At 46.0% G+C, this 144,179-nt stretch overlaps 1 protein-coding gene and 1 long non-coding RNA gene across 2 annotated transcripts; one reads left to right on the forward strand and one right to left on the reverse strand.

Annotated features, from left to right (window-relative positions):
- Positions 1–49,372: 49,372 nt before the first annotated feature.
- On the reverse strand, positions 49,373–82,380 carry MEX3C (mex-3 RNA binding family member C). The gene is made up of 2 exons (XM_039544329.1): positions 81,428–82,380; positions 49,373–50,616 (listed from the first exon to the last, which is right to left on the reverse strand). Exons 1-2 carry the CDS (start codon positions 82,116–82,118, stop codon positions 49,391–49,393), a joined length of 1,917 nt encoding a protein of 638 aa, XP_039400263.1. The 5' UTR covers positions 82,119–82,380; the 3' UTR covers positions 49,373–49,390.
- A 110-nt stretch (positions 82,381–82,490) lies between these two features.
- LOC120407944 lies at positions 82,491–87,652 on the forward strand. The gene is made up of 2 exons (XR_005600346.1): positions 82,491–82,644; positions 87,296–87,652. It is a non-coding gene; the product is annotated as an uncharacterized LOC120407944 (long non-coding RNA).
- Positions 87,653–144,179: the final 56,527 nt, after the last annotated feature.

Here is a 144,179-nt window from a genome sequence, read left to right on the forward strand (position 1 = left end):
TGGCCCAGAACTACCGAGTGCAAATCCAGTGCTGCATTCAAACACTGTTAATTCAGTCTGCCTGCATTGTTATGTTGAGCCAATCAGTTTCAGCAGGTAACACAATAAGAAACAGTCTTGAAACAGATTATTCAAGGGGTTTTTTTGGTTTGTTTTTTGCCACATTCCTTGCATCACATCAAGAATCTGCAGAGGACTATGATAGCATTTAGATAGAGCCCTTTTCATCCATAGAGCTCAAAGTACTTTAGAAAAGTAGTCAGTGGTTGTCATTCCCATATTACAGATGAGCACACAAGTCAAATGACTTGCCCAAATTAGTGACAGCTGGGGTGTTTTTCTTAGGTGGTTGGATGCTTCTAACCATTTGGTCAAAGATCCTGACTCATCCAAAAAACAAACAAAAACAAATGGTCTCTGGGAGAAGGTTTTTTCTGTTGATGGAACTAGTGAAGCCTGACCACAGGCTCTTCTTACCCATCTGGCTGTTGAATTATCTGCTGTGCTCTTAATCCCGGATTCTTGGTTCCTAACCACTTGGAAAATGTACAAACTTTTGACAAGTTAATTGTCGTGGGGCACTTTGCATGAACTGGATTCTGTGTGGCTTCCCTATGAAGAATTTTATACATCTCCTAAAGGCACTCATCATTTCAGTTTGTAATTGTTGATCTTTGCACAGCTACATCGAAGAAATCCTCCAGAATTTTGCATATACTTGAGTCCCCAAGCTTTCTGCCAGCTTGTTGGTGTACTGTAAGATTCCCTCTACCTGATTTTTAAAATAAACCAAATCAAATACTTTATTGTGGCCTGAAAGGAATCAACAGATAAGGCTGTATATTCAGAGGCATCACAAACAGGAGCAATGATCTCTCCCTTCAGTTCTTGTAAACAGCATCTGGAATACTGTGTTCAGATTCAGGCAAACGAGAGTATTCAGATTAGAGCAACAAATTCAGATGACTAAGGGATTAGGCAAAAGTAAAAATTCCAGGTTTATAATCAGGAAGAATTTCCTGCCAGGTGTGTGAGAGTGAAATTGGGGGTGGATGCCCCATCCTGGAGACACTTAAAACAAATAAAAACAATCTTGAGCTGGCATGGGGATGGACTAGAGCAGCAGTTCCCAAGCTCTTTTGGCTGCAACTCCCTTTCAGAGATTCATGTCCCATGTGTACTCTCCTCTTTCTAAGAGACAGTATTTCTGTTGATGCCTGGAGTCTGGAAGCCCATCCAGGCTGGGGCACCCTGCAGCTCCTAGGCCAGTGGGCATCGTCTTCCCAGGATATGTGCCGGGGGTGCAGTCTCAGCAGGACACACAGCTGGGCTTCACCCCTCTCCTCATACCTCCATCCCTGCAATCCCCTAGAATCACTCTCAGGCTGCAGGCTCCTCTGGTCATGGCATGATTCCAAGCATGCATGTGGAAGAGCCTGAGTGGCCAGGAGGAACTACCTACCAAGGGGGTTCATGGACATCAGCCTCTGGAGAGGTGAGCAGGCTGAAATATGCCTCCACCTCCTGTGCAGGGAGAGGCCATGCCCCATTACTTCTCATCCCTTCCTCGTTCTTCCGGCCTCAGAGTAGGAGCTGCAGATAGTGAGAGGATAGTCAGGGCCTCGCATCCCCTGATAACTAGGGCCCTACCAAATTCACAGCCATGAAAAACACATCACAGAGCATGAAAACTGGTCTGTTGTGTGCTTTTACCCTATACTGTACAGATTTCACGGGGGGAGACCAGCATTTCTCAATTTGGGGGTCCTGACCCTAAAGGCATTTGCAAGGGGGGGGTTGCAGTATTGCCACCCTTCTGCGCTGCCTTCAGACCTGGACAACTGGAGAGCGGTGGCAGTTGGCTCTTATCCTGGATTCTTTTCAGAAAAGCACTGATACTAGAAGGCTTGGCACTCAGTTGCATTTAAAGTAGAATGGGATTATTTCCACCGTATTTAAGCTTCTCCACAGAGCTTAAAATTGAAGTTTAGTTTTACTTCGGCCTTGTCCCGACTAGCATTAAAATGGTGGCATTTAGATGCCAAAGTTAGAGGATTTGGAGATAAACTGCCAATGGAATGATTTTTAAATGGTTCAAAAAACTGTTTAACAATTTTCTTTGCCAGTGTAAATTGGGGGCACAATCCCCTTTGAACTCCTATTTAGGCTTTGTCTGCGCTGTGAACAAGGATGAGATTCCTCTGCTTGTGTACACACACGTTCGCTCCTGTTGAGGGAGCGTGAGTATAAATAGCAGTGTAGCCATTCGATAGCATAAGGAGTGGCAGTGCAGGCACAGCTGAGCCATGTCGAGTACGTACCCACCGGTTTCAGGCATGTTTATTCAGCATGACCAAGCCATGCCTCTGCTGTCATGCTACACAGCTATTTAGAGTCACACTAGCTTGATGAGAGCTAGCACAAATGTGTGAGCATGAACAGGAGAGTCACACCTCTTGCTCATAGTTACACATACCCTTAGAAACCATTTACTAGTCTTAGGCTTAGTCTTCAAATGATTCTTCTAGACTTGATTGGAAAAAGTTTCTGAGAATGATCTATCCATTTAGCTCCTTGCATGGCCCTCATCATGGCACTACCTAGTGGCTTTATCATCTGAACACCCCTCTAAGGTTGGGGAAGTACTATTTCCCTTTTTACAGATAGGGATTTGAGTACTGAGAGATGAAATGTCTGAGGTCACAAGGAAGTCTGTAGCAGATGCAGATATTGAACCTATGTCTGAGTTGTGCTCTTACCTTAACTGCAAGACTGTACTTCCTTAACAATTTATAAGATGCCTATGCTCTGTCCACACTGGCTAGGCAAATATTATTTAAATTATATTACCAGGACATTCAACATTTTGAATTCATCTAGTACTTTCTGGCTCCAGTACGTTTATCCCTCGTATTTGAGTTTGGTAGCTCTACTAAGCCAAGACACAACTGGATTGGTTACTATAAAGCATACAGAGCCCAAAATGCACCATGGAAGTTTCCTTTTGAGCACGAAAGCCTAGTGAACAGTAATACATGTAGCCATTGCCTTTTTAATAAATGGTCAACAAAATTCCCAGTAGTTCCTTTGTAGCTTATTGTATGTTTTTCGCTAGACAGTTTGTGGATAATATACTGTAGTTAATTTTCCTGAAAATTCTGTAACAGTGTTTTTGATTTAAAAAAAAAAAGTAAAGATTCAAATCTTTGGCTTCATTATTTTGTTCAGTGGACAGCTTCTATGCATTTTTATTTAATTGGCTGTCAATACTGCAAATTGAAGCAGTGAGGGAACACCATTTTAGCTAAGGTAGCCATTTTAGGCTGCATCACATTACAGAATCCTGGCTTGGAGTGCATGTAGTTTAATAATATATTTCTGCAAACTATTATTTCATACTATTTGCATTCTAGTATGGTTCAGTGTGGTAGGCACTGTCTGTACATGAAGACAACTTGGGCCTGTATAAGCACAGAAGTTGAACCAGTTTAACCTATATTAGTTTAAACTGCTAGGTCTCGCGCGCGCGTGTGTGTGTGTAGACACATTTATATTGGTTTAAAACTTGTTTTATTAGTTTAGATTATGCCTATAAAGTGTCTGACACAAACTGAATATACATAAATTGACTGTAAACCAGCATGTTTACCAGTGTAAACCAGAGTGTGTACACAAGTTGCACCAGTTTAAATTGGGATAAAATCACACCTTTAATTATATCAGTATAATTCTGCTGATATAGTTTTTTGTTAACATTGTACCTTGAGTCTGCATGCAAGGTCAAGGATAATTCCATAATCTTAATCTAAAACCATGGCAGTTTCTGAATTATTTTGTGTGTGAGGAGAACTTTAAACTGTGTGCTCTTTTTATTCTCTTTGCAAAATGCTTTCCTGGCTTGCCATTCCTCCCTCATCTTTGGCTAGGTGTCCTCCATGAGGACTTCCACCCCTAGAAAATTACGGGGCATAATGTATATGTAGCATTTAATAGGAGTATTTACTGGGATAGAAAAGTTGTGCTGGGGACATCTCAGTTGTGGCATAATTTTTAAATGCCTAATTCTGGGGTAGATGTCCTTCCTTTTGCTTGCAAAAAACAGTCACGGAAAAGGGTAATTGTTATGGGGAAGAGATTAGATGCATTTTCAAAACCTGACTAAAAGTTTGGAAAGCTTAGAATTTTAAATGTTTGGAATTGAACTGAACAGATGGTTGAAGACTTAAAGCTATGGAACAGTTTAATGGGAAGGGCAAAGAACTTTCCCTGTAAAGTTATATTATAATAGTCAATGCTTTTAGCTTTAGTTCTCTCACTGTTGTTCTTTATATAACTCAAGAAAACACAACTACTTGCTTCCGCATGCAGATTATAAATGGAAGGAATGTTTTTTTGTCAAGACCTATAGATGTGTACAAGTTCCAGAATAGCAGCAGTGGGACTACCATACAACAGAATGGCAGACAGCAGTGTTATGTTTTAGATGTTGGAAACTTTTAAAAACACATAAGTGTAAGTGTGTACAGCTTAGTGTTCGAAATAAATATTGTCCTACTAAGTTACCAGTAATAAATCAACAGCATTTATATGGAATAAAGAATAGTAGCATAGACTTGTCGCTCTTGAAGAAAGACCTGCATTAACTGAGGAAGCCAAATAAACTTTTAAAACTAAAAGGTCATATTAATGCAAATACATTGTTCTCTAAAGAGATGGAAGGAGGCTTCATGCGTAACGCAGTATGTTAGCAGATGACAGGCCAGAACACTAATGCAAGTTTGTAATCCATTTTACAACAATTAAGATGTCCTTTGGCTGTTTTGCATGGAACTTACTTCCCCTAGTTCCAGCCAGTAAACTGTTTATCATTCCGATCTGAGGTACTTTTTCTATGGCTGATTGTCAGTATTGAAACACATCCAGGTTAAAATCCATTGTCATGAGTGATGTTTTCTTGAGTGACATAACTGATCATCATCTGTGTATTCCCCAGACCACAGTGACTGCTGCTTAAATGAGTGAAGTTATCATTCTTATTAAGCAGATGAAATCCAGAAACCTATAATTCCATTCTCAGTTTTTATTGGGCTGGTAACACTTGAACTGTGATGCTTAATAAATGAACTAATATGCTAATGATGTTAGCGCTCAACTGTTTTGACAATAAGAGGATAACAGATGGACAGAGTGTATTCAAGGCTGTAATTGATTTGAGGGTGCCACTGACATTTAAACAGTTCATGAACGGCAGCAGTGTCCCATGAGTATGTTCAACTTTGCCTTTACTCATCTGCCCCAAGTCCTTTGCAACAGTTCATCCTTTTCTTTCACATAACTAAAAGTCTATTGGACTCCGCTATAAATATCCTTTATCTTTCCCCTTTGTGTACATACCATTAATATATAATCTGACTATCTGAACTGTGGTTTGTATGTGTATTTTTACTTAGTGTGTGTATATATGTGTATATACACATACACACATAATAAAGAAGCTTATATACAACGTATAAATAATATAAAACCTAATAAAAAACATCTGTCCTTTTTCTGTCTGCAATGCATCTAGTTATCATTCCAGAACAAGTCATCCCTAACGTCTGCAATTGCCACAAGGTATTTTTCCTCCAGCATTTTTAATTCTAATTCATCCTGTTTATTACACCCGGAAAGAGATCCTTTCTCCATACATCCCATCTGTTGCCCCTTTTATCATTTCTCTTGTACTGTGAACTACCTAAAGGGTCACCAATAGCTATTCTCTTTCTATCCCCATGGGTCAGTGTTTAGTCCTTACTATAGGGCTTTGCAAGAAGTCACCCGTCCCCTTATTTCCTAGTCTGAAGAAGGCAAATTGAATAATCATCCAGGTTGATAAGACTTCTCATAACTGGTAATGGATTATTCTTTTGCCACTGAAGGGGGACGCTGAGCTCTTCCTATATCATTGCTTCAATCGCTGATTTACATACCCAAGCTGTATCAGTTACTTTTAATTCTGACTGGGTAGTAGGAAATTGGATTCTCTTAAAGCAGTTTGCATCACTTAATTTTAAAGGGATGGTGCATAATTCCAACTATCCATTTTGGAACTGGCTTTAACCAGCTGTTCACGTAGCCCTAGATCCAAAGCCGATTGAAATGAATGGGAGTGTTTCCATGGACTTCAGTGGGTTTTGTATTAGGTTTTTAAATTTCTAGCTATCTCAACTTAGCATACTCATGGCTCCTTCTGAGAAACGAAATTGCCAGCTGCCTTTTATTTTCAATAAAATCACTTTATATGATAGTTACATACTGAGGTTAATAGAAACCCAGTCTTTTTAGCCACGGTAAGAAATTAAATCCTATTTCTATAATAGCAGCAGGAAAAAAATGATTAAAAATGGTGAAGTGGAAAATTGATATTTGGATTGACATTTGAAACTGGTGCTTTGTCCTTCTGTTGCACATTTGTTACTATTTTAACCATGTGTTGCTGAATGCAACAGCAGTTGGAGGATCTTAATCGAGTACGTTATATACATTTTCCCTCAATCCCTCTGTTTCCTCGTAAATACATGTGTATTTGGAAAGAATTTCCTACTAATTAGTGTACCAAAACATCAAGCAGAGAGCCCTAAAGCATTATGATTTGGAAGAATGGGACCTGGGCTAGGATCTGAGTTCTAATTCTGGCTTTATCACCAGATCATGCTGTGGTTTTGTGCAAGTCTCCCCCTTCTCCCCCTGCCTCAGTTTTTTCATCTCCAAATTGGGAAATGTCCCTATCTAGCTGTCTCCCAAGGGTCTTGTAGGGATTAATTACTTGTGTAGTGGCTTTGTATATGTAAATCATGAAACGAATGTGAAGTGTTGTTATTCTCCTACTAATATTACTATACTGTTACTGCTATTGGTGTCTTTCTTGTGCCAGATGGCTGCATTATTACATCTGATTGAATGGGCAAGGCATGCAGAATTAGGTTTATTACCGATGTCACACTTCCACTTAGTGATCTTGACTCCAGGGTGTCCTAATCGTTGCTTCACAGTATCATTAACTAAAGACTAGGAGCTGTGCTCTTTCCTTTGCACTAGAATGATGTGCTATTACATGAATCCACTCTCTGTAAGCACTAGTCGTTTAGGAAGAATTTGAGGGTTCCCATTCAGAAATGTTCTACTTAAAGACTTTTAAAAAAAGTATTGTCCTGATATGCATTTCCAATAACTTCACAAGCCTATGGTCCACTTGAAAAGCGACGATTGGCTACTACGCGTAATAATCTGAAGTTTCACAAGTATCTAGAATGGACTGATAGAGAGGAGGAAAAATATTGATCAAAGTAACTTTCCCACCTATCAGAACAAACCCCTCATGCTTGACAGTGCTTTCCCAGACTGAAAAAAAAAAAATTCCACTCATCAGTCTGACCTCCAGCCTTATCAACACAGAATAGTCTTGATTAACGAAGCATGTGGCAGCATTCTGGGGTAAAGGGCAACATGCTCCATTGAGAACCGATATTGATGAAGGTCCCAAGAATGATTGTCAAACCTCTCAAATATCTGTTTCTGAATCTGTATGTGTGACGAAGTGGGGCTGTTCTTAATGTTTCCTCTGAATACTGTGTGGGTGCCTCAGTTTCTGGCCGACCCTCTGTCGGCTGGCAACTAATGGCCCAGGCCCTTCCCCGCTGCAAGGGGATGCTAAAGGTGTGGAAGAACAAAGAGGTCAGGTGACCTCCTGGCCCGGGAAAGAGACAAAGGCCAGAAAGAGGGGCTGGAGGGGGTCAGTTGGGAGCTGGCTGGGGACGGGAAGTGAGGGCAGATGGGGTTGTCTGGCTCGCTAGGCACCAGGATGGACCCGGCTGAGGGGTCCCATTCTTTGTACCTACAAGCTCTGTTTTAGACCGTGTTCATGTCATCTAATAAACCTCTGTTTTACTGGCTGGCGAAGAGTCACGTCTGACTGCGAAGCGAAGTGGGGGTGCGTGCAGGACCCTCTGGCTTCCCCAGGACCCCGCCTGGGTGGACTCGCTGTGGGAAGCGCACGGAGGGGCATATGCTGAATGCTCCAAGGTCAGACCCAGGAAGGTGAAGCCGTGTGAGCTTCTTGCCCTGAAGACAGTCTGCTCCAAGGGAGAGGAGGCTCCCCAAAGTCCTGACTGGCTTTGTGGGGAGCAGTTCCAGAGCATCGCCCGGGGACTCTGTGACAGTATGTGACTGACTATCTTCTCTCCAGTTCAGGACTGGTTTCTAAATAGCTCTAGCTCTATTTGATTGCAAACGCAGGGGTCTCAAGTAAATAGTATGTGCTGTACTTTCCTTCAATAAGATGGCTAAGCACCATCTAGTCAAGATGGAATATTAAGTGTTTAGGAGCAAGTCTTGCTATATTCTACAGCAAACTATTGTAGATCCAATTTAGCTAATACCTCTTCTATCTTTCACAATTTAAAGGGTTGGGGTTTGATACTGCAAATAGATTTGAGATGAAATCATTTGATTTGTCTGTTGCCATTTTTTAAATTACAGGAATTCTGAAATGTCTGAGCAGTGATTTAAAACCAAAATATTAGGAAATAATGCAACTAAATGTTGAACATTTGTTGCCAGTCTCAGATCAATGAGCTGAAAGATGGCCCACTGATTAGAGCATTAAGCTGGGGTATGGGAGACCCAGTTCAATTCCTGCTGTATCATGGACGTCCTTTGTGATCTTGGGCAAGTCAGGTAAGCTTTCTCTACCTCCATTCCCTGTGAATAAAATGAGGATAAAGACACTGGTTAACCTTGCAGGGGTGTACGTCAAAGACAGGTGTTCAGATACTGTAATGATCTGTAACAAGCCTTGTCTACATTGAAAAATTAGATTCACCTAGCTACATCGCTCAGGACTGTGAAAAGTGTTGTGCCCTGAGCAGACCACCACGGTTAGGTCTACCTAACCCCCAGTGTAGATGCGGCTAGATCAACAGAATAATTCTTCCATCACCCTAGCCTACTGCCTCTTGCAGAGGTAGATTAACTACAGCAATCGGGGGAAAAAACCCCTCTATCCGTGTAGGAAATGTACACGCTACAGCACCCAGTGCCTTAGCTTTGCTGCTGTAGCGGCTGTAAAGCAGACATGGCTGAAGTCAGTGGTTCTCAAACTGTGCTCTGTGGACCACCAGTGGTCTGCAAGCTCCGTTCAGTCTACAAACTCCTGGGCGGCCACACATGAGAATGAAGGGGCCACCCACCTAATTAGTGGAGCCGTGCAGGACCTTGGAGAAGACGCACATGTAAGGTGAGCTGGTGGCCTTTGGGGAGAATAGGGGGTAGGTGGGAGGGAGCAGTGGGGTTAGAAGAGGGAGTGAGGGGAATTTGGGACATGCAGGGCTGTGGCAGCCAGAGAAAGAGGCGACTTTCCCCTGCTGCTGCAGGGGAGAGGGAGTGACCCTCCTCCTTCCCGGCCCCAGCTTGGGGGTTGCCGTGGTAGGGGAGAAGAGGGCACGTCCATCGCATTAGAAAGGTAAGACTACTGACATTAAAATGTGAGTTGTGTGCTTTTATTCGTAGAACAAAATATATTTTATATAGCGCTTTTATCCAATAGTTAGCGAATGGTATAAATAACATTTGAAAAGATCATTAAGTGGTCCGCAGAGACCCTCAGCAATTTAAAATAAAAAGTTTGAAAACCACTGGCCTAATTATCTTACACAGTAGAAAATACTTTTTTAAAATAAGCATATGTTCAAATAGTGTGTGTTTTAATTACTATTTTTTAAAATAACATAATTTGCCAGGATTGAGTCTGTGGTGAGAGTATTCACCAATTAATTGATTTCATGAAAAATTACTGAGTTTCTCCTCCCCTTTGATTTTCTTTGTTTTTTCATTCATAGAGTTTAAGGCTGGAAGGGACCATTCAATCATCTAGTCTGACATCTGTATCATAAGCCATTAAATTTCACCCACTGACTACAGCTTGTCTTTGGCTATAGCCAGAAAGGCATCCAGTCTTGATCCTTTGATAGTTTGTTCTTTCACGGTTAACATTTTTTTGCCTGATTTCCAAATTAATTTGCCCAGCTTTAGCTTCCAGTCATTGGCGGTGATTATGCCTTTCTCCACTCGATTAAAGAATTCTTTAGTACCAGGTATTTTCTTCCTGTACACTGTAATCAAGTCACCTCTAACTCTTCTTTTCGCTGTGCTAAACAGATTGAGCTTTTTAAGTCTCTCACTGTTAAGGAATTTTTTTCCAGCCATCAAATCATTTTTGTGGCTCTTTTCTTCTGCATCATCTCCAATTTCTCAACATCTTTTAAAAATATGGACCTCAGGACTAGAGGAGGAGGTGGTGGTGGTGGTATTATTATTTTATTTTTATTTTATTATTTATCACTTGTTTTACTGTAGTCCCTAGTTATGGACCAGAACCCCATTGTGTTAGTATTCTAGCATTGGTCTCACCAGTGCCATCTAGAGGTAAAATCGCTTCCCTGCTCCTAATCACTTCTTCCCTTGTTTATACATCTCAGATTAGCTCTCTTTGCCACAACATCGTACTAGATCAGTGGTTCTTAAACTGTTGTAGTGGTGACCCCTTTCACACAGCAAGCCTCTGAGTGTGACCCCCCCCTTATAAATTAAAAACAGTTTTATATTTAACACTATTATAAATGCTGGAGGCAAAGCGGGATTTGGGGGTGGAGGAAGACAGCTCGTGATCCCCACATAATAACCTCACAACCCCCTGAGGGGTTAAGACCCCCAGTTTGAGACCCCTGTACTATATCTCGTGTAGAGTTGCTTGTTCACAATGACTGCTTTTGTGTTTGGTGTAGGTGAGGTGGATGTGGGATTGGTGAAGAAGCAGGACTCACCCCTTTGAAAAGGTCTATTAAGGAAACCCCTGTTGGGGAGATAATCAATTAAAGACATCCAGGTTGGTGATTTCTGGTCTGTCTGAATAAAGCTGATATAGTTGATTATTCTGTTGTGATCTAACTCCAAGACTGGCATGGATGATGCTGTAGGCTCAGTTTTGGCATGGCTGGTTCTGAGTGATCCACCAAACCCATGCAGATTAATAGGAGTGCAGTGGCTGTGTGGGTTTTTGTGGAACATAAGAATGGCCATACTGGGTCAGACCAAAGGTCCATCCAGCCCAATATCCTGTCTACCAACAGTGATTAATTCCAGGTGCCCCAGAGAGAGTGAACCTAAGAGGTAATGATCAAGTTGAACCAAAGAGGTAATGATCCATCTCCACCCTCTGACAAACAGAGGCTAGGGATACCATTCCTTACCCATCCTAGCTAATAGCCATTAATGAACTTAATCTCCATGAATTTATCTAATTCTCTTTTAAACCCTGTTATAGTCCTAGTCTTCACAACCTCCTCAGGCAAGGAGTTCCACAAGTTGACTGTGTGCTGTGTGAAGAAGAACTTCCTTTTATTTGTTTTAAACCTGCTGCCCATTAATTTCATTTGGTGGCCCTTAGTTCTATACTATGAGAACAAGTAAATAACTTTTCCTTATTCACTTTCTCCACACTACTCATTTTATATACCTCTAACATACCCCTCCTTAGTCTCCTCTTTTCCAAGCTGAAAAGTCCTAGCCTCTTTAATCTCTCCTCATATGGGACTCGTTCCAAACCCCTAGTCATTTTAGTTGCCCTTCTCTGAACCTTTTCTAATGCCAGTATATCTTTTTTGAGATGAGGAGACCACATCTGTACACAGTATTCAAGATGTGGGCGTACCATGGATTTATATAAGGGCAATAAGATATTCTCCATCTTATTCTCTATCCCTTTTTGAATGATTCCTAACATCGTGTTTTCTTTTTTGACTGCCACTGCACACTGCGTGGACGTCTTCAGAGAACTATCCACAATGACGCCAAGATCTCTTTCCTGATTAGTTCTAGGTAAATTAGCCCCCATCATATTGTATATATAGTTGGGGGTTATTTTTTTCCAATGTGCATTACTTTACATTTATCCACATTAAATTTCATTTGCCATTTTGTTGCCCAATCACTTAGTTTTGTGAGATGTTTTTGAAGTTCTTCAGAGTTTGCTTTGGTCTTAACTATCTTGAGCAGTTTAGTATCACCTGCAAACTTTGCCACCTCACTGTTTACCCCTTTCTCCAGATCATTTATGAATAAGTTGATTAGGATTGGTCCTAGGACTGACCCTTGGGCAACACCACTAGTTACCCCTCTCCATTCTGAGAATTTACCATTTATGCCTAACCTTTGTTCCCGGTCTTTTAACCAGTTCTCAATCCATGAAAGGATCTTCCTTCTTATCCCATGACAACTTAATTTACGTAAGAACCTTTGGTGAGGGACCTTGGCAAAAGCTTTCTGGAAATCTAAGTACACTATGTCCACTGGATCCCCCTTGTCCACATTTGACCCCTTCAAAGAACTCTAATAGATTAGTAAGACATGATTTCCCTTTACAGAAACAATGTTGACTTTTGCCCAACAATTTATATTCTTCTATGTGTCTGACAATTTTATTCTTTACTATTGTTTCAACTAATTTGCCTGGTACCGACGTTAGACTTACTGGTCTGTAATTGCCGGGGTCACCTCTAGAGTCCTTTTTAAATATTGGCATTACATTAGCTATCTTCCAGTCATTGGGTACAGAAGCTGATTTAAAGGACAGGTTACCATAGTTAATAGTTCCACAATTTCACATTTGAGTTCTTTCAGAACTCTTGGGTGAATGCCATCTGGTCCCGGTGACTTGTTATTGTTAAGTTTATCAATTAATTCCAAAACCTCCTCTAGTGACACTTCAATCTGTTACAATTCCTCAGATTTGTCACCTACAAAAGACAGCTCAGGTTTGGGAATCTCCCTAACAGCCTCAGCTGTGAAGACTGAAGCAAAGAATTCATTTAGTTTCTCCTCAATGACTTTATTGTCTTTAAGCGCTCCTTTTGTATCTTGATCGTCCAGGGGCCCCACTGGTTGTTTAGTAGGCTTCCTGCTTCTGAGGTACTTAAACATTTTGTTATTACCTTTGGAGTTTTTGGCTAGCTGTTCTTCAAACTCCTTTTTGGCTTTTCTTATTACATTTTTACACTTAATTTGGCAGTCTTTACCTCACTAGGGTTTGACTTCCATTTTTTAAAAGATGCCTTTTTATCTCTCACTGCTTCTTTTACGTGGTTGTTAAGTTAAGCCACGGTGGCTCTTTTTTAGTTCTTTTACCATGTTTTTTAATTTGGGGTATACATTTAAGTTGGGCCTCTATTATGTTGTCTTTGAAAAGCGTCCATGCAGCTTGCAGGGATTTCTCTCTAGTCACTGTACCTTTTAATTTCTATTTAACTTACCTCATTTTTGCATAGTTCCCCTTTCTGAAATTAAATGCCACAGTGTTTGGCTGTTGAGATGTTCTTCCCACCACAGGAATGTTAAATGTTGTTATATTATGGTAACTTTTAATTTCTATTTAACTTACCTCATTTTTGCATAGTTCCCCTTTCTGAAATTAAATACCACAGTGTTTGGCTGTTGAGATGTTCTTCCCACCACAGGAATGTTAAATGTTGTTATATTATGGTAACTATTTCCAAGTGATCCTGTTATAGTTACCTCTTGGGCCAGATCCTGTGCTCCATTCAGGACTAAATCGAAAGTTGCCTCTTCCCTTGTGGGTTCCTGTAGAAGCTGCTGCAAGAAGCAGTCATTTAAAGTATCGAATTGCCCTCAGTTGCTTTGATTCTTTTCTGTTCATAAGATGAAGATGCATTTATTTTCAGAATCATCCCATCACTTGTCTCTGGATTCTGCTGGTGTGTAAAAAGTATATGACTACATACACCACAAGAAATGATTCATTTGAACTCTTCAGGATAATGTGCAGTATGGAGTCTCTTCAGTGCTTGTCCTGTTGGTGGTTCCTTCATTTGGAACATCAACTCTGTGATGAGTTCATATGACATGGTGGATTTTGAGAGCTTACAGGCTGGCATCCCCAGCTCTTATTACAAGAGCTGTCTGCTGCCAGCAGTCTGTGATCCATTCTTTGAATCTGTCTGGTGCCTGAGGAGGACATCTATGGTTTTGGGTTTTCCAAGGCCCATCAGTAGTAGCTCTTAACACCGTGGTTGCATTTAAGGCAAATTGGGTAGCTGTGGTGCTGTTGCTGGCAGGTATTATCAACACCTTGCTTATTGGCAGGAGGGTACAACTATCCTTTAACATACAATTGTTCATTCCCTTTCTCAAGAAACCATCTTTGGAATGGGCATGCTTGCTAATTACTGCCCGGTCTCAAGTCACCCCTCCTTTAGGGAAGATGAGCGTGTGCTGGCTATTCAGATCCAGGAACATCTGGAAACTCCTGAGTATTGATATATGGGCCAAATAGCAACCCTTTGCTTCAACCTCTCTTTAAATCACATTTGAGAAGGAGTTGATGCCATTGGCATCAAGGAGAGAATGATAGAAAAAAATCCCCCCCCCCCTTATATAGAATTTTTTTTTAGCCCTTAACCCCCCCCCCTTTGTGCTTTTTGTAGTTTGTAGGCCCCTTGCCCCTACTATATATATATATAATAAATAAGTTAAACTGCACTGCTGTGTGTGTCTGTGTAAGAAGGGCCAGAAGTAAAAGAAAAAAGAAAACTAAGCGCCCCCCTATATCTGCTGAGTCTAGCAAGCAGCTTTGCAAGATGACAAGTAAGCAGCAAGCAGGGAGGGCAGGGCAGCAGGCAGGCAGACATTTGGAACAAACAATACAATAGCAAGAAAAAAATGGTAACATAAGGCTAAAAAAAAAAAAAAAAAAAAAAAAATAAGTTAGTAGCGTGTAATGTGTAATTGTGCTTTGTTGTTTTTTTTTTTAGCTTGGTGAAAAAAAAAAAAAAAAAGCAGCAGCAGCCCCCCCCCTTGTGTGGGTGTGTGTGACCTTCCTTTATGTTTGCATATTTTTTATGTTTTAATAATTTGTGTCATGTCCAAAATCAATTGTGGTCAATTTTCCATGTTTTTCAGTATGTTCCAAGGGTTTCTTTCCTTTGGACTTGAGGAAGGGAATGAAGGACCTTCAGGAGATAATTCAGGGTCAACTATCCATTCTGGACATGCTGGGCTATCTCAGCAGCTTTCAGGATTAGTTACACCAGGAATTGCCTGCAATTGTTGATGCATTTGGAATCACCCACCAACATATTTCAGCCATACTTAGAAATTAGACGTCCAACGGTGAGCGTGAATAATTGTGCTGGTGCTGGTGGATGTGAAATACAGTGTCCCTCAATGTTCTGTCCTGTTTCCTGTGCTGCTCAAAATAGAGAGGAAGACTCTTTGTGAGGAAGAATAATTTCTAAGCATGAGGGTATTATCTATGTTGAAGGGATACAGAGTACAGCTATGTATCTCGTGCTCTGTGGATGCCAGCTCTGCCCCGGTGGGATGCTTGAATAACAGGGGTATATCTACACTTTAGTCAGAGGTGTGATTGCAGCTCAGGTAGCTGTATCCCATGTTCTTCATTGTCAGGTGTGCAGTCTGAAAACTCTACCTTTTCTCAGTCATAGGTAAGGCAACGTTTTAGTCACGGGTATTTTTAGTAAAAGTCATGGACAGATCACAGGGAGTAAACAAATTCAGTTCTACTTATATACTCCTGACTAAATCTTGGGGATGCTGCAGGTACTCGGGGGTAGCGGTGGCCCCAGGGGTGCTGGGATGGGGGGAAGGCAGTGGCCCCGTGGGTGCTGGGGTGGGGGTTGGTGGGGCTGGCAGGCTCCCTACCTGCCTCTGTGCCTCCCTGGAAGCAGTGACATCCCCCTCGCTCAGCTCCTAAGCGCAGGCTGCTGCTCAGGGCCGGGGTGGGGGTAGGGGGAAGGTGTGGGGCCTGATTCTGGACTCATTTACATTGGTTCAAATTCGCTAACTCCAGTAGCATTCCTCCTGATTTACAATGGTGTAAAATACATCAGATTTTGGCCCTTTGACTCTAGCCCATGTGTAGATCTCTGCCATATGGATTTGCTTGAATATTTTGTCTGCTTTTATTTTACATTGTGTTTTTAAATATTAAAACTATACATATTCAGGTATACATCTTCACCACTAGCTGTTGCATTATCAATAAAATTATTATACAGAATTGTGGTTGATCAGTTGTTTGAGGGGGGAAAAAACACAGATTACAGATTGCAGGGAAGGATGTGACCTGCAATTCAATGAGAAAAATCTCTTTACGTGCACAGAAATGCCTTCAGTGGAAGAAGGAAGAACAGAAGAGTAACTTGGTTTTGAAGCGATGTTAGTGCTACACTAATTTGAGGTTGTGCTGAGATTGGTTTGCGTAACCTGTGCTGATTAAACCAGCCATTTATTTTGATCTTTTCCTGAGATGCCTGCATTTTTTCCCTGTTCACATCTCTGTACATAAAGGAGAAATTAAAGAGCCATCTGTACCACAGCATATGTAAAAAAAGAAACAAAATACCTTTGATTATTTTAATTTTATCAAGAACAAGCATAACATTCCTCAAGTTTGGATTACACCTCGTGCATTGATTATGCCACCTACTGAATCAGCGGCACCTAGGTGTTTCCTGGAGCTCGCTAGATCTGTGGGGAGCGCAGCATCAGGTAAGATGGCTGTAAAATGGCACCACAAAAACTTGACCCATCTTCTGAAGGCCGTCCCAGCCCATCTTGTGTTAATTAAAGGCAGTCTGAATTCTTTGCAAGGGTAGAGAGCCCTTCCCCTGAGGCCCCCAAAGGACTTAACAAATGTTAATTAGGATCCGCAACACGCCTTCATAGCAGCTAAGTCTCCCAGGCACAAAGAGGTTAAATGATGTGAGCGAGGTCACGGAGGGAGCCAGTTGCCGAGCTGGGAGCAGAACTCAGGACTCTAGGCTCCTGCCCTAGCTTCTAAAAACGATCTTCTAGAAAAGTATCTGTAAGAAAACAGGATGCTGGTTGTTTGCCTTTCTGGCACACGGGCTGTAGGTAGTGGTGTGTGCATTCTGGCACCCAGCAGGGCCGCATCACCACCTGCTTCCCCAGCCAGAGGCTCTGGCTACTAGGTGGTTCAAGTGAGGCGAGAGGGTTTTTGTCCCCTGCTTTGTCCAAGTCCTGCTTCTGCCTCTTTTAGACCAGCCCCTCACCAGCTCTGTCAACAGCACTTGCTCTTCCCATCCCTGCTGCAGTCAAGGGCCTGACAAAGCCTAATGTTGCCTGTGCCCATCCTTTAAGGGCTGTTCTGTCCCAGTACAGTCTGGCCTCCTTCCCTCAGGGCTTGGCTACACTTGCAAGTTGCAGCGCTGGTAGAGGCTTTCCAGCGCTGCAATTACACCCTGTCCACACTTGCAGGGCACAACCAGCGCTGCAACTCCCTGGCTGCAGCGCTGGCCGTACACCCAGGTCTGCTTGGGGTATAAGGGTTGCAGCGCTGGTTCTGCAGCGCTGGTCATCAAGTGTGGACACTCACCAGCGCTGTTATTGGCCTCCAGGGTATAAGGAGTATCCCAGAATGCTTTTAACTAAATTATTCCCTTTGTTTTGTTATGCAGCCTCTCTTTGTTTTGTTGTCAATTCGGAGCTCCGGGCTCCGTGCAGGGCACCGGGAGCTGCTTCAAACATAGCTCCTGTTTGCTGTCATTAATCTGTAACTACTGTCAACAATGAAATGAGATAACCCCTGCAGGGGTTGAGTGTTTGCTTTGCTTGAGAGAAACGGGGGGAGGGGGCAGAGGGGGGAAAGAGTATGTTGGATGCAGGTTGTTTGCAGTTAACAGTAAGGGGGTGGGAAAATTTTCTGATTTTGCCCAGTGTCGGTTCCAAAAATCCACTCTCTCTCTCTCCCCCCCCGTCCCTGTCACACTGCCCCACACCCCCCTCTTTTGAAAAGCACGTTGCTGCCACTTGAATGCTGGGATAGCTGCCCATAATTCATCACTCCCAACAGCGCTGCAAATGCTGCAAATGTGGCCACACTGCAGCGCTGGTAGCTGTGAGTGTGGCCACACACCGGCGCTGGCCCTGCACAGCTGGACGACCAGCGCTGCAGATTTGTAAGTGTAGCCATACCCTCAGACTCTCAAAAGGCCGGAATATCACCCCCTCCCCGCTTGCTCTCCATCAGCACCTGTTGACCAAGGGTTCAAGCCCTCTAGGCAGGAGCACAGCATGAGTCAGTGGATGTGATCTGTGGATGCTGGTATATTCTGAATGTTTAGGAACTTATTCCCCTGAAGCCTTTTACTTAAACTCTCTGCAATTCTTTACTGAGCTGAGCCTGAAATGTTCATGTCCATTAGATTTTTAAAGCTCTCGCAGGCATGCTGGTAAGTCTTAGCATTTGGCAGCTGCTTTTACATCAAGACAGTGATAGTGCAGCTGCTGCGAAAACGCAAGTTAAACACTCTGAGTTAAATTCCTCCCTGGTGAGACTCCATTGGCTGCAGGGGATGAATATGGTCTTTTAGTCCCTAACAGTCTGACTCTAGCTTTCCCAGCAGTGCATTAAAATCACCAAACGGGCATAAAATGTCAAACAGAGGGATTTGTTTAAATTTTATTAAACTTTTGAGACTTAAGTTTGGCAAATTAATAATTTATATACTAAGCCAAACCATGTTAACGAATGTTGTTTAGCTTGCAAAGTCAAGCCCTCAAATGTTAGGAAACATTTGAATTAAGGCCCTTGTCATATGCAGTATTAGACAGTCCTTAATTACATGACCATACACCTCTCTCCCTCCCAACCCCCCATCCCAAGCCCTGGCCTGCCTCAGGGCACAGGACAGAAAGTGCTCAGGGAATAAGGCCGTTGTTTAATATTTCTTTTTATCTTCCTCTTTTGATGTGTGGCCCCAGGCTTTTCTTGCTTGCCCACCACTCAAATTCTGAATATGGAATTGTTCATTTTGTGGTGGGCTTTCTCATCACCAATATTGAATGCCCCCAGAATACTGTTGAGCATGACTTCCCTGTGAGTAACAAAGTATGTCTGTCTAGCTCCACTTTATAAATAGGGAAACAGTTTGTGGCCAAAATTTGCAAGTGTCCATTAATTTTGGGAGTTTCAATGCTGAAGTGACCAAGCCGAGGGCCTGATTTTTTTACAGCGTATGAAGGCACGTACAATGCTACACTAGATACGAGTCACCAGACCCCAAGGCAGCAGTAGTAGTTTCTCCATTTTACACATAGGGAAACTGAGACTTGCCCAAGGAGTCTGACGGGACTGGGATTAGAAGTCAGGACATCCCAATTCCTCACCCTGTTCTTATTCTTCCTAACCATCCTTCCTGATTGCCATTGACTTTGGTTCTAGACAGGAGTGCGCTGCATTTCTGCAACTCAGCCCCCAGGGTCTCAAAATGAGGCTCACAGTGGCCACCTATGAAAAGTCTGGTTGAAGTGACTGGCCCAGCATCCCACAGGAACTTTGAGGAGGAAGCAGGGATAGAACTGAGTTCTGCTGAGTAGCAGTCACATGCCTTAGCCATGAGACCACCCTTTCTCTTCCTTCCATCCCCAACATGGCTTCCAGCTTCTTCAACAAATGAGCCAGGGCTCCTATAGACAACAGCCTCCTTCACCACACCACCCTAATTCATCTCCAAAGCAGATCTAGCCTGGGCATTGAATGAGGCAGGGGTCCTGCGGATATACATTGTATGGGATGATGTCATACGATTGTATCATAATGCATATGCACAAGCAAGCCCACCTGAAGTTGCCCGGAGAATCTTAATGCTGGCATTTCCTAACTTCTAAGGACTTGACTTTGCAACTTTAGTAACCACCTTTTAACACAGTTGCTTTATATGTAATTATATTTCTGTAGTACCCAAATGGCCCAAGCAGGCCAGGCCCAGGGCCCATGGAGTTAGGTGCCACCTATGGGGCTAACTGTGGTACAAACCACACAGTAAGGGACAGTCTCTGCCCCAAGGATAGCCCAGTCTTGTTACATTAACATTCATTCCCTTGGTCTGCCTGGTTATTTTTGTTTGCTTGCTTGTTTTTAAATGAGGGGGGAAAGGTACCCAACGCCCTCCCGGCCAAATCTTTCTGCTGCTTTCATTGAGAGCTTCTCCAGTGTGGATCTCTGGCATGCCCGAGTTACAGACTGTGGTGGCGGGAGCTTTCACTTTATGACCTGTGCTGTTTGTTTAGTTTTGCATTAAGAGTCTTTGCAATGTCATTATACATGTAGAGTCATTACATTGGGTGAGGCTTCAGCATGTTCTGGTAAGACTAGTGCTGGCTGCCTAGAGTGCCGCTGGAAAGATTTAGGGCCAAATTATGGCTGCCTTCCCCATGCTGGTGTGCCGTTAGTCAGTGGGATGACTCTTGTCTGTAACTTAGCAGAGTGGAGGGGAGAGGGTGTCTCTTGTGATTTCTCCCACACACACCCCGAAGACACAAGAGGATGGAGCCAGAGAAGCCTCCTTGCTTGCTGATTTTAGAAACAAGTTGCATACGCGTGACAATAAAATGTCAAACCAGCTCACTGTGGTTTTGTGTGGGGTTTTTGACACTCAGCGATGCCACAAACCAGCACTTGCAGCCTTGGAGTTCTTTTTCAAAAGAGCCTTTTGTGCCATTTGATCCATTTTGCTGTAGCTCTACCAAGGCTGAGCACAAGTCCTCCCTATGTAGCTCCCCTTGGTCTGCAGCAGCTTCTGTGTTTGATGGCACCATAATAAAAAAGGCAGGCACTCTAATCACCTACTGGTTGAATACTGTGCTATCAAGCAGTACAACCCTCGGGAGAATGCAGTCATTGCTTCAAATGAAATGGCTCATTTCACTGCAGAGTTCTAGTCAGGATGGATGCAGCTCTGGGACAATATTACTGCTCAGCTTCTGCAAATATGGTAATGAAACAAAAATATCGGCCTTAAACAATGATCTCCAATCCAGGATGGCTGTTACGTTTTAGATTAAAAGAGAGTTTTATTTCACAGCTTCAATGTGCTTTACAGACATTAACAATTGAATCCCCCCATGAGTGCTACATAGATGAAGAGCATTATCCTTCACTGATCACAGTCTAGAAGTACCTGCACGGGGAACAAAACTTTGATAATGGGCTCATCAATCTAACACACACAGGTAGAACGTGATCCAATGGCTGGAAGCCAGACAAATTCAGACAAAAATAAGGTGCACGTTTTCAACAGCAAGTAATGAAGCTTTGGAACAATTTACCAAGGGTTGTGGTGAAATCTCCATCACTGGGAATTTATAAAAGATATGGGCCAGTTCCAACAGGAATTAATTCAAGGAGGGCATGTGGCCTGTGTTATGCAAAAGGTTAGACTAGATGAACACAAGGGTCCCTTCCAGCCGATTTCTGAATCTAGTTTACAGCTGGAGGAAACTGACAAACCTTGTTTTCAATAGGGTTTTGTTCTGACACAACTTTCTCACAGGTAGTGGCAACAGTGAGCTCACCATCTGAACAGAATGCTGTGCCAGCTAGTGTTAATACCACTGTGTTGTGTAGATCTCCTCTGAGCAGGTGGGTGGAGATGATCGTGTGGTTAAAGTGTTGGTGAGTGCTTGTACTGCTGTCTCAGCTAACCTCACCTCACCTCACCTCACCTCATCATTGCTACCCCTAGAGCTACAATAGTATGAAAGGTCTTCACAAAAAGCCTAGCAGAGAGACAGCCAGGAAGGTTTAAGTGACGTTGTCAAGCCATGGATAAGTACCAGTTGAAGGAGTGGAAGCCAGATATCCTGGCTGTCAGCCACAGAGCTATGATCTCCGAAACCAGGTAGGCTGACATTTCTCCTGTGTCTGAGCCGGAGCTAATGCCACCTTCCCTGCCCATCCTATCCCCTCTGTCTAATAAGACTTTTTTAAAAAAGTGTCTCAGCTTGTTGCAACCGCATGGAAACCAGAGCTGGAACAGACTGAGCACCCCATTAGTCCTACTGCAGATTGTTTCTTACAGTGTACGTTCTGCTGAGTTGCACATTCCAAGTATTACGTGGGCCTACCAAAGGGGCTTTCACCATTTTGATAGGCAGGTCTCACTGGGAGGAAATCTTTCCTGATGCTCAGATTATTCTGACAATGGAACCCAATCCAAGGTTTTTTTACCATATCCATGAAGTCGCTAACAGTAGAGCCCAGAGAACTAGGAATGGCCTTGAATTAGTTAAATAGGATGTTAATGTTGACGCAAAAACCTTTTAAAACACAATATAATTCTATTCTGAAAAGTTTCTATATAAAAATGGCACCGTCCAACTCAACAAGCTGCCGCTTGTTTGCTATAGGCTGATACACCTGTGGCCAAGGCAACAAGCCACTAGATGTCCCCATTGCGCCACTTTCTGCTGTGATGAAAACAGCTGCTTCATGTTTAGCAAATGGGAAAAACCCATCTATCTGGCAATTATCTAGCCTGACCTTTCAGCCAGCCCCTGCTGCTGCAGGCACAAGGGGCATTTTTCACTTCCAGTTCAAGCTGACAGGTGCCCGTATCTGCCACAAAGTGAGAGGAGCCGCTGGGACAAAAGTGGTGCAAACGGGATACACTAGGCAGTGTAGAAACATTCAAGCTAAGGCAGTGTCTTTGCAGTAGCAGACCGAGGTGCCAGGATTCCGTGTGGGTCAGACATTAGCATGGGACGGAGGGTGTTGGTTTATGAGAACTTCCTCATAGGAAAAAAAATAGAAAGTCCATTTCTGAAGCAGCAGTTGAAGAGCAGTAGGATAGGCCCCTACAAAGTTACACCTAGGAGAGTGGCAGGTTACAGGACATCAGCATGCTGCCCTTGTGTATACATAGAATCATAGAATATCAGGATTGGAAGGGACCTCAGGAGGTCATCTAGTCCAACCCCCTGCTCAAAGCAGAACCAACCCCAACGAAATCATCCCAGCCAGGGCTTTGGCAAGCCTGACCTTAAAAACCTCTAAGGAAGGAGATTCCACCACCTTCCTTGGTAACCCATTCCAGTGCTTCACCACCCTCCTAGTGAAAAAGTTTTTCCTAATATCCAACTTAAACCTCCCCCACTGAAACTTCAGACCATTACTCCTTGTTCTGTCATCTGGTACCACTGAGAACAGTCTAGATCCATCCTCTTTGGAATCCCCCCTTCAGGTAGTTGAAAGAAGCTATCAAATCCCCCCTCATTCTTCTCTTCTGCAGACTCAACAATCCCAGTTCCCTCAGCCTCTACTCATAAGTCATGTGCTCCAGCCCCCTAATCATTTTTGGTGTTCTCTGCTGGACTCTTTCCAATTTTTCCACAGTCTTCTTGTAGTGTGGGGCCCAAAACTGGACACAGTACTCCAGATGAGGCCTCATCAATGTCAAATAGAGGGGAATGATCACATCCCTCAATCTGCTGGCAATGCCCCTACTTGTACAGTCCAAAATGCTGTTAGCCTTCTTGGCAACAAGGGCACACTGTCAACTTATATCCAGCTTCTCGTCCACTGTAACCCTTAGGTCCTTTTCTGCAGAACTGCTGCCTAGCCATTCGGACCCTAGTCTGTAGCAGTGCATGGGATTCTTCCGTCCTAAGCACAGGACTCTGCACTTGTCCTTGTTGAACCTCATCAGATTTCGTTTGGCCCAGTCCTCTAATTTGTCTAGATCCCTCTGTATCCTATCCCTACCTTCCAGCATATCTACCATTCCTCCCAGAGGGCTGGGCACCTCCTCCCCATGATTTGGCCTTCCTGATTTCACTTCTGCATGCCTGAACAATATTTTTAGTGTCATCTGCAAACTTGCTGAGGCTGCAGTCCATGCCATCCTCCAGATCATAAATGAAGATATTGAACAAAACCGGCCCCAGGACCGACCCTTGGGGCACCCCACTTGATACTGGCTGCCAACTAGACATCGAGCCATTGATCACTACCCGTTGAGCCCGATCTAGCCAGCTTTCTGTCCACCTTATAGTCCATTCATCCAGCCCATACTTCTTTAACTTGCTGGCAAGAATACTGTGGGAGACTGTATCAAAAGCTTTGCTAAAAAGAAGGAATAACACGTCCACTGCTTTCCCCTCATCCACAGAGCTAGTTACCTCATCAGAGAAGGCAATTAGGTTAGTTAGGCATGACTTTCCCTTTGTGAATCCATGCTGACTGTTCCTGATCACTTTCCTTTCCTCTAAGTGCTTCAGAATTGATTTCTTGAGGACCTGCTCCATGATTTATTCAGGGACTGAGGTGAGGCTGACTGGCCTGTAGTTCACCAGATCCTCCTTCCCTTTTTTAAAGATGGGCAGTACATTAGCCTTTTTCCAGTCATCCAGGACCTCCCTGGATCACCATGAGTTTTCAAAGATAATGGCCAATGGCTCTGCAATCACATCCGCCAACTCCTTTAGCACCCTCGGATGCAGCGCATCCAGCCCCATGGACTTGTGCTCGTCCAGCTTTTCTAAATAGTCCCAAACCACTTCTTTCTCCACAGAGGGCTGGGCACCTCCTCTCCATGCTCAGCTGCCCGGTGCAGCAATCTGGGACCTGACCTTGTTTGTGAAGACAGAGACAAAAAAAGCATTGAGTACATTAGCTTTTTCCACATCCTCTGTCACTAGGTTGCCTCCTTCATTCAGTAAGGGGCCCACACTTTCTTTGACTTTCTTCTTCTTGCTGACATACCTGAAGAAACCCTTCTTGTTACTCTTAATATCCCTTGCTAGCTGCAACTCCAGGTGTGATTTGGCCTTCCTGATTTCACTTCTGCATGCCTGAGCAATATTTTTATACTGTTCCTTGGTCATTTGTCCAAGCTTCCACTTCTTGTAAGCTTCTTTTTTTGTGTTTAAAATCAGCAAGGATTTCACTGTTAAGACAAGTCAGTTGCCTGCCATATTTACTATTCCTTCTACACCTCAGGATGGTTTGTTCCTGCAACCTCAGTAAGGCTTCTTTAAAATACAGCCAGCTCTCCTGGACTCCTTTCCCTCTCATGTTATTCTCTCAGGGGATCCTGCCCATCAGTTCCCCGAGGGAGTCAAAGTCTGCTTTTCTGAAGTCCAGGGTCTGTATTCTGCTGCTCTCCTTTCTTCCTTGTGTCAGGATCCTGAATTCGACCATCTCATGGTCACTGCCTCCCAGGTTCCCATCCACTTTTACTTCCCCTACTAATTCTTCCCAGTTTGTGAGCAGCAGGTCAAGAAGAGCTCTGCCCCTAGTTGGTTCCTCCAGCACTTGCACCAAGAAATTGTCCCCTACACTTTCCAAAAACTTCCTGGATTGTCTGTGCACTGCTGTATTGCTCTCCTAGCAGATATCAGGGTGATTAAAGTCTCCCATGAGAACCAGAGCCTGTGATCTAGTAACTTCTGTTAGTTGCTGGAAGAAAGCCTCGTCCGCCTCATCCCCCTGGTCTGGTGGTCTATAGCAGACTCCCACCATGACATCATTCTTGTTGCTCACACTTCTAAACTTAATCCAGAGACACTCAGATTTTTCTGCAGTTTCATACCAGAGCTCTGAGCAGTCATACTGCTCTCTTACATACAATGCAACTCTCCTACCTTTTCTGCCCTGCCTGTCCTTCTTGAACAGTTTATATCCATCCATGACAGTACTCCAATCATGTAAGTTATCCCACCAAGTCTCTGTTATTCCAACCACATCATAGTTCCTTGACTGTGCCAGGACTTCCAGTTCTCCCTGCTTGTTTCCCAGGCTTCTTGCATTTGTGTATAGGCACTTAAGATAATCCGCTGATCGTCCCACTTTCTCAGTATGAGGCAGGAATCCTCCCCTCTTGGGTTCTCCTGCTCGTGCTTCCTCCCAGTATCCCACGTCCCCACTTACCTCAGGGCTTTGGTCTCCTTTCCCTGGTGAACCTAGTTTAAAGCACTAGCAAGGGATCACCACAGGGGTATGGCCTGTGTGGAAAGCATGATGCGATGGGTAAGGCAATAGCTTTTATTGGCCTGTTTGTTGGTGAATGCGACAAGCTTGCCGAGCTCCCACAAAGCTTGTCTTCAGGCAGCAGTTGTTCTAGTGCTGTTTTGTTGGATGCTGGACATACGTGTGGCCGGAGATGGGCCCTGTCATGAGGAACTTACACGCAAAAAGCAAAACCAGACAAAGGTGGGACGCTGAGGCACTGGAGGGTGTCAGTGACTCGGCTGAGTTCAGACAGGGCATCTGTGGGAGGGTCACAGCAATGGGGTGAGCGGGCGTCTCATTAGATTCCTATTTGTAACCTTGGGGCTGGCTTGCTAAAGCTTTGCCTGGCAGCTATTCTAGTGCCTGTTGTGTCACACTTTAGCATTAGGCAATGCCATGTTCCCGTGGTGCCAGCAGTGTTTACTATAATGCCACTGCTGAGCCTGTCACAGCCCTGTCAGAATGGGATGGGGAGTGGGTGGAATCCAGTTGTTCTGGCATGAATCTCTAACCATCCCTCATGTCCCCCACTTCCCAGTCCTCCTGCTGCCTTTATGTTCACATTGGGTCCAGAGGGGCTCCCCTCCCCACTCATCTTGCACTTCAGAAAGAGCTGGGGAAAGTTGGCAGGAGGGAGCAAAGCCAAAGGGCTGACCACCAAGAAATGAAAATGGGTTTTTTACAAAAAAAACCCTCCGCTTGCGCGTGCAGAAATACAGTAACTCCTCAAAGTCGTCCCGGTTAACATTGTTTTGTTATTAGGCTGCTGATCGATTAGGGAACATACTTGTTTAAAGTCACCCAATGTTCCGTTATACGGTTATTTGGCTCACGCTGCTCCGCCGGCCCGGGGCTCCTGCCGGGGAGTGGGGGCTTGCCTCACTCTGTCCACTCGGCATTGCAGCCAGGGAGCAGGGCTGGGGCACCGGGCACTTGCCCCTTGCCAGCTGGGGAGCGGGCAAGCCCCTGACCCCACTCCCTGGCAGGAGTGCCGGGTGGGCGGAGTCAGGCAAGCCCCCATGCCCCAACCCCGCTATGCCCCTGCCTCAACCACGCTTCACAATCATCATCGGTGGGTACAATATTCAATTGTTTAAAATTAGTTAACACTTATACTGTATATGTGTATAACGTCTTTTGTCTGGTGAAAAAAATTGCCCTGGGACCTAACCCCCCCCACCCCACATATTTACATGAATTCCTATGGGCAAATTGGATTCGCTTAACATCATTTCGCTTAAAGTAACATTTTTCAGGAACATAACTACAACATTGAGTGAGGAGTTACTGTATTGAGCTAAGGTACCACCACCTGCCAGCCGCTGCCCGTCACCCCACGTCTCCGCTGCACACTGGTTTCGTTTGAAGTAGTACGAGCTTAGCTTGCTCCTTCAGCGCACTTTAGCGCTGACAGTCGGCTGCTGACAGCAGGGCTGGCTTTTAACCCAGAGCAGGTTAGTTACTGCAGAAGCAAAAGCCGTTCATTCTACCACACTCATGTCACGTGCCAGACCAGGGTCTTGGCGCTAGGTCCCTTTCTTTGACTTCAGCAGAAAAGGCCTTTGGACTTTATTTACCCAGCATGCCTGCGCCTGTATTACCACAGTCTGTGTCATCGCTACAGTCAGTGAAACTGCTCAGCTTTGGGCTAAAATGTAGTCTAAAGTTTTCCACCATACTCACCTAATGTTAGGTGCCTAAATCCATTGCTAGGCACCTAATTGTCAGAGTTTGGAGAAGGGAGGGTGGGGACTAGACCCAGGCCATGTATTTAGGCACGTAACTGCAGAATTAGTTGCCTAACTTTAAATCCATGTTTGAAAATTTTTGGCCCAGGGATGCGACCGCAGAGGCAATTTTGTTTTTGAAAAATTAAAAAATGAATGTCATGTGCACATGCACTGGATGGTCTCAGAACAGCTTAGGGGTGTGTCAAAAGCAGCGCGGCTCAGCTTCTCAAAGGGATTTAGGTGCCTAACACCCATTGAAATCAACAGGCTGTATACCCGCATTTGGCCCTGATTTGTAAACTTGTCCCCTGCTCCAATGGAACGTCCCATGGAACGTCCCATAGGCACCAACTTTCCCCAGCGCTGGTGGGTGCTTGTGCCCCCTTCCCCCGCCCCTGCCCCACCCAAATCCAACCCCCTCCCCAAAGTCCCCGCCCCCAACTCTGCCCCCATTGGACCCCTTCCCCAAATCCCCACCCCACCTCTTCCCTGAGCACACCACATTCCCCCTTATTCCCCCCTCCCTCCCAGCTGCATGAAACAGCTGTTTCGCAGCACAAGTGCTGCGCGCTAGGGGGAAAAAGCGGGCGAGCGACATGCTCAGGGGAGGAGGTGGAGGTGAGCTGGGGGGGGCAGCGGGGAGCTGCCGGTGGGTGCAGTGCACTCACCAATTTTTTCCCACGGGTGCAGAGCACCCACGGAGTTGGCACCTATGGCTCCAGCACCCAGACATGACATCCGACGGCACCAGCAGCTCCCTGCTCCTCCCTCTGCATGCGGCACCACCGCTGTGCTGCTCCCTTCTGGGGCAGTGTGCAGCTTAGATAGTGCTCTGATGGCTGCAGATGAGTTTCAGCAGTGGCTGGATGGGGGAAAGGGCGGTTGGGGAGTCCCTGACATGGTGGGGGGGAGGGAAGTGGGGGGGCATCTTTGACACAGAGAAGGGGAGGCTGGGGTAGCAACTGAAATGGAGTATAGGCAGGAGAGCTATGACACAAAACACAGTCACTATGCGCATTAGCTCAAATTCATTTTAAAAATTTTATTGGAGCTATTGGCTTCCTCTATAAAGTCTGCTTTCAGTGCATGGCCCCACATATTATACTGGGTGCCAGGGTAGCGCCATGCGTGTACAGATATGTATTTAATAAAACAGTCTGTTCCATAGGCGCTGACTCTGCGGGAGCTCTGGGGCTCAAGCCCCCAAGGAAAAAGAACGGGGGTGCTCAGCACCCTCCATCCACACTGATTCCTGCCTCAAGGCTGGCTGCTGCTCAGCTGTTCAGCAGGTGGGAGGTGCTCAGGGGAGAGTGGGCAGAGAGGGGGAAGGGGCTGGAGCAGGGGGCTGGAAGAGATGGAGGGGAAGGGGCAGAATGGGGGTGGTGCACCCGTCAGGAAAATACAAGTCAGCACCTGTGGTCTGTTCAATAAAAAAGTTGAGGTTCCTCATTTGACGGCCTGTTGTCCCTCACTGACCCTCATTTCAGCATCCAGAGGTTGAGGTCTGATGGGCCGTAAGCCCCTCTGTACCTTTGCAAAATGGGGTTGTCTTGGTAACAGCTAATCTACTCTAGCACAAGTAGTTGGAGTTTCTGCTGCTCCAGGAGGAGGCTGTGCCCTCTATGCTTGTTGCTGCTGTGAAGACTGAGTGGGCCATGAAGTTACAGGCGACTATGAATGTGTGTATAGTTCCTTCAAACCGTTTGCTGTCAGAGAGTAGGGGGAAAAGACGACAAACTCCTTGGGCCTGATTTCCAATGGGGGCGTGTGTGTGTGTCCAGCTGCATCTAATCCCTTTACTCTGGGAAAACACTACAGACATTTGCAGTAGTTATGCTCAGGAATGTTTTTCCATTGCCCTATCAGTCCCTCAGTGTAATGTAACACACTGCATAAGTACAAGAGCGTATCCATGAGTGCTTCATTCAGTCACTGGTTAACCCAAGCCATCAGTCAATGCCAGCGCAGTGTCAGCAACCAAATCATCGGGATTAAAAAGAAAGTGGCTTTGCCCGAGATGGTGACAGGGTTTAGGCCGATATGAGCTAGAGATTCATGGCCTAGAGGAAGTTACCAGTTCATTAATAAAAAAGGTAACGATTTTGAATGAAATCAAAGAACAACGGCCGGGCTCCTCAAAGGTGTTTAAACACCTAACTTCCATTGGGATCGATGAAAACAAGTGGAGTCCGGCACCTAAACATCTTTGAGGAGCAGGGCCGCCCAGAGGGGGGGGCAAGAGGGGCAATTTGCCCCAGGCCCCGAGCCCCACAGGGGCCCCCAGGAGAGTTTTTCGGGGCCCCTGGAGCGGGGTCCCTCACTCGCTCCGGGGGGCCCGAAAACTCTTGTGGGGCCAGGCGCAGGAGCTTCTTCGCTCCCGGTCTTCGCCGGCGGGGGGGTCCTTCTGCTCCGGGGCGGAAGGACCCCCTGCTGGCGAATTACCGCCGAAGACGGAGAGGGACCCGCAGCCGAAGTTCAGCTCGGTCTTCGGCGGTAATTCGGCGGCGGGGGGCCCTTTCCTTCCGGGACCCGCCGCCGAAGTGCCCGAGACCGCGCGGGCCCCCGCCGCAGAATTACCACCGAAGACCGGGCTGCGCTTCGGCGGCGGGTCCCGCTTCGGTGGTAATTCGGTGGCGGGGGGGGGCCCTGCCGTGGGTCTTCGGGGCACTTCGGCGGCGTGTCCCGGAACGGAAGGGCCCCCTGCCGCTGAAGACCCCGGGCCCCCAGAATCCTCTGGGCGGCCCTGTTGAGGAGCTGGGCAAAAGATGTTTGCAGCAACATGCATTTTTCTGACCTGGGCCATATCCAGTTAACACTTATGTGTGTGGCTCCATAGTGCTCATGTGAATAACAAGAGCAGCTGCGTACGTTGCAATAAGAAGGCAGCACTCTTGTGTTTGTGTGTAGATGTAGTTTGGAAGGGAACAGTCTGAGCTGACAGGAGGGAAGGCTCTTCATATACTAAGTAGCGACGGACTCAAACTAATGCTCCAGCTCAGAACACACTGAACTTTGGACCAGTTCCATGCCAGACCCAACCTTCAGGCTATTGCTAAGATTTCTATGAGCGTCTTACTTAATCCTTCGGCCACCAGATGTGTGGGTCTAGATCTGGGGCTGGGACAGGGACGCTTGTTTGATTATTATAGACCCATAGCGTCTCATGAATGCTGGGATGGAAGGGCCCTCAAGGAGGTTAGCTAAGCCATCCTCTGATGCTGAGGCCAGATACTGGGACCATCCTTAATAGGTGGCTGTTTAACCTGGTCTTAAAAACCTCCAGTGACAGGGATTTCCCAGCATCCCTGTCCTGTTTTAGTTCTTAACGTTCCTGATAGTTATAAAGATTTTCTTAAAAATCCAACCTAAAACTCCCTTGCTGCAAACTAAGTCAATTACGTCTTGTCCTGCCCTCAGTGGACATGGAGAACAATTGAGCACCATCCTCTTTGCAAGAGCCTTTTACATATTTGAAGAGTGCGCTCCGGTTCCCCCTTCAGCATGAGAAGCACATGACTCCTCCATTTGGGGCGGCCCCCCTGTGCCTGGACTGTGGCCCCGCTTCGAGGCCTGTCCCCTGCTCAGCCTTCTCCCCCTGAAAGCCCCAACCATGACCCACTCCTGGCCCCACTCAACCCCCCCCCCCTTCCCCTGGACACCCGCCCACCTGCCACTCGTGCCTCTTCGCCTCCTCTCCGGGCTGCCCTGCACCAGCTGCATACGCCTCCCTCCCCCAGACCTCCACCCCCATAACCTGCCTGTTGGCCAGCCAAGCCAGCCGGCTGTTCACATGCCTCTTCACCCCTCCCCCCGGCCGCCCGCCAGCCGCTCACTGCTCGATGTGCCTCCTCACACCGCCCCCCACCCCGCAAGGCTCCCATGTGGGCAGGGTGGGGCCAGGCAGAGGCAGACCCTCAGGCTGTCAAGGACACACGGGACTGGGGCCTCGGGGTGAAGCGTGGGCAGGGCCACAGCCAGAGGACCCAGCCTTTCGGCAGCAGCATGCGCCAAAGGCAGCGGGTAGGCTGTTTGGGGAGGCTTAGCCTCCCCAGGCCTCTTATACCTGCTGCCTAGGCCCTCCCGTCTTCTTGTCTCAAGACTAAACATGCCCAAGGCTTTCAACTTTTCCTCGTGGGGCCTGTTTTCTAAAGCTCTTCGCTTTGCTGCTCTCCTTTGGACTCTCCAGTTTGGTCACATCTGTCTCTGGCTGCCCAGCCACTGCTTAATGGGCACTGGGGCTGAGCCCCGGCCTCTCTTGCCATACAAACTAAGCACTGCAGGGACCGGGGAGGCAGCAGGGCCCTGAGGGGTGCGTGGGAGCCATGGGGGAGGGAGGGTGGTGAGCCCACAGGGGCTAGGGGTGATGGGGGCCACTGTGCCCATGAGGGCTGGAGTACCAAAATACAAGTTTTCCCACGGTATCATTTTCCCTAGGGCCGGCCCTGGGTAGCTTTTAACATGGTCTGGCTCCAGCTTCTGGCCTGGCTGAGGGTGTGGGCTCAGGAGGTGCAGGGATAGAGAAGGAGTAGGGAGCAGGGCCCCGTGGCAAGGGGTGTGGAACTGGGTGGGGGGTCTGTGTGTGCAAAAGTTCTTGGTGCCCAGGGCCCCAAGGAATCTTAATCTGCCTCTGACTGTGGGTGCAGTTATACCCTGGCTGTGACTTCTGAACAGCCAAAATGTGTTTATACCAATGTATTTTCCTAGCTCTGCTACCGATCTGCTGAGTGACCTTGGGCAAGTCATTTCCCCTCCTTGTGCCTCGGTTTCCCCCTCTGTAAAATGGGGATGATGACACTCCCCTCCTTGGTAAAGTGCTTGGAGATCTACTGATGAAAAGTGCTATAGAAGCACTAGGTATCATCATTATACCAGTGTAAGGTACCTTTATTCTGATACAATTGCAGCCATGCTATAGGTGGTACATACATAATTATATTGGTTAAAAATAATAATAAAATTAAAAAAAAAACAGCTCCTCCTACCCAACAGTGCTATTAGTACGAAAACTGTGTAGATCAGGCCTTCGGAGCACACAGCCCACTGATTTTCCATGAGACTGGTGCTCCTAAGTCATTTTTAGACCCTTTGAAAAACATCTCTCCCACTGTCTCTAGTTTTACCTGCACATAGTACACAGTCCCAGCTTCATCAGGCCTACAGACAAATGCTACTTTCTCATGAGCTAATTCCAATTAGCAAACCAGAACTGGAGACCAGACAGTGAAAAACCAACATTGGCACTCATACCCATGCTTTTGTTAGTGACCATATTCCCACCGCACTGCACAAACATCCACACCCGCACGAGGAGTAAATAGTAACGCTATTGCCGTTCACAAGTTAGAAAATGACAGCAGCCCTTTCAGCATGAACGCGCACACTTATAAATCTGGATTTGGGAAATGTAGCGGTTGCTATGCTATGCTATTACTTAGCCCTAATTAAACTCAAATGCTCAAGCTTGTGGCTAGGTCCAGCATGAGAATATAGACTTCACGGGGACTTGCTTACTTCAAAAGCTAGCACAAAGTGGTGAATGCAAAGTGTAATAAGTAGTACTTAAATTACAGAGATAGATTATGAAGCTGCTGCTTCTTCAGGTACACAATAATTTATAGGCATCTGAGGGCTAATCTGATTATCTTTATGGCTGCTGGAAATTCTAATTAAATCTTTTTTTTTTTTTTTTGGCAGCAGGCCCCATGCATCCATGTATGTGCTTATTTTATCTACCTAAGATCCTGCTGTCCCATCGTACCCCGCCCCGCTAGCAGTGGCTCCCACCACAGCACCTCATCTTGGACAACGGCTGCAGTTTGTCTGCCGTGATCTGGCACCGCTTTCCATTCGAGGCTTGCAGCATAGAGCTGGCTGACTGCAGCAAGAAGTGTCCACAAAAAAAATCATGCAGTGATTGTTGCCTGTTTTGTATGATTTTGCCCTCTCCCAAAGGTTTGGATTTCCACCTCAGCGCAGGACATGGGGACATTTTTGCCCCCACATTCATACTTGTGATAGTTGAAGAATCAGGAGAAAGTGCTATTCAAAAGTTATGGCTCAGAAGATTAACTGGGAGAGGTCTAATTCGCACCTGTCCCTGGCTGGCTTTACAATGCACCTATGAACTAAGTGAAATATCACTGTTTTCATTTATAGACAGGGAAACCCAGGCTAAAGTTAAGGGACGTGTTTATGATCAGACTGAAAAACCAATGTCACTACGAGGTTAGAACCCGTCTCGCCTCCCTGTCCCATACCTAGTCCTCTAGATGTTAGCTAGGGAACCCAGGCTGAGTGATGTACCTGTGATTATGATGCAAGTCAATGTTGCAATCAGAGCTTGGTGGAGAATGGAAATCCAGTTCATGGAGGACTTTGAGATTTGGTTTCATTCCAATTGCGAATGAAAATGGAGACTGTTGAAATCTTTGGTTAAATGGAAATACTGTCCTCCATCCAGCTGTAGGGTGAGTCCCTGCTCTGGGGCAGTCTGCCTAGGGAGGTGCTACCCCAGACCCTGGGAGCCCAGGCTGCTAAGGAGCAATGATCACGAAAGCCAGGACTCCTGGCTCTCAGCTCCGTCAACCCATGATGCAGGCTGCGGAGAAGCTGGGCGGGCAAGCTGGCAGCAAACCAGGCAGGGTTCCCTTGGCAGCATCCCTTGTTTGCATCGGAATTTTGTTGAAATCGACAGTCCCAGGCATGTTTCAATTTTGACTAATCGGCAAATTCAGATGAAAAAAATGTTTAGTCCAAATTTTTCTGACTAGCTCCAGTCACAGCCAGGATTAGAACCTCTCTTGGTGCCCTGTCCTGTAACTAATCTGCTAGACTACAGCCCCTGACTCCCTGGGGCCTGACGTTCCCTGTCTGGGAAATGAGGGCAATGGTAGCGAAGGGTAATTAACTCAAGCTCATGAAGTGCTGTATAAATCTGCAAAACAGCATCAAGGAGCATTTTTCAGAGGTGGGAATGGAACATGGGCTCTTCTGCATCGTATCCCTGGGCTGTATTTCCAAGTGAAGGTGGCTTTGAGCTTTTGCCAACCTCTAAGTAATAAAAAAACAGCATGTGTAAAGTTTCACAGAAATTTTCCCAATGTCTTTTAATATTGCTCCAGTTTCACAGAAGTTTTGTGAACTCAAGCAGGCACATTTAAAACAAAACAAACAAACAAACCAACCAACCACATCTCTCTCCCTTCCACCAAACCTAACAAAATAAAAACTTTCCATGCTGGATAGACCACCCAGCTCAGTTTATAAACATTAATTACGTATGGCCCAGCGGTGAGATTTAACTCTTATTCCCATTAAACTGAGACAGAGGGATTCAGTAACTTGCCCCAGCTCTCGCAGGAAGACAGAGCCAGGATCAAAATTCAGCAGTGGCATTTAATTTCAAAAGGGGGAACTATACAAAAATGAGGGGGTTAGTTAGACAAAAGTTAAAAGGTACAGTGACTAAAGTGAAATCCCTGCAAGTTGCGTGGGCCCTTTTTAAAGACACCATAATAGAGGCCCAACTTCAATGTATACCCCAAATTAAGAAAAACAGTAAAAGAACTAAAAAAGAGCCACCGTGGCTTAACAACCATGTAAAAGAAGCAGTGAGAGATAAAGAGACTTCCTTTAAAAGGTGGAAGTCAAATCCTAGTGAGGCAAATAGAAAGGAACACAAACACTGCCAACTTAAGTGCAAGAGTGTAATAAGAAAAGCCAAAGAGAAATTTGAAGAACGACTAGCCAAAAACTCTAAAGGTAATAACAAAATGTTTTTTAAGTACATCAGAAGCAGGAAGCCTGCTAAACAACCAGTGGGGCCCCTTGATGATCAAAATACAAAAGGAGCGCTTAAAGACGATAAAGTCATTGCGGAGAAACTAAATGGATTCTTTGCTTCAGTCTTCACGGCTGAGGATGTTAGGGAGATTCCCAAACCTGAGCTGGCTTTTGTAGGTGACAAATCTGAGGAACTGTCACAGATTGAAGTGTCACTAGAGGAGGTTTTGGAATTAATTGATAAACTCAACATTAACAAGTCACCGGGACAAGATGGCATTCACCCAAGAGTTCTGAAAGAACTCAAATGTGAAGTTGCGGAACTATTAACTAAGGTTTGTAACCTGTCCTTTAAATCGGCTTCGGTACCCAATGACTGGAAGTTAGCTAATGTAACGCCAATATTTAAAAAGGGCTCTAGGGGTGTTCCCGGCAATTACAGACCGGTAAGTCTAACGTCGGTACTGGGCAAATTAGTTGAAACAATAGTTAAGAATAAAATTGTCAGACACATAGAAAAACATAAACTCTTGAGCAATAGTCAACATGGTTTCTGTAAAGGGAAATCGTGTCTTACTAATCTATTAGAGTTCTTTGAAGGGGTCAACAAACATGTGGACAAGGGGGATCCTGTGGACATAGTGTACTTAGATTTCCAGAAAGCCTTTGACAAGGTCCCTCACCAAAGGCTCTTATGTAAATTAAGCTGTCATGGGATAAAAGGGAAGGTCCTTTCATGGATTGAGAACTGGTTAAAGGACAGGGAACAAAGGGTAGGAATTAATGGTAAATTCTCAGAATGGAGAGGGGTAACTAGTGGTGTTCCCCAAGGGTCAGTCCTAGGACCAATCCTATTCAATTTATTCATAAATGATCTGGAGAAAGGGGTAAACAGTGAGGTGGCAAAGTTTGCAGATGATACTAAACTGCTCAAGATAGTTAAGACCAAAGCAGATTGTGAAGAACTTCAAAAAGATCTCACAAAACTAAGTGATTGGCAACCAAATGGCAAATGAAATTTAATGTGGATAAATGTAAAGTAATGCACATTGGAAAAAATAACCCCAACTATACATACAACATGATGGGGGCTAATTTAGCTACAACGAGTCAGGAAAAAGATCTTGGAGTCATCGTGGATAGTTCTCTGAAGATGTCCACGCAGTGTGCAGAGGCGGTCAAAAAAGCAAACAGGATGTTAGGAATAATTAAAAAGGGGATAGAAAATAAGACTGAGAATATATTATTGCCCTTATATAAATCCATGGTACGCCCACATCTCGAATACTGTGTACAGATGTGGTCTCCTCACCTCAAAAAAGATATTCTAGCACTAGAAAAGGTTCAGAAAAGGGCAACTAAAATGATTAGGGGTTTGGAGAGGGTCCCATACGAGGAAAGATTAAAGAGGCTAGGACTCTTCAGCTTGGAAAAGAGAAGACTAAGGGGGGATATGATAGAGGTATATAAAATCATGAGTGATGTTGAGAAAGTGGATAAGGAGAAGTTATTTACTTATTCCCATAATACAAGAACTAGGGGTCACCAAATGAAATTAATAGGCAGCAGGTTTAAAACAAATAAAAGGAAGTTCTTCTTCACGCAGCGCATAGTCAACTTGTGGAACTCCTTACCTGAGGAGGTTGTGAAGGCTAGGACTATAACAATGTTTAAAAGGGGACTGGATAAATTCATGGTGGCTAAATCCATAAATGGCTATTAGCTAGGATGGGTAAGAATGGTGTCCCTAGCCTCTGTTCATCAGAGGATGGAGATGGGTGGCAGGAGAGAGATCACTTGATCATTGCCTGTTAGGTTCACTCCCTCTGGGGCACCTGGCATTGACCACTGTTGGTAGACAGATACTGGGCTAGATGGACCTTTGGTCTGACCTGGTACGGCCATTCTTAATTTCTTATGTTCAGTCTTTCTACTCCTATGATCTAATCACTAGACCAAGTCTCCTCTAGAAACCTATTCCTTGTAAACCCATTGGCTGAAGAGCAGTGAACCCAAAACACCACTACTACAACCTGGGTACAAATTAACCACCTTGAATCTGCATAAAACTTCAGCTGCGTGGGGTAACAGAATTTATCATCTGTTCCTAGGCTCATTTTAAATATAGGCAGGTCATACAGGTCTGAAACCAAATGGAACAATGTAACAGGGACACAGAACTGCTAAAGATGCAGATGAAATTGCAGCAAGCACTACAACTGCCTTACTGGGTCCCCTGTAAACATTCAAAAGATGAGAGATTTCATGAATGTAGGTCAATGTTGCAGATGCTTAAAACAAACAGGAGACCCACACATGTGAAGTGTCATTTGTGATCCTTCACCTTAAGTTTGAGTCCATTTTGCAGGAGACCCCAGCCCTGCATATTTAGATAATTATCTTATCTAAATTTTGTTCTCAAGTCCAGTGGTCTGCTAAGATTCTGGAAAGAAACAGTCCCTTACTGTAGAGAACAGCTGTCTTCATTAACCACTTGGGAGCTGCAGCCAGACATTACACTGGAGCTGGGTGAAACGTGAATTGATGTTTCTCAGCTGTGAGATTTGCATAATATCCATGGCCTTGCAGCACCGTGTGAGCGTGCTCGCGTTTGTGAAAGATGGCTCCATTTTGCTGGTTGTGAGGACAAGGAGTTAGCTCAGAACAGATTGCCTGAGTAGAGTGATTGCCAGAAGACAAAAATATGTTGACTTGAAAGCTCTGCAGATTCTCTGGCACTGAGCAGAGCAGACACCTGTAGTCTATGGTGACAGCACGGGTGGAATAAAGGTTTCTTTGTTACATAAAAAGCTGTGTGAACTGTCTGCCTGCTGCTTTTCATGTAGGTTAACCCCCTACATGGAGAGAGTTTTGCAGTGGCACGTGCTGCACTGGGGTAAACTGCACCAGTGGAAGTCAGTTTGCATTGCAGTGCAGCTGTACTGGGATTTTGTACCAGTGTAGCCAGACTGATGCAAGACTCCCCCAGTGTAGACAAGGCCTACATCACAACTTTACAGGTGCAGTCCTCTTGCCCATAGGGAGCAAAGAATCTTCCCATGTTTAAGGAAATAGGTGATGTGTGCCTAGGTTCAGAACTTCCAGACCAAGAGGTAGATTGTGCGTGTGATTACACTAATATTACTGTCCATTAGTGTATACTGGAGGTTACCATCGTAGCCATCCCTCCTTGCATGAAATAACTGTTGCATCCCATCCCACACATAGCAGTATCTTAAAGACGGACATAGCCATGCACAACTCCTTCTCCCCAAGGATACCACGTTCTGCAGATACAACAGTTTGGGGATGTTCATGAAAACCTGGACCTTTAAGAGTCCACTGGGGCCAGTCAACCAGCCATCCTGAACTGGAAGCTGTCCCCCTCCCCAGTCCAATAGTATTCACAACACGCAGCTCTGGTGGTTTTTCAGCTGTAGATCTCAATGTATTTTGCAGAGGAAGCATTGTCCCTGTTTTACAGCTGAGCAAAGGGGCACAGGGAGGAGAAGTGAAGTGACTTGTCCAGCAGGTGATCCCCCCGCCCCAGGTCAGTGGCAGGGCCAAGGAATAGAAACCACGTCTCCTCAATCCAAGTCAAGAGTCCTGACCATTGAATCAAGCTGCTTCTAATAAGAAGTGTTCATCAGATAAAATACATTGAGGCAACAATCAGGCCTGCATATGGTTTGGTCATGAATGAAACACTGTAACTGTTCCCTAAAAATGCCTTTGGCCCCATGTCCCCCGCCCCGGCCCAGTTATCCTTTATGTTCCCCATAAAGTTGTTCTTTGTCTGCCTGATGCAGAGATGGGTCACCTGACCATCCTGTTACTTCCTTTATAGTTGACATTAGGTGGTTGCTGCCCATTTTAAAGAAACTCCTCCAGGTACTGCAATACAGCATCAACTACTTAGCAAAAAGCCTCTTTGGGCAATTGCTTATGCAGCATAGGTGAGTCACTAGTGAAACTGCTGACTCCAAAATGCTTCCCCCGCAGACACCCAGGTTTCAGTCTTCTGCCCAGCACATTGTCCTTTCTGAGGCTGCACCACGCCCTGGAATGTGTTAACGCCCGTGCAACAACAACTAAGGGAAGCTCCATGCTGGCTCATAACCGCTTATTTAAAAAAACCCAATACTGACCCAGACGGGAGTTTGACTAGCACGATCTTTGCTTGAAGTTATTTTTGATACAAGAAATGATACAAACCAAATCTGAGATGGATGTTGATGAATATGCAAGGAATAAGAAACTGCAATGTCTAAGAAGAGTTACCAACAGGTTAGTAGCACCTGATAGGATTCTGTTGGAAATACATATTACACTTTCAGGAATTATTGGCAGTGTTGTCTAATGATTAGAACACAGGACTCCTATTGTGTGATCTGCCACAGACTTACTGTATAATCCTGCATAAGTCACGTAACTGCTCTAAAAGCAGCAAAGAATCCTGTGGCACCTTATAGACTAACAGACGTTTTGCAGCATGAGCTTTCGTGGGTGAATACCCACTTCTTCGGATGCAAGAGACTTCTCTGTGCTTCATTCATTGATCTAGGTACTTATACACACTCAGCACCAAGGTATCAGAACACCTCACAAGTAGCATCTTCACAACATTCCTGTAAAGACCAGGAAGCACTCTCTCTCCTTTACATATGAGGAACCACACCACAGAGACTGAGCAGCCTGCCCAATGTTGTGTTGAATGTTAGGTTGAGTTATTTAGGCCTGCTGCCAAAGTTTTGCTGGGCAACGCAAATGAGAGAGGGGGGCAAATGGTGATTTTTAACAGTTGGCTAAACTTTAATGAAATTTCATTGGATTTCTTATCCCTGAGGGTTTTCTCCCGGCCAGATTTCAAAAGCCTGCAGCAAACCATGGAGGTGTTACAGTGTCTCTCTCTCTCTCTCTCTCTCTCTCTCTCACACACACACACGTTGAAAGAAACATAATGGAAGCATTAGGCAACCTTAATATAAGGGTGTCGCAGATCCATAGGATCTGTGCTGCATCCCAGCTTTTAAACAGTCCCTTGGAGAAACACCTTCAGTGTCCCAGACCCCTAAGGAAAAGTGGTGCCCCACTTTTCCTTAAGGATAGGCCCCATGGCCACACTGCCTCCATGACTGAGCCTCTGGGCTGCAGCACTCGTTTCACACTGTGAACGCTGCCCAGCAAGTCCCGCTGGGATTGTCTCCTGTTCAGAGACTTTTACACACTCCAGGGACCAATGCACCGCAGTAAGTATTTGCAATAACCCCAGGCAGCCTTTTCAAAACAGAGGAGGATTTATTAGTCAGCTGGAACACAGCACCAGGCAGTTCTTAGCTTAGCACAGAGAAGCAAAAGCTAAGACATAGTCCATGTTGGCCAAACCAGGTCTCTCGAGCTGTGCTACTGAAGGAAAAATCTTGGTTTCTTCTCTCTGTTCCTTTGTCTCCCAGTCCCAGGTGAGGTCCCGTGTCTCTACACAAGCCAGCTCTTATTCTAGCCTCCTGTCACCTCTTGGTCTCTTATCTTCCTCTTGTAGAGTTGACCTGTTCTACCTGCTGGAGTTTCCTGTTTGCAGGGGTCAGTTGTTCAGTCACTGGGGTTCTCATTGTCTTTCTGGATCCCCTATTGATGCGGGTGGGCTTCAGCCAGTCGATTAACAACCCATTCAAACTGCCCCAGACACAAACCCCTCATGCCTCCGGCTCTACCCTGGGAGCAGCTTTTTAACCATTTTGCACCCAGTGGGCAGCAATCCTTCAGCAAATAACTCATGGACGTGCACAAGGCGTCACTAGCTACCAGCTCCCTTTCTAATTTACTCTGCTGGACGTCTCTCACACACGAGCGTTGGTTTAGTGCACATTGGCTGCTTGAGGTTTAATGGTCGATGAAGCTATTTGTACCGCCCCATTAGAGAAAATTTTTCCCCTCACCTTACTGCCTGTCTGTACTCAGTTTATTGCTTCGTTTGTCTTGAAAGCAAAGAAAATTAGTTCATAGTCTCTTTATTATCTTCACATTAGAAGTACCACCCCACCGGGTACCATAAGGTAAGCTAATTTACTCCAGTTTATTCAAGCACTAATGAGGAACTAGAAATATCCTACAATGAAACCTTGAAGATGAAATCTACATTAACCACATGCTTACCCCTGCTCGGCAGGCTCAAAGGAGTCTCCTCATTGTGGCGAGACGGCGAGCGTCATCAGAAACGTGGACGCTTTCCCTTGAGATTACTGAGCCAACAGGTCTCACATCTAACCCAGGGCAACACAGGAGTCATAGATCATGCTGTTATTTCCCTGCTGTTCTCTCTGAGCTACAGGCAAAGCTTCATTCCTCTCTGGCTGAAGGCCAAGGCTCAACTCACTCATTTTTTCCACTCACAAACCACCAGTCGCTCTTGAATGCCTTGAAGTATGTCTGCAATATGCACCCTGCAGCTACCCCGTGGCCTATGTCAGCTCTAACCTGCTTGGTGCTCACACTCACCAACCAGTAAGATTCTTTACAGAGGTTGTTGGGTAAAAACCTCTGATGTGTATTGACCCACGCCTCCAAATTATTATGCATCTTTAGCCCCGCTAATTTTATTCATCTCTGCCCTAGCCCCTCCTCTCGGAGTACAAAGGCCGTTTATGGAGTCTTTTTTCACCTGCTGCTGTTAGAGCAAGTGGTTTCTGTTGGCTAGCTGGTAAAGTGAGCTCCACTCAGAGACTGACTGCTTCCCCTTGTGCATGAATCATCCACAAAATACAAACAGTGTGAAATACACTACACAACTGATCAGCTCCTCAGCTAGTGTCAGTTCTTCAGAGCTCCTTTGCCCTTCAATTGAGCTGGGACAGTTGGAAGAAGTCGAAGGTCTGACCTATTATTTAAGGCTGTTTATTTAGCCTCTGCAAGCAATGGACAGCATCTACTGAATGGAAGCTCAGTCCAAGAAATCCTCCCTCCACCTACCTGACTAGAGTGACCGTTAGATGGCTGATGCTGTGTAGAGTTCTTCTGAAGCCATTCCCTGGGAGATACAACTAGGTGGTTGTAATTCAGCCACATTCAATCCCAGCATAATACTGCTTCGGGCTCCTACATGTTCAAAACAGGGACGCTTCGGGGTCGTGTGTTCTTCCCTTCACAGGGGATGTGGAATGGTACCCAGGACAGGCAGTTAGTACATTAAACGAGAGCTGGTAGCGTACACAAAAACTGAACATTTTAAATGCATCATTGGAACAAACCCATTTTTTGTTTTTCAGAATGTGAGCAGCTTTATTTTTTTTTTTTTTTTTAAATAACGGGATATAAAAGGCATCAGGCTGAACCTACCTAAAGATTCTGGAACCACAGATTCATTTCCACGCAGGGTTAACACAACAGTGTGCTGTGGACTGGTTGGTTGCCAGATGCATTTCAGCAGCACTTGCACTTTCCTGGTTGTGTAGCACTTTGGAATGAAAAAGGCAAATGTAACACGTTTACACCCTGCCCTGACACTTCAGAGCCCAATAAGCTGCTTTATTTTCCTTCCTCACACCATGCCCGCCCCCTTGTTCATGCAGAGATTTTAATTCTTAACCTACTGAGGCAAGGAGCTGGTTGAAAAGTTCTGAAATTCTTTGCAATTTTTTGTGTGAAAAATATGCCTGTTTTGCTTACCGACACTATAGCTGAATGCTTTGAACAGTGGAGAATTTTGCTGCTTACCTGATTTTAAAAAAAGGAATTACCGCCCTTGTGGAAGTAGATACATCAGAAAATTAAGCTAGTAGGATATTAGCTCAGAGTTGGCTGCTGAAACTTTACAAAACTTTTTGTTTGGTGTTGCTCCTTTTCTTTGTTAAAGATCAGCCAGTGGTTTATTTGCTCCCAAACACTGTCTGAGATAGGCGATCCAGCAGCCTAGCTCAGGGTAATGAACTGGCATTTCGCCTCCCACGCCCCTCCCCAAATCTGTTCCCTGGGTGTTGAGAGAGAATATTTGGAATTGTGACTAAGCAACGATTGGCAGCACGTGAAATGTACTAACCACTCAAACATCCTGGAGTCTAGCTAGTATTAACAATCTCTCTCAATACTAGCAACCTCAAGCTACCACCCAAGGTCTACCGTGCATAAATACCACAGTAATGGGCAAACTGCAGCCTCCTATCCCGCCACCTCCTCTGAACTAAATGAAGCTTAGCAAAAACATCTCCAATGCTACCTGTCAATACCCAGGACCTGGTAAATAGCACTAGTGGATGACCCCCTCCTGTCCATAGACAACGGCCATATTTCCATATTCATCTTTGGACTCAGTCCTAATAAGCCACCAAGCTTCATCTCCTCTGTATTAGTCAGGATCCGTATGAAGGGGATCAGGTGAGAGAACCCCAATGGCAGAGCCATCAGTATTCACATGACACTTAGCTCTATATTACACCCACAGAGCTTCCTTGGGGCCCAGTCAAGGTCAACACCTGGACAAAGCAGAATACAAGGAAGGTGGAAACATTTTAAAGAAATTGTCTCCTTCCCTCACATCCCCCTGTGCTGACAGTAGCTGCTTGCTGTTTCGGGGCTCAGTTGGACTTATTATTGGATGACAGGATGGCCACGACAAATGCTCATTTCCACCAGCATCTGGCAAGAATACCATGCCTCAGCCTATCGGATTCAAACCTGGCCGTCGTGAGTCAAATCTTCATGAGACCTTGGGCTGAACATTGCAACCGATCTCAGAGTGACTGTCTTCAATCGTAGGTAATGCAGCAGCTTATCTACAAGCCACAACAGGGTACCACAAGCACAAGTTCCTAAAGGATAGACTCCTGTCTAAGCAGCCTGATTTTCAGAAGTTCAGTGCACAAGCAGCTCCCTCTTGACTTCATTAAGAGCTGCTGAGTGCTTAGCAGTTTTGGGGAAATCAGCCCACTTATTTAGAAGCCTAATTTTAGACTTTTTAAAAAAATCTTGATCCAAGTTACATAGGTGCAAGGTGCTCAGATAGGGGCTAGACATGCTTTAAGAATCTAGATGTATTGAGAGAAGCCCCGCTGCTGCCGCCCCCAACCCCGCAATGGAATGCTTTGTTCATCGAGTGCTCGTATTTGCTAAGCCTCCACCAGACCATGTTCTAACTGAAATCGTATTTAAGATCATCCCACTACCAGGCAGACTAAGTGTTCTTGCATATCAAGTCTTGGCTCTTTGTGTAAGTGAATTATAATCTTTACTATCACTTTTGCTTACCTCTGCCATAAGCACTGAGTAGCCCGACATAATTCTTCACGTTTAGGGAGCAGCTTACATTGTGGTTTTATGAAAGCTAAATGAAGACATAGAGGCACTATCCCTTGCCCCTCCTCCCCAAGTTTCCCTTTGCTATTTTCAGAAGGGAAAATAAAAGTGTCAATCAAAAGTTCTGACTACAAATCACTTATGTAAGTATAGAAGCTCATTCAGGTCTTTCACTGGCGATTCATAAAAGATGGTTGCTGACAGCGCTGAAATATATGTATCAGAGGGGTAGCTGTGTTAGTCCTTAGATCACTTTAAAAAACACTAAATTAATCCTCAGCACCCCTGTGAAGCAAGTATTAGATCCATTATGCCGATGGGAAAACAAGACCAGAGGTAAAAGGAAGAGGCATCTGTGCCAGGGTTTGAACTCTGGAACTAATGGCTCTGAGTTCCGTGGTACGGGATTCATTTTTTGTTCCTCAAATGGTTTCCAGGCCAGCAGATTTTTGAAAGGTTAATTCTCATTGGTAGCTGCAGTGTTCAAAATTTTAATCAAAACTTAGGACAAAACTATCCTTTTTTGCCCCCTCTATCTCCCCCACACAGAGGAACGGAAGTAACACACTCGCATGTTTACTCAAGTTACAACACACATGTTGCAGCTGGGCACATTTGTGGCACCCAAATGACATGACCAACTCAAATGATGGCTTAAAATTTGCATGACCTTAAAACAAACTTCTACAAAACTTAAGACACATTTAAAATCTACTTTTTTTTTTAACTGACACTCCCTTAGTGTTCACAATTTTAATATTTAACACCAAAATCTGAAAGTAAAATGGATTTGACTGTCAATTGCCCAAGCTGAACTGAAACAAGTAGATTAAAAAAAGTGTTCAGTTTTAATAACCATTTTATTATGTCGGTAAACAAAAACTATGGGATTTAAAAAAAAACTGTCAAACACTGACTTGCCAATGAATTATAGATTCATGGAAATTGTTTCACCTCTATCTAAACAGAAGCTAAAATTCTGAACTTTAGTCACTGATCAGAAGTGTTTCTGATGCAGGAAAAATAACGTGTAATACAATAAGAAAATCAAAATTAGTCTTTTAAGCTAACTCCAGCCTTGCGCAATCTAACAGTGTTCCAGCTAACTGGTTAAGAAACAGATTTTATTGGAAAATCAGCTGTGCATTTGGATATTATAAAACATGCCTAATTGTGGCATCTTCTCAAAGCCTGGAAGATAAATTATTCCCTTGCCATATGACACACCAAAAGAGAGCATGGGGTGAATTCATGTTTTATTTGTCCTCTTCAGGGTTCTATCAAGGAAAAAAGTTACCGAGAAAAGAGGAATCTTTCATTCCAATCTGAAGGTGTACAGCAACATCTTCTGGGTGTTTCACAGCAGGGGGCCTACTGCACAGGACGCTTGAGCATCTCTAGACACGCCGAGGAATACGGAAGTCAGGGTAGACGATGATTAGAGAGTGGCAGGCTGTCTCTAAAATAATCAGGGCCCAGCATGTTTAGAGGCTTGAAGGTAAATAGCATTACTTTTATTCAATGCACTTGTTATTGCTGCTGGCAGAGAGCAATCACTTCAACAAAGCCTACTGGATATTGATTACTATAAGAGCTACATCATCATTTCATAAGAGCTTGGACTGAAGTACATCATGGTGCTCAAACAACCAAGTGCTGCAGATTCCAGTCCCTTCAAATGGAGAGGTCAACAGAGAACTTCTTTTCTTTACAGGGACATTTGTCTTCACTCTTCCCTTTTAATCCTAATGCAGCGGATTGATACCCTGAGCAGCAGCAGCCTGCACCAGAGGCATCAGAATCTGGCCGAGTGGTAGAAATCTCTTTACCGGCCACAGTTAGAGTATACATATTTTAAACACACATACACATGCCTTCTAGTTCTGGACAGTTTCTGAAGGCAATTTAGGAACAAGTTCTGCACTCTTACTCATGCTGAGTTATAGCTCACTGAAATCAGAGGACAGGTAGCCCAGTGGTTAGAGCAGCAGCCTGTGTTTCAGGAGGCCTGGATCCAATAACTCACACTGCCTCAGGATTCGTGTGTGACCCTGGACAAATAGTTGAACTGCTCTGTGCCTCAGTTCCCCATGTGTCAAGCCAGGATCATAGCACTTCCCTACCTCTCAGGGGCGTTGAGAGGATTAATGCATTAAAGTTTGAGATGCTCAAACACTACAGTAATGGGAGCTATAAACTCCTAAAATGGATCAGAACTGGGCGGCTTGCAGAGTGAGTTATGGATCAAAACGGGGGTGAGCAAAAGAATCTGACCCTTAGTAAGAAGAACATGCTTGAGACCTCAACGCATCTGTGTTCACATTCAGTTTAAACACCAAATGCAATGCACCTGATATTGGTTAAAAATTTCAATTAAATGGGAAAGGCAAAAAAAATTATACCTGCAACTTGAAATCAGCAAGAAACTGACACTGCTGAAATAATGAAAGTAAAACACTACTTCAAACAAATGTGATAATTCTCTTCTGCTGCATTTGTGTGTATCTAAGAAGGGAAATATATTTATCTTAGATGGGCTTGGAACAGAAAATTTCTAAATTATTTTGATATTACCAGTCCTACGACTAACTTTTCTGAAAGTTGGTCAGTCATTGCTATTTTGTAAAGATTACGTGTAAAATTAAAAACTACTCATTTGCAAAGCACTTAAGCAATACAACCCCCAAGTTTTAAGGGAGTGAAAAGGATCTAAATCAGATTATAGTTTCCCAAAAGTGGCTTGAAATGAGAACCATGAAAACAGCAAAATCAGAAAACATTCAAGTTAATGGAAACAAGTCTTTATTAAGTAACTTTTAATATCAGAAAAATAAAACTCTTATAATTCTCTTTACAGCAAATATATAATATCAGTGCTTTGGCCATCATAAGTTAAAGGCCCTTTATCATAAAATATATGGTTTTTAAACTTTACTCAAATTGAATTTATAATCCCTATGACCTCCCTACATATACATAACAAAAAGAGTGTAGTAAAATTAGCAAATACTAAACTATATTGATAGTTTGTCATTGTTAGTTTGTGGTTTATAGAAACGGTACACGCACCTAATATCTGTCGATTCCTTGGCTTATTAGTTGCAGTGTACAATGCAATAAAATACAAAATACATGCTTGGTGAACATTTGTTCATATCTACAAGACTGCAGCTAAAGATTAGGTTTCAATACTGACATTTAACTATTCTACAAGCAATTAGCATTAAAGTTATGCATTACATAATATGCCATCAAGGCAACTCTTATACTGAAAAAATCGTAAAATAAAAACCATTATTTGTAAACTTTTATACGAAATGTAACTCTTCAAGTGGAAATAAAAAATAAAATTTCTGTATATTTACTAGTTCAATACATAGAATTTGTTTTGCTATACTGAGGAAAAAAAAGCTTTTTTGTGTCTTGGGAAAATAACGCTTAAAAAAATAATAGAAAATTCCACTTTGTGTGGGGTGGTGGTGTCATTTTTTCATATGCCAGCACAGATTTTGGAACATACTGAGGATGAAGAAGCTAGAGACATCCACAGGTTGAAATGTAAGCAGCACATTCGAAACAATCTTTTGTTGTGATTGGAAACAGTTTTGAAATGACGTAAAATGATTGAAGGGCCATGGTTGCAGCTGCTTTCAGGAATTATACACGAGCACATACACACCTCCCCCTTTTTCCTTTACATTACTAAAATAAAAAAAATATATATATTTATATAATGTGCAAGACAAGTATGGATTGAACATAAAAATGCTTCACATTTTGAACTATATAATCTCTAAAATGTAATTTAAGAACACCTTGATCAGACTAGTGAATGGAATGTTAGCATCCTCACTATTAGCCAAAGTATGTGCACCCCAAAGCCCTTACTGAAATGGGATCAAGCCATCATCAGGCTACTCCACATTCCATTAAGAAAAGCAGTGGGTAGGAATTCACAATAAAGGAGACCAAATCGTTCCTGATCCTCTGAACATACCATTGTTCACAAACTGGGTGAGATGAAGGTCAATTTGGCAGTCCGTCCTGTTTCTTCCTCCCTCCCCACCCTCCACCCCAATTAACAGTGATCTATTTAAAACTGCCAACAACCTTATCCATTCAAAAGAAAAAAAATAATAAAAAAAACCCTGTGCATTAAAAAGTTATTTGCAATACTGAAGAATTAGGCATAAGTTGTTGTAAAAATAAAACTAAACAAAACCCAAAACCTATTTCAAAACTGGCAGTGTAAAGAAGGCAGCATTGGAAGTGTTTTTTGATACATCAATCATACCATGAACCCTCCAGTACAGACTAATTCTCTGTTTAGGCTATGGGGTTCATTGCCTCCAGAACATAGACATTACCAACACGAATACAGATCACTAAGAAAACCTGTAAAATTCATTTGTTTTCTTGGTTGTGAAATCGATCTAAAGTTTCCCGCCTACTGTGCCTTAGCCTTATACCAGATGTATCTCTGATAAACATGCCATCTCTTTAAACCAAACCGGACAGAGACCATCTAGGTTTAGTGTTACCGTAGCAGCCTTTTAGAAAGTATAAAAGTTTACTAACAACTTTAGCCTAATCCCAAGAAAGCCCAATAACAGTCAGAATTAATTAGGAAGTTTACTGGGGCGGGGAGGGACCATTACACCCATGCCTTTAAGAGTTTAAAAAGTCCATATATAATATCTATATATATTTAAGAGTGAATTTGGATTGCCTGAGTAACAGCTGTCTGGCAAACTGGACATGATGGAGTTTCTTTTTCACAGATCTTGTTGGCACATTCCATACAGAAGAGATTGTGGCCACAAGGAACTAGGGCAGCAATAACTTCATTCTCAAAGCATATCACACAGTCATGCTTTCGTCTAGACTCGGGTGGCGAACTGGATGTGGAACCGCCATTGGAAGAAGAGTAGCTGTTGGTACCATTAGAAAAAGCAGGGATGTATATTGGAAGGCCAACCTGGTTGCATGTACTGGGTGGGTCACTTCTCACTCTCCTAGCAAGCGGATGTTCCAAAGTTTCAGGAAATGTAGGTGACAGACGAGGAGTGGATGGCTGACTCCCTCGACGCTGAGTCTTCATGTTACCAGTAGGGTCGCTACCAAAGCCAGATAGCGGGTTTACTGGTTCAAAAGGGGTCCAGATAGTTTGGGAAGGCGTTGGTAAGGAGTCATACGCAGGAGAGTCGACTGCAAGATCTTCTGTGCCCACTGAGGGCAACGTTTCTCCAAACCAAAAGTTTCCTGTGCTGAATGGACTTGTTGGGCTGAAGTCAGCCAATCTATTGCTTCCAAAATAGGAATCAGTGGAGCCACTTCCTAAGGAGCTGGAGCTGTCATTTCTATAATTAGAAATCATTCTGGTGCGGCTAGGAGGGACAGGATTGGAAGTAAGCCAAGCAGATCCTAGGGTGCCACCTTCAAAGCTCACATCTGTACCATTGTAATGGAAATCATTTTCTTCATTCAGCTCAATGTAGTTTCCAGTGCGCATGGCAATATGCATTTCTATTTCTTCACGCGCACGGTCTACATTTTCAGGCATCCCTGTAACCTCAAAGACTGGCTCCTTGTCTCTGCTGGGAGTAACGATGTACGTGTGTGTCTGCTGCTGAATTCTTTTGATTGTAGCTCCTTTGGGTCCAACCACTAGCCCAACTACACGGTAAGGCACCCGGACTTGGACTGTAGTCTGACCTGGCAGGTTGGGAGTACATGGCAACCCGCCCAGAGCAGGACCATTTTTGTTGCGTGATGCTCTGATCATGGAGAAGTGTTCAGCTGCTGAGAGAATTTCCCTTTTGGCCATGGCTACATCCTCTTTTCGTCCAGTGACGACAAAAATGGGTTCTTCTCCACGAACAGGGGTCTTAATGTAAGTATTCGTCTTGGCCCTTAATGCTTTTATTTTGCAACCTGTTTAGAGGAAAGAAACACATATTTAGTACAGAATGATTTTAAAAAAACAAAAGAAAAACAAAGAAACAATCTCCTGTTTTAAACTGCTTGCAAGCTTCAAGGAACTGCAAGGGTGAAACCTGAAGCCATCTGGTCTTCTCACAAGTCATGTCAGTGAAAGCAGCAAAAACTTCTCTCTCAATTATTTCCACGCTGATCTATGGTGACCACAAGAGTGAGACTAACACACTGTGCAGTAACATTATTCAATTGATTTTTCTTAATCATTTAAAAAAGTGTTTTTACATTATTCCTTAATACTACAATCTATTCTGAAGGCAACTCCCCTAGTGCTTGGCCTATTCGATGGGGGGGGGGTGTGTGTGTGTGTTATTTCTATAGGTTTATTTTTTTTAAAACACATTATTAAAGATAGCACCTTTCCAATGTTTCCCAGACAAGAAAGTGAAATTAAACTCACTGAGATATCAGAGTTGTAAGTGACGCAATGGAAGTTTTCATCTCCTCGAGCACGGTGTTGACTGCACCATGGTGAATTTTATGGAATGTCAGTTCTAATAGGTGTCAATGTTTAAGATGAAAAGACATTCAGTTGCTTAGATATATGCTAAGGGTTTACCTGTGACAACTTTGTGTGTGTGTGTGTGTATGTGGTAGAAATTTTGCTACTTAGCTGTTCAATTCAAATCTGTTCAGCCCCGTCTACATCAGTTACTTTGTGATGAATCTTCAACTTTAGCACTGGTAGACCTCCAGGAGTTGTAGTAACAGTGGGAACACCAGGCAAGGTGCTGGCAGCAGCCTTTCAACGCCGTGTAAATCAGGCCTATGTACCTGTAGCCTTGTCTACACTCGTGCTCCATGACTTGTTGAAAATAAATAAATAATATATATATATATACACACACTTTGGATAAATGCCCCCATATTACAGAGCAAAAGTCAGGTATACATGGCTCCCCCACCACCACATGGCACTTACTACATTTACCTGCACTGTGGAAATTAACTAGAATTCTGTGCGTTTCTGGCTTTGTGGGGTGTATTTCCTCAATCATTTCAAGATGCATGCAGAACACCTGCAGGATCAAGCTAAACCCTCGACAAACACACAAACAAACAAGGCACATCAGCATGCACTAACACACAGTCCACTGACTTCTCCTGCCTCCTTCCCCCCCATCAGAAGTGTTCAGTACAGAGAAGTCAAACACTGACAGGAGTTAGGGAGCAGACAATGCATACACATACTAGGTACTTTAATCAACATCCTCAAAACATGACATTTACCAAGAAGGGTTGTTACCAGTGAGTACTGGTATAATTTATGCTTTACTCTTGCCTTATTTGATAAGTGGAGACTTCCCTCCCAGCCTGTTGAGTAACAGTCTGCCAGTTTTCTCCTGATAGATAATTTGGTATAATCTTTGTACATTAGGTGCTTGCTGGGATTTTCAGGCTGTACTTACATAATGAATGCTGAAGGAGTAGAAATGAATAGTTAAAGAAGATTTACACTTGTATAATTCAAAGTTTGAGGACAAAATGGCAGGCAGGTCTCTTCCTAAAATATGTGAGGATTTTTAGCATGTTGCACACACAAGCAACTTGAACTCCTGCTGCACATCATCAGGACCCAGAAGTAGCCAACAGACTTGGTCAGTGATCTGCAACAGTTCTTTAGGACACAAGGTATGTCTACACTGCAGCTGGGAGCAAGTCTCCTAGCCCAGGTAGACAGACTTGAGCTAGCAGATAAAAAAAACTAGCAGCATGGATACTGCTACTCAGGCTGCAGCTCCGACTCCCTACCCTAGGTTTGAAAGCCCAAGCCGCAATGGTCACACTGCATTAGTTTCAGCCCCACTAGTGTAAGTCTGTCTCCCTCAGCTGGGAAGCTTGCTTCCAGCTGCAGTGTAAACATACCCAAAGGGGGCCAATTTTCACATTAGCCGCTTAACAGCCATAGAGGGGAAAAAACAATTCCAAGGGCACTTCGGCAAGGGAAACTATCAATTTAAGCTCCCCAAACATTTCCGTCTCAAAACATTACCTACTACTGTTTCAAGTAACACTTCTGATGATTAGAATCAGGTGGGGGGGGGGAGGAGGGGATCATTACCTCTTGGGGCTCCTCTGCAGATCCTTTTGAGGAGTTTAGAAGCCCAGGGGATGTCAGGTCGGCTGACTTGGGCTTGTGGGCCTTGGGCCAAAAAATTGGTGAGCAGATGTTTGGGCTCAGGCTGCCTTCAAGGGTGGAGTGTCCCAGCCCAAGCCAGAATATCTACCCAGCAATTTTTAGCCCCGAATCCTGAGCCAGCAGCTCACCCTCTGGGGCTTTTATCCTCACGCAGATGTGCCCTAAGAAGCCCTACACTGCAATGCTGCTGTCAAGGCCAGAAAGAAGGCAGGTGAGAAGAAGAAACAGGTACAGATGGTGTGAGTGGCACTGTGCCTGTGCCCAACTGCTCTCCTTTGCTGAGCAGGCCCCTAAGGGTACGTCCAGACTACCCGCCGATTCGGCGGGTAGTGATCAATTTTGCGGGGATCGATATATCGCGTCTCATCTAGACACGATATATCGATCCCGGAATGTGCTCCCGTCGACTCCGGAACTCCACCGGAGCAAGTGGCGGTAGCAGAGTCGACGGGGGAGCCGCGAACGGCAATCCCGAGCGGTGAGGACGGGAGGTAAGTCTGGATAAGATACCGTAGCTGAAGTCGAAGTATTCCCGTAGCTGAAGTTGCGTATCTTACCTCGACACTGCCCCCCAGTGTGGACCAGGCCTTAGTGTCAACCAGAAGCCAGAAAACCTTAGAAAAGGCTCTTTAAAAAAATTAAGGATTTTCTATCAAATATTCCAGGCTATACTACGTACAAGGATACTTGCAGAAAGGGGAATTTTTAATGAATTTAGTAAAAAAAAAAACAAAAAAAACAACCCCCCCCAAAAGTGACAATGTGTCCCTTTCATTTACTTTGTAAAGAAAGATTTTATGCAAGTGATTTGGGAGTGGAGTCTGCTAATATTCAAGTCCATCTAGCAGGACAACTGCCACACCAGCAATTGAATGGGAGGACTAAGAAAAAGTCAGATTTCACAAGCATTATGGGAGGTTGTAGGGATCAGCTTTTGGAGAAAGGTTCAATTTCTCTGCTAACAACATTAATGCACAGTACAGCTCCTAATTTAGGTAATTTCCTCTTCTCCCTGTACACCCTAGATTGTGTTGTGGGCTTCCCACTCTGAGTAAGTGCCCAGCCTGCCCTTGGTTTTGGATGCCATCACAAACACTAAGTTGACAAAGCAACATGAAATTTGCCTCTGGGGATAAATTCACCCACTATGAGCTCAATATGCTGCTGCTGCTAAGCTTTTCAATGCAGTAAAGTCTTGTTTATCCGAATGCCCCCAAATTGAAGTCATATCCTCCTCATGTGCACCAACTATTCCTCCCCCTTTCCCCCCCCCAACACACACATGCAAGGATTACTTTAATTTCCTTCATTCCACTTAGATAACTGATACTATGTCGTTATTTCATAGAGGGTATGAAACATGAACATTTAAAGAAAACTTTAAACACTTTAGAGTAGATCTGGCACAAAATGTGATTTAAAATGGCAGATTTGAGCCTACTGAATACTAGTTTCCATGGTGCTTTACCAATCTGAATAAGTTACACATTCAAACACCCAATCCCCACAACCTGCAGGGACTTGTCATGTTAGCTGAAAACTCATAAAAATGTTGTTTTTAATAAACTTCAGTCCCAGTACAATTCACATTGATAAGAAGGTTTCATAACATGTCAGCATTCAGAATGGTGCACTGACCAAGAGGACCATGGCTTTTTTTTAAGATACGACTCCTCAGCCTCAAAAAAGCAAAGCTCCAGATCTGCCTCTTGCCAAAAGGTGGCAGAACAATACCTCAGACATTTAAAAACTGGCTTTGCAAGAAAGCGGTTTCCACCAAATCAAAGGTATACGCTCGAACTTTATCTAAAGGACAGAAAGAACTGCCACTGAAGGAAATCATTAGGGCCCTACCAAATTCAGTCCATTTTGGTCAATTTCACAGTCATAGGATTTTAAAAATAATCCATTTATGATTTCATGGTGGTGTAACTAGGGGACGGGGGTCCTGACCCAAAAGAGGGTCATGGGGGTTCCAAGGTTATTGTAGAGGGGTCATGGGATTGCCACCCTCACTTCTGCACTGCTGCTGGCAGGGGCACTGCCTTCAGAGCTGGGCAGCTGGAGAGCACTGGTTGCTGGCTGGGTATCATACATACATACAAGATTAGGGTTGGAAGGGACCTCAGGAGGTCATCTAGTCCAACCCCCCCGCTTAAAGCAGGACCAACTAAATCATCCCAGCCAGGGCTCTCTCAAGCCGGGCCTTAAAAACCTCTTAGGATGGAGATTCCACCACCTCCCTAGGTAACCGATTCCAGTGCTTCACCACCCCCCTAGTGAACCAATCTCTAAAGCCAGTGCCACCACCAGCAGCAGCACAGAAGTGAGGTTCACAGAGTATGGGTGGGGTGGGTTACCATATGTCCGAGTTTTCCCAGAAGCCTCCAGTCTGGATCAGAGGCTGTCCCAGCCAGCAGCCACAGAGCTTCTTGCAGCCGGGTAAAGTTAGAACATAAGAACGGCCATACTGGGTCAGACCAAAGGTCCATCTAGCCCAATATCCTGTCTTCCGACAGCATCCAATGCCAGGTGCCCCAGAGGGAATGAACAGACCAGGTAATCATCAAGTAAGTGATCCAGCCCGTCGCCCGTTCATAGCTTCTGGCAAATGGAGGCTAGGGACACCACCCCTGCCCATCCTGGCTAATAGCCATTGATGGACCCATCCTCCATGAATTTAGCTAGTTCTAGGTTCCCAGAGGTGGGTCTGACCTGGCTCCTTGAGTGGCCCCTGCAGGGGAAGAGGAAGTTCTGTCTTTCCCTAGCCCTGGCCAGGACCACACCCCACCTTGTCCCTCCGCTACAATAACCAGATTTCACAGGGAGATCAGATTTCATGGTCTGTGAATTTGGTATGGCCTTATTCATCATGTTCAACACCAGAGACCTATGAATTAATCAATCAATACCAGCTCAGTTTAGTTTGCTAGGAAAGCTGGAAGACACCCATAATAGACTATTGTAAAAAGGCAACCATGTCATAACAAAGTCATTAAACCTCATTATATAGTTCTATTAGAACGATTTTTCTATTTGTTTTTACTTGGCTGTTCTGGTTCCCTACCCTCCTCTATTAGTCACTGCAGAGGCGATGATGCACAGCTTGGCTGATTCCATTTCCTTGTACAGTAGGCTGCATCTGAGCACGCTGCCTTCAGTCTGACATGGAATCATTAAGTTATTAAAAGTCATGTGGCCACTGTACAAATCAAGAGGTTTCTCAGCCTTTTGAGTCAGGGACAAGAACGCATATGAAGAACCCCCGCCCGCCCTGGTGTCTCCTAATTCTTGAATTGAATAGCTATTCTGATGCAAGACAATTTAGAATATCCCAGTAACAAAGGTAAACAGACACGAAAAGTGAAGTCTGACAGCCAAGGAGTACTGTAGACTGAGGTCTACACTAACTTAGTTGCATCACCAGGGCCATGAAAAATCTCTCATCCTGAGCACCGTAGTAAGGTTGACCTAAGCCATGTGTAGACACAGCTAGGTTGATGGAAGAATTCTTCCACTGACCTAGCTACCACCTCTTGGAGAGGTGGACTAACTATATCCACCAACCCCCCACCCCACCCCCGTATTGTTACTGTAGTGTAAATATATCCGTAACTTGAGTAGTTCCACTGGTTTTAAATGGGCCTACAACTGTGCTTAACTTTACCACTGAGTAAGGCCCGATAAAACTAAGTTTAGACTGGCATAGCCGTCAGCAAGGGGTGAGATTTTGTTTTGTTTAAACTGACATAGTTACACCACTAAAAGCCTCTTGCAGATGCGGTTACACCAGATAAGGGGATTTTATGCTGGTATAGTTTATTTTGCTTTGCTGAACATGAATAAAGTTATACCAGTACAGTAACTCCTCACTTAACGTTGTTATGTTGCTGATCTATTAGAGAACAAGCTCGTTTAAAGTTGTGCAATGTTTCCTTATAACGTTGTTTGGCAGCTGCCCTGCTTTGTCCACTGTTTGGAGGATTCTCTGGAAGAGCAGCCCCTCCTTGTGGGGGATTAGAAATGGGGGGGAGGGAGGGGAGCTGATGGGGGGGCTTCTGCCCCAAATTCCCTGTAAGATATGTGGCTTGACAGCTGCCCAGCAGCAGTTCAGGAGGTCCTCCCCCCACTGCCATGCTGCTCCTGCCCTCTGCCTTGGAGCTGCTCCCGGGAGCTTCCTGCTTGCTGGGGGAGGGGGGGAGAGGGGTGCTGATATCAGGATGTCCATCTGCTCCTGCCCCCTCTCTCCAGAAAGCAGAGGAGGGGGACAGGGCAGAGAGACAGAAAGGAGGGAGCTTGCTAGAAGCTGTTGCTTCCTGCTTGATCTGCTTAAAAGGGCAACATACTTGAAGTGCGGTCAGTGTACTTAAAGGCGCAATGCATGGCTCTCTCTCTCACTCATGCACACACCCCGCAGCACTTTGGAAAGTCAGCACTTGTGCAGCCGTGCATGTGCTGTCAGGAAGAGGGAGTGGTGCGCTCCAGCTGGATAGCGTGGGTTCATCATCATGTTCAGTTTTGCAGGGAAGTGTTTGCAGCTACTGGCCTGCGTCTATTGTGTTTCCTCCCTCAGTCCATGCTGCCTTGTAGAGTGTGAGGCTACATTAACAACAGTGTATTAACCCTTGATGGCTCAATGGAGTGCTAGATCATCATTTAGCAGCAAGGCATTCCCTGGGAAATATCCCACCCTCTGACTCCACCACCTCAACCAAGCTTCACAATCATTCATTGCTGTGTACAATATTAAACTGTTTAAAATTGTTTAAAACTTATACTGTATATTGCATATAATGTCTTTTGTCTGGCGAAAAAAAATTCCTTGGAACCTAAGCCCCCCTATTTACATTAATTCTTATGGGGAAACTGGCTTCACTTGACATCGTTTTGCATAAAATCCCATTAAGTGGGGAGTTACTGTACAAGACCTTTTATATGTGTAACTGAAGGCTTGTCTACATGGTGGGATAATGCACATTATAAAGTATGATTTCTAAAGTTCATGAACATGCTGCACATTAATTGGTTCATGCAGACCTACTGGTGTACACTAAATGTTCTGTAGCGCAGAACAATGTTCTAGTGCTGTTACGCTATGTTAAACTGCGCTAGAAAACTTTTAGCATGCACTAGCATGGTCAACACAGACCAATTAATGGACAACACACTGATGCACTTTAGAAATCATACCCTTATAATGTGCATTGTTATAAAGCATTGAGGAGCGCTAAGATTTCCGCCCCCTCCTTTATGCTGTCATGTTTAACAAGCGTAGACAACACCTAAGTCTTTGAAGGATTAGGGCAGGGGTGGGCAAACTTTTTGGCCCAAGGGCCACATTGGGGTTGCAAAACAGTATGGAGGGCCAGGTAGGGAAGACTGTGCCCCCTCCCAAACAGCCTGCCCCCCACCCCTTATCCACCCCCTCCCACTTCCTGCCCCCTGACTGCCCCCCTAAGAATCTCCAAACCCATCCAACCCCTCTGCTCCTTGTCCCCAACCGACCCCCCTCCATCCACCCCCCCCACCCCCTTCCAGGACCCCCTGCCCCTGGCCACCCCCTTCCAGGACCCTACCCCTTAGCCATCCCCCCCCCCAGCCCCTTTCGGAATGTGGCCCCGCAAACATGGGCGGAGGACTCAACAGAAGCAGGGGCAGCCGCACAGCCAGAGAGAAGCGGCGGTTTCCCCTTCAAAGGGCCGCTTCTCTCTGGCGTGCTGCGTGGCCTCCCAGTGCTCCCGCCGAGTCCTCCGCTGCGTTCCCTGCGCTCCCGCCATCTGCACCGCCCGCCTGCATGTGATTTCAGTGCAGCCAGTGTTGAGTTGCCCGAGTGCCCGGCCCTGGGTCCCCCTGTTGTTGGGGGGCCTTTGCCAGGGCACCCTGTGTTCACTTGTAAATCTGCCCCTGCACCGCGCCGCCCAGCCCCGGAGCCAGCCAGGATGCCGCGCTGCCAGCACAGCAAGCTGAGGCTGCGGGGGAGGAAGGACAGCCGGGGAGGGGCCAGGGCCAGCTGGGAGCTCAGGGGCTGGGCAGGATGGCCCCGCAGGCCAGATGTGGCTCGCGGTCCGTAATTTGCCCACCTCTGCCTTATCCACACCCCCGCCCTCTGACCACCACCCCGAACTCCTCTGCCCTCTATCCAACCCCCCCTGTCCCCTGCCCCCTTACCACACTGCCTGGAGCACCGCTGGCTGGCGGAGCTACAGCCACGCAGCCGCCGCCACCATGCAGCACAGAGACTGGGTCAGGCCGGGCTCCGCAGCTCGCTGCCCCAGGAGCTCGCAGCCCCGCCGCCCAGAGCATTGCGCCAGCGGCGGAGCGAGCGAGCTGAGGCTGCGGGGGATGGGGGATAGCAAGGGAGGGGCCAAGGGTGAGCCTCCTGGGTCAGGAGCTCGGGGGCTGGGCAGGACAGTCCCGCGGGCCGGATGTGGCCCGCGGGCCGTAGTTTGCCCACCCCTGTATTAGGGCCTCAACTATTTCCTAGTTGGTTTGTGTTGGTCATACACAAAGAAGTGTGTTAAGCCTGAAGTTGATACTCCAAGGAAAATGAGAACACTTGGTTTGGGTCATCTTTCTCAAACCTCCTCCCCTTTTTCTTAGAAGATAGGACTTGTCTGACCACGAATTTTATAAGCTATAAATATACTTCCCCAAGAAATGCAATTTCCTCCTTTAGAGCAGCTCTTATCTCTCAAATAAATACATGTTTAGGCTCAAAAAAATATCTGAAGGACAAAATAGGTCTTTGGCAACATAAACAGTCTTAAAGCCTAAAAACAGATTTGGCACGTGTGTTCGTTTATCAGCTAGGGCTGGGTGGCTATTACAAATCATGAGTTTAAGAAGAAGAAAAAAATAGTGTCGGAAACATGGCTAACCCTAATGGCTCCAAGTGAGGTAGCATACTGCATTAGACAAATATTTATCATACAAGTGCTGATGGCATGCTCAGCCTTATACAATACACAGAGGCACTGGAGGGGTAATATTTTAAGACAATATTGCCCAGGTAAAAGGCCTTAGCTAGCTGCCTGATCTAGTTAGTTTTTCCGTGTTTTTTGTATTTAAAATGCACATGTATTTACAAACTACAACCCAGGGCATTTAGGATGAGGGTTTGGTTCATAAAGGGGTAGGGAAGATGATTTGTGATAAATAAGCCTGTCAGGATTACACTAAGAATGTCCTTATTTACCACATGCAATCAATTAAGTCTTTTTAAAGGGCAAGAATTATTTTATAGTAATAGCTCCTTCCAAGATGTTCTGTGTTTGTTTCTACCAGGTTCTGCCACTGTAGATAGGGCAACTCCAGATTCAGAAGTGATGGATGTAGCAATTTTACTGAGCTTTTATTTGTTCAAATCGGAATCTCAAAATATGGGTGTGGAGTGGAGATGTCTCAACTGTACTATAGCTAGAGTGATGCCTATGAGGAGCACAGGACAGCAAGGCTTTGGAGCTGTGCTCCAGCTCCAGGCAAAAACCTGCAGCTCTACTGCTCCGGAGCTGCTCCGCTCCAAAGCCCTGCAGGACAACCAAACAAATTTTAATACATACATTAAATTTCAACTTTTGATTTCAAGTATTTAAAAACAAAACAAAATAAAAAACAAAAAACCCCAATGCTAAATAGTTGAGGAGAAAACACTGATGTTCCTAAATGTAGCAGCTGAAATGGTAACACTAATGCCGTATACCAGTGGTCCCCAAACTATGGGGTGTGCTCCCTGTAAGTGGGTGTAGAGGAACATTTGAGGGTGCGCACACAGCAGGGCCCAGGCCAGCCCCATGGGGGGTGTCACAGAGTCCCCGGGCGATGCTCTGGAACTGCTCCCCACAAAGCCAGTCAGGACTTTGGGGAGCCTCCTCTCCCTTGGAGCAGACTGTCTTCAGGGCAAGAAGCTCACACGGCTTCACCTTCCTGGGCCTGACCTTGGAGCATTCAGCATATGCCCCTCCGTGCGCTTCCCACAGCGAGTCCACCCAGGCGGGGTCCTGGGGAAGCCAGAGGGTCCTGCATGCACCCTCACTTCGCTTCGCAGTCAGATGTGACTCTTCGCCAGCCAGTAAAACAGAGGTTTATTAGATGACAGGAACATGGGCTAAAACAGAGCTTGTAGGTACAGAGAATGGGACCCCTCAGCCGGGTCCATCCTGGGGCCCAGCGAGGCAGACAACCCCATCTGCCCTCACTTCCCGTCCCCAGCCAGCTCCCAACTGAAACCCCCTCCAGCCCCTCCTTTCTGGCCTTTGTCTCTTTCCTGCGCCAGGAGGTCACCTGACCTCTTTGTTCTCCCACACCTTTAGCATTCCCTTGCAGGGGGAAAGGGCCTGGCCATTAGTTGCCAGGAGACAGAGTGTCGGCCAGAAACTGAGGCACCCACACAGTATTCAGAGGAAACATTAAGAACAGCCCCACTTCATCACAGGGGGCAGGGAGGGAGCACCACCTAGCCCAGTTCTGCCCTCTGCTTTGGCCCCAGCCCTGCCCTCATTCCCTCTCCACTTTTAGCCCCAGCTCCTCCCCCAGCCCAAGCGCCTCTGCTGCCAACTGTGAGACAATGGGTGTGTGCGTGTGGACACATTCAATTACTGGTAAGGGCGGGGGAAGGAAAAGCTTGGGCACCACTGCTCTAGGCAGTTCTAATCTTTTGTTAATAGGCAATAATAAAAATGTTCCTATGGACTTCGACATCATAAACCAGATGAGACAAGCTGTTAAGATAAGTTTCATGCACCAAGCTTTGGAAGGGGAAACCTCAAAATGACTTGATAAAAGAACCAGAAAAGCAACAACTACTGGAGCCCCTTCTCGTGCAGCCCGACACTGCGGCCTGGTCTACACTTAAAAAGGAGATCGACCTAGCTATGTTGCTCACAGCTGTGAAAAATGATGTGCCCTCAGCTCTCTAATTGGGTCAACCTAAACCTTGGTGTAGACACAGCTAGCTACTGCCTATTGAAAAGGTGGATTAACTCTCCTGACAGAAGAACAATATGGGAAGTGTCTACACCAGTGGTCTCCAAACTTTTTACGCACAAGATCACATTTTGAATTTAAGGGCAACCCAGGATCTACCCTACCCCTTCCCCGAGGCCCCGCCCCTTCCACCCCTGCTCCCTCCCGTCACTCACTGTCCCCCACCCTCACTCACTTTCACCAGGCTGGGTCAGGGGTTGGGATTCAGGAGGGGGTGTGGGCTCTGGGGGTCACATTGTGGAAGGGGGCTCTGGGCTAAGCCTGGGGCAGGGGGTTGGGGTGCAGGAGGGAGTGAATGATGCAAGCTCTGGGAGGGAGTTGTGGTTCAGGAGGGGGTGAGGGATGCAAGCTCTGGGAGGGAGCTGGGGTGCAGGAGGGAGTATGGGGTGCTGGCTTGGGGAGGGGCTCAGGGCTGGGGGTATGGGGTGCAGGAGGGGATATGGGATGCTGGCTCTGGGAGGGGGCTCAGGACTGGGGCAGGGGCTTGGTGTAGGAGGGGGTATGGGGTACTGGCTCTGGGAGGGGGCTCAGGGCTGGGACAGGGGTTCAGGGTGCAGGCTTGGGGTGCAGGAGGGGGTTTGGGGTGCTGACTCTGGGAAGGGGTAGGGGTCCCACTGGGCTGCAGTTACTTGAGGTGACTCCCAATTGGTGGTGCAGTGGGGCTAAAGCAGGCTACCTGCCTGCCCCGGCCCCACGCCGCTCAGGGAAGGGGCCAACGCTCCCTTCAGGCCCCTGAGTGGCGGGGGGGGGGGAAAGAGACACAGACATGGCTCCAGATGCTGCCTCTCTTTGCAGGCACCTCCCCAACAGCTCCCATTGGCCAGAGTTCCCCGTTCCCGGCCAATGGGAGCTGCGTGGACGGTGCTTGCAGGCAGGAGCAATGCACGGAGACCTCTGCCTCCCCTCCCCTGGGGGCATGATGGCTGCTTCTGGGAGCAGCATGGGGCTGGGGCAGGCAGGGACCCTCCCTTAGCGACAAACCTGCTGCACCACCAGACTTTTAGTGGCCAGAGATCGCGATCCACTGGGAGAGTCTCCAGGATTGACCAGTTAATTGTGATCGACCAGTTGGTGACCACAGGTCTACACTATAGCACTGCAGTGCCATTCCTATGCTGCTATAGTGTAGACACACCCGTAAACATTAAGAAGGGAACTCCAGTCCCAATTTCCCTCAATTATTTCCTTCCACTAAAATTGAAGTGACTCCTCCGAACTGATTCTTCAGAAGTGGGAAATTGGGCATGGATATGCAGAGGCAATATAGTCAAAGAACACTTACTGTTAAATAATCCTTCTCTCCTTCCAAATGGTCTCAGAACATCCCCAGTGATAGGTGGTTAACAAGCAGTAACTACCCAGTTGTGGGGTGAACATAAAAATGGCCACACTGAGCCAGACCAATGGTCCATTTAGGCCAATATCCTGTCCAGACAATGCCAGCTGCTTCAGAGGAAGTGAACAGAACAGGGCAATTATCAAGTGATCCATCCCCTGTTGTTCAATCCCAGTATCCGGCAGTCAGAAGCTTAGGGACACCCAGAACATGGGTTACATCCCTGCCCATCCTGGCTAAAAGTCATTGATTGATCTATCGTCCATGAAATTATCTAATTCTTTTCTGACCCCAGTTATACTTTTGGCCTTCACAACATCCTCTAGCAATGAGTTCCACAGGTTGACGGTGTTGTGTGAAGAAGTACTTCTGTAGGTTTGTTTAAAATCTGATGCCTATTCATTTAATTGGGTGACCCCTGGTTCTTGTGTTATGTGAAGGGGTAAAAAACACTTCTTTATTCACTTTCTCCAGACCATTCATGATTTTATAGGACATCCCCCCCTCCCCCCCATGGGGGATCTGACAGATGTCTATAAAGCTGAACAGTCCTAGTATTTTTAATTTATTCTCATATGGAAGCTGTTTCATACCCCTAATCACTCTTGTTGCCCTTCTTGTAACTTTCCCAATTTTAATATATCTTTTCTGAGATGGAGCAACCAGAAATGCAAACAGTATCCAAGGGGTGCGGGCATATCATGGTTTTATATAGCATCTTTATGATTTTTCTGTCTATCCCCCTTTCCTAATGGTGCCCGATATTGTCATCTTTTTTGACCGATACTGCACATTGAGTGGATTTAAAAAAAAAACTATCCACGGTGATTCAAAGATCTTTCTTGGGTTGTAATAGCTAATTTAGAAGCTGTCATTGTATCTGTACAGTTGGCATTTTTCCAATGTGCATTACTTTGCATTTATCAACAATGAATTTCATCTGCCACTTCGTTGCCCAGTGACCCAGTTGTGTGAAATCCCTCTGTAACTCCTCAGTCTGCTTTGGCTTTAACTTTGAGTAATTTTGTATCCTCTGCAAACTCTGCCATCCCTATTTACACCTTTAACCAAATCACTGATGAATATGCTGAACAGCATTGGCCTCACTACAGATCCCTAGAGGACCCTACTATTTAACTCTCTCCATTATGAAAATGGAACATTTATTCCTACAGTTGTTTCCTGTCTTTTAACCAGCTACTGATCCATGAGAGGCTCTCTCCTCTTATCTCATGACTGCTTACTTTGCATAAAAAGACTTTGGTGAAGGACCTTGTGAAAGACTTTCTAAAAATCCAAATATTCTTATTATTCAAACCCAAGTACACTGACTGGATCACCCTTGTCCACATGCTTGTTGACTCCCTCAAAAAATTCTAATAGATTAGTGAGGCATGACTTCTGTCTACCAAAGCAGTGTTGACTCTTCTCCAAATAGTTTGTTGCTCTCTCTCTGATAATTCTGTTCTTTACTATAGTTTCAGTCAATTTGCCTGGTACTGAAGTTAGTCCTGTAATTGCCAGGATTGCCTCTGGAGTAAAAAAAAAAAATCAGTGTTATGTTAGCTATCTGCCAGTCATTTGGTACAGTTTGTAGGTCTGCAATTTTATATTTGAGTTCATTCAGAACTCTTGGGTGAATACCATCTGGTCCTGGTGATTCAGTACTGTTGAATTTATCAATTTGTTCCCAAGACTCCTCTACTGACACCTCAATCTGGGACAGTTCCTCAGATCCATCACCTCAAAAGAATGTCTCAGGTGTGAGAATCTCCCTCACATCCTATGCAATGAAGACCAACAGAAAGAATTCACTTCGCTTTTCTGCAATGGCTGTGTCTTCCTGGAGTGCTCCATTAGCACTTCAACCATCCAGCGTTTGTTTGGCAGGCTTTTAGCTTTTCTGGCTTTTAGTAGTTGATCTTCAAATTCTTTTTTGGCCTGCTTAATTATACTTTTACACTTAGGGAAAGTTCTCATGCCAACATGGAGCATCTTCACCAGAGACGCGCTGTATGTATGTATCTCTAAGGAAAAGGATAAATGGACACAAATCAGACATTAGGAATGGCAATATAAAAAACCTGCAGGAGAACACTTCAACCTCCCTGGCCACACAATAGCAGATCTTAAGGTGGCCATCCTACAGCAAAAAAAAACTTTAGGACCAGACTTCAAAGAGAAACTGCTGAGCTCCAGTTCATCTGCAAATTTAACACCATCAGCTCAGGACTAAACAAAGACTGTGAATGGCTTGCCAATTACAGAACCAGTTTCTCCTCCCTTGGTTTTCACACCTCAACTGCTGGAACAGGGCCTCATCCTCCCTGATTGATCTAACCTCGTTATCTCTAGCTTGCTTCTTGCTTGCTTATATATACACACCTGCCCCTGGAAATTTCCACTGCTTGCATCCGAAGAAGTGGGTATTCACCCACGAAAGCTCATGCTGCAAAACGTCTGTTAGTCTATAAGGTGCCACAGGATTCTTTGCTACTTCTACAGAACCAGACTAACACGGCTACCCCTCTGATGCTGTATGTATAGACATGCCTTTACTCTGTTTAGCTTTTTTGGTCCTCTTACTCTCTTTTTTTTTTTTTTAAATTGTGGTATACATTTAAGCCTCTATTATGGTGTTTTTTAAAATGTTTCCATGCAGCTTGCAGACATTTCACTCGTGCCTGTTCCTTTTAATTTCTGTTTGTCTAGCTTCCTCATCTTTGTGTAGTTCTCCTTTTGAAGTTAAATGCTACTGTGGTGGCCTAAATTCCCACACTAGTGCACATAACAAAATTCATTCTGCACGTCGGTGGGAAAAATTAGAAGGAACACTGGTGGTGGCCTTTAGTATTTCTCCTCCATCCCCCCCCCCAAAAAAAAGTATGTTACATTTAATTATGTTACAGTCGCTATCATTGAGCAGTTCAGTTATATATTCACCTCTTGGATCAGATCTTGTGTGCCACGTAGACCTAAGTCAAGAATTTGTCTCTCTCCTTGTAGGTTCCAGGACTATCTGCTCCAAGAAGCAGTCATTAATGGTATCTAGAAATTTTCATCTCAGCATGCCATCCTTGGGTGACATGCACCCAGTCAATAAAGGGACAGCTGAAATCCCACATTATTGAATTTTCTATTTTTATAGCCTCTCTAATCTCCTGGAGCATTTCACAACCATCACCACCAACCTGGTAAAGTGGTTGGCAGTATATTCCTACTGCTATACTCTCATTATTCATGCACAGAATTTCTATCCATAGAGATTCTATAGTAGTTTGTGTCAAGATTTTTTTACTGTATTTGATCCTATGCTTTCTTTCACATATATAGTGCCACTCCATTGCTCCTTCCCCCGTACAACCTACTCTGTCATTCCTATACATTTTGTACCCTGGTCAGGGCCAGCTCCAGGCACCAGCTCAGCAAGCAGGTGCTTGGGGCGGCCCAGGAAAAGGGGCGGCATGTCAGGCTCTTCGGCGGGGGGTCCCTCAGTCCCTCTAGGAGGGAAGGACCGGCCGCCTAATTCGACAGTGGCATAGTGGAACAGGCACTGATCGTGATCACAGTTTCCCCCCCCCACACCGTGGGTCAGCAAAAACCCTGGAGCCGGCCCTGACCCTGGTACTGCCAAGTCCCACTGATTATCATCATTCCACCAAGTTTCTGTGATGCCTATATCAATATTTGCATTTAACACCAGGCACTTACTACCATTCACCCATTTTAGTAATTAGACTTCTAGTGCTTGTATACAAGCATTTATACAATTTGTCAACATTAAGTTGTGTGCCTTCATGTGATTTAATTGAATGGGACTCTTTCATTTGACTGTTTCCCCTCAATTCCTACCTGTACTTTATCAACATCTATCCTCAGAGATGTCTCTGCCCAAATAGTGTGCTCCTCTGCACCTGTTGGCTTTCCCGTAGTTTAAATAAATAAATCCATCCTCTACAACTTTTTTAATTTTACACGCCAGCAATCTGGTTCCATTTTGGCTTAGGTGGAGCCCATCCTTCCTGTATAGATTCCCTTTTCCCCCCAAAAGATTCTCCAGTTCCTAATAAACCTAAAACCCTCCTTCCCTATACCATTATCTCTTCCATGCATTGAGACCCTGAAGTTCTGCCTGTCTAACTGGGCCTGTGTGTGGAACTGGAAGCACTTCAAAGAATGCTACCATGTGGATCCTGGACTTTAATCTCTTATGTAGCAGCCTAATTTTGGCCTCCAGGAACCGCTCTCGTACCCTTCCCTATATTACTGGTATCTGCATGTACCAGAACCACTGGCTCTTCCCCAGAACTTCACATAAGTCTGTCTAGAGGTCTCGAGATCAGCGCAACCTAAGGTTATGTCTACATTAGCACTTTTGTTAGCAAGCCTTTTGTTGGTCAGGGATATGAAAACCCAACAAACCACCTCTACCAACAAAAGCACTAGTGTGGACAGCGCTATGTCGGTGGGAGAGCGTTTCCCACCGACATAGTTACCGCCGCTCATTGGGGTGGTTTAATTATGCCAGTGGGAGAGCTCTCTCCCGCCCGGTGGCACAGAGTGGCTACACATGAGACCTTATAGACGCACAGCTAGAGTGGTACAGTTGTGCTGCTGTAAGGTCTGTAATGTAGACATAGCTTAAGTCTCCATTTTTTAATTTTTTTTTTGGAGAGAAAAATAGAATTAGAACCTCTTCCTCCTTCCCCTCCCCCCAGACTACTGAGGTTCTTCTACATTTCCCATTTAAAGAAACAGCTACTGTGACAGTTTGGTGGATGTATCTGTGTCAACTGAAATTCCATTTTTGCTTTGTGAAAGCCATGTTGTATTACAACTTCCATTTTCAATGTAACTGTATGATGGCTGTGAGCATTCATTGTGCCGCAGGAACTTCCTACCCAATGTGTCTGGGAAACTGTTACAGCGCAATCAAGGGGCATCAACCTTGAATGGCTCTGCCTCAGTGGAACAGCGAGTATGGCAGCAGGGCCATGGACGCTGAAGAACTCTGCCCAGAATCTGAGAGGGTTGCAGCCTGGAAACTCCCCAAACAGAAGCACAGAAAGGAATCAGAGGCTGGAATGTTCTCTATGCAAAGCAGGCGATTTCACTGCCAGAAGGCCATGGACAGGGCAAGAAGGCTGGGTCTAAAGGATTCATGGAGGCAGTAAGGTCACAAAGGACTGCATTTAGGAGTGGTGTTGTTTTCCTATACAAAAACTCTTTAAAGAGTTTGTATGTATATTAAATTCTTTTGCTAGAGTGGTTTCTTGCTTTACTCTCCTGCCACACTGTGCCAGAGTGTTCCCAGAAAACCAGAGCTCCTACAGGCAGGTGGACTCTGGAGGGGAACATGTCTAAGCAGCTAGGAGGAGAGGGGAGTCAGGACGGCAGATGCATTTGTTCCAAGATCTAGGCAGCTGGACTTTGGGGTCTCATTGCCATAGAAAGGAATCAGACAGGGAGTGACTTTGAGACATGCTGAAGCAGAAAAGCCATCAGTCGCTTCAAGTCCCAGAAGACTTAGAAGCACACAGAGAGCAGGCTTGGCACTGGTTGTAGCAGCTACTTTTAAACAATTGTCCAAGTAAGGATAAGCAGCAGGGAGTGAACTTTGTTTAGATTACAGTAGCACAGAGGTGGGCAAACCATGGCCTGTGGGACCCTCCTGCCTGGCCACTGAGCTCCTGGTCCAGGAGACTAGCCCCCGGCCCTTACCCTGGAGTTCCCCCTCCCCTGCCGCCTCAGCTTGCCCTGCCGCCGGAGCAATGCTCTGGGCAGCTGGGCAGCCAGCTCCTGCGGCAGCACTGCTGCAGAGCCCGGCCTGACCTGGTGCTCTGTGCTGCATGGTGTGTGGCTGTAGCGCCGTCAGCCACTGGTTGGTGCTCCAGGCAGTGCGGTAAGGGGGCAGGGAAGGGGAGAGGTTGGATAGAGAGCAGGGGAGTTCAGGGTGGTGGTCAGGGGGCAGGGGTGTGGATAAAGGTCTGGGCAGTCGGGGACAGGGACAAAGGGGGCGGGGGGTCTGGGGAGGGTGGGGAGTCAGGAAGGAGGGGGGGTTGGATGGGGTGATGGGGGGCAGTCAGGGGCAGGGGTTCTGGGGCTGGTCAGGGGGGAGGGTGGATGGGGCAGGGGCCCCGGGGATGGGTCATCAAGGGGCGAGAAGCGGGGGGGGGGCATGGATAGGGAGGCACACTCCCTTCCCCTAACCAGCCCTCCATACAAATTTCCAAAACCCGATGCAGCCCTCAGGCCAAAAAGTTTGCCCGCTCCTACAGACCTCAAAAACTGGGGCTTCCATTGTACTAGGGACTGTACAATCGCATAGTAAGGTTACTGAAAATCTCACAATCTAATCAGACCAGACAAAAGGCAGGAAGGGAGAGAGGAACAGAGAGGTGAAGTGATGTGCTCAAGTTCACAACAGTTTGTCTCAGAACTGAGAACAGATCCCAGGCAGCGACCTCTTTCTGTACCATGCTGCCCCTTGACTGGACTGCATTGTCAGCCTCTAAATTCTAAATCTCAATGATCCACAGCAATTGCAGTTCATTCCATATGGATCAGACGGTACTCAAAAGAAGAGGGGAAAAAACAGACGGCCTCTCGGGCCTCCTCTCACGTGATGCTTTAAAGATGGTGCAGATGTTGACAAATTTGAAGGATCAGATAGATGCCTATCTTGTTTTCCTTTATGCCATCATCTACGCTGATGATTCCTGGTAGGTAGTGACTGAAGACGATGACGCTGCAGACAAATGGCCGGTCCTTTTACCTTTGTCAGCTTCACACCATCACCCATGTCGGCAGTCTCTTTCATAACTTTCCTCTGAATGTTTGAGCCACACAGCCCCAACTGGCAGTGCTCTTCTAGATGGTTCCAAGCTTGTTGCAATGGACGTATTCACGACTCATGGAAGCAGTTCTTGAGTAATTTATTTTCAAAATGGGTGATGTCAAGGTAGACACATGGATCCCTTTGCCACCAAGTCTGAGGTGAAATTAGGTTCAGCCTGTTTTTCAGAGAGGTGGCTATAGAAACAGGAGATGCCTCCTCTTTTACTTCCAGTTGCAAATACAATAGTACCACAAAGCAGAACCCTGCGGGGAATTATTTTTTAATCCCGCTTCCATCCTGCCCTGCAATATCCACTCCCACCTGCTCCCACATTGTTTCTTGAATTTTTATCCTACTCCCCATGGCAGCGGGCTCTGCGATACCCCAGCCCCACTGCAGGGCTCTACCATGAAGGCAAACAATACTAGAGGAAAGTAAGTTATTGAATGGTACAACAAAGACTAAGTGGAGCTCTGAAGGGACCTTTCCAAGTGGGAGAAAGACAATGTGTGGGTCTCACATGTTAAAAAAGTTAAAATAACTTGATAAAGATGACATTCTGGTCCCTCTGCTCATTAAGTTACCACTGCAATCAGAATTAAGTGTTTAATTACACTGCGTTATCTGGAGTCTTTTTACGGACCTGTGGAACATTTCTATACTGATTCATTCTTTACATAGCTATTTACAACTCTTTCATTATAATTTAGTCATGCTTAGTTGTTTCCTTTTTATAACGCAACAATGTCTGCTCTTTTGGACTTTGGCTTTATATCTGAGTACTTTCAGTACGAGACAAAATGCATTGGGCCAAAGGGTTTTATCCAAGATTTCAGATTGTAAGCTCTTTGGGACAGGGCTTTTCCTTATGTGCATATAGTGCCTACTGCCAGGAGTCCTGGCCTTAGCTGGGGCCTACAGGTGCTACAAATAAGTGAGGGATCTAGAGTGCTGAACTCCCTACTGGTTTTGATGACAACTGAAAGCACTCAGCTTCTTGTAGGATCAGGGATCCTCCAACTCTTAAGACGGACTTATGACAGCTCCTTGCAAAACATCCAAGTAAAAAATTTGGGGGGGGGGGGGACGGGGACAATGGAGAAATCACTGTTATTTACCACGGTAACTGGTTATTAAAGAATTTTGCCTCTGTGGGTTCACAGTGGTGGGATATGACCCCAACTCCACTCCTGTCAAGCCTGCGGTGTCTGCACAAGTGCCCTTTCATAGCATTGAGCAGCTAAGGTAAGATGTATGTATGTATTATGCACCAACCACTCTAGCAAGACTAAAGAACACAGAAGACATGATGGGACTAGACAGAGGCAACAGTCTCAGAGAGCCACTAATTACGAACAACAGATTCTTGGAAGGGGCCTCTATTTTCCCCATAGGAAGTCTAGCACAGAGTACAATTCTAGCAATTCAGGAAGGTGTGCTGACAACTTCTAGTTTACACAAAGACAGTAGAACTGCTCTCTGAAAGTGGGCTCTAGGTGCCCAAATCAGGAGAGTAATGCTGGGTAAGTCTGTGTACAGAACCGGTAACAGCCCAGAAGACTGTTATGATAGACATGTTATGAGGTGGGCATTCAATACTGCCTTGCCCTAGAAGTGTAAATTCAAGTGTCATGAGGTAGACAGTCCTATACAGGCACTGACTGAATGAAGCAGTTTTCTTTACACTGTGCTCTTTACACACAATAAGTCTTGCGGATTTCCTAACTGACTTAGTCAAATAAAAACTCCGATCTTTTGACATCTGGGGTATACACAGAATCATTTCCTTCATGTGAGAATGAAATTTTGGAAACAACTCCACAAGACTAATGGTCTGATTCAGGTTATTTCATAAAGCAAGAATGGTCATAGCCTGGGACTGTGAATTGAACTTGGCCTCCTCAGCTCTGCCACAGACTGTGTGACCTTGAACAAGTCATTTAACCTGTGCTTCAGTTCATCATCAGTAAAATGGGGGTAATAGTACCTGCCCACCTCAAAAGAGTGTTGGGAGGAGAACAATGAGTGCCTAGACAGAATTCAAACACCACATTTGGTGTAAATCAGGGATGAGGAAAGTCTGCAACTCATTCTTCTCAGATCTAAGTGCAAATGAAAATATAAGCAGAATGATAAATATTCACCTATAAGGTAAACACCTAAACTGGCACGCATCAACCTTGTCAGCACCAGCTGGGGTCCCATTGTACATCAGATTATTTGACCAGTGGGAAGACTAAACCTCTACAGTCATCCCACTGCAGATGCCTGAAAACAGAGCTGTCCACTGGCAGACGATATGCTGAAGTGATAGATACCCTTGACGTCAGACTACAAATCCACTAAGTTGCCCATAATACAGTAGACTCCTCACTTAACGTTGTAGTTATGTTACTGAAAAATGCGACTAAGTGAAATGATGTTAAGTGAATCCAATTTCCCCATAAGAATTAATGTAGATGGGGGGTGGGGAGGGTTAGGTTCCAGGGCAGCTTCCCCTACTCTCCAAGCACCAGGGGCAGGGGCTCAACCCTCAGCCCACCCACTCCACCCCTTTCCTCAAGCCCCCACCCTTGACCCTCCTCTTCTCCCCCCTCCACCTCCCACCTTTGCTTTGCACACTGCCTCCTGGCTCCTCCCCCCTTCTAAACACCCCAAACCAGCTGATTGCCGGATTTTGGGAGGCGGGAGGCACGGGGAGGCCTCGCTCCTTCCCTCTCCCTCCTGCCCGGCGAAATCAGCTGGCTTACGGCGTTCAGGAGGCAGGGAGGGAGTGGGAGTCTGTGTGCCGAGTCCTCACTCCTCCTTCCAAAACGCTGCAAGCCAGCTGATTGCCACGGGCAGGAGGAGGAGAAGGGAGAAGGTGCTGATTCACAGGGTCTGCCGGCAGGCGCGTAGGGAGGCTGCCAGCTGTGGAGAAAGCAGGCAGCCAAACAACGTAAGAGTGGAGCACTGCACAACTTTAAATGAGTGTGTTCCCTAATTGATCAGCAACGTAACAACGTTAAGTGAGGAGTTACTGTACAGAACGTGGAGGTAGACTGTAGATACAGGCTATTTAGAAAAAAAGCCTTTTCCATTTCTGAGAGTAAAATTTCAATGAAGATCATTTTCTAAACTACAGCAGAATTTTCTGCACTTTTATAAAAGACATGTCAGGTCAAAAGTAATTAAACGTCCCATGATTCAAACAGCAAGACAAAGCAATTCCAGACTGGGATGGAAGGCAAGATAGCAGGTCTGAAGATAATGGTAAGAAATACTGAGGCTCCACAAAAATATTGTGTAATAATTACATTTGGCCCATGTTGCAGCAACCAGTATAACTTAGGCTCTGTCTATCTTCATGACCAGTGGTAGAATAAATAGACAATCAGCTAAGGACATGCACTGAGGCTCGTCACAAAGAGGGCTATGGCTGCACAGCCCTACTTCTTGAACAGTAGACCCATCTGTTTAATCCATCAACTGTGATGTTCCTGAAGCCTATGAACTGATACTGTGTTCTCTTTGCCTTCCAGACTGAGAAATAGTGGATGCACTTGGGCAGTCAGCAATCCCACAAAGCCAATGTCTCCTGCCAGAGTTGCACCTCCTTTTTTGTTTATGTAATATACAGCTGTAGTTCTGTCTATTTGTTAGCATTTTAACAATGCAGCCATTGATCAGTGGCAACAGAGATTTTAGAGCTCACTTTATAACTCAGCTCCTGAACACTTATATGGAACTTAGTCTCCCACACATTCCATCAACCCTAACTGGTCAGCTTCTGGTGATGAGATCCTCGACCAAGAAACATCTGTTTCAATTACAATAGTTGGGGATGGAATACTGAAAAACTCACTTCAACACACGGTGGCAGCTTGCAGACAAACTGAAGAATAATCACCAGAGCTCCAATGTCATCCATATTTAGAGTGAAATTTGTTGCTAACTAACCTTGCTAACTTGAAATAAGTTTTTATAAAGGTGTCTCACATGAGAAGCGGCCATCTACTCCATTAGCCTGAGGCAAGAGCTTACTGATTTTAGATTAAGCTCTCAGAGGAAGATTGATTCAGGGACATTTAACAAGCTCTATTCCGGAAGAAATGGCCTCGGGCAGTCCATGCTAGCCCTTCTGAAAAGTTATTTGGGTAGGTACAAGGCCCCATTCAACTATCAATACGTTATAAATCTGCAGACTGCAACAGTCTGCAAGTCTCATGAGAAGAATATGCTAATACCAGAGATGAGTGGCAACCAGTGCCAGGCACTCTGAAAACACCTTTGGCCCAACAGAAAAACCAGAGAGCAACACCTTTTATTATTAGTAGTATTACTGTAGCACAAAGGAGCCCTACTCACAGACCAGGACCCCACTGTACAGCACCTAGCACCAAGAGAACGAAGACAGTCCCTGCCCCAAAGAACTTGCTATCTATCTATAAAGGTCATCTGCCACATAAAAACTGAGGTATTTTCTGTGAGTCACTCCAATAACTATATGAAAGTAGTCACCTTTAAGCGGAGAATCTAAATTCGGTCTGGAGGGAAAAGGTAGAAAACAATGGACGCGAGCTTGAACTGCCTAATAAAGTTGGTCAGTTTTTGGAGGCCAACTGTGGGAAGAAGGCAGTCTCAATATGCGCCCTGATTGCCCAAGCAAGAAAACCGAGACACCTCCCAGGTAACCCTTTAGGTCAGAAGGCCCAACTGTCAACACTGTCAGCTGCCCTCCCAACAGCCTTGACTAGTACTGATGTGTTTTCAATTCAAATCTCTATAGTGCATAACTTCCAAGTCGTCAATGCCAAAAAAGGGATATTGCCCTCTTGCATTTGAGGGCAGTAGAGTTTCCTGGCAATTTGCTGCCTAGGACACAGAGCCTCATATGAAACAGCAGTAGCATATGGTTTGTACCATCAACCTAGGAGATTTGAAGTATGCAAGTGTAGTGTATTATGAATTCAGAAAAAGTGTGTGTGGAAAAATATGGACAGTTAAATACCTGGACAGACAGAGGATATCTGGAGAGAGCTACCTTTTAAAGAAGTACCTGAAACTTGAAGTAGAGTTTTGAATTTCCTGGACTTCTTACCCTTTTTTAAAAACAAAACAAAATCTTAAGCTTCCAAGGCCCAACAAGATTTTTTTTAAAAGTTGCTGATAAATTTACAACCCAATGTCAGTTAAAAAGGTTTATGGGGTCCCTCCCCCAAATCATCATCTTTTTCATCTGCATCTGAGAACTGGCCCTTGACCTTTCAGCTCAATTCTTACAAAATAGGTTTTAAAAAGAGGCACCTTGCTGATCCCGCTGAAGCACTGCATCTAGTGGTATACTAGGGTCATGGTCTTGCTCAGATTGTTAAGTCCATATGTATCATGTGGGGAAACGTTCAAGATCTAGTAGCTTTGCTGACGCAGCTTGTGAAATAGCTTCCCCCAGGACCAGTTAGTCCAGTGTGGTTTAGAAAGTACATTAGTCTGGATTTATGTAGATGTTCATACATGAAAATCCACAAGATCTTTGGCAAGTGATATAAATGGAAAAACTGTACACTTCAGGTGTGAGCTGAATGGGAAGGGCTAGAGGTGAAAAAAACATATGTTAACTACTGCAGGTGGTAAAATGGTTCCCACTCTACAGTGACAACTGTTTGTTTTTAAAGCACTAGCAGTTATATATGTTATTTACTGCCTACACTAGAGCTTTCTATCAGGGGAAGTGTATCCATGGTAGCAAAAGAAGGAAGTTTTAGGAGGTAAATAAGACTACTGTGGACAAAACATCTGTGGTTTATTTTTCCTCCTCAAAATCCTGCATGTCTGGAACATCTGGAAGGCTTCACCCAATCGCCTTCCACCACTGCCCCCTAAACCACATTTTTGTCCTGTTTTTGTTTTTTAAATTCCCACTTCTATTAGCAATGTTGGGGGCCCACGTAGGCAGCCCAAGTCAACAGTTTTCGGAGTTTGGCTATAGACTTATGTGACCTTGCGCAAGTTATTTAACTCATCCTTTGTCCTGCCTGCCAGCAGGTCTCTATCCTCCCCTCCTTTCTGCCAGTGCTCAAAAGGCCTCTCTACATTGTGGAAAACTTAGTGGTTTCAGAATTTATAAGGAAAATGTATTGTTTTGGAAAAAATGCATAAATTCATTGGAACAAATGGGTTATACCTTCCTCCACGTGTTTTCTAATGGGACGTGAATGCTCGCAGTAGGAAGACTAGGACTGAAACGTATACGACTATATCACTAAGGCCACGTCTAAACTACGGGTACTATAGAGACATAGTATGGCGCCATAGCTACGCTGCCATAACCCCGTAGGGTAGATACAAATTACAACAACTGGAGAGGGTTTTCTATCACTGTACAAACTCCAGCTCCCTGACCTATGGTAGCTAGGTCGACTTAAATGTTCTTCCACCAACCAAGCTGCATCCACAACAGAGATTAGATTGGTTTAACTATGGTGCACAGGGGTGTTGATTTTTCACACCTCAAGCGCAGTAGCTATCTTGACCTGTTTTAAGTGTAAACCAGGCCTGAAGCAGCAGCCCTCAATGAAGCATCATCTACACAAGAGAAGTGCAAATTTGCAACTTACACATCAACAGAACCTCTGTAATTTGCACTTGTGAGGTTGCATAGTGTGGACACCCTGCACTAGTGTAAACCTGCTGAATATGTCTACACAACACAGCTCCTTCAGCTTGGACTACACTTTAAAATTAGGTCAACGTAGCTACAGCATTCAGGGATGTGAATGCACGCCCCTGAGCGCCACTGCTATGCCAACCTAACCCCTGGTGTAGGCCAAGCTAGGTTGACAGAAGAATGCTTCAGTTAACTTATAAAACTTAAAAAGTTATTTTTCCTCCCTTGGTATCCTGCTGTTAATTGAACTGTCTTGTTAGACTGACCTCACACTTGGTAAGGCAACTCCCATCCTTTCATGTATTTATACCTGCTCCAGTATTTTCCACTCCATGCATCTGAGGAAGTGGGTTCCAGCCCATGAAAGCTTATGCCCCCAAAAATTTGTTAAGTCTCGAAGGTGCCACAAGGCCTCCTCATTGTTTTTGCTGATACAGACTAACACGGCTACCACTCTGAAATCAGTGAAGTTGGCTCCCGTTGCTCAGGGAAGTGGAGTTCTCACAGCAAAGAAAAAAATCCCTCCCATTGCTGTAGTTATTTATCAGCACTATGGAGTTACAGCAGCATAGCTATGGTGTCACAGCAGCATAGCTATGGAGCCGTACCGATGCCGTTATACTGTTCGTAATGCAGACGTGGCCTCCAATATCTAGGCATTAAGGATATCTGTCAGTTCCCAGCACAAGTCCCGAAAGTGGGAGGGTTGTGGGAATAGCAATCCAGAAGGGTAAGTGCTGTATCAATATTTTAAAGTATTGCATAAATTAGCATTTTTAAAATATAAATACAAGTATTTTGTGAGTTATATTTAAACTGGCAAACAGAAGTCAGCTTACACCTTTTTTGCTTTGCTATGGTATATAAAAAATGCTGGCAGTACATTCCCACGCCCCCCATTAAAAATTCAGCTTGGCTAAAGAACATTTTGTTAAGTTCCAATCACCCTAGCTCTTCCTTTTAAATGAATCCTCCAGGAAAACCCACACCAGATTTGACATTCCTGATATTTCCACGATTAAACAATCAGGAAACACATATTATGAGAACACCTTCCAGGTCCTCTTTGTACATAATAGAGTACCAAAAAAAACAAAACAAAAAAAACAAAACAAAAGGACACATTGTAAGAGCATTCACGGGTCACCTTTAAATTGCATCAGCACTGCATACAAATATTCTTTTTATTAAACAAAAATATTATAAAAACAGGAGGCCCATGCAGTGTGTTATAGAAGCTGTATTAGTTCAAAATCAGAAAGCAACCAGATTTTCAGGAGATATGATGGGATAATCACATTCAACAGTGCAGTTGCAATGTCCTTACTAATATTGGAATGGACACAAGGAAGGCAGAATTTAGCATCAAAATCAAGAGCAGCAGTTCCCAAACTGTTGTGTGTGAGCTTGATGTCCTATCCATTCACCTCAACACACTTTAAGAAGGTGGTACATGAACCAATCAAGTTTGGGATCACTGCTCTATCAATACATGTGTAGACTGCGTGTGAGAACAGTTCTATTCAATAAACAGAGATACTAGAAGAGTAACAGGTATTTCTAAATACAACTTTAAAAATTCCTTTGATAAGTATACCACTTTTATACCAGCTATTTGTTTAGCTATCTGAAGTACAGACTTCCTTTAGTGAGTTGCAATACATCTTTAAGAAAAGCAATGCTTTTATGACAGCGTTTTTGGTAACAAAAGATAGTAATGAAAATCCTGAGTTCTCTTTTCTGCTACTTGTCCTCTTCTGAAGCCATCATTCTGTTTTTGGCATGGTCTTCACCACAGCAACTAAGTGTTTTATCACAAACTAAAAAATATGTCAGCTGAGGAATAAAAAGGATGCAGAGCAGATGAACACTTCAGGAACAAAGATCCTGTTTTCATGCAAACTCCATTGTGTGGGTCATTTAAAACAAGAAAAAGTACTGAAGAATATACTATAAGGAACAATCCTAAACTGGTGAAGAATAAACTGGATACCTAATGAGTCTTTCACATCTAATTTCTATGATCCTCTGAAAGAGGAAGAGAAATACAGAAAACAACAACATTTTTCAATTCTGTTTTCCATTACGCGTGACCAAGTCTTTACTCACTTGTGTTTATTTCCTGGAAAAGCATTTTCTCTTCTGAATACTGAAATTTGTTGCTTTCATGGACACGCTTTTAAAGAAAATCTCAGACCTGTGTAGTCAACCCTATTGCATGGGGAATCAAGGGGCATATTCCTACTCTAATAATCTGTAAACGTTTGATTTTGAAGTTTGTTAAATGAACACTTCAATTATTTATACCACAGAAATGATTAAATAAAAAAAGGTACTTGTGTATAGGCTTTTCACGAACAAATAAAGAGAAAATCCTTGACCTGAGCAGCTTACAGTCCAAACAGATAACAGACAAAGGATGGGGGAAAAAAGTACACCCAGTGAATGAACTGTGTTTAGAATGCATCTTGTTAGCTCCACTTATTTCGTATCAATTATTTTTACTATTTAGTTAACTTTGTTTTGAGGAAACACCATGGACTGTGTAGTTTAACTCACCATTTGACTCAACTAGAAAATGTAAACAACGTAATACAAAAAGGGAAAGGGAACAGTGTGTTTTGTCTAGGCACCTAACTTTAGGCAACCATGTTTGATCATTTAGGCCCTCCTCCTTTACAAGTTAAAAAAAATGCTTTTAATTTTCTTACCAGAAACACTTGTGCATGAAATGATCTTAAACACCCCCATCTTTCTCTCCCACACTGATACCACAAGAAAGTGACACTACTGAATCTGTGACATCACAAGCATGACTTTATCATGAAAGCATGATTTGAAAAACAAACATGTGACTTTGCAGTAAGATCAACAGGAAGCAAAAACTGGAGTGTGAGGGCAAGAACACTTAGTCAAACAAGCGACAGTTAAAAATAGCAACAAGAGAAATAACACACATTTATTCCCCGTTAAGTTTGCTCACGTGGAAGTCTCATCATCTTATTTGTCTGAATGAGCATGAATGGAAGTTTGTCATAATAAAAGGACTAAACATGCTATTCTGGAAACATTCAGGCAAGTGACAATCTTCATTCACATACCCAAAGAAGCCAATGAGACTACACTCATGCATGTGTTTGCAGAAATTGGCCTAAAGTTAGTAAATTTCAAACTCAATTTTACCACAAATTGTATTTTTTTTTTAAAAAACCACCACACTGAAAGTAAAACAAACTATTTGACCTCAAGCAGATTATATTGAAATTTATGGCTTAAAAAGTTTCACACACACAAACAAGTAATCACCACTAAATGTATGAGCCTGAACTATTCTTGCACTCAGCTCTTTATGCAGGCTTCCCAGTCCATTCCAGTCTCACATTTTATTACATGCAAAGGCCTGTTCCCACCAACCCCGAGCCCCGTTATTGTATCCCCAAACAAAAAGATAGACTCATAGAATATATGGGTTGGAAGGGACCTCAGGAGGTCATCTAGTCCACTCCCGTGCTCAAAGCACGGCCAATCCCCAACTAAATCAAAGACTGGGAGAGTTAGTTTAAGGGACTGGTTGGAGAATTTACCCCACTGACTGAGAATGAAGAGAGGCATTCATTCAGCTCTTTCATGCCATTATGCAAACCTGAATAGCTGCAGCTACTAAAACTGAAAAAAACCTTATCAAGTTTACCCAAGCAGTCTTTGATTCTAACAGCCTGCCCAGAAGAGATTACAGCGCTACCCCTTCACAACCGTACCTCTGCCTCCCTACAGTGGCTTGTGCTGGTTTATGCTCCAGCGGTTGTCCAGCATCCCCTTTCTCTGGAAATAAGCTATACTCTACCCCTCCATGTCTAGTTAGTAACCTCAGTCTGTTAAACAGACTCCAGTTTCCCATTTTACCAGAGCTGTCCTGCGCCAGCTCAGTTCTGCCATCCTGCCCCATTGGTGCACCCAGGCTTCAGGCCACTTGACTGGTAAATTTCACCTTCCCAGAGTCCTACCCTTTTTAGTATAAATACTCACCACCACCTTGCCTCAGCCAGTGATTGTTGTGGCTCTGGCATTCTGCAAGTTTCCCCAGCCCAGGCACTACTGCCCATCACCCTGGCAGAACTTGCCTTACCAACCTAGTGCTCACCCCTCAGGGAGCTCATCCCACCCAACTCCCGGCAGGAACTTGGCCCAGTCCCCGCAGAGCTCAGCTCACCCATCCGGCATGCTAGTGCCTATTCTCCTGGCAAGGCTCAACCCTCACCCTGCTTCGCCTCTGGGGATACCAAGTCTCCTGGCCAAGGTTCACAGCAACACAGGTCCCCTCTTCAGGGGCTGGTCGCCAGCCATCTTCCGTGGAAAGCCCCCCACACCTTAACAGATCCTCATATGGGCATTCACCTCGCTGGGGTGCCCCCTCCCACCGCAGGCCCAGAGTCCCCAGCCCCCCTTGTAACATCCGCCCACGGTCACCTGCCAGGCTGGCCACACCTCTACCCATGGCTAACACCCTCCGGGGGCTCCCCCGGGATCACCCCACCCCAGGGAGCCGGCCCGAGCCCTCCCCAACTTCTCAGTCCCAGGCACCTCCCCGGGGCCTCCCTGCCCCTGTGGAGCCAGAGCCTCACCTGCGAGGCTCAGCCAGGCCTTCTCTCGCACGGCCGGGCCCGGGGCCTCCCCGGCCCCTCCATCCTACCAAGCGGGAAGGCCTCAGCCCCGCATCTCCTGCTGGCCTCGCCTAGGCCCCGTCCCCCTCTCCTCGGGCACGACTCGCCCCAGGTCCCGACTCCCCTTCGCCCGGGCGGGACTCACCCTGACGGCCGACGATCTCGGCCACATGCTCGGAGCTGGGCACCGGGACACACTCGGTGGTGTTGACGCTCTTCCTCCGCAGCAGCGCCGCCTGCTCCCCGTTCAGAGCCGGGGCCGCCGCCGGCCCCCCGCCTAGGCCGCCACCGTAGGCGTGGGACAGCATCGCCGCCATCATGCCCTGGGGATCGTCCGCCCCGTACAGCACCCCGGCCACCGCCGGCTCCGGGGCATCGAAGGCGGCGGCGGGGGAGAGCAGCACGGAGCCGAGCCCGGGCAGCAGCGGGTGAGGCGGCGGCGGCCCCCCCGGCGGCAGCTGCGAGGGCGAGGAAGAGGAGGACGAGGAGAGCAGCAGCGAGGCCGGGTCCTCCTCCTCCTCCTCCGCCAGCAGCTCCTCCTCCAGCTCCAGGTCCCCTTCGTCCTCGACCTCCTCCGCCCCGTCGGGCCCCGGCTCCCGCGCCGGATCAGGCAGCGGGGGCAGCCCCGCCAGCCGCTCCCGGGCCTGCTGCCGGGCGGCCGCCTCCCCGCTGCCCGCTAGGCCGTGATCGTGGAGGCCCAGCCCGGCCAGGCACTCCCGCAGGAGCAGAGCGTCCGGCTGCTGGAGCAGCAGCAGCGGCGGCGGCGGGGGCAGACGCTGGGCCTCGGGGGGCTCCTCCTGGGGGCAGGCGGCGGCGGCGGCACTGCCGCTCGGCATGGCCGGGGGCGGGGGGCTCGGCTAGGTCCGGGTCCTACTGCCGCCGCCGCGGAGCCTAGAGGGGCAGCGTCCCCTCCATGCCGCTGCCGGGGACACCGAGTGACGCGGGGCAGGGGGCACCGGGCGCGGCCTGGGCGCTGCTGCCGCCGCCGCGCTCAGCGCTTCTTTTGTTCCATCGCTTCCCACTCCAGAAAGAGCCGCAGGCGGCGGCGAAGGCAGCTGCAGCCCCGCCCTCCCCGCCGAGCGATTGGATGGTGGAGCCGGTGCCGGGGCCGGGGCAGGACTGGGAGAGGAGGAAAGCCCCCACCCCGAGCATGAGCAGGCGCTGATTGTTGGGGCGGCCCAGCGCTTATTGTGACGGCGAGGAGGCCGGGCTGGAGCTCCCTTCCTCCGCCTCCTCCCCCGGCTTGGGTCAGGTCAGGGCGGCCGCGGCTCTGCTGCTAGGGGAGGAGGCATCGGGGCTGGCACAGAGAAAGGGCTCCGGAGCCGCCTGCGAACACGTGCGCGGGGAGCGGCCCCAGCAGAGGTTCGGTCGCCTGAGCATGTGTGTGGCTGGCTGGAGAGCGGCCCGGGGTGGGGCTGCCTGTGCCCGGAGTCCGCGTGTCCTTAGAGTGCGGCGCTGGGTGTCTGTCTGTGCTCGGACTCGTGTGTCCCGGGAGCCCGCCGGGGTGGTGCGTGTACCTGGGGCATGCGGACTAGCTGCGAGTTTCCCCCGAGTATCCCAGCACCTTTTTATTTCAAATGCGGAATACCTAGAACAAGCCTTTCCAGGCTGTGTCCAGAAAGTCTGAGTCTCTGCCCATGCGGGCTGGCTGCTGAGATACTGCATTGGGGTCTGGGTATCATTTGGTTGCTTTTGTGCTCAACCATAATGAGGTTTACTCCAACAGTAGCAATACTAACTGTACACTTGGAGAGCGATGTTGCTCCTTTTTGACCTGAGCCACTAGTAAAATTTCAGGACCCCAGGGATGCTCCACTTTAAAGCAGAAATTGATTAAGTCTGATATTCACTTTGATGCATCTGTATTTATTTACAAGGAACTATAAAGTCCTGCTTCTCAGCGCACAGGAGGAACTAAGAACAAAAGGAGCAGTTTTGTAGCTTATACAGACTCAAGCCTCTGTAGCCAACAGACTCCAAAGCTCTCTTTGTCTTGCTTTTCCCAGTGTCACACTACTCACCAGTTACTGTTTGGCTTTCTTGCTGTCTACTTCTGCCTCTTGCTCTGTTCTTGTCTGTCAATTGGTGTCTGGCTGTGTGTTCTCTTTCCCTCCCCCCCATGCCCACATGTTTGAGTTATAGGCCCTTAACCTACTCTTACTATCTTAAATGAAGAGCACGTTCACAGATCAGTTTGAACAAGTTTTTAACTCAATCTATAACAAGGCTTCACCCAGCTCGTAACAGTATTTTCAGCCGTTCACGTAAGCTGTGCGCCAACTTTCGTTCTAAACATAGTTATGGCCATTTTCCTTGAGCCCTCCGACAAGTTTCACAACTCTCACACAGTCCTCTCTCAAAAGTAAATGAAACACCCTGGTTAATATTCTGGTATTTTTCCAGTGGCATTCGTCCCAAAGGGCAACTCCTGTGTAGCTGCTCTATTAACCACCCCCAAGGAGCAGTGAGAGAAGTCTTGTGCCAACATAGCACTGTCCACACCGGTGCTTTTCTCAGTGAAACTTACATTGGTCAAGGGTGTGTTTTTTTGACACCCCTGACCGACAAATATTTTGTTGACAGAAGTCCTAGTGTAGACAAAGCCTAGTGTGTATGAATGGTTGCAGGATGAGGGCTATGATAGGAAATTAACCTCACATAAAAAAAATTCTTGCATTATTTTTTTTCTTCCTCATTCTGGGCCTTTGACCTGCATTGGGATGTTGACTCAGTATAGAACCAGAAGAGGACCAATTGTTCTTTCCGCATGGATGGAAAGAACAAGCAGTTTTCCTGCACTTTTGTTGGGCTAGTATATGCACCCTCTTCAGTTTTTTCCTAGCACAAACAGTGTTTTTTGTTCATTCCCAGTACAAGAGCCTTGGTAAATCCACCCTATTTAGAGGCATATTATTGAATACTGCAAAAAAGAAAAAAAGTAAAGTTTATTATTACATTTGCTTTCATTATAGTTTCTAATGCAATAATAGACAGTTGGCATACAAGTGTTGGTGGGTGTACCGTTTATCTGTCTCTCACATTTGTCCAAACAATTCAAGTGGTTGTCAGCCATTAAAGGGAACCATGCAATGTAAGTCGGAGCTGGAGAACAGAACACACAATCAAGAGTGAAACACCTTCAACAGGCGAGAGTCCCACATCCGAATAGCCTAGTGGCTAGAGCACCGTCCCAAGAGATAGGAGACCTTTGTTCAAATCCCTTTTCTCATTAGGTAGAAGTGAAGAATTGAACTGAGGTCTCTAGTATCTTGAGTGAGTGCTTCAGCCACAGGGCTAAAGTTATAAAGGAAGTTTCTCCTCCAGCATTTCTTGCAAAAAACAACTTAAGTGCTTGACTCCAGGCGAGGGTTCCCAGAACCCAAATCTGCCCCCACTCTCTTAAAAAAACTCAAGAAATGCAATCACCACTAAGAACTTTTACAAATGGACCTTCCTAGCCTTCTCTGAAGTAATCTCATTAATTACTCATTCCAGTCAATCTGCCTTGCTTCCAAGTTCTATTGAAGTAACTGCCAGATCATTTAACCTTTTTCTGCCCCGTGGATGCTCTTGCTTAGTTTTACCTTGCTGAATCTCCTTTCATTAGCAGCTACAGTTACAGGAAGACCACAAAATTATACAGTGTTGTTTCTTGCATCTAAAGACCTTTTGTGAATGTAGCTAAGGAGATCAACGGGTGCCTTCATTTTCAAGTCATCCTTAAAAATTCACTTGCAAAAACTGGTGAAAAGCTCAATCTTGTTCTCAATACTCCAGAGTTTACATCCTCAGGATAGCTGCTTGGTGAATTTTGTGTGTGCTTCTTTAATCTTCACTCCTGATACTTTTAAGTTTCTTGCCCATGAAAAAAAGCAAACCTTCCTCTGACTCTATCGTACTTATGAATCCTATTCTCCAACTGTGTTAATATTGTGTCTATTACGGAGTTGAAAACCTTGCATTCACAAGCTTTTTCAAGATTGGATGACCTTCCATCTTTTGCAAGTTTACATAGCATTACTCTCCTCCTTTGAGATAATTTCTCTTTGAGCTGCATGGATATTGCTAAATGTTTGAAAACAATTATCAGCCAAACCAACTGGGAGGAAGAATTTAATAAGAAAAATGTGAATGGTAATTGTTTAAGAAAACTTTACTAGCTGCCCCAAAACACAATCCCACAATTGAGGAAGGCCATTTTTTTTAAATCAATCTGGTTTAGAACGAAGTGAAGGCAGCTATAAAAAAAATAATGCAACAAATGGAAGAAAGGGGAAGTTGACAGTAATTAAATATAATTCAGAAGCAATGAATTGTGGAAAATTGATAAAGGAAGCAAAGGGTTACAATGAGAAACCTATGGCTAACAGATTTAAGGACAATACGAAGAAGTTTTTAAAGTATATTAGGAACAAAAAGCATCCTGACGATGGTATTGGTCCATTACTAGATGGAAATGGTAGAATTATCAATAATAATGCAGAATAGACAGAAATGTTCAATAAATATTTCTGTTCTATATTTGGGGAAAAAACAGATGTAGCCATATCATAATACTCTTTCAGTTCCACAAGTGTTGCAGGAGGATGTTAAATAGCAGCTACTAAAGTTAAACATTTTAAAATCAGCAGCTTTGGATAACGTACATCCAGCAACTTTAAAAGAGGTGTCTGAGGAGTTCACTGGACCATTAATGTTGATTTTCAATAAGTCTTGGAACACCAGGAAAGTTCCAGTCGACTAGAAGAAAGATAATGTTGTGCCAATATCTAAAAAGGGTAAATGGGATGACCTGGGCAATTATAGGCCTGTTAGTCTGACATTGATCCTGGGCAAAATAATAGAGCAGCTGCTATGAGACTTGATTAATGAAAAGGAGGGTAATATAATTAATGCCAGTCAACGTGGGTTTATGGAAAATAGCTCAAAGTAACCTGATATCTTTTTTTTATGAGATCACAAATTTAATGCCATATACTTAGACTTCTGTACAGCATTTGACTTGGTACTGCATGACATTTTGATTAAAAAAAAACCTAGTAAGATATAAAATTAACAAGGCATATATTAAATGGATTGAAAGTTGGCTAACTGGTAGGTCTCAAAATGTAAATGGGGAATCATCAAACAGGTGTGTTTCTAGTAGGGTCCTGCAAGGATGTGTTCTTGGCTCTATGCTATGTAGCATTTTTATTAATGACCTGGAAGAACATGTAAAATCATCACTGATAAAGTTTTCAGATGACACAAATATTGGGGTAGTGGTAAATAATGAAGAGATCAGGTCACTGATATAAAATGACCTGCCTAGTAAGTTGAGTGCAAGCAAACAATATACATCTTAATATGGCTAAATGCAAATGTATACCACTGGGAACAAAGAACGTAGGCTATATTTAGGGGATGGGGGACTCTATCCTAGGAAGCAGTGACTCTGAAAAAGATTTGGGGGTTGTGGTAGGTAATCAGCTGATCCTGAGCTCTCAGTACAACTCTGTGGCCAAAAGGGCTAAAGCAATCCTTGAATGCATAAATACGGGAATCTTGTGTAGGAGTAGAGAGGTTATTTTACCTTGGCATTTGGCACTGGTGCAACAGCTGCTGGAATACCGTGTCCAGTTTTGGTGTCCAAAATTAAAAAAGGATGTTGAAAAATAGGACAAAGAATCACGAGAATGATTAAAGGATTAGAAAAAGTGCCTGATAATTAGAGACTCAAGGAGGTCAGTGTATTTAGCTTAACAAAGAGACGGTTAAGGGGTGACTTGTTCACAGTGTGATGCTGGTAAACGAAGTATGAGCTCTGGCCAAGACTGTAGGCATTAGCTATGATAAAGTCATAGCTGGAAACCAAACCAGCTCACCCGTATGTTAGTTTTGTTCAAAATAGGGAATAGAGAACGCAGTTAGTGATTAGAGTCTATAAAATAGTTATAAGTTACTGCATGCGTTAATCTCACCTGTAATGTCTGTATTCCATGCTGCAAGGTAACATAAGTTTGTTTTATAATAGTAAAGATGCCTGCTCTGCACTTGTGAACTCAGACAGGAAAGTGGTTCTCCCCACTCATCAAGAAGGACTATCAAGACTTAATGGGCCATCTATCACAAAAAGCTTTGTTGATTGCCGCATCTACCCATGAAGAAGTTGCATGCAGGAGCCCTCGTTCCATCAGTTGAACTTGGGGAGAAGATGATGTAAAGATGCTCATAAGAAGAAATGGTTATCTCACAGGGCCAGAGACACTAAACTAAGTCAGAGATCTCCAGGGGTTACCCCTGGGTCTGCCCTGAAAGATATTTTGAAATGACAGACTACGACATCTCTGTCATCGGTAGGAACCATAGATAGTAAATTCATTTATGTGTATATGCTTGCTTGATTCTGTAAATAACTCTTATTTCTTTTTCCTGGTTAATAAACCTTTAGTCAGTTTATTACAGGATTGGCTACACGTGTTGTCTTTGGTGTGAGATCTAAGTTACAAATTCATCTGGGATAAGTGACTGATCTCTTGAGACTGAAAGCCACCTGAATATTTTGTGATTTTTAGAGAAAGGCAGGGGACAGTGGGGAGAGGAAGGGGAAGAGAATGGGGCAGGGTCCCAATGGGGAGAGAAAGGGGGAGGGGATAGGAAAGAGAAGGAGATGGCGGGCAGGGGGCTCAGGAACCCAGCATGTGGCATCCCCTCAGCAGCAGCAGCTTGGGCTGCCCCATTAAGCAGGCTCATCAAACCCCCACCCTGATGAGCCCCACCCCCCTGAACCTGGACCACTTCAATGAGCTCTCCCTCCCCCCCCCACCCAGACCCATCACTCCACTGAGTCCCAACGAGCTGCAACTGGCACCACCCCACCAAGGCCCACACCCCAGCACCTTAGCCCCAACCACCTTCACCTGGACTACCCTGCAGAGTCCCATTACCCCTGCAATGAGCCCCTGGGTAACCAGATCCCCCATGGAGCTGCCCACACCCATATTGCCCCACACAAAACCCTCTTACCCCACACCTGGATCCCCCCACACTAAGCCCCTCCACACTTGGATCCTGTTGGGCTGAGCCTGCCAACACCTGGTGGCACCTGGCGCAGAGGGCCGGGCCCTGGGGTGTTTCTGGGGCAGCCTCACCACTGAGTCCATATCCTTGTGGGGAGGGGATGGTGGCTGCAGGATGATCTCCCACCTCCATGCAGCAAGTGGCCTGTGCACCCCACTGCTATGCTGGAGCCTCCACATTTATTTATTGACAAATTAATTTTGCGGACTTTTAAAATACTGTGCAGAATTTTTATTTTTTGGCACAGAATTCTCTCAGGAGTAAAAGTGGGGTGTTTCACTAACATGCTGTAGGAATCATTTTGGGGAAGTTTTGTGGCCTGTGTTGTACAGGAGGTCAGATGACCACAACGGTCACTTCTGGCTTTGGAATCTATGAATCTCATTCTGTGAAGTAGCAGTTTTCTTACATGAAATGAACCCAGAAGACCATAATTCCAACAAAGCATCTCAAAGGCCACCAAGTCAACTGCAGTAAATGTTTTAATATCACGGTCTGGACTCAGAAATTTTTTGCTCACAACGTTAACTTTTGGACAGAGAGTATACCATGTCTCAGCCAAAATAAGGAATGAAAACTCTGAAATGTTTGTTGGCAAGCTATCAACTTCCGACTTAATTCTGGCATAAGAGCGTGTGAAGCGTTGATCTTGTCTAAAGCATCAAGAACACACTCAACCTGATTCTTACGTGGAACAAACCTTGCTAACCATCTTGTCATGATTTGGCATTTTAATGTAATGCTAATATGCTTGTTGGAATTATTAATTTTTGAAATTAATATTAATATGGGAAACCACCAAACACTAATTTAATATAAATTATTTTATTAAATCCAAAGCCCAAATGGCATTTGTTCAATTGCTCTAAACATTCCTAAAAACCTAAATAATAAGCAATTTACAACACCCAATAGATTAACAGAACATTTATAGGCATTTGATCAAGATACTTACAGTGTGGTCAGACAAGTATTAGCAATGAACCCTTTAAGAGTTTACTTTTTTTATACCTCTTAACAAACAAGTGATGTCATTGCCAAGTACTGACTTTAGCTAAAAACCATGTCTTAATTCAGATAAGATTTACAACCTCCTTTGTTCCCAAAGCCTTTCCTCCCTTCCTTTTTGCTCCTCCCAGTTTTTCCATCTCACCTGGCTTCACATAGGCTTTAAGACTCGTGCGTGGTTTGGTAAGGGCCATGTTGGCTTATTTTAAGACATATTCTCTCTGTTGTAATTTAAACAATCTGTAGTCATCTGTAGTGGTCAGAGGCCTTCTTTTTTAGAAATTTCCCTTCTCATTTAGTTATTCTTTCAACCAGATATTCTCCCTACTTTATTCCTTCTGGCTTTATAAGTTATTATTTTCAAGGCCTTCCTTCTACTTTCTAGTCAGGGGCTGTCTTTACAACACATATTTCATTAAACAATCTTAAGGTAACTAACTCTAATTCTTTAAGTTCACTACCTTACAATGCTTTCTCTACACATCCCCAAAACTAACAGAAAGCCAAAAACAGGATTTACCATCTTTGAACAATTCCAAAAAATAGAACAATTTGTAAATAACCATTGCAGCAGCGAGTGTTTGCCTCCACATGTCTTTTGAATGTTCACATTGGCATACTCGTGCGCTAAAGTGGAAAAAGTTTCTAAACCCAGTTTTATGGTTTGCAGAGGAATTTGACTGGAAAAACAAATAAATGAAACAGAACAGGGAAGCACGAGTCAAACTGTGCTTCTACCATGACTCCTGGAGTAACTCCCCACTAGGAGTTTTGGCAAAGAACCATGCTTTAATACTTGCCTTTCTTTGTGTTTGCTAGGTGAAAAGCCTTGTTCTAAATTAACAACAGGACCATTTTCTACCACCCCCCCCAAAAAAAAAATGTGGCAAAAATTCCACCCCACACTTTCAATAATCAAACCAGTTTCAGTGCCCCCAACCATAACAATTGCATTAGCAACCAACAGGCAACTTTCTGTCCCAGAATCATAGACTCAGAATCAGTGCCAAGTTCTGTGTTGGAATCAGACTCCAGCACCCAACAAGCCTGACAAACCCAACTCAACGTCCTCACTAGCTAAGGACGGCTCAGAAGCGCAAGTAGCAGAACCATCGTCAGACTGTTCACCATGTACGTGGCCAAACTTCACACGTTTCAAGAAACTTTGCAGACCAAGCCCACTTTTCTGATCTTTTTCATAGGCCTGCTGCAGCTTGTGCTTTTGAGCACCACTCTTGTGTTTGTAGGTATTCATGGAGGAAATTATGGTTGACTATAAGAATTCTCCAACAAATGAATTACTAGGTTTGGAATGACTGTGGTAGCAAGTAGAAGGTGTAACCAAAATTCTGAGAGAAATCAGGTGAAAGGTCATAATATCACTATGAAACTCAGACTTATATCAAGTGAAAATAATGACCCAGAGTTCAGGAATACAGATTAGGTCAATTGAGGTCAAGTGAAGGGAGCAGTTACAGAGAAGGCTAGCGACCCATGACTGAAGAAAAGAGCAAGTAGCATAAAAACAGGGCCCTTTATGGGTCCAGGCCTTATTCCACAGGGGCTGTATGAACCCTCCTTTGCATGGCTCTGGTTACTTGTCCTCACTTTCAAGGCCCTATTCTCACCCTACCTGTCATCTCATTCAGTATCAAAAGGTTGACTGCCACCTCTGGTTGGCCCATGATGTCAGCCTCCATCATGCAGTTGTTAAATTTTTAAGCAACCACCTTTGTGCTTCCTCCTGTGCTGACCCAGACACTTGGGAGGAGCTCCCCATAAACCTCCTCAAAACCAACTCATTCTAATCAATCCTTAAAACTGAAACCTGCAAACATTTTGACAATGATTAGGCTAATGGTGTGCTGAGACCATACTATCACAGTGACCAGTATTGTCTCATTGTTTCTTTGTACTCCCCAGTTGGTCTGTTTGTTTTCTCCATCTGTTGTTTCTTGTCTTATAAACATAGTTTGCAAGTTCTTCAGGGGCAGGGACTGTCTTTTTGATCTGTGTTTGTACAGCACCTAGCAGAATGGGTCCTTGTCTATGAACGGGACTCCTAAGCACTCCAATAATACAAATAATATTAAAATAATGATCATTTCACATTCCCTTGTGCATCCATATTCTCACTATAGGAAACACTTCCAATGCCAAAGCTATCTAGCTGCTAATATTTTGCATTTAAGTCCATTGTCAAGTTTAAGGGCTACCACCATAGCTACTTGAAAAATAATTCTTTTACTACAAACACTTTTTTAGCCATGTAGATAAATAATGTCATTACTTATAACAGAAGTAAATTTATAAAAAACGTGTACTACAATAGGTAACTTTTCTTACTCTTCCCACTCAAATCTCCTCCCTCCACCCTTCAATACACATCAGCAAGAACCATTTCAACACAAACTTTAGAGTTCTTCAGGTTACTTTTCAAGTGTACCTGATTAGCAAGGCCATCAATCATTTTTTAAAAAAATACCTCTTGACCTCAGATCCCTGCTGAAATCTCCTTGTTTATAGATATAAATTAGTAGTATTAGAATTACAGAATTACAAAACCCAATTGTAACACAACAGTATTTGCTTGAAGCTCTCTGCCCTTTGAACAGGGTGTTGATCCTACTGGGAAAGGGTATTTAAAAAGTTATTTTGACTTCTTGGCTCATTACTCTATTTGCGTATGGCACTATGGGAGAGAGATGTTCTAAGGTGTGGGCTCAGCAGTTATAGGGAGCAACCCTGGGGACAGTCCAGCCTGGGTAGAAGGCATGAACTGATCTTTATCTTATTGTTGCTATCAGTCTTTGTTAATAAAATTAAATTGCAGGAAAGGGATGAATTTGAACATTACCTTCCGCAGGGGCTGGATTTGTAGAGTCGGTTGAGAACGGCACCTGCTCACACCAGTATAACATTTCTTCTAATATATTAATGAATCTCACCTAAATTGAAGATTCTCCTTCGAATATTTTATTGTATGCTTCATTTAGTGTCTGTAGTATATATTTTATGTATATGGAACCACAGATGTGTATTTTCAAAGCTAGAGCAGTGCTTTATGGGGGCTCTTCAATCTGGGTATTCATGGAGGTGAGTCCCAATTCAACAACAAAAAATACACAACCATGGCCCTGTAGAACAACATTTCAGGGCTTGGGCCACAGTTGGTTACCTCCACAGAGCTTGATGCTGTACCTTTACCTGTGATAGGGTAAAGCAAGTGTGAAAAATCGGGACGGGGTAGAGGGGGTAATAGGAGCCTATATAAGAAAAAGTCCCAAAAATCGGGACTGTCTCTATAAAATCAGGACATCTGGTCACCCTAACCCGTGGTCACATAAGGACAGCAGCCCAACTGATGATATCATATTCATAAAACAGAGTATGTTTGGGTTTTTCAGAAGCTGAAACTGATCTTGCTTAGTGGGGAACACTTGATATCCTATTATATACCTGCCTTAGCCTGATCATATGTATTTACAAGCAGAGGATTATGAGATTTGCAAATGTCCCTCACCTAGGATGACCTGGAGTCCTGTTCAGATAGTTGCCATTGTAAGCTGGAATCCATGCACCATGTCACTTAAAATCACCAGAATTAGTATAATCACCCTTAGACCATTTAACTTACTCAGGACTGATTCACTATGGCCTTACAGATAGTCATTTGTGAACTGGAGAAATAAGAAACTTATTTGTGGACTCCATTCTCTCCTTTGGGAGGGAAAACATGTAAGGAGGGAAGACTTTAGGAGATGAAACTTGTGATGTTTCCTATGTGTGAGGATAGAAGGGTGGAATGGTTTCAGATGCACATGAATGGAAGAAGCTGACAGTTCTGCTTTCTTTCAACTTCAGGTTGTATTGTGGTGTTTCCCCTGTGAGTTTTGGAGGGAGAGAAGCCCAAGCAGCTACCAAAGGAGCCTGAGACACTTTAATTTAAGCAAAAGACAGACCAGGCATAATACAAACATTTCAAAGGCTTTCATCAGTGCAGAGAGACAGTAACCAGGAGGCAGGTTTCGTTTCCATCCAGGCTACAGGGACCATATGTCCTGTTTTGGCCAGGACAGTCCTCTTTTTAAGCTCTGTCCTGGATCTCACGACTTTTTTGGCAAAACTGGGCATTTGTCCCACTTGCTCTTGCCCTACGGGGGGCACGGAGGAACGTTCGGGCAAAAGCAAATGGGACAAATGCCCAGTTTTGCCAGAAAAGTCATGATGTCAGCTCAGGCGAGTGACAACACCAGGTGGCTTGGGTTGTCAGCCGGGGGGACTGGAACTGTCAGCCCCACACAGTGGAGCTCGGGCGAGCGGTGACGCCACGTGGTTCGGGCTGGCGCAAGCCACCTGGTGTCACTGCTTACCCAGTGTCCCTTTTTCACTTTAGTGAAATATGGTCACCCTAGTTCAGGCAGGTTTCTCACTTTTTTTCTTGGCTACTTTCATTTTCTCCCCAATTTTGCAGTTCTATCCCTTTTTCTTTCTCCAAGTCATGTTCACATCCCTTTCCCTGTTCTTCTCACATGTTTACCCAGCTTCCTGTTAATTTATCTTCCCTGACTCTGTTTGCCCCGTCTCCACATGGGGTCTCCTCTTGAAGACAACCTTTCTGAGACTGCTCTGTCGGGAATCTAACCCTGCAGGAGAGCCAACCTCTCTGGGCAACCTAATGAGTGCAGCTGGCCTGAAGTAGGCTGCCTGCTTGGCTAGGATGGCAGAGTCAGCAGACTGTCTCTTAAGTCCAGCAGTCATTCAAAGCATTTGCCCAGGGTTGTGATAGCACCTGCTCTGGCCCCAGACTTGCCTCGCTGCAAATAACCTGATTCTGACCTTTGGCTTAGATCCTAGTCACTGACTTTGGCTGGGACCCTTGGCTTCGTCATCTGGCCTCTGGCTCCCGCCTCTGACTGTGACCTTTGGCCTCTGACTCTCACCTGGGCTCTGATTCCTGTTGTAACCACTAGGCCTGACTTGTGCTCCAACCACTAGGCATGACCACCCCCATCCTGATCACATGACACTTTCCTTAGTGCTATCCAACAGCCCCACTCCCATATGACATGTAACAATCCGTTTCTAATATTCTAATCTTCCATTTAAAGGGATAGTATCCAAAACATGAGCTTGCTGTTTAAATACCATGCAGAGTGGAGAAGAACATCATTCCAGCTGCACCCTGTTGGCTTTCACTGGGGAAAACGCATCTCTCTGTAGTGGAAACTAAACTTGTATTGCTATTGTATTATAGTCATTTTTTTTCTTTGTAAATTTAAATAAGTTTCTCATTCTCAATCATGTTTGCAAGTCAAGTAAGTTACTATCATAGTGCAACTCTCCACAGACTCCAGCAGTTGGTCATAATTTGCATAATCCTCTAAAGAGAGCTGGTCAAAAATTGGTGACAAATTTGGCTTTTTTTTTTTTTTTAAAGTTTAACAGTGAGGGTGATTAACTATTGGAACAAACTATGGAAGGACATGGTAGATTCTGCATATTTGAAGTCTTGAAATCATGACTGGGTGCCTTTCTTGAAGATATGCTTTTAGTCAAACATAAGTTTTTGGGCTGAAAAAAGGGACATCTGGGTGAAATTTTATGGCCTGTGTTATACAGGAGCTCAGAGTAGATGATATTGCATTCCAGAGTTTTAAAAGACCTGGAAGAGGAACTCACTGGACCATTAATGTTCATTTTCAATAAGTCTTGGAACACTGAGGAAGTTCCAGAAGACTTGACGATAGTTAATGTTGTGCCAATTTTTAAAAAGGGTAAATGGGATGACCTGGGTAATTATAGACCTGAAAGTCTGACCTTGATCCTGGCAGGATAATGAAGCAGCTGATATGGGACTCAGTTAATAAAGAACTAAAGGAGGGTAATGTAATTAATGCAAATCAACATGGATTTATGGAAAATAGATCATGTCAAATTAACTTGATTTTTTTAAGAGATTACAAGTTTGGTTGATAAAGGTAATAGTTTTCATGTAATAGACTTCTGCAATTTGACTTGGTACTGTATGACATTTTGATTAAAAAAATAGAACAATCTAAAATTAACATGGCACCCATTAAATGGATTAAAACTGGCTAACTGATAGGTCTCAAAATGTAACTGCAAATGGGGAATTGTCATTGAGTAGGTGTTTCCAGGCGGGGTTCTGAGGGGTTAGATTCTTGATCCTATGCTATTTAATATTTTTATTAATGACCTGGAAGAAAACATAAAATCATCACTGATAAAGTTTACAGATGACACAAAGATTGGAGAATTGGTAAATAATGAAGGGGACAGGTCACTGATTCAGTGTGATCTGCATTGTTTGATAAGCTGGGCAGAAGGAAATACACCTCCGCCCCGATATAACATGGTCCTCGGCAGACAAAAAATCTCACCGTGTTATAGGTGAGACCATGTTATATTGAACTTACTTTGGACCCCCCGTTCCTTGTTCTCTGACTGCCCCCTCCAGAGACCCCTGTCCCTAATCACCCCCAGGACCCCATCCCCTACACAAGCCCCCTGATCCCTGTCCCCTGACTGTGCCGACCCCTATCCACACAGCCCACCCCCTGACAGGCACTCACTGGCAGTGGCAGGAAGCAGAGCAGCCTGGCCCCAGCCTGCTCCACTCTGCCACCTCCCAGCCGTGGCACTCCGCTTCCCACCGTCGGTGAGTGCGGGGAGGTTGGGGAAAGGTCCTGCACTCACCTGTGGCGGGAAGCGGAGCGCTGCAGCTGGGAGCTGGCAGAGTGGAGCGGGCTGGGGCCAGGCTGCTCTGCTTCCCACTGCCGATGAGTGCGGGGAGGTTGGGAGAATGACGCCTCCACACTCACCTGCAGCAGCAAGTAGAGCAATGTGGCCCCAGCCTGCTCCACTCTGCCACCTCCCAGCCATGGCGCTCCACTTCCCGCCATTGGTGAGTGCAGGGAGGTTGGGGAAAGGATGCCCCCCGTACTCACCTGTAGCGGTAAGCGGAGGGCTGCGGCTGAGAGCTGGCGGAGTAGAGTGGGCTGGGGCCGGGCTGCTCCACTTCCGCCGCTGCCGGTGAGTGTGTGTGTGTGGGGGAAATCCCTTCCCCCAAGCCCCCTCCCGCAAGCAACACGGCTGGGGCCAGGGTGAGGGAAGCGGAGCGGGCTGCTCCTGGCCCCCTGCTAATCCCTTGGGCCACTCTGGGACTGCGGGGCCCCCCAAATTGCCTCCCCACCAGCTTCTGCCTCCTAGACCTTGAGGGGGGGGGAGCCCCTGACAGCCCCCAAGACTCCCTTGGCCCTGGCCCGGCACCCTTAACACGTTGCTCAGAGCGGCGTGTCAGAGCTTTACCGCGTTGTATGCAAACCCGTGTTATATCGGGTCACGCTATATCGGGGTAGAGGTGTAATATGAACTTTAATATAGCTAAATGTGAATGCAGCTCATAGTTAAATGAAAGCAGTAATGAAATAAGAGGGATTGGTAACTGGTTAAAAGATAGGAAACAAAGGGTAGGAATAAATGGTCAGTTTTCAGAATGGAGAGAGGTAAACAGTGGTGTTCCCCAGAGATCTGTACTGGGCCCAGTCCTATTTAACATATTCATAAACGATCTTGAAAAAGGGGTAAACAGTGAGGGGGCAAAATTTGCAGATGATACAAAACTACTCAAGATAGTTAAATCCCAGGCAGACTGTGAAGAGTTACAAAAGGATCTCACAAAACTGGGTGACTAAGCAACAAAATGGCAGATGAAATTTAATGTTGATAAATGCAAAGTAATGTACATTGGAAAACATAATCCTAACTATACATATACAATGATGGGTCTAAATTAGCTGTTACCACTCAAGAAAGAGATCTTGGAGTCATTGTGGATAGTTCTCTGAAATCATCCACCCAATGTGCAGCAGCAGTCAAAAAAGCAAACAGAATGTTGGGAATCATCAAGAAAGGGATAGATAATAAGACAGAAAAATATCATATTGCTTCTATATAAATCCATGCTACGCCTTGAATACCGCATACAGATGTTCGGGGTTGCCCCATCTCATAAAAGATATATTAGAATTGGAAAAGGTTCAGAAAAGGGCAACAAAAATGATTAGGGGTATAGAACAGCTTCCATATGAGGAGAGATTAATAAGACTGGGACTTTTCAGCTTGGAAAAGAGGCGACTAAGGGGGGATACGATAGAGGTCTATAAAATCATGAGTGATATAGAGAAAGTAAATAATGAAGTGTTATTTACTCCTTCTCATAATACAAGAACAAATGAAATTAATAGCTAGCAGGTTTAAAACAAACACAAGAAAGTATTTTTTTCATGCAACACACTGTCAACCTCTGGAACTCCTTGCCAGAATGTGTTGTGAAGGCAAATACTATAACGAGGTTCAAAAGGGAGCTAGATAGATTCATGGAAGATAGGTCCATCAATGGCTATTAGCCAGGATGGGCAGAAATAGTGTCCCTAGCCTCTGTTTGTCAGAAGCTGGGATTGGGTGACAGGGCATGGATCACTTGATGATAACCCTGTTCATTCTCTTTGGGGCATCTGCCATTGGCCACTGTCAGAGGACAGGATACTGGGCTTGATGGACCTTTGGTCTGACCCAGTATGACCATTCTTATAGGACAGTCTATCCTGGGAAGCAGTGACTCTGAAAAGATTGGAGGTCATGGTAGATAATCAGTGGAACATGAGCTCCCACTGTGACACTGTGGACAAAAGAGCTAATGTGATCCTGGGATGCATAAACAGGGGACTCTTGAGTAGGAATAACAAGGTTATTTTATCTCTGTATTTGGTACTGTTGCAATCCTGTGTCCAGTTCTGGGGGCCAGAATTCAAAAAGGATATTGATACATTGGAGAGGGTTCAAAGAAGAGCTATGAGAATCATTAAAGGATTAGAAAACCAGCCTTATAATGGTAGACTCAAGGAGCTCCATCTATTTAGCTTAATAAAGAGAAGGTTAAGGGGTGATCTGATTACAGCCTATAAATACCTACACAGGAAACAAATAATTAAAAATGGGCTTTTTAATCTAACAGAGAAAGAAATAACATGAGCCAATGGCTGGAAGTTCAAGCTAGACAAAGTGAGACTGGAAATAAGGCATACATTTTAATTTAACCATTGGAACAATTTACCAACAGTCAGGGTGGATTCTCTATCCCTGACAATTTTTAAATGAAGATTGAATGTTTTTCTAAGAGATATTCTCTAGGAATTACTTTGGGAAGTTCTATGTCCTGTATAACTCAGGAGGTCACACTAGATGATCACAGTGGTCCCTTCTGGCCTTAAAAATCTATGAATTTGTTGGAATTAATTTTCTAAGTCTTTATATGAAGTGTCAACAATCCCTAGAAATATTCATATCCCAGGGATATGAATTCCAAAGAGGAACATTGTGGTGGGAAATAACACTGCTACATCCCTAATACACTATTCTCTTTTATTTCAGGCTAGGAAATATTCACAATGTTTAAAGTATGTGACTACCATCGTGGCTGTGTTCTGCCAGTCACATTGTGACCCTGGGAGCCCCTCAATACCAACTGGCAGAGGGCATACCCTACTTGACTCACATCAGGCCTGACACACTCATTGCCTCAATACGCTGTTGTCATAATCTGTATCTAAAAGGTGTCATGTAAAGTATGATATGCAAGCTGGTAACACACTGGTCCCAAAAAATAATTATGTGGTGTATGTACGGGGTGTATACAGAGAGTTATAGATGCATGCTGGAAATCTGTTCTCAGAGTGTGTTTGGTGGACAGCGCATAAGCCCAGCCTGCCCTAAACAAAAGAACGTGTATTTACTTGTCTGACCAGCTTGGTCACAGGCTGAGGGCAATGTAAGTATATTTACATATAAGGTAGCTTGACCAGATGTCTCGATTTTATAGGGACAGTCCCAATGTTGGGGACTTTTTCTTATATAGGCACCTATTACCCCCCACCTCCGTCCCGATTTTTAACACTTGCTATCTGGTCACCCTAATATAAGGTGAACAAATACATCAAGCTAACAAGCAGGAGAGAAGAGCATTTAATCATCATGATGAAGGATGGAATCTGTACCCGAGGAAGCCAACCTGGCTCTTGAGACAAACAATGAACTTTGGGGAATATAAAGACAAGCAAAAAAACATTTTGGTTATATATCACTGAGGGTTCAGCATCCTCTGAGCCTATGAAAGATGCATCCTTTTTGCCTGGAAGGCAAGAGTAGATAGAAATTGACTGGGGAGATCCTGCTCAGACAAAGATAATAAATAACTTGCTGAAATTAAGTGAAGTTTAGTCACTAGAAAGTGGGTTTGGTTTGGTTTTACTTGTAATCTTACCTGTTTCTTTCATTCTTATTATCACTTAAACTTCTGTTCTTGTTAATAAACTTATTCTTGTTTTATTACAAAACTATCTCAGTGCTTTGTATTACAGTGACTCGTAAGTCTTCAGCTAAACTAATAGGCTAGTGTGCATTTTGTCTCTTCGGAGGCAGAGAACTTAATGTCTGTGAATGTCCAGTTAAAGCAGTGGTTCTCAACCTATTTACTATTGTGGGCCGCATGTGGGGCCTACAATGTGTTATGTGGGCCGCATCCAATAATACCTGTATGACCTGAGGATGTCACATGGGCCATAGCTCTGGGCCGCAAGTGGCCCGCGGGCTGCAGGTTGAGAACCACCGAGTTAGAGGGACTGGACACTGTAGAGAGATGTCTCTGGGGAATTTGTGAATTGGGTTCACTGTCACCTGGAAGGCAAAGTTTGTATGACAGCATCCTGAAGAGTCTGCTGTCAAGGAGGATGAGCTAGTGTGTCAGGGAGATGACATCTAGCTTAGCAGCTGCAAAGCTCTCACTTGCTGAGGGTGAAAGGGGTAACATAGTGGCTCACAGTTCTCGGTATCCCAAGCAAGACATCATATGCACCAAGATATGACTAAGCATGGATGACACCAGAGTCCTCTGATACTGGTAGCTGTGACCTTGAACCTCATAATGAATGACATAAAAGCCTCAGTTTGAGTGCGTGACTCCATGAGCCTGTTCACCCTTTCAGCAGAGCTGGCTAGATATTGTTTAAGGCTCCAAGCTTCCCCTGCCCTGCATCCATGTGGAAGGAGCTTGTGCTGGTGGAAAGGGGAATTACGTCACTGCAGAATGTTCTCCTCTCCCCAGGCACCGCTGATGCTCCTTGATGAGGATTCCAGCTCAGCTGTGAAGGAACTAGCTTGGCTTCTTGGTCCCCCACTAAGAACTGAAGGGGCAAATGGCCTGAGGCTATATTAACTACTGCTGGCTGCACTCTAGTCCCCCATTTTGTGGGGAAGGATTCTAGCAACAGTTATAGTCAATGAGTCTCTGATAGCATGGCTCCAATGGGCCAACACTTCCTGGGAGCTAGGACTGAATGGGCAGAGGTTCCCAGAGATGGCACAGAGCCTCCAAATGACTGACCCTGTCTCTGGCAGCCCCCCTGAGATTCACCCCAATTCCAGAGAATCTCCAGCCAGCACCCTGATGGAAGATTTCCCAGCAAACCATGTGAAGGGCAGCCTGGGGCCCTTAGAGATTAGAATTTGCTCACTGGAGAAAAAGAAGTTATCCTGTTTACACTTTATCGAGCATCATTTCAAACTTGTCCTACGCCAGAAGGGACTCGTGTTTTCAGGCGGTTTCTTGAGTCTGATTCTTTCTCTGTGCTCCCTTTCTTCCCTGACACTGTTCTTCACACCAACACTTTACCCTGCTTCCTGCTAATGTTTCCTCCATACTTTCTTCAGACTTCCCTGTACCTCCCTGGCTGCCCAAACTCAGTTACTATTCCCCTCTGTCTGAGTCCAACAGTCATAGAAACCTCCCAGCACTTTCTGATTCCAGCCTTCTGTCCCTTCTTCTTAAAGGGAATAGCAGGAGTTAAGAAACAATGGGCCAAATTCACCTCTCAGGTGCAGTACAGTGACTGGGTGCACCATCTGCCTGCATCCCAAGGAGGGTGATAAGGTCAGGAAGCCCTAGAACTTCAGACCAGGAAGGGCAAGGTTTAGCAAGCAGGGCAAGGAAACAGCTGGAGTCCATTAGCCTTTCTAGAGAATATCAAAGGAAATAAGCCATCAGCAGGGGAGTGCTAGAAATGTCTGAGGAGCCAAGTGTGGCATTGATCATCAAGGACTTGGAAACATTAACCAAAATGGTTTTACAGTGAAATCTGTAAAGACTTTTTCATTTTTCCTTCAGGGAGTAGGGTTCAGGAACTGAGTTTGATTTCCCTCTCCTGGTCTCCCACCCCCCCAAGGACTTTTTCAGTTCAACCTTAAAGAGGGAAGGAATTCCAAAGACAGGCTGTGAACCAAATACAGTACAGACTAAAGGGCTGAACTTTACTTCATTCAGAAAAGGCAAGAAATCCCAGAGGCTGGGGCCTCATGCTTTAGGGGCAGAGATTCCAAATAGTCGTTGGAAGTTAGTAGAAAGTTTTGTGAAGCTCATCTTGACTACTGCTTTTGTTCAGAGACCAAGTTTGGAGCTCTCATGTTCATGGCGGGGGCCCCTCTTAGCAATGAGGGACAACTGCTGGCAACTTGATTAAAAACATTCTGGTATAAAGCCAGAGTCACTCCACTGACATAGGGGAGTAAGTCTAGCTGTATATTGGTGTAAATTGAGCAGAATCTGGCCAAACACCTCTCCATATATATATTCAGTGCTGAAGCCAGACTATTCTCTGACAGCGTTTAGATTGGGAATATGCCTTGGAGCCAGATGGTTTCTTCTGGCAATGGAATAGCACCATATCCCTCAAGATGCTAATTCTCTGTTGTAGGGCACAAGTGCCTAAATCACATTTTTTTTTAAATAAAATGTGAGACATCAAAGCTTGACAGCTGATTTTACAGGAGAAATACAGATAAAATGTTCATAACATTTTATCTAAGTCAACTGACTTCTTATCATGGTCTGACATGTCAAAGGGATTTTGCTTTCTGAAAAAAAAAACACCACACCCCACTGTAAATGGGCTCCCGGAACAGTCAAACATATATGATGGAATGTTCTTTGCAAAGTGGAACACCTGAGAGGTGTTCATGCTACAACCAACCAACAATTTTCTTGCATAAGGAAAAGCTGCTCCATCCTCTTTGCTTCAGAGGAAGCAACAAACCATGCCTTTCATCTGAGCCTCTTGCATTTGAACTATTTCAACAATATTTTTAACACTACTTGAGTCTCGTCATGAGTAGAACATAAACAACAATGCAAAACTTTCCTTTGTGTATTGTTCTCTGCCATGGGTTTTCCTTTGTTCAGGCCCTCTGCCATCAAGAAGACAAATATGCAAGAGCAAGTAGTCAGCAGTGTTTACACACAGTCTCCTGATGCAGTACAGACTACTTAGGGAGTGACACAAATCATCTCATAATTCAGTTTGCCATCCTCTTTATCACTGAATTTGATTTTGCATCTAGGGTGCAAGTTCTCATTGGAGCTGGCCAAATTATTCATTCTGGCCTGTTTTTTTTCTTTTTCTTCCAACTAATGTATCTATAGTTGATTGTTTGAGGAACTACTTATACATTCACCAACCTACAGAATCAGTTGCCACCCAAGCACCCACTTATACCAGAGGTTGCTCTGCAGCACCCTGCATCTGTCTCCCCTCTTGGTTGCCCAGAAACACCACATCCATAGTCCAAAAGGTAGTTAAAACACTCCCCTTTAGGGATCCAATTTATTTAGTCTTTACCATCCATCCAGGCCTCATTTGCAGGTCAGTGTCACTCTCTTCCCTTGGCAGGGGGCCCTAGCCTCCTTCCTACAGCAGGGTCTCAGTTCACCATCTCTCAGGCTTTACCTAGCTGTATCCCTAGCCTTCAGGCTCTGACTTCAAAACTCCCATGGCAACATTTTTCAGTTCAACTTCCTCCTACTTTAGCAAGCTACTTCCAGTCCTCCTACCTAGGGCAACTCCCTTGGTCTCAGGATCTTCCCTGAAGGATCCTTCCCATAATCTCTACCACAGGAAGTAGTTCTTCAAAAAATACACAATAAACCTGTGGAACTCTGCCAGAGGATGTTGTGAAGGCCAAGACTATAACAGGGTTCAAAAAAGAACTTGATAAGTCATGGAGGATAAGTCTATCAATGGCTATTAGCCAGGATGGGCAAGGATGGTGTCCCTAGCCTCTGTTTGCCAGAAGCTGGGAATGGGCAACAAGGAATGGATCACTTGATGATTATCTGTTCTGTTCATTCCCTCTGGGGCATCTGGCATTGGCCACTGTTGGAAGATAGGATACTGGGCTAGATGGACCTTTGGTCTGACCCAGTATGGCTGTTCTTATGTTCTTACAGCTTCCTAATCTTCACTGTAACCTCCTGCTGCCTTTTATAGGGGAATGAGCTGTCCTCCATCAGGTCCCATCCAGGCTGTTAATGTGGCTCAGGTGGGCTGAAGCAGTTCCTTCAGTAATCAGGGTTGGCTGGCCACAGGCCTCCAGCCCTTAAGGGGGAAGCCACCCTATTATAATGACCTAACTCACTTGCTTTTGCTTCTGCTCCCTGAGCAGATGACTGAGAATGAAACAAAATAATAAATACCCTTGTTTGTCTGCAAATACAAACTAGTTCATACAAATGTTCATGAACAGTGAATTAAAAAGGGGCATGGACTCCCCACCAGCCTGAAAGCTGGATGTGCACCTCTGTTACTAAAATGCCTGGCAGATGTTTGAAAGGGGAGCACCATATCTTTAGGGATCTAAATAGCCAGTCCCTGCTGCTTCATTTTTCCCACTGGGTGACATAAGAAAAATAGCTTTTTTTCAGAGGCCGATAGGGAACAAATTATGCCATCTGGCTCCAGCAGATTGCATATCTGGCCATGCTTAGATACTATAGAGATGGATCCTGTAGACAAATCTATGAAATTCAGGACAAGATTCTAGTATGAAATGTCAGTATCTCAGGGTTTCTCAAACAGGGGTGGCCGCTTGTATAGGGAAAGCCTTTGGCAGGCCGGGCCAGTGTGTTTACCTACCCCATCCACAGGTCCGGCCGATCGTGGCTCCCACTTTCCATGGATCGCTGCTCCAGGGCAATGGGAGCTGCTGGAAGCGGTGGCCAGTAAGTCTGTCAGCCCACGCCACTTCCAGCAGCTCCCATTGGCCAGGAGCAGCGATCCGCGGCCAGTGGGAGCCACGATCGTCCGGACCTGCGGACAGGGCAGGTAAACACACCGGCCCAGCCCACCAGGGGTTTTCCCTACACAAGCGGCGACCCCTGTTTGAGAAACCCTGCAGTATCCCATCTGTATGAAACCTTAAGAGCTTACTGTCCAGAATTCTCCAACTCCCAGCTCTAGGCCAAAGACCTAGAAGAACATCATGTGCTTTGGCTGTATGTACCAGTGAGAGGTGCATCATAGGATCACAGAAATAAGACTTACTGGGTCATATTGCCCCTCATCTGCCAATGCATTATTGTTCGCTGGTCTGATTTTTACCCCCTTTGGAGCTTTAACGGAAAAAAAAAAAGGGGGGGGGGCTTTCATTTTCGTTGAAATTGTCTATGCAAATTTTTGGGTTTTCCCCTGAAAACTCAAAAGCTGAAAGACGTTTAATCTTTGGCCAAAATCTGTCAGTTTTCAGCAGAACTATTTTGGCAAAAACCCAAAAGTTTTATAGAGAGCAGACACTTTTCACAAAATATTTCATTAAATCAAAAATCCAACTTTCTGTTGTAAAACAGCCTCAATGAAAACTTTTCAATCAGCCCTATTCCCCACAGCATATTTTCTAGTGTTTTGTCCTATTTTAGGTGATTGGAACAATGGGTCTCCCACCACTTTCCTTGGGAGTCTGTAACAGCCTCATATGTCTCACCAGTAGGAATTTTTTCCTAATAGCCTAGTTTTCCTTTGCTTCATTCCAGGTGAGTGAGCAGACCCACTAATATATTGTAGAGATATTCGTATGTTTAAACCGGCATAAATAATTAAGGCACCTAATTTGGAAACTTCTTGTAGCCTGATAGAGATGGTCACTAACAACTCACATTATACCCAGGAAGGGCAAACATTATAAAGCTTTAAGAATAAGAACTTCCAAGAAAGAAGGATGAATTCCCACAAACTCCGTTCTCTGTACAGAAAATGGCCTCATTCAATTTTCCCAGCCTAGCTCGTGTCACTGAGCCATGATGTTATCCTGACTATACCTGGTATAGAAATAGCAGTTATTTAAAGAAGTTCATAGCCTTTGAGGCAGAAAGGACCACTGTGATCATCTAGTCTGGCTTCCTGCATAACACAGGATTTACCTACAGGCATTTCTATAGCACTCATCACTGTCATAGCCGAGTGCTTTAGTTATGCTGGCTCAAGCACACTTGAACAGGCAGAGTTATGTGGTATGTCAAAAGCAACCAAAGATGGGGAGAAGCTACTATATCACCCTGAGCTGCTGGAGGAGCTGAAGGGGTTGCCGTGAATATAAATAATTGGATCAGCATAGATCACCACTATTTCATCAGGTTGTATTACAAGCCTGCCAGCTACAGACAATGCATATTAAATGCTTAGAATCCTCTTATAAAACAATCCCTCCAGCCCCTTAATCATTGTGTTGCATAAGGAGTGTGGCTTTTGGTGGGCATATACAAGGGAAAGCTTCCTCCAAGTTGGTGGCAACCAGAGGATCCACTGAAGCTAGGGTGACCAGATGTCCCAATGTTATAGGGACAGTCCCGATATTTGGGACTTTTTCTTATATAGGCCCTTATTACCCCCAACCCTCGTCTTGATTTTCCACACTTTTATCTGGTCACCCTAACTGAAGCCCAGTGCAAGAATTGGAGAGCTCCTCCATTCCATGTGGGCAGGAAAGCATTGCCACAGACCCAGACAAGAGCCCAAGATTTTGTCTTTCTCTGAATGGTGGTGAAATAGTGCCTTGTACTTGACACTCCAGCTGCCATTTTGCACCTCAGTGGCTTTAAGCTGATGAATCAACAGCATACTAATTGTTTCAGCTCTCAGAGCAATGGGGTTTGTGAGGCAGCTTAGTCATGCCTGGAATTTGTGTGTCTGTAATTCGCTCTCTGCTGTGGCTTACAGGCGTGTTGCTGTCTGGCTAGTTGAAGTATAGCACTTCCCTTGTCAGAAAGTATTCAGTGCAACACTAGAATCTGCCTCATCATTATGCTGTCCGTGCAGCTGTTACAACATTCACTGTGTGAAGCTAGCCCAGAGGCAGCCCCATCACACACACCATAACACAGAAGTCAGAGCTCCTTTTTATGTTTGGCTGAAGCATCTGCTACCATGACTCCAGGCTGGAGGCTATATCTGAGGCCCCTCTGGAATGTGGGAGTGTAGCAGAGGCAAAAGGGAGGGTCCTTCAGGTAGCTTTCAAAGGAACGTTTTCCAAACAAATCAAAAGGTTGGATTGAAGAGATATCTTTGCATCACGTCAACTGAGGGAACCAGTTAGAAATAGACAAAATATTCCACTCTTAATTGTCTTTCCACGTGTAGCCCAAAAGCAACAAGGGTGTTTCTTGGGATTGACACTACTATGATCTGCTAATAGTGGAGCAGAGAATGGGGGTAGGAGTATCAAGATAACATAAGAGAACCAGGAAGATTTGGCGGGATAATAGTAATTGCAATTAGGTAAGGCTGATTATATATACAGCACCTGAGTGCTTTACAAACTGAAACAGAAAAGAGACGAAGGGACAATTTCAACCATCCCTAAAATGCAGCCACCTCTGCAACCCAGCATCTGACACATGTATAGCACCAATTTAATAGCAAAGAGCAGCACCGCAGAACAGATTGTGGCAAGGAGAAAGAAGAATAATGTATGCACTTGAAATTGTCTCTCTGTCTAGTCTGCATATAGATTTCCCCTGAATTTCCAAGGATAAGTGAGTAGTTGTTAGACACCTCCCTGCTACCATTCTTCTCCTTCTTAGTATTGTGACAGATATGGCAATTTCCTGCAATATCCTGGACAAATCTTATTGAATTAAGTTAAACTTTATCAAATTCAGTTTCTGTAATTTAGGACGCCATTGCTTTAAAAATGCAAATATGTATGTATTATTGCGAGACTGTAGGTAACTTGTCTAGGAGACATAGCCAATGTAAACCTTGGGAAGTGTTATGAGCTTCAAAGGACTCTGACACAATGTGCTGGACAAACAAAGTTAAGTGGGATTCCTGGGAAGTACTTGGAAGGAAAGGAAGGTAACTTCTCACCTCTGCAGCCATCTTTTTGAAGTGGCACCCAGAGGAGGCATCCATTGTCAGCTGATTGATCACTTGTTACATGAAGACAAGAGCAAAGGCCTAAACTGGATAAAAATGTGACTCTCAGATTCATGTCGGTGCTTGTTCTGAGCCAAGGTGGTTATGAACTTGGGACCTCAGAAAAATCTGCTGGTGGGGTTTGAAGGACTGCTCCCCTGCCAGAACTCTTTTTGGAGTCAGGGATGATCTCTGGTAACCTTAGCATGCGTGTAGCTTCTTTTATTGTTTTTAATATATTTTCTTTGTAATGCTTTTACCTTAAGAATAACTGTGCTTGCTTACAAAGAGTGTGTGATAACTTAACTGTGGGTAATTATGCTGTTTATAGCCTTAGAAGGTAAAGCACAGCAGAGTCACGGGCCTGCTTAGGCACTCTGTATGGCTTAGGAATAACACAGTGCCGGCAGGGAACTGGGCAGCCTGGAAATACCCTGGTCAAGAGGGAGAGAGACGTGTGTCTCCGGCCAAGAGAGGTGACATCTGGGGAGCTGTAAAAGCCTGAGAGTGGATGCTCTTGCTGGACCACAGAGGGAGAATACGGGGCAGCTGCCATGAACTCTGACATGTATCACTTCTAACCATTTGATGTCTTCCCCTCTTCTTGTGAAAGCCCACTATCCTCTCCTTAGAACCCCCAGCTTTTGCTTTTGATCCAGACTTTTGTTTATTTGATTTTTATAGTTTATTGAAGTTTTGCTCTAATCCTTCCCCATCACCTTAAAAGAGAAAGATTGCCTAGTAAGAATCTCCCCTCCCATTCACAATTGCATAACATCCCTATGGCAACTACAGTAATTGCTTGTGTGAAAAAGTAACATTAGTAATGCAGTTTAAACTGCCTTTAATGCAGTGTTGTCTCATCTTTGGAAAAAAAAATCAAACACACTGTCTACTTTTGCTGTTCATTTCATCTCTTCCCACCCACCTGTTCTGTTCCTCTCCTTCCCTCAGCTGTCCTGCTCATGCTTCTGGGCCATCTGGTCCTTTCTTTCCTCAGTCTCTTGATGTGCTTTCCTGCTGTCTGCTTCTCTTCCTCTCTGGGTGTACTCAGGGACCCCAAATCTCAAATTTTTGTTGTGAGTCTCTTGAGATGTGATGTTTTTCTTTAAGTCCCAGCTCCTGGAGTCCTCTGATTCCACAACAATCTCAGCTTTCATTTATAAAAGAAAGCACATTTCTAGCTCTCATGGCCGCAGAGAAAACATGAGCCCTGAAGGCTTGAACACCAGGAAGGAAATAAGTAGAAGTCCACATTTATTATTTGAACATCTCATGATTTTTAAGTTGATCTAATGATTTTGGGGGACCTGACTCACAATTGTTGATTGCTTAGGGCTCACAATCCTGCCCACTGCCTACCTTCTCTCTCTGCTTCTTTAGACATATTGCCTTGTTTCTTCCTTTCCTGCTCTGTTGGACGCGCCTTTCCAAGTGCTGTCTGGCAGCTCCAGTCCCAATAGGTTCTAGTTTCTGAAGGATTTTCCTATTTCCTCTCCTCTTGTTATTTAGCAGTAACCCGTAGTAGGTTAGGCTGCCTCTGCCTCCAGCTGCTTTTATAGGTGGTCAGGCTCCTTCTTGCAATGGAAAGCATGGACACTTGTAGAAACAGCTGGAAACGAGGAGAGCCAGCACCAAATCACCAACTAGCTCTCCGTGGACTTCCAGACAGCCAGCAGTGGTTCCCAAACCACAGTCTGGGAAACTTTGCTCTACAATAATCCCTTGGAGCCGTTTCTTTAACATTGGAATTCAGTGGCTCACAGCAATGTATTATAAAGTAGCTCTTGTGCTGGTAAATGTATTTGTTTATTCAGTTTGGGATATTTTCAGTCTAGAACCAATTCTGCTGGAGTTTTTAAGAAACCAGGCTGCTTATATGAACTCTGGGGTGGGGATGGAAGGTGAGGGAGCGCAAGAGCTGGACAAATACAGTGTCCTGTCAACTAGGAAAAACAATCTCTACCAAATATCCAGGCCAAGCAAGATGACTAGATCTCGAGGCCAAGGAAACAGATATTTTTGGCCAAGGAGTTAACACTTTTTTCTGGGAATGTGATTAGCTCTTGGAAGGCTAATTCAAAGGGAGGTCATCGCATCGCATCCCCCCCAAAGGACAGCCGCCATCCCAAATCCTTCATACGGACATTTCATTTATGGATGTGATAACTTGTTTTTACAGATGGCTTGAATAGTTAAATCAACTCCACACAATCATGGCACAAGAGTCCCCCTTCCTTCTCACTCCTGTGTGTGATCTCAGCCCATACTATCTATCAGACTTGCCAGCGCACAGACATGATTACAGTCAGCTAACACCGAATGCTAGACTTAAAAGTGACCGCAGTATTACAGTGTCCATGTTTATGTAACTGCTTCTTAAAAGTCTGCCACAGATCGACAGCATTACAAGTAACAGATCTGGAAACCCTTTCAGACTGAAGTGTACTGGAACCTCGATTCCGAGTGGGTGTAAAACATTGCCATTCTGATATAGCAAGGTAGTGGAGAATCAGGCTCACCGTCTTCTTTTGGGATCTGGCCTCAGATGAGAGATAACATCACAGGATTGCACATCTCCTGGTGCAAGAAAATATTGGTCTTTTACATGGAAGACATGTGTGTCTGTCGATAGTATATGATGGGCGGTGACTGGGAGGTAGTGATTGGATTAGGAGCCAAAAAACGATGAATTTAGCTAAGGGTATTGCCAACCTGGGTCTAATGGAACGTGTATATTTGTGCCTCGTTATCAGTGTAAATAAATTTACTCTCTAACTTGGGGGGAGGTGAAAAGGTTAATTGGAAAACAGCTAATCAACAGCTACACTGAGCTTGCTGATAAAAGTTGATTACTTTGACACTTAATTGGCTCTTTTAAAATAGAGGTTCCAATTTAGAAACAGTTATAAAAATGTATTTGAATATGATATTGATGGTGATATTGCAGGTGGGATGTGTATGAGAGACAGATGATGTGGAAAAAGCTGAAGTACTTAATGCTTTTTTTGCCTCTGTCATCACAGACAAAGTCAGCTCCCAGACTGCTGTCCTGGGCAACACAGTATGGGGAAGAGGTGAGCAGGCCTCAGTGAGAACAGGTTAAGGACTATTTAGAAAAGCTGGACATGCACAAGTCCATGAGTCCAGATCTATTACATCCAAGGGTGCTGAGGGAATTGGCTGATGTGGTTGCAGAGCCATTGGCCATTATCTTTGAAAACTCATGGTGATTGGAGGAGGTTCTGGACAATTGGAAAAAGGCAAATATAGTGTCCATCTTTAAAAAAAAAAGAAGAAAGAGAACCTGGGGAACTACAGACCAGTCAGCCTCACCTCAGTCCCTGGAAAAATCATGGAGGAGGTCCTCAAGGAAACCATTTTGAAGCACTTGGAGGAGAGGAAGTTGATCAGGAACAGTCAACATGGATTCACCAAGGGCAAGTCATGCCTGACCGACCTGATTACCTTCTATGATGAGAAAACTGGTTCTGTGGATATGGGGAAAGCAGTGGATGTGATATATCTTGACATTAGCAAAGCATTTGATACGGTCTCCCACAATATTCTTGCCAGCAAGTTAAAAAAGTATGGATTGGATGAATGGACTGTCAGGTGGATAGAAAGATTGCTGGATTGTTGGGCTCAATGGGTAGTGATCAATGGCTCGATGTCTAGTTGGCAGCCGGTATCAAGCGGAATGCCCCAGGGGTTGGTCCTGGGGCCGGTTTTGTTAAACCTCTTTATTAATGATCTGGATGATGGGATGGATTGCACCCTCAGCAAGTTCGCAGATGACACTAAGCTGCAGGGAGAGGTAGATATGCTGGAGGGTAGGGATAGGGTCCAGAGTGACCTAGACAAATTGGAGGATTGGGCCAAAAGAAATCTGATGAGGTTCAACAAGGACAAGTGCAGAGTCCTGCTCTTAGGATGGAAGAATCCCATGCATCGCTACAGGCTGGGGACCAACTGGCTAAGCAGCAGTTCTGCAGAAAGAGACCTGGGGATTACAGTGGCTGAGAAGCTGGATATGAGTCAGCAGTGTGCCCTTGTTGCCAAGAAAGCTAACGGCATATTGGGCTGCATTAGTAGGAGCATTGCCAGCAGATTGAGGGAAGTGATTATTCCTCTCTATACGACACTGGTGAGGCCACATCTGGAGTATTGTGTCCAGTTTTGGGCCCCCCACTACAGAAAGGATGTGGACAAATTGGAGAGAGTCCAGCAGAGGGCAACAAAAATGATCAGGGGGCTGGGGCACATGACTTACGAGGAGAGGCTGAGGGAACTGGGATTGTTTAGCCTTCAGAAGAGAGGAGTGTGTGGGGGGGATTTGATAACAGCTTTCAACTACCTGAAGGGGGGTTCCAAAGAGGATGGAGCTCGGCTGTTCCCAGTGGTGGCAGATGACAGAACAAGAAGCAATGGTCTCAAGTTGCAGTGGGGGAGGTCTAGTTTGGATATTAGGAAAAACTATTTCACTAGGAGGTTGGTGAAGCACTGGAATGGGTTACCTAGGCAGGTGGTGGAATCTCCATCTTTAGACGTTTTTAAGGCTTGGCTTGACAAAGCCCTAGCTGGGATGATTTAGCTGGTGTTGCTCCTGCTTTGAGCAGGGGATTGGACAAAATGACCTCCTGAGGTCTCTTCCAATCCTAATCTTCTATGATTCTATGACAGACATGGATGTATTGTTGGTGAGAAACAAGTGGTAATGTATCTAACCACAGCAGGGCTCAATTAAGGAACCATCAGGCTTAGGGACATCATGACAGGAGTCACTATGTAGCTTTCTTCCCACAGCCCTATAGAGATCTCTGGATGGAAGGTGTTATAGAAGTACACAGTATTATTATTACAGAAGCTCCCCGACTTACGCAAGCATTCCCTTCTGGAACGCCTTGTGTAAGTCGAGTTTTGCGTAAGTTGGGAACATATCTCCAACAATTACGCAAAAAAAAAAAAAAAAAAAAGAGAGGCACTTACAGAACCAGATTTCCGTAAGTCAGGGTTTGCGCAAACCGTGTCTGTATGTACTCTTGAGAGTCAGTTGATAGTCAGTTAATTGTACAAAGTTTTCTAGTTTGCAGGTAATGCAGATTTTGCCATTAACTTCAACATTCCAAATGATGACTAAACCTTTTCCCTCATGCATTTGAGGAAGGGGTGGTTACAGGTATTGTGTGGAAATCTGGGGTCTTTATTTGTGTGTGTTTGATCTGGTCTTTTATTAATGATAGCTGTCATCAATGTTAATTTATACTGTCATTAGGACACGCAGTGCCCCATATGGGTCCCCTGAGAGTGCTAGAAATCTAATTCAATAAAATGCATGTGCACTGATTACAAAGGGATTCATGCCCATGTCCAAATGAAGAACTGGATCTTAAAGGAGGAGACTTAACAAAACTAAAGCAAAACCCATTAGATTCCTTTTGTGAGGCGACCTGGGACCAGAACATGAACTAGTTCTTAATAACCTTTTATATCAGGACACCTACCCAAATCCATATTTTTTCTGCCCTAGAGAACCTGGCTATTGTCTTATGTTTATGAATATACATAAATGTATGGTGCTATATGAATATGAATATAACCTAATATTTTACATCAAAAATGGTGTGTTGTGATGCTCAGTTTACAAAAAATACTGTTTTCATGAAAGAAATGAATAAATAGGTCCTGCACCATTATCTATGTTTCTCAGCAGGGATGTCCGATACCAGGGTATTTTATTTTAAATCATTTAGATACATTTACGAGTGGGCAGAATAACCAAGGTTCAGGATGGTTGCTTTACATATGAAATACTAGTTACCATGAAGGCTCTAACTCAGAGAGGTAGCTACTACATTTCATATGGCTATAGTAAGGTTTTGCGTTTCTACATGGTCTTCTTTCTTTGTTTCCTCTCCTCTCCTGGAACTAGTTTATAGGAGCAGCGCAGGCCATGCTCATTGAATACAGAACTCTGAAACCTCAGCAATAATGTTGTGAGATTAACTGAGAATTCCAGGACATGCTGAGGTGAGCAAGTGGCATGAACAGATGTCCCTGGGAGAGGACTAACAGGGACTTGGGACTGGCCTGTCTTTGTACTCTTCAGCCAGCATGTAGTTCTAAACAACTGGCTAATGCTGATAAGACACAGTGCTGTCCCTGAGTTGCTCATTATCTGCAGGGATTGAACCTGGGAATCTTAACACGCTGAGACTCTACTGCCTGAACTAAAACAGGTTTCAGAGTGGCAGCCGTGTTAGTCTGTATCAGCAAAAAGAATGAGGAGTCCTTGTGGCACCTTAGAGACTAACAAATTTATTTGAGCATAAGCCTTTGTGAGCACAGGCCCAACAAAGAAAGTAACAGAACATCACTAGCCGTCACCTTCAGCCCCCAACTAAAACCTTTCCAGCGCATCATCAAGGATCTACAACCTATCCTGAAGGATGATCCCTCACTCTCACAGATCTTAGGAGACAGGCCAGTCCTCGCTTACTGACAGCCCCACAACCTGAAGCAAATACTCACCAGCAACCGCACAACAAAACCACTAACTCAGGAACCTAAAGCTTATGCTCAAATAAATTTGTTAGTCTCTAAGGTGCCACAACTATTCCTGTTCTTTTTTCTTTGAACTAAAACAGCCACCTCTATTAGCTAAGGTTGAAGGAGGCTCAGCAGCCTTGGCCAGAGAGGCACAGTGAGTGGGTGTGTGGGTTACACACACTGATAGGGGACTTTGGAACTTCGCCAATTTAGCATGTCAAAAATCAGTATTTCTATCTGAAACCTCAAACATCTGCTACATCTCTTAAAGGAGGGAAGCCATGCCTAAATGGGCCTTTTCCATCGGTAACTTCTATGATCGGTATTGCACACTGACGGAGCAGGCCAAAGAATACACTGGGTCAAGGTCTAACTTTAGCAGCTTCCTTCGAGGCAGCAAAGCATGGAAAGGGTCAGCGGCATGACTGCAGAGATATACAATCCTTCTCAGAGCCCTGTGGCATGGACTGAAGAGAAACTGACAGGAAGTGAGCGTGGGTGTGGGAGGGAGACTAAAATGGAATGAAAGAGTTTCTGCTTCTATTGATTTCTTTTTCTTTTCTCCCTTTTTAAGGGAGTACTTAAACAAACAAAACCCTGCATAGAAAAATAGACATTAAATAACGTTAAAGTTCCAGCTTTAGCTACAAAACTCTGGAGAATCAGATTTAAAAATGTAACAGCCCTTTTTCCAACTTCCTGTCAGACTCCTGTCAATCTGGAATATCCCCAGTGATGGTGTTAGAGAAATGCCCCAATTTATTGAAATTAACCACAGGTATGTACTTGTTTAAAAGCCTCGTGTCTGCAGTCAATAAACTTAGTTGAAAAAAAAAGAAACACCTGGTATAAAAATGTGGTTGACAAGACAATACATTAATCAAATACAAGCAAAAGGTCTTTTCATTTCACTTAAACAGCTGAAGTTTTTGAGTAAAGATGGATCATGTGGGAAGAACTAAGAAAAAATAATGGACATATTTTATAATTATAAGTAGGGCTGGTAGCACATTCTTTATTGAAACAGTTTTTTGATGGAAAATTGGGTTTTTGACGATTTTTTTTCCAAAAAAATGTGCGTTTGTGAAAAAAATTGATTTTTGTTTTAAAAAACCCCAAACAACAAAAGAGAAAAATACACGGCCGCCCGCCCCTTTTGGATTTCAGCCAGACTATGAAATATTGTGCATTGTAGTTTGAGTGCCTTATGCGCCCATAGGACAGGCTTCTGACTGGTCTACATCTCCCATCATGCATCATGGCCATGAGATTGCTATAATGCACTGAATTCTGGCTTACAGAGGAGGATGAGAGCACGAGGCACCCACACTACAACTCCCACGAGGCACCACAACACCATTTCAGAATCAAAATGTTTCAATTCTTTTGGCCAAAAAAAGTTTTTTTCCATGGGAACCTCCACTGCCCCCAATTTTCTGACCAACTGTAATAATAGGCATCCTGGCTGTAACCTATTGCCTTGATTCCATCCACTCTGCTGTATGCCACTACCCTTTCTTTTATTGCTTGTATAAAAAACAATCCCTGTACTGCCAACTTTTCTGTTGATCTATGATTAAAAACCCCCTAACATCTAAACCGCTATGCTCTCCTCATGCTACTGCCATTGGATTTCATCATTTCTGCTCTGCCCACAGGGAAAGATGATATGTTGTAATATCTAAAGATAACAGCGTGCATAAAGGATGAGTTTAAAATAAAACGTAAATTGCACACATTCCTTACGTCTCCATGGGCACAGCTGAGTGTAGCTTCCACCCTGATTTTATTTGCTCAGGTTGGGTTTATGCTCAGCTTGGGCTCATTATCTGAGCTTTTTAAAAATTATTTATTTAGATATAAAATACAGAATGTTCATTGTGGGGAGCAGGGCTTTACCGCAATTTATTTCATTTTCTGCCGCTGTTGGTTTGGCCACATTATAACCATCTTGTGATGTGTGTTGATGACATGCTGATATTATAGCTTACCACTTAATGTGTAAGTGTTTATGATATACTGTACCATACAGTGCACCTTTGTACTGCACATCATGGAAAGCATCTCAATCCATTGTGTAGTCAACTAAACTAATAAAAATAACCGGGCTAATTTAATAATTGAACTGTAGCACCTTCCATAAGAGGATTTTACACCATTTTAAAATGCTTGTGAGGACATTATTTTAAACATAAAACCACTCTGGGTTAAACTGGAGTTAATGGCAAAACTTTCATTGATGTGAGTGGAACCAGGATCTCACCCTTTGGATCTAATCCTACAAGATAGGGAACTCCAGACCTCAAGGAAACAGTTAAATAAGGCTCAGATGCTTCCTTTCTTTGGTCTGTATTGGGTATGAATGATTTTTAGGCTTAAGGAAAATGTGTGAGCTGGACTATCAAGATGGAAAAGCAATGAAGGACTTCTTAGCATAATAGAAGAATCTGCAGTCCCAGTAGTGTACCTAGACCTGAATCCAAACCACAACATGTCAAAATGAGGGTGAAGATAGTCATAAAGCTAATGGGACATTCTTGCAATAACCTTTCCCTACAATATCAGCAGTAGAACGATAATTGCCCAGATCATGGGACTATAAAGATCTTCTTTTAAATAAAGGTGTCACAGACACTGTTAAGTACAGGTGGTCATTCCTGAGATCTAAGCCCTGGTCTACACTATGAGGTTAGATCAAATTTAGCCACATTAGGTCGATTTTATAAGCAACCAACCAACCCTGTTCCGTCAACCCAAAGGGCTCTTAAAATCAACTGCTATACTCCTCCCTGGCGAGGGGAGTAGTGCTAAAATTGACCTTGCTGGGTCAAATTTGGGGTAGTGCATACACAATTTGACAGTACTAGCCTCCGGGAGCTATCGCAGAGTGCTCCAATGTGACAGCTCTGGACAGCACTTTCACCTCTGATGCACTAGCCAGGTACACAGAAAATGCCCCGGGAAATTTTGAATTTCATTTCCTGTTTAGTCAGCGTGGTGAGCTCAGCAGCACAGGTGACCATGCAGTCCCAGAATCGCAAACAAGCTCCAGCATGGACCAAATGGGAGACACTGGATCTGATTTCTGTATGGGGAGAAGAATCTGTGCATGCTGAACTCTGATCAAAAAGAAGAAATGCTAATATATATGCCAAAATCACACAGGGCATGGTGGAGAGAGGCTACAACAGGGGCACACAGCGGTGCTGCGTGAAAGTTAAGGCGCTCAGGCAAGCCTACCAAAAGACAAAGGAGGCAAATGGTCGCTCCAGGTCAGAGCCCCATGCATGCTGCTTCTTATGATCAGCTGCATGGCATTCTAGGGGGGAACCCTACCACCACCAATGTCCATGGACACCTGCAAGGGAGGAGTCTCACACAACAGGGAGGAGGATTTTGTAGATGAGGAGGAGGAGGAGGAGGAGAAGGAGAATGTATAGCAGGCAAGTGGAGAATCCATTCTCCCTGGCAGCCAAGATCTTTTCATCTCTCTGGAGCCAATACCCTCCCAAGGTGGGTTCCTGGACCCTGAAGCCAGAGAAGGCACCTCTGGTGAGTGCACATTTGTAACTCTGCTACAGGGTTTAAAAGCAATTGTGTTTAATGTTTGATTTGCCCTGAAGAATTGGGATGCATTCGCGGCCAGTACAGCTACTGAAAAAGTCTGTTAAAGTGTCTAGGGATGGATGGGAATCTCCATGAAGCTCTCCTGGAGGTACTCTGAAAACCTCTACAGACGGTTTCTGGGGAGAGCTGTCATATATTGTCCTCTACGATAGGACACTTTACCACACCAAGCCAGCAGCAAGTAGTTTGGAATCATTGCAGCACAAAGCATGGCAGCGAATCGTCCTGGGTTTTGGTCGCATTCAAGCAACATTCGGTTTATATCTTTCTGTGTTAGCCTCAGGTGAGTGATATCATTCATGGTCACCTGGTTGAAATAGGGGAATTTTTGTAAGGGAACAATAAAAGGACCCCATTCATGCTGGGCTGTTTGCGCTTGGGTAAAAGGGATCATCCCTGAGACTAGCCATGAGGTGCGATAGGGGGAGGGGTGTGCTGCACATCCACCCGAAAACTGCAGCCCCTCCTTTTAGATGGCAAACCCAACAAGCATTGCTTGCTATGGGAAAGGAGGGTGCTGCAGTTTGAAACCATTCCCACATATTATGGGGGCCGAAGAAGCCAACCCCGCATACCCTTTGGTTTACCATGGCTGCCTGGAAACTGAATTCTGTTGCCCAGCCATGTGTGATGTGTCACCATACTGGCAGGCGCTCAATATAAAAAGTTAAAATGCGACCTTGTACCTAAAGCACAAATGCTGTCTGCTGTGAATTGCTTGATTCACTGTGAAAGAGTCTCCATTTTGTTCTCAGAAATGTATCTTAAATTCTACTCTCCCTTTTTATCCCCCTGCAGGTGCAAATGTTTGTGCTCCCCATATCAGCTCCGTCCCAGAGGTTATCGCAGATTAGAAGGTGAAAAAAAAAAAAAGGCACTTGATGACATGTTTTCCAAGCTCATGCAGTCCTCCTGCACTGATAGGGCACAGCTGAATGCATGGAGGCATTCAGTGACAGAGGCCAGGAAAGCATTATGTGAGCGCGATAAGAGGCAGAAGGTGATGCTGAGGCTAATGGAGGAGCAAACGGACATGATCAGGAGTCTGGTGGAGCTGCAGGAAAGGCAACAAGAGCACAGACCACCGCTGCATCCACTGTATAACCGCCTCCCCTCTTCCCCATGTTCCATAGCCTCCTCACCCAGATGCCCAAGAACACAGGGGAGGGGACGGTCCGGGCACCCAGCCACTCCACTCCAGAGGATGGCCCAAGCAACAGAAGGCTGTCATTCAAACAGTTTTGATTTGTAGTGTGGCTACAATAAGCCATGTGGCCTTGTCCTTCCCTCCTCCCCCACCCAACCCAGGCTACCTTATCAGTTATCTCACTTTTTTTTTAAATTAAGAAAGAAAGAATTCATGGGTTCAGAACAATAGTGACTTTATTTTCTTTGCCAGCTGTGATCAAAGGGGGGAGGGTGGTTGGCTTACAGAGAATTAAAATCAACAAAGGGGGTGGGTTTGCATCAAGGAGAAACACACACAACTGTCACACCGTAGCCTGGCCAGTCATGAAACTGGTTTTTAAACCCTCTCTGTTGCGCAGCGCACCCTGCTGTGCTCTTCTAATCGCCCTGGTGTCTGGCTGCTCAAAATCGGCTTCCAGGCGATTTGCCTCAACCTCCCACCCCGCCATAAACATCTCCCCCTTACTCACAGATATTTTGGAGCACACAGCAAGCAGCAATAACAATAGGAATATTGGTTGTGCTGAGGTCTAACCTAGTCAGCAAACTGCACCAGCGAGCTTTTAAACGTCCAAAGGCACATTCTACCACCATTCTGCAGTTGCTCAGCCTATAGTTGAACTGCTCCTGACTACTGTCCAGACTGCCTGTGTACGGCTTCATGAGCCATGGGATCAAGGGGTAGGCTGGGTCCCCAAGGATAAGGCATTTCCACATCCCCAACGGTAATTTTCTGGTCTGGAAGTAAGTCCCTTCTTGCAGCTGCTCTAACAGCCCGCAGTTCCTAAAGATGTGAGCCTCATGCACCTTTCCCAGCCATCCCATGTTGATGAAACATCCCTTGTGATCCACCAGTGCTTGCAGCACCATTGAGAAGTACCCCTGGCAGTTTACATACTGGTTGGCAAGGTGGTCTGGTGCCAAGATAGGCATATGCATTCTGTCTATCGCCCAACCACAGTTAGGGAACCCCATTGCAGCAAAGCCAACCACTATGACCTGCACATTTCCCAGAGTCACTACCCTTGTTAGCAGGTCAGTAATTGCATTGGCTCCTTGGATCACAGCAGCCCCCACAGTAGACTTGCCCACTCCAAATTGATTCACGACTGACTGGTAGCAGTCAGGCATTGCAAGCTTCCACAGGGCTATCGCCACTCGCTTCTCAAAAGTCAGGGCAGCTCTCATCTTGGTATTCCTGTGCTTCTGGGTGGGGGAAAGCAACTCAGAACATTCCAGGAAAGTGGCCTTAAGCATGCGAACGTTTCGCAGCCACTGGGAATCATCCCATACCTGCAACACTATATGGTCCCACCCGTCTGTGCTTGTTTCCCGGGCCCAAAATCGACATTCCACGGCATAAACCTGGCCCGCCACCATGATGTCCCAATTGCTATATCCCGTGCTTTCAGGAACCTCTGTGTTCATGTCCTCATCACAATCGTCCTCATGCTGCTGTCTCTTAGCCAGGTTCTGCACATACTGCAGTATAATGTGTGAGGTGTTTACAATGCTCACAACAGCAGCTGTGAGTTGAGCGGGCTCCATGCTTGCCATGCTATGGTGTCTGCATGGGTAACCCAGGCAAAAAGGCATGAAATGATTGTCTGCTGTTGCTTTCACGGAGGGAGGGAGGGAGGGGAGACTGACGACATGTACCTAAAACCACCTGCGACAATGTTTTTGCCCTATCAGGCACTGGGAGCTTAACCCAGAATTCCAATGGGCAGCAGAGATTGCGGGGACTGTGGGATAGCTACCCACAGTGCACCGCTCTGTGAGCCGATGCTAGGCACGATATCAAGGACGCACTCCACTGACTTAATGCGCTTAGTGGGGACATACACAATCGACTGTATAAAGATTGACTTCTATAAAATCAACCTAATTTCGTAGTGTAGACATACCCTAAGAGAGGAGTTAATCACTGCTTTAGGGTAGGCACTCCATGTTAGCACCATTACTTATCGGTCCTTGACCACTAAGGCAGGTAGTGGCCTGCAATTGCATAGCTAACACTATTACCACAGCTCGTATTCTGATTTATGTCTGCCTTTTAGTTTCCTCAGTGTTTAAGAAACCTTAGCTGCCAGTAAGATCTGAGTAGACTGTTGTCAACAACACGTGAGCATTTATGTGCTGGAGATGTCTATAAGGGCCTGAGGGATAGACTCCCTTGTGGTTACTTTAGTACCCCAAGAGAATGCAGGAAGGAAGTGCCTTTAACTGTGCCCCTGAGGCTTGGCTTTCCTGCCTCATAATATTAAATCCAGAGCTACTGTTTGAACAAACAAGTCACCTGAGAGGAGGTTGTGTCCAAGAAGTCATAAAATTAACTTACTGCACTAACACCTGCACCCTAACTTCTAATAAAGTAATTAAGTGACATGTGTCCTCCAGACTGCAGAAACTTTGAATGATATTAGCTTCACCTTAAAATCAGACAACATGACATCCTTGGAGGGTCTAAAAGTAACCATCTGCATAGCTATCCACTTTACATGGCATTTATAAACAAAGACAAAGACTTGTTGCATTTTATCTCCTCAGAGGCTCCAGTCATTGGGGAAATGAGTGTGGAAATAAATCAAAAGTACTTTGGGAACTCATTTACAGCTCATTCAGGCATCCCCCAGGTGGAATACACTAACTATTTTCAGAGTGGCAAATTTTGGAGAGTGAAGATATCAGATCTAGCAACAGTGTAAGGTCATGAGAATAATTGAAACACTATAACTTGCAAAATAGACATGGCTCTCAATGACAGGTTTCAGAATAGCAGCCGTGTTAGTCTGTATCCGCAAAAAGAACAGGAGTACTTGTGGCACCTTTGAGACTAAAATTTAATTGAGCATAAGCTTTCGTGGGCTACAGCCCAATGTTTACAGCTACAATAGCGATCCACAGTTTCTTTCACAAATAACTACTCCAAAGCAAGTGATTATATTATCAGGGGAAAATACTAGCTTCTCTTAGATTATTCTTAACATCTAGACTATTTTATACTTCTGTGTCAAGCTCTCTGGACAGCTGGAAAGCACAACTGGATGTACAGCTATCCTGAAGATGAACAATGTTCACATCTCAAAGAAGAATAATTTCTCCCTGTGTTATCAAGCTCAGACTCTATAGCTATTCCCCTCTAGTTAAAGCAACTTTGTAGTAATTCTGACATGTTAGTGATACAGAAGGATGAGGGCTCTGCAATCCAGCTCATTTGGAATTATCATTAATGACATGATTTTGGGGACAGTATATCAAAGTCTGTAAGTGAAATGAGCAATGAAAAAAATCAAACAATTGTTCTTTTTTTGGGCCTGTATTAAGTCTCAGCCAGTCTGAGAAAGCACATGGAGTTAACGTAGCTTTTATTAGTATATGCAAGTGTAGGGCAATGTGGTGGTCTTTGTCCCTCACTACTGGCTGTAGCTGAGTCTAGGACAGCTGTCAGCTAATGGAGTTACTCCTTTGGCTTAAGAGCTTTGGTGTTGGAAGTCCAGGGTTCAATACCAGCTGATAACAAATGATGGCTTTGGTGGGTAGGGAGTATTACTCAAGGAAACATATTGCATGCCATTAGTGATGTAGCAAGCCCCGGCAGGGCAGGCAAGAGGGGCAATTTGCCCTGGGCCCTGCAGGGGCCCCCATGAGAGTTTTTGGGGCCCCTGGAGTGGGGTCCTTCACTCACTCCGGGGGCCCCAGAAAACTCACGGGGCCTGGGCCCCCAGAGCTTCTTCTGCTCCGGGTTGTCGTCGGCAATTCGGCGGCGGGGAGTCCTTCTGCTCCGGGACCCGCCACTGAAATGCCCCGAAGACCTGCGGTGGGGAAGTCCTTCTGGCACTTTGGCGGTGGGTCCTGGGGCGGGTCTTCGGCAGCATTTCGGCGGCAGGGGGTCCTTCCGCCCTGGGACCCACTGCTGAAGTGCCGGGTCTTCGGTGGCAGCTCGGCGGCGGGGAAGACCCCAGGCCCCCTGAATCTTCTGGGCGGCCCTGAGCCCTGGTCCACATTAGCTCTGTGTTATGTACTAGAAGATAAAACATATGGGTCAAATACTCAGTCTTTACTCACTCCTGCAAGCTGTCAGGACAGTGGGAGTTTATTTGAGAAAGCACTGAGTAAACACTTTAAGATCTGGTCCTGTCTGAGACAAAAGAATCCCATGTCTTACTATTTTATAAGGAAATCCTTGACAATGTACCCTTCCGCATACCTGGGTAGGGAATCCCTTATAAGTAGAACAAAACCCAGCACATGTACAAAAATGTTTAGGTATCAATTTACCAAGATGTTTAGTGTAGTGTATTGGTTAAAGCACTGACCTAGGAATCAGAAGAGTTGGATGCTCGGCTAGTTCTTGCCTGCTGGGTGACCTGGGGCAAGTCACTTCCCCTTTCTGTGCCTTAAATTTCCCCATCTGTAAAATGAAGATAATGATACTGACCTCCTTCGTAAAGTGCTTTGAGACCTACTGATAAAAAGTGCTCTATAAAAGGCAGATGTTATTAACTAATGGGCCTCTACATTTCCATTAAGCAAAGTGCTTGCCACTGTAAATATCACAACACTGAACATGTATTGCTATTTGCTGAAATGAATGGTGCTTTGTGATGTTTCCTTTAGCATTCTCTTTTTCCAGGTTGCATAGTTATCTGTGCAATAATTTTTATTGCAGTGTACTATGCTCTCAGTTACTGTGGGATGAGACACCTCTTGTCGCTTCAGGGAGTAAGAAAATAAAAAAAAGCAGACAATTGTGTCTGATCCAGTAATGATGCTCAGGGAAAGAGTGGGTACTAAAACTCATTTCCAATACCAGAGTTTTCCCTCAGTATACTCCAAATGACAAGCAGAGATAGCCAAATTCCACTCTTTGGATAAATGAGAGCAGAACTTGGTTTGCCAAATTTATCTTTGCTGATCACAAGTAAGCATAGGGGTATCATAGGATCACAGGGCTAGAAGGGACCGCAAGGGTCATCTAGTCTAACCCCCTGCCAAGATACCGGATTTGTTGTGTCAGACAGATCATAACTCTGAGGACATTATCCTACTGTTACAATAAGTGTAAGAAACATAATCATGGCCCTGTGTAGTATATTTTCATTATACTATTTAATGGGCATCAGATATTCCCAGAACAATTAAGTCCATAATCCCAATAATGATGACAAAGAAATAAATATTGGTTTATAAATAGTTTGACTATACAGTCTAAATCAGGGCCCAGAGAGATAAGGAAGAGGTGCCAGGGCCAGCTCCAGGCACCAGCTTATCAAGCAGGTGCTTGGGGCGGCCACTGCGGAGTGGGGCGGCACTTTCAGGTATTCAGTGGGAGGTCCTTCGCCCCACCGAATTGCCACCGAATAGCTGCAGATCGCGATTTTTGGGTTTTTTTCTTCTCCCCCTTTTGGCTGCTTGGGGCGGCAAAACCCCTGGAGCCGGCCCTGAGAGGTGCTGTTTCAAAAAGCAGTTTGCTGCTATGTCAAAGTTTTCTTTTGACCTTATATATTGCCATGACTAATTGTTGCATGTAGTCTCCTTTTTTCAATTTTCAGACTAAAAATACAAAGGGAAGACTATATTAAAAATGTATTTGTTTAATACTTCAGTTAGTTAGGAGGTATTTGCTCATGAAAGGTATATTTAATCAGTGGTGACATACTCAGTTTGACTTGGAACCCTATACCTACCTTTCCTGATTTATAACATCAGCTCACTCAGCAATAATTATCTATGCTAAATCTAAAGGGGTTTGTGTACTGCTGGTAGCGTCAATGTATATAATGCTAATTGAAATAGTCAAAATAAGTCTGTTCCCAAGCACAGAAATTGAATGCAGAACTAAGGCCCTGTGGTGTTTAGATGTGCTTGTAATTATTAGAACTGGGAGCACTGGTTGTTGGGAGTCTGAAAGGACAGGAAACAGGAAGGAGGGGGGAGGAGTTGAGGAGGCAGAGTGAGTTACAGAGGGTGCAGCAGCAGCTTGGTAAAGAGGTTTCCACTGTAAAAAAAACAAAACAAAAAAACAAAAAAAGGCCTGTTGAAGCTTGTTAGTACCTTGCCTGTTTGATACAACAGGCCCCCAGTCCTGGAACTGTTTATACACATGCATAACTTTCCTCCCTTGAGTCATCCCATACCAGTCAATGGGACTGCTTGGGGGAGTAGTTACACATGTGTTTTCCAGAAAGGGCCTTAGCTCATAGCAGATGCAATGCCTGCTCTTTTTTGTTAGGAAGCTGCATAACAGTTGGAGGCTTTTTGCATAGCCCCCACACTATAAATGTAAATTATGTGTGTTAATATAGTGAACTGCATCTCCTGATAGTGAAAAAACTCTCAGCTCCCCCAGAATGAGGGCATTAACAATACTGAAATCCCACTGTCAACCGCACCACAAGATCAGGTTGCTGAATCCAGTGGCATTGCAGATATTGTGTCACATAATCATGCATATCACACTGTCACTCTGCTTGGCCTGCTGGCTCCCTCCTTGTCTGGAAATTTTCACGTTTCTTGCCTGACACAGGGTGAACTGGCCCTTTAAGAGGGCTGGGGACACAGTCCCCCAGGATGTTTAGATTTTGACCTATCAGCACATTCTGACCAAAAAAAAGCTTTGAATTTTTTCTGAACAGTTCTCAACTGCTGTAACATCACAGCACAAACATGGCAAAGCAACGGCAGGATGTGATGAGCACTCTGCCTGAGACTCGGGCCCCAATCCAGCAATGGATTTACACACATGCTAACTTTAAACATGGGAGTAGTCCCATTGAAGCCAAAGTTAAGCATCTATTTAAGAGCTTTGCTGGATCAGGACCTTCAGTTGCTGATGTGAGTTATCAGCTTTCAGATAAACTAGGCAAAACCTGAAGCTAAATAAACTCTGTCAGTTTCAAGAAATATTCAAAATATATGAATTGATTTTGTACAGAGTTAAAAGAAAATGTAATTGCCTCATTTTTTAACTTCCTTTATGAGTAATGATGTTCCAGTTTTGCAATAAATTGGATAAAGGTGAGGAAAAAAATAAAGACTTTGACCTTTAACGTTTATAACCAGACATGTACATTTATTCATGAAGCTTTGCATAAGCATATTTTATGGTGGACCTGGAGTTTTGCATTTAGGGGAAATTTTTATTGCCAGTTTCAGGTTTCAGAATTGCTTGACCCCAGTTATGCTCTTCTCCCCTGGAGTTCATAAGTCAAGTTGTTGTAAACTGCTCCTACGACATTTGCTGGAAACTCTGCGACCCAAGAGTGGGAATTTGTTAGATGTTTACCTTTAGAGAAGGGCTTTATTACAGTATATGTGTGTGTGAGTGTGAGCGTGTGTTGGTGGAGGGGAGGGGGGTTAACAGGTGACAGTGAGAATAATGCCAGTGGATTGGCATGGGGGAGGGGGGTTAACAGGTGACAGTGAGAATAATTATTTCTACCCTTAAACTTCATATGGGGAAAGCAGTCATCCAGTTTTGGTGATGAACATTTTCTAAAGCAGATACATGCACTTATAATTTGTTAGTATAATTACCACAGCTTTGCATAGTATTGCACCAGTAAGTCCTTTCTCAACAGATTAGAAGTCTTAAATAATTCTGCTGTAAGATTAATTTCTCACTCAGGTTTCTGGACTCTTCTTTGTAATGTCTTTGCAAAATTCACTTGGGTGCCATTAACTTCCCTGCATGATTACAATAGTTGCATTGTGATCTATAAATGTCTCTTTGGAATGGCTTCTGCATATCTGTGTATGAACCATAAATCTTCCTTATGCAATTACATTTTTAGGATGGGAGAGAGTCTTCATTCTCTAAAAACAACCAACCACCAATACAAACTAGAAATGGGAGTGAGTTTCATGCAGTTATCAATTCATTTATCTTCTAAGAGGAAAACAATCTCATTCTTCCCAAATTACATTTCTAAAAAGCAGACAGACAATGTAGCTATTATTAAATGTAATGTCCACACCAAAGTGCTGGTAACCTTGTTTGAAGCTGTTCTCCAACACTGTTACAGCCAGACACTGCTGTTGTAAGTAGAGATGGCACCCACCCATAAAACTCAGGTCTGAACTATGGATCAAGAGCCCAGATGTGAACTTTCTGGGCCTAATGCTGTTCTTAAATTGGTCTTTGTAACGGGGCAAGGACTCACCGCTGCAGCGCCTCCGGTTGTCCTCCTGGGAATTAGCGCTTTCACAGCCTTGAAGCGCCCTCTGCAGGCCTGTCTTGCCTTGCTGGGCCCCTGTGTGCCTCCCAGACCCTAGTGCCCCTTTCCACTGGGGTTCAGCCCCTTGCAGTATCCCCCCACTCTCAGGGGGTCTCCCCTCCCTGGGGAACCCCTACCCCCCTATCCCCACCTTGCCTCAGTCTTGGCCACTGCCAGTCCCCATCTAGCCCTGCTCACTGGGGAAGACTGCAGTATAATTGGCAAGGAGGGTTTGGGCCTGCTGCCTCTGCCTACCCATGGGCTGCCCTCTGCAACCCCAGTACCTTTTGGCCTTGCACTAGGCTGGCAGCCTGGGCGGTTTCCAGGCTAGAGCGCCGCAGCTCCTCTTGCCTTCCTCCAGCTCTGCTCCACCTTAGGTACCCACATACACTCCCCAGCATCCAGGCCCTTCTCCCTCTAAAGGCAGAGAGGGAGAGAGTCTCAGAGTGCCAGGCTCACAGCCCTTTTACAAGGGCCAGCTGTGTTCTGTTTGGGCCATGGCCCCAGCTGAGGCTGCTTCCCCAATCACAGCCCTCTCCTGGGCTGTTCTAAGCCCTTTAAGGCAGGAGCGGGGTGACCACCCCGCAACAGTCTGACATCAGTGTAGCTGCTATGCCTTCACTGGAGTGACTCCATTTATACCATCTACTCCAAAACCCTATATCTAAACGCTCTTAAAAATGGGGGCTAGAAATCTGGATCCAAATCTGAAACGTCCCATATTTCAGAATACCTTGATTTGGCCCATTATGGAGATAGGTTGGTGCTGTGAAGGCTCATTTAAATCACCACCAAGGGCTTTGGTTTAGGCCCATCCATCCATAGCTGGAGTATGGCTTGCGGAACAGCTGCACTGGTCTTGTTAGTTAGGGGTGTGTTGCTATGAGACTTAATTGTACAGGATCAGGGCGGCTCTAGACCCCCCGCGCAGCAGGCGGCGCGGGGGCGCCGTCGGGGGGGCGGTTGGCTTGTTGAGCGGCGCCGCTCCGCGCGGCGCAGGTCCACGTCGGAGGGAGGGCCGGACCCCCTGCCGCAGGCAAGAGCGGCGCGGTCCCCCCTTCCCGCTCGGCCTGAGCTCCCTTGAGCCCGCGCGCAGGTTGTCCATCCGCCCCGGCTCGCTGCCGCAGGCTGCCCAGGCAGCGCAGGCAGGAGAAGCAGGAGGAAGAGGGGACCCGACCGGAAGGGAAGAAGACCTGCCCGGCGGCGCTCGCGCGCTGCGAGGCAGCGCGCAGCGTGATCTTCCTGTACAGGATGGTTAACAAAAAACAAACCACCCTCCGGAGCGCACTGTACACTGAGTCCAGACCAGAGGCACATTCCCCAAACTGGGGGTTCTGCTTCCATTGTGGACAGGGCCAAAAACTGAACTGACAAGCACTCCATTAATCAAAGCAGAGTCGTTTCCCCAGATGTTTTATGTAAGACATTAAGGGTGTGTGTGTGTGTGTGTGTGTGTGTGTGTGTGTGTGTGTGTGTGTGTGTGTGTGTGTGTGTGTATAAAATGGGCCAGATACTCAGCTGATGCAAGTACGCATAGCTCCTTTAGATCTGGTGCCCAACATTTTACAGTACATCTGCTCTACACAGCTTTGATCTTTACTTCACACTGATGGGATCCACCAGTATTGCCACTTCTTCCCAATGAGGCCAGAAGGGACCAGTGTCTGCTTGGTAGCATGACATTTTGCCTCCCTGAATTAAGAACAAAACTCACCTACCATTTAAAGTAAGAATTGATTTATGCACCTTTGAGTCTCACAGGTCTTACCTTTTGTTCTTTTTTAAAATATTCTCCCCTGTTTCCAGACCACCCTACATACCAGCTTGCTAGGTTTTCAGCTCTCCAGATCATTTTTTGGCAAATGGAAGAACTACAAAATAATGTACAGTCTTTGTAAGATGCTAAAACCTCTTGGCTCTACACCCGGCTAGATGTGCTGTGCCAGTGTAACATGGATCTTGCACCAGGATGGTTTACCCTTGTTTGAAACTACGGTGATGGAGCTATACCACTGCAAAATCCCTCTGTTTAGCTACGGCCAAAAGCAGGAAATATTAGACCTATAATCCTGTTTATTCAACAAAACTCTGCCATAAAGGGGAACCTGGTAGTTTACACAGCTGTAATCGGGTTTCCTGAGTGGTAGATTTTAATTTCACAGGAGCAAGGTGCTTCAACCTTTCATTTACGGAAAGACCTAGAAATTCCCATTCTCTTTTCATATCTTATAAAAGTATCAAATGAGGGAAAAAAAAGCATTAAGGACCCAGGAGAAATTTCCTTTATTCAGCCTGGGATCCTGCATATTCTGTCTTTTAGTGAAGATCAAGTTATCAATTCCTGGGGACTATGTTCTCCCCTTGCTAGGGGTTGGACTTGATGTAATTGAATATTTCCTATCTTTAACCGCTATGATCCTAAGACCCTTTTACAAGCTCAGCTGAAGTTTTGAGAATGACTGATCCTAAGTCGCTCTCCAACTTGTAAGACTGGTCTTTTCTTGAAAGATTCTCTTTCAAGAAGAGTAGTTAATATTATGACTTATGTTTTGGTGCCCTTTATATAAGCTTTTTCTTTTCTTCACTGAATTGCATGCCAGTGACAGGTGTAAGAGTGACACCTGTGGAGAATGAATTCCTCCATTTAGGCACAGAATAGCAATACAAGCTTCCAAGCACTATCCCCCCCAAACTCATGAAAGGGTCAATATTTGCCACTTCTGAGACTGGTGATTTGTTATTTTTATAGTGTGGCTACTTGTCTACTGAGAATTGGTCTGAAGCCACCAAAATCTTAGCCAAATGCTCATCAATGCGTGTCAACTTCCAGTCACTACCAATCTGAGGTGGCGCTGCGGAGGTGAAAGGCTGGGTATCTAACTACTAGTCCTTTGACCTGTCCAGAACCCATCCTCATTTTAAAGCTGTCTGACTCCCTTTTGGTGACTGGTTAGGATTGTAGGCTCTTTGAGGCAGGGGCTTTTTTTTGTTCTGTGTTTGTACAGCACCTAGCACAATGGGATCCTGGTCCATGACTAGTGCGCATAGGTGCCACAATAATACCAATTAATAATGATAAATCCCTAAGCCAAAGATGAACGATCTAAGTAGACATTTAATAAGACCTTTTGGGGGGCTGTGGCTACATCAGTTAGAGATATGATCAGCTTTTACTGCAGTGTCAGCATCAGTGTGTTTTATTTTTAAACCATGTTACTGAGTGCAGCTATTCCCTTTGAATGCAAGGTTGCGCAGTGGGGATGATCTTCTGAGAAACACTAACTTTTTAGGTGCATTAGGAACAGGTTTCCTTTGTTTGTATCATCCATGTGCGTTCAGGCTTCTGCACTGACAGCATCTTTGGTGTCAGAGGAAGCCTGACCATTCCATGAGACTGTAGCACAGGAGTGCTGGGACTTATGTAGTAATCTGCTCTTCGGTGAGTCCGCATCGCAAGTTAGAGGGACGGGATCCAACCCCTGCTTGGTTAGCCGGCGGGGTATCTCTGTTCCCGCAGGCACAGCAGAGGAGGAAAACAGAGGTTTCATTTTCTGGTGAATTTTAGCTTTTTCAATTATGGCCTCCCTTCCTCTGTCTCTAGCAGAGCTAGCTGTGCTAACCCTGAAGACCCAAGCCCAGTGCTGCTAGTAGTGAGTTAATGGGGACAATTGTGTGGGTTTTCCTGCTTCAGTTCAGTAATTCTGATAACATCATAACTACTAAAATCTCAGTCTCTGGCCATGTTTAACTCACTGGCAACATTAACCTGAATCTACACCTGTGCCGGAGACTCCTGCTGATGTTTTTATTTCACAAGCCCAATGCTGCTTTATGGCAGCATCCCCCATAGTAGAGAATCCACTCAGCCACCTCCAGCCTGATTCACCTGCCACCACAACACTGGAAGGCCCCGGGCTGCATACTCCAGCTGATGCTCCCCATGGTGGCCCTGGCTCTTTCATCCAGCTCCTCACTCAGTACATTATGGTGTTGTGATCTCTTCAAAATGATACATAGCAACAGTCACTCAGTTAACTATTGGACTATGGCAGAATCCTGATTTAGGACATTCTAGTGGACAGCCAATCAACTTGACAGAAAAAGAGGCATTTCAAAAAAAGCCCTAAAAGCTAATACAAAATCCTGTGCAGAACTTGCATACAAAAACAACGCCATTGACTGCATTTCATCATTATTTCTTTTGATCTTTGTTTGGCAGCTTCTGTGTTAACAGACTGGAACTCAGAATGTTGCACATAATATATAGGTGAAGTCCTTTGAATGTTAACTAAAATTTCACTTAATATGGATGCATTTAGGTATTACCATCCCAGTTAGGCAGCAGTATTGCAGTTTGCTATTAGGCTAACTGGATCCCAATTAAGCATCTCCTGTGTTTAATATAATTAGGATAATGATTCATGTTCTTTAAACAAAGCATCTAAGGTCCTCTGAGCACCTAATAGCAGTGGCAGATTTGGGTTCAACTGCTGGCTTGGCCACTGACTTGCAGTACAAAGTTAGCAAGTCATTTAACTCTGTGTCTCAGTTTCTCCATTGGGAGAATAGAGACATCCCTGATTATCCATCTTTGTAAATCTGTTTCCAATCTCTGGATGAAGAATGCTTGGCAAATGGTATTTGTTTATAAATTACATAATTGGTTTATTATGTTTTACAGACTATAACGAGAAACATAATATATGTCAAAAAAGGAACATCACCTTATTCTTTCCTGAGCATGTGGGAGGAAGAAAATGCATTAGAATACTGAGAACCTCACATCTACTTGCTGCAGGGAGGTAAGACTAAGGAGCACATTTTTTGAGGAGCCTTCTCCAGGAAAACAAAAAACAAAAACAAACAAAAAAACCCCACAAACCAATCTCCTCTGGTTGCACTCATTTGGTCACACACTTGTGCATGCAGGCTGGAGTTTGGGTGCAAAAGATTGTGCAAGGTTAGCCAAGATGGTCAGGGATGCAACCCCATGCTTTGGGTGTCCCTAGCTGCCAGAAGCTCAGAGTGGACAACAGGGGATGGATCACTTGATTATTGCCTGTTCTGTTCATTCCCTTTGAAACATCTGGCACAGGCCACTGTTGGAAAACAAAATACTGGGCTAGATGGACCATTGGTCTACCCAATATGGCCATTCTTAAGAACGGGGACACTTGGCTCTTTTTTTGTAGACACAGTTTTGCAGTCTTTGGCTGACAGAGTCTGCAAGGGCTTATCTACACTTAAGTGCCACAGCTGCTGCAGTGTTCATTGAAGACACTACCTCCCATCAGTGTAGGTAATCCACCTTCCCGAGAGGCAGAAGCTAGGTCCACTGGACAATTCTCCCCTCGACCTAGCACTGTCTACACCCGTGAGTTAGATCAGTTCAGCTGTGCTGCTCAGGGGTGTGGATTTCTCACACACCTGAGTGAAGTAGTTATAAGGACCTAGTTTCCTAGTGTAGACCTGGCCTAAGTAAAGAGCACCAAGTCTTTTCATGACTCAGCCCTCTGGCCAGATAGCTTATAGTCCCACTGCTTCCAGGAGAAGAGACAGTCCAATCAAGCGGAAATCTAATGACTCTGTCCCAGGCCTTCATCCCCATACTGGGCTTGATAGTCCTCATCCCAATCTATGTCAGGTGTTTTTGCTTCCCCTCGGGGAATCCAGGCTATCCCCCTCCCTTGGGTTCCAGCCCAGGGACCCTGTAATTAAACATCTAGGGTCTGCCTCCATAGACTCACTGCTATTTTCCTGGACCACTTCCTGCCTTCAGCCTGACACCGAACCCCCTCAGGTTTGGTGGCAGCATGCAGCCACTTTCAGAGTGAGCCTCTTCCAGCTGTAGGGGAGGTCTCCCTTGGACCTCCTCCTCGCCTCTGGAGTTCTCCTCTTTGGAAGGTTTCTCTTTCCAGGAGCAGCACTGTATCTCCCAGCTAGGGAAAGAACTGTTCTGCCCATTAAACCACATAGTAGCAGCCATTAAGGGGTTATACACCCCATCACTGGCACACAGGTTTGAGATCCATGTAACAGTCCTTCTGTCAGCATTCCCAGGATACTGCAAGGCGGTTGCATGATTTGGTAACAGGGTTACAATACAGTCACATCTGTACTGCAAGGCTGAATCACGTAGGGCAACTGAAGGCTAGGCAACCTCCACTTTTCTTATATATTACAGTTGCACCTGGGAGCCCCATTCCTGGACCCGCACCCTATTGCACTAGGAACTGTACAAATACAAAAAACACCAAACAAAATCATAGTCCCTGTCCCAGATTACAGTCTAAGCATCAGACAAGAGACAACTGATAGATACATGTACAGGGGAACACAGGGAAACAGTGAGACACTATTGGGCCTGCACGATAGGCTGTGGCCTCAGCACACTGGCTGGCTAACCTAACAGCAGCCACTGGAGTTAGTGGATACTGATCTCTGTCATGTGAGAGGGGTGCCAACCTTTTGCAACGCTGACCCAGGTCAAGTGGCTGGGGGCAGTAAACAGAGACAAGTCTTTTTATCAGCACTCCTGCGTGTCACCCCTTCATTACAAGTGAATGCTGGTCCCTGTGCAAAGGGCTGGCTTATGGATTTAGGACAGGGTTAGTAAAACAGGACACCCTCCAAGCAAACACAGCAACTATTATAAGCCCAATAGTATGAGGTGTCACATGCTCTCAGCTTCTGTTGTCTTTGCAGGATCAGACCCCATGCAAGTAAAATAACTCACACAAAGTCAGATTTTGATCTCAGTTACACGAGTGCAAATCTGGATTTTTAACGCTATTCAGTTTAATGGAGTGACTCTAGATTTACTCCTATGTAACAGTTCTGAATTTGGATCTAAGGCATTAAAACTGAATTGTTACTGAAAGAAGGAATGTTGAGCAGGACAATGTCATGAACCCCTGTGCTCTTCCAAAAACGGCACGGTCCAGCAAAAGACATGGATTTATACAATACCTAGTTATTGTACAGCACTCTTCATTGGACGATATCAAAGCACTTTATAAAGGAGGTCAGCATCACTATCCCCACTTTACAGATGGGGAAACTGAGGCACGGTGGTAAGCCAACTCATCCAGCAGGCCAATGGCAGAGCTGGGAATGGAATCCTGATCTCCTGAGTCCCAGTGCAGTGCTCTATCTACTAGGCAATGCTGCCTCCCCTGACAAGTGTATCTGAATAACCTCTTTCATACAAATTGTATTGTGAAATACAGAATTAAATATAACAGTGTTAAATAACAGATACTAGCAGAATGTAAATGAAATTAAGAGATATTGGCAAGGTGGTGAAAGATACTCTTATGCTGAAGTTTGGAATGAGATGGAAAGTCAGTGAAGCAGAGAAATGCAAGCATGAGCAAGAGTGGCTAGTTTGTGTGACAGGACATGGAGGAGGCCAGGCTGTGGTGAGGTGAGGGAGTAGAGAGAGAAGTCATACAGAGCGGCAAGGGCTATGAGAGAGGCTGGATCAGGCTGGTTATTGGTGCACTTTATAAACTGAAAAAAATATAAAGTCCATGGAGAGTATTGGAAATAAAGGAGCTATGTTAAACTGGATAATGAAATGCATAGAGAATCAGCAGAGCTGCCTGAGGATGGGGTGAGAGGTTTAAACCTCTCATTTTAAGGGAAGTTACCGTTAGCTATTGAACATGGCAATGCCACCCATGGATACAATTCTGGGTCCAGGTGTGGGATTTGAACTCATGATCTCCAGGACCATGAAGATGGTACCAAAACTGTGGTATGAACTTTACTCTTGTGTGCAGGTACCTGGGTTCTACAGTATGTTAATACTGGGAATGAGTATACTTCCTCAGTACATGAAGGCAAATATTCACCACCATTCTTGGTCTGAAGGAATCAGTATCATGAAGCAGCTGGCAGAAACACCGAATGGAGGAGGGGGAGGGATTAAACAGGATCAAACCTACCCTTCTACCCAGTTTAGCACCCGTTACAAATTACAAAAATCCTAAAAAAAGAGTTAGCAAAATCCACTTGGATTATCCCAATGGAAGACTAGATCCTATTTACACAGCTATACTTAATCCTGCCTCAGCGCACTGGGATGGACTAGATGACCTCTTGACGTCTCTTCCAGACCCACATTTCTCTGATTATCCTGTTCCTGTTGTCTGCCCCCTTCTTTTGATACCTAAGATACTGTAAAAGCTGGTTGCCTTCTCCCTCTGCTTTAATTCCAGTCAGTTCCTCTTCGCCTGCAATTGTAAAATTAATATTTTCTGTCCCACGTGCGAGGCATAATGTTAGTTATCGGCAGTTAGCATATGCTTGAACTATTGCACCTGCTGCTAACAAAAAGATTCAGTGGGCTTAAATAAATGGTTCATTTGTTCATCAAATTAAGAGGAGAGGGAGGGGAAGGGAAAGAATAACGGCAGAGTGGCTCTCCTCTCCACTGGGATGATTTATCCTTCTTGACTCAATGTGAAAAAGCTCATTCAGAGCTAACAGGGAAAGCGAACACTTAACGAAAAGAGGGCAATGAAAGAAAAATACTTCACATCTGCACTCTGTCACTGGAAAGGGAGCCGCATGATGATGAACAGCCACTAAAGGGCCATCAGAGGGCCTAGCTGTATTAGGTCTTGCTGCCGTGCTTTGAAAATAGCGGTAGCGCGGCTAGAAGCTGTGCTAAACCACCGTGTTCACAAACCCTGCTGACTGTGACTCTGTCAGTGTATGATCAACTCCTGCGCTCCAGGGCCTGGTTCCAATGCTGTAGTGCCCGAGGGAGCCTGCAGGGGAGGGGCCGAATGCCCCGGATCTGAGGGAACTAGGCATACAGAGCATTTGAGCACCTGCTAGGGTTCCTTTGACCAGGGCCGGCTCTAGGCATCAGCAAACCAAGCACGTGCTTGGGGCAGCACATTTACAGGGGCGGCATTCTGGCCTTTTTTTTTTTGCTTTGGGCGGCAAAAGCCTAGAGCCGGCCCTGGCAGCAGCAGCGGTCGTGCACGGGGAGCACCCTGGGGCCGCTGTGGTTTGTGCCGCAGGGGAGCAGCGCCCGCACCTTGTGGCTGGGCTGGGCAGGCCCTGAGCTGGGGACACTTGGGCTGGGGGCCGCCCCATGGGGCACACGGAGCTGCCTGCAGGTGCCGCAGGGCGGCCACCCCCCAGCGCTGCAGCTAGGGCTAAGCAAAGCGGCCTGAGCTGCCCAGGGACTGCATCAGGTGGCCAGCAGCAGCAGCAGGGCCACAGAGAGTGGGACGCTGCCGTGCGGGGCCCGCGTCCTGCTCTCTGGGGCTCCGCTCCCTCAGGGGCTACCCTGCCTCGGCTCCTCAGCCCCCTGCCTCAGCGGTCCCCCGGCTCTGCCCTCCTGGGTCCTGGCTGGTCCTGGAGACAGGAGCCCTGGCTGGTGGGACCCTGAGCTGAGCTGGGAGCCCTGTTGCTTACCCCAACCCTGCCAGCGCCGGACTGGCTGGAGGCGAGGGGGGAGTGGGCGCCCAGCCAGGCAGCGGCACAGCTGATCGCAGCGGCCCAGGAGCCGGCCAACAGGGCGGCTAACAGGGGAGTTTTGAGTGGGAGTTCCCATTGGAGGAGCCAGGTAGTTTGTGTTTGCGTCTGTCTTTGGGGTGCTTGTGTCTCTCTCTGTCGGGGCAGACTGCTGAGCCCTGATTAGGGGGCGGAGCTAGGCGGAGGAGGGGGCCTATAAAGCGGCCGCCCAGCCAGCGGCACAGCTGATCGCAGCGGCCCAGGAGCCGGCCAACAGGGCGGCTAACAGGGGAGTTTTGAGTGGGAGTTCCCATTGGAGGAGCCAGGTAGTTTGTGTTTGCGTCTGTCTTTGGGGTGCTTGTGTCTCTCTGTCGGGCAGACTGCTGAGCCCTGATTAGGGGCGGAGCTAGGCGGAGGAGGGGGCCTATAAAGCGGCCGCCCAGCCAGGCAGCGGCACAGCTGATCGCAGCGCCCAGGAGCCGGCCAACAGGGCGGCTAACAGGGGAGTTTTGAGTGGGAGTTCCCATTGGAGGAGCCAGGTAGTTTGTGTTTGCGTCTGTCTTTGGGGTGCTTGTGTCTCTCTCTGTCGGGGCAGACTGCTGAGCCCTGATTAGGGGGCGGAGCTAGCGGAGGAGGGGGCCTATAAAGCGGCCGCCCAGCCAGGCAGCGGCACAGCTGATCGCAGCGCCCAGGAGCCGGCCAACAGGGCGGCTAACAGGGGAGTTTTGAGTGGGAGTTCCCATTGGAGGAGCCAGGTAGTTTGTGTTTGCGCTGTCTTTGGGGTGCTTGTGTCTCTCTGTCGGGCAGACTGCTGAGCCCTGATTAGGGGCGGAGCTAGGCGGAGGAGGGGGCCTATAAGCGGCCGCCCAGCCAGGCAGCGGCACAGCTGATCGCAGCGGCCCAGGAGCCGGCCAACAGGGCGGCTAACAGGAGTTTTGAGTGGGAGTTCCCATTGGAGGAGCCAGGTAGTTTGTGTTTGCGTCTGTCTTTGGGGTGCTTGTGTCTCTCTCTGTCGGGCAGACTGCTGAGCCCTGATTAGGGGCGGAGCTAGGCGGAGGAGGGGGCCTATAAGCGGCCGCCCAGCCAGGCAGCGGCACAGCTGATCGCAGCGGCCCAGGAGCCGGCCAACAGGGCGGCTAACAGGGGAGTTTTGAGTGGGAGTTCCCATTGGAGGAGCCAGGTAGTTTGTGTTTGCGTCTGTCTTTGGGGTGCTTGTGTCTCTCTGTCGGGCAGACTGCTGAGCCCTGATTAGGGGCGGAGCTAGGCGGAGGAGGGGGCCTATAAAGCGGCCGCCCAGCCAGGCAGCGCACAGCTGATCGCAGCGGCCCAGGAGCCGCCAACAGGGCGGCTAACAGGGAGTTTTGAGTGGGAGTTCCCATTGGAGGAGCCAGGTAGTTTGTGTTTGCGTCTGTCTTTGGGGTGCTTGTGTCTCTCTGTCGGGGCAGACTGCTGAGCCCTGATTAGGGGCGGAGCTAGGCGGAGGAGGGGGCCTATAAGCGCCGCCCAGCCAGGCAGCGGCACAGCTGATCGCAGCGGCCCAGGAGCCGGCCAACAGGGCGGCTAACAGGGGAGTTTTGAGTGGGAGTTCCCATTGGAGGAGCCAGGTAGTTTGTGTTTGCGTCTGTCTTTGGGGTGCTTGTGTCTCTCTCTGTCGGGCAGACTGCTGAGCCCTGATTAGGGGCGGAGCTAGGCGGAGGAGGGGGCCTATAAGCGGCCGCCCAGCCAGGCAGCGGCACAGCTGATCGCAGCGCCCAGGAGCCGCCAACAGGGCGGCTAACAGGGAGTTTTGAGTGGGAGTTCCCATTGGAGGAGCCAGGTAGTTTGTGTTTGCGTCTGTCTTTGGGGTGCTTGTGTCTCTCTGTCGGGGCAGACTGCTGAGCCCTGATTAGGGGCGGAGCTAGGCGGAGGAGGGGGCCTATAAGCGGCCGCCCAGCCAGGCAGCGGCACAGCTGATCGCAGCGGCCCAGGAGCCGCCAACAGGGCGGCTAACAGGGGAGTTTTGAGTGGGAGTTCCCATTGGAGGAGCCAGGTAGTTTGTGTTTGCGTCTGTCTTTGGGGTGCTTGTGTCTCTCTGTCGGGCAGACTGCTGAGCCCTGATTAGGGGGCGGAGCTAGGCGGAGGAGGGGGCCTATAAAAGCGGCCGCCCAGCCAGGCAGCGGCACAGCTGATCGCAGCGCCCAGGAGCCGCCAACAGGGCGGCTAACAGGGAGTTTTGAGTGGGAGTTCCCATTGGAGGAGCCAGGTAGTTTGTGTGTTGCGCCTGTCTTTGGGGTGCTTGTGTCTCTCTCTGTCGGGGCAGACTGCTGAGCCCTGATTAGGGGGCGGAGCTAGGCGGAGGAGGGGCCTATAAGCGGCCGCCCAGCCAGGCAGCGGCACAGCTGATCGCAGCGGCCCAGGAGCCGCCAACAGGGCGGCTAACAGGAGTTTTGAGTGGGAGTTCCCATTGGAGGAGCCAGGTAGTTTGTGTTTGCGTCTGTCTTTGGGGTGCTTGTGTCTCTCTCTGTCGGGGCAGACTGCTGAGCCCTGATTAGGGGGCGGAGCTAGGCGGAGGAGGGGGCCTATAAGCGGCCGCCCAGCCAGGCAGCGGCACAGCTGATCGCAGCGGCCCAGGAGCCGCCAACAGGGCGGCTAACAGGGGAGTTTTGAGTGGGAGTTCCCATTGGAGGAGCCAGGTAGTTTGTGTTTGCGCCTGTCTTTGGGGTGCTTGTGTCTCTCTGTCGGGGCAGACTGCTGAGCCCTGATTAGGGGCGGAGCTAGGCGGAGGAGGGGGCCTATAAAGCGGCCGCCCAGCCAGGCAGCGGCACAGCTGATCGCAGCGCCCAGGAGCCGGCCAACAGGGCGGCTAACAGGGGAGTTTTGAGTGGGAGTTCCCATTGGAGGAGCCAGGTAGTTTGTGTTTGCGTCTGTCTTTGGGGTGCTTGTGTCTCTCTGTCGGGCAGACTGCTGAGCCCTGATTAGGGGCGGAGCTAGGCGGAGGAGGGGCCTATAAAAGCGGCCGCCCAGCCAGGCAGCGGCACAGCTGATCGCAGCGCCCAGGAGCCGGCCAACAGGGCGGCTAACAGGGGAGTTTTGAGTGGGAGTTCCCATTGGAGGAGCCAGGTAGTTTGTGTTTGCGTCTGTCTTTGGGGTGCTTGTGTCTCTCTCTGTCGGGCAGACTGCTGAGCCCTGATTAGGGGCGGAGCTAGGCGGAGGAGGGGGCCTATAAAGCGGCCGCCCAGCCAGGCAGCGGCACAGCTGATCGCAGCGCCCTGGAGCCGGCCAACAGGGCGGCTAACAGGGGAGTTTTGAGTGGGAGTTCCCATTGGAGGAGCCAGGTAGTTTGTGTTTGCGTCTGTCTTTGGGGTGCTTGTGTCTCTCTCTGTCGGGCAGACTGCTGAGCCCTGATTAGGGGCGGAGCTAGGCGGAGGAGGGGGCCTATAAAGCGGCCGCCCAGCCAGGCAGCGGCACAGCTGATCGCAGCGGCCCAGGAGCCGGCCAACAGGGCGGCTAACAGGGGAGTTTTGAGTGGGAGTTCCCATTGGAGGAGCCAGGTAGTTTGTGTTTGCGTCTGTCTTTGGGGTGCTTGTGTCTCTCTCTGTCGGGGCAGACTGCTGAGCCCTGATTAGGGGGCGGAGCTAGGCGGAGGAGGGGCCTATAAGCGGCCGCCCAGCCAGGCAGCGGCACAGCTGATCGCAGCGCCCAGGAGCCGCCAACAGGGCGGCTAACAGGGGAGTTTTGAGTGGGAGTTCCCATTGGAGGAGCCAGGTAGTTTGTGTTTGCGTCTGTCTTTGGGGTGCTTGTGTCTCTCTCTGTCGGGGCAGACTGCTGAGCCCTGATTAGGGGGCGGAGCTAGGCGGAGGAGGGGGCCTATAAAAGCGGCCGCCCAGCCAGGCAGCGGCACAGCTGATCGCAGCGGCCCAGGAGCCGGCCAACAGGGCGGCTAACAGGGGAGTTTTGAGTGGGAGTTCCCATTGGAGGAGCCAGGTAGTTTGTGTTTGCGTCTGTCTTTGGGGTGCTTGTGTCTCTCTCTGTCGGGCAGACTGCTGAGCCCTGATTAGGGGCGGAGCTAGGCGGAGGAGGGCCTATAAGCGGCCGCCCAGCCAGGCAGCGGCACAGCTGATCGCAGCGGCCCAGGAGCCGGCCAACAGGGCGGCTAACAGGAGTTTTGAGTGGGAGTTCCCATTGGAGGAGCCAGGTAGTTTGTGTTTGCGTCTGTCTTTGGGGTGCTTGTGTCTCTCTGTCGGGGCAGACTGCTGAGCCCTGATTAGGGGCGGAGCTAGGCGGAGGAGGGCCTATAAAAGCGGCCGCCCAGCCAGGCAGCGCACAGCTGATCGCAGCGGCCCAGGAGCCGGCCAACAGGGCGGCTAACAGGGAGTTTGAGTGGGAGTTCCCATTGGAGGAGCCAGGTAGTTTGTGTTTGCGTCTGTCTTTGGGGTGCTTGTGTCTCTCTGTCGGGCAGACTGCTGAGCCCTGATTAGGGGCGGAGCTAGGCGGAGGAGGGGCCTATAAAAGCGGCCGCCCAGCCAGGCAGCGGCACAGCTGATCGCAGCGGCCCAGGAGCCGCCAACAGGGCGGCTAACAGGAGTTTTGAGTGGGAGTTCCCATTGGAGGAGCCAGGTAGTTTGTGTTTGCGTCTGTCTTTGGGGTGCTTGTGTCTCTCTGTCGGGCAGACTGCTGAGCCCTGATTAGGGGCGGAGCTAGGCGGAGGAGGGCCTATAAGCGGCCGCCCAGCCAGGCAGCGGCACAGCTGATCGCAGCGCCCAGGAGCCGGCCAACAGGGCGGCTAACAGGGGAGTTTTGAGTGGGAGTTCCCATTGGAGGAGCCAGGTAGTTTGTGTTTGCGTCTGTCTTTGGGGTGCTTGTGTCTCTCTCTGTCGGGGCAGACTGCTGAGCCCTGATTAGGGGGCGGAGCTAGGCGGAGGAGGGGGCCTATAAAAGCGGCCGCCCAGCCAGGCAGCGGCACAGCTGATCGCAGCGGCCCAGGAGCCGGCCAACAGGGCGGCTATGCGGGGAGTGTTGTGGGGGAGTTCGCAGTGGAGGAGCCGGGTAGCTTGTGTTTGCGCCTGTCTTTGGGGTGCTTGTGTCTCTCTGTCGGGGCAGACTGCTGAGCCCTGAGTAGGGGCGGAGCTAGGCTGAGGAGGGGCCTATAAAAGCGGCCGCCCAGCCAGGCAGCGGCACAGCTGATCGCAGCGGCCCAGGAGCCGGCCAACAGGGCGGCTAACAGGGGAGTTTTGAGTGGGAGTTCCCATTGGAGGAGCCAGGTAGTTTGTGTTTGCGTCTGTCTTTGGGGTGCTTGTGTCTCTCTGTCGGGCAGACTGCTGAGCCCTGATGAGGGGGCGGAGCTAGGCTGAGGATGGGCCTATAAAAGCGGCCGCCCAGCCAGGCAGCGCACAGCTGATCGCAGCGGCCCAGGAGCCGCCAACAGGGCGGCTAACAGGGAGTTTTGAGTGGGAGTTCCCATTGGAGGAGCCAGGTAGTTTGTGTTTGCGTCTGTCTTTGGGGTGCTTGTGTCTCTCTGTCGGGCAGACTGCTGAGCCCTGATTAGGGGCGGAGCTAGGCGGAGGAGGGGGCCTATAAAGCGGCCGCCCAGCCAGGCAGCGGCACAGCTGATCGCAGCGCCCAGGAGCCGGCCAACAGGGCGGCTAACAGGGGAGTTTTGAGTGGGAGTTCCCATTGGAGGAGCCAGGTAGTTTGTGTTTGCGTCTGTCTTTGGGGTGCTTGTGTCTCTATCTGTCGGGGCAGACTGATGAGCCCTCATTAGGGGGCGGAGCTAGGCGGAGGAGGGCCTATAAAAGCGGCCGCCCAGCCAGGCAGCGGCACAGCTGATCGCAGCGGCCCAGGAGCCGCCAACAGGGCGGCTAACAGGGGAGTTTTGAGTGGGAGTTCCCATTGGAGGAGCCAGGTAGTTTGTGTTTGCGCCTGTCTTTGGGGTGCTTGTGTCTCTCTCTGTCGGGCAGACTGCTGAGCCCTGATTAGGGGCGGAGCTAGGCGGAGGAGGGGGCCTATAAAAGCGGCCGCCCAGCCAGGCAGCGGCACAGCTGATCGCAGCGCCCAGGAGCCGGCCAACAGGGCGGCTAACAGGGAGTTTTGAGTGGGAGTTCCCATTGGAGGAGCCAGGTAGTTTGTGTTTGCGTCTGTCTTTGGGGTGCTTGTGTCTCTCTGTCGGGCAGACTGCTGAGCCCTGATTAGGGGCGGAGCTAGGCGGAGGAGGGCCTATAAAAGCGGCCGCCCAGCCAGGCAGCGGCACAGCTGATCGCAGCGGCCCAGGAGCCGGCCAACAGGGCGGCTAACAGGAGTTTTGAGTGGAGTTCCCATTGGAGGAGCCAGGTAGTTTGTGTTTGCGTCTGTCTTTGGGGTGCTTGTGTCTCTCTCTGTCGGGGCAGACTGCTGAGCCCTGATAAGGGGCGGAGCTAGGCGGAGGAGGGCCTATAAAAGCGGCCGCCCAGCCAGGCAGCGGCACAGCTGATCGCAGCGCCCAGGAGCCGCCAACAGGGCGGCTAACAGGGAGTTTTGAGTGGGAGTTCCCATTGGAGGAGCCAGGTAGTTTGTGTTTGCGTCTGTCTTTGGGGTGCTTGTGTCTCTCTCTGTCGGGCAGACTGCTGAGCCCTGATTAGGGGGCGGAGCTAGGCGGAGGAGGGGGCCTATAAAAGCGGCCGCCCAGCCAGGCAGCGGCACAGCTGATCGCAGCGGCCCAGGAGCCGGCCAACAGGGCGGCTAACAGGGGAGTTTTGAGTGGGAGTTCCCATTGGAGGAGCCAGGTAGTTTGTGTTTGCGTCTGTCTTTGGGGTGCTTGTGTCTCTCTCTGTCGGGGCAGACTGCTGAGCCCTGATTAGGGGGCGGAGCTAGGCGGAGGAGGGCCTATAAAGCGGCCGCCCAGCCAGGCAGCGGCACAGCTGATCGCAGCGGCCCAGGAGCCGGCCAACAGGGCGGCTAACAGGAGTTTTGAGTGGGAGTTCCCATTGGAGGAGCCAGGTAGTTTGTGTTTGCGCCTGTCTTTGGGGTGCTTGTGTCTCTCTCTGTCGGGGCAGACTGCTGAGCCCTGATTAGGGGCGGAGCTAGGCGGAGGAGGGGCCTATAAAAGCGGCCGCCCAGCCAGGCAGCGGCACAGCTGATCGCAGCGCCCAGGAGCCGGCCAACAGGGCGGCTAACAGGAGTTTTGAGTGGGAGTTCCCATTGGAGGAGCCAGGTAGTTTGTGTTTGCGTCTGTCTTTGGGGTGCTTGTGTCTCTCTGTCGGGGCAGACTGCTGAGCCCTGATTAGGGGCGGAGCTAGGCGGAGGAGGGGCCTATAAGCGGCCGCCCAGCCAGGCAGCGGCACAGCTGATCGCAGCGGCCCAGGAGCCGCCAACAGGGCGGCTAACAGGGAGTTTTGAGTGGGAGTTCCCATTGGAGGAGCCAGGTAGTTTGTGTTTGCGTCTGTCTTTGGGGTGCTTGTGTCTCTCTCTGTCGGGGCAGACTGCTGAGCCCTGATTAGGGGGC

The sequence above is a fragment of the Mauremys reevesii genome, linkage group 6 (assembly GCF_016161935.1).
Source record: "Mauremys reevesii isolate NIE-2019 linkage group 6, ASM1616193v1, whole genome shotgun sequence".
NCBI lineage: Eukaryota > Metazoa > Chordata > Testudines > Geoemydidae > Mauremys > Mauremys reevesii.

Excerpts from the sequence above, each read along its gene's own strand:
- MEX3C (XM_039544329.1), bottom strand. The coding sequence starts at position 82,118 with ATGCCGAGCGGCAGTGCCGCCGCCGCCGCCTGCCCCCAGGAGGAGCCC. Across the intron at positions 50,617-81,427 it reads CGAGATCGTCGGCCGTCAGG|GTTGCAAAATAAAAGCATTA; the intron begins GTGAGTCCCGCC and ends TCCTCTAAACAG.